Below are 121,587 nucleotides of genomic sequence, written 5' to 3' on the forward strand. Positions count from 1 at the left end.
TCTGGATCCGCCACTGTATACACTTACATAAATACATATGACATCAGATTCCTGTATATAAGCAAGTAATCTCATGTCATAGTGTCATATACAATTACATTTATACATATGACATCAGATTCCTGTATATAAGAAAGGGATCTGATGTCATAGAGTTATATACATCTACATATATACATATGACATCAGATTCTGGTATACAAGCAAGGGATCTGATGTTATACAGTTATATTCATCTACATGTATACATATGACATCAGAGTCCTGTATATAAGCAAGGAAGGGGGTGTACATGACAACAACAAAAATTCTGAATACAGATTGAACTTTACCTCAGACAGGATTTGATTTGTTTAAAAAAGATTTTTGGGGAAAAAGGGGGGGGGGGGGCAAATATTTAAAAAAAAAAAAAAAAAAAAAAAGGCAGGACAGGAGTTTTTGACATGACAAAAAAAAAATATTCTGAATACAGATTGAACCTTATCTCAAACAGGATTTGATTTGATTTAAAAAAAAAGTTTTTGGGGGAAAAAAGGGGGGGGGGCAATTATGTAAAAAATAAAATAAACAAAATAAATAAATAAAGGCAGGACAGGAGTTTTTGACACCAAAGCAGTATGAGACATTTTAGGCAAAATATAAATCAGAAAATACTTTAAAAAAAAAAGGCAAGACCGAAAAGAGAGAAAAAATAAAAGCCCCCCTCTATACTCATAAGGTCATATGTCAAAATTAAAACTTGAAAAGATTTTCAGACCAGAAATACTTTTCTGTGAGAGTGGCTCTTTCACAATAGGTTATATATCGACGAGCTTAATTGTGATAATAAATTTGTATTATAAAAAGATAACACACCCTCCCCTTCCCTACACACACACAAGAAAAGCCTATTATAAACGGTAATGAATTGGTTCATGGTTTCAATATACAATATTTACTACTGTGGTTATTTATGCACAACAATATTTTCTCTAAATTAACAAGAAATAATTTATTTAAAAATAAAATAATACTCCCCAAAATATCGCAGACTGATACACGTCCAGCCAGCCGTTTTAATATAGTTTAATATCGTATTCCGGAAATTATACGTTCTGCCTCCGATCTGTTTTTCGGTTTATTAAAAAGTACGTTGTTGGTTTATTCTGTATTTGTGGTAATAAGTCATATGACATGAGATACCAAGTATTTAACGGAGGCCAAAATTTGCGCTTTGCCGGAAGTTAGAATCACGCTTGCGCAATTGTTATGGAAAATGCTAAAATATATCCCTTTACTCTGACCTTAGAATTAGACTTAGAAATGAACATTTGTTTTTAAATTTTGTGTATTTTTTACTCACAACTTTAATATACTCGGTTCAATAAATAACTTTACAATTTCAAAACAGACATCAGTCTAATTTATGTATATGTTACAGTAAATAGGTGAAATTAGGAATTACAACAGTAAATTATTACCTGCATGCATAAGAATTGCGGACAGCTCAGCTGGATGGCCTTATCAACTATCCCACAGAGAGCAGTTATCATTGATTTTTTTTCATAATGTTATTGTCTACGGGGAATTATGACCACTAGTTAGATAAACGAATACTTTCAGTTGCCTAAACTATAGATATCATATAAAATTAACAAATTATAAAGATTGCACCATTTTTATAGCTAAAAAACGGTGTAATAAAATTCACTTTATCTTGTAATTTACTTGCCAATTTAGTAATTACATGTATTTACTAGTTGATTCAGTGATTACTGATTTTTTTTGTCATTTTTACAACTATTTACTGACTTGACTTTTTTGTTTTAAAATTAAAGACATATTTCAAGATACCAAAAATGAAAGTAAAGGAGTAGGGATTTTTAGGGTTAACTTAAGAATTAAGGAATATAAGGTACATCAAAAGTGCTTACTCTATAGTGTTTGTCAATCGAAACTGGAAAATGGTGGTTTTATAAGTTTTATAAGTTTTGAAACTCCTTAAAAATCAGCATGCAATCCAAAATTGAGACATGCATTTATGGGAAGTTCATAGCCAACAGCTCTATTTGATGATAGACATTCGATTTTGGTTAAATGATTCTCTTAATTTTATTACATTAAAATCTCTATCAGGTTTACGTTCTTATGTTGTATTGTTATACCACTGTCCCAGGTTAAGGGGAGGGTTGGGGTCCTGCTAAAATGTTTAACCCCACAACATTCTTTATGTATGTGCCTGTACCAAGTATAAGGAGCCTGTATGTGTTACATACTTGTTTTCTGTTCAATTTTATACGACCGTAAAATTTTAACGCAAAAGCGCGAGACTTAGCGAACCAAACTACATTCAGTCATCAGCGGCGTCAACAAATATTCACTCTGTGGTTAAATTTTGTTGAATTTTGAGAATAGTTTTCGGACGTTTGTTTTTTTTGGGCATATTTTCAGTTTGCCAAGATTACAATTCCAGAGAATTATTTTATGTGACATTGTTAGTAAAAACTCAGCATATGTACACTGTGTCTAAACTACCCCGGTATAAAGGTTTGGATTCAATGGTATCTGATATTCAGAACTGTGACGGAACATTAACAGGCCGAGAAAAGGAAGGTGTGTGTGTGATCTATTTGTAATTTTTATGATACCCAAGACGGCATAAATACCTATATTACAATTTTCGGTTTTGAGGTGCTATATTTTCTATAATCGTTATAGATTAACGGAGAAAATGCAAATAAAGATGACGAATAGAGTCAGGGGCGGGTCCAGGTAAGGGCATAAAGGGCGTACGCCCCCCGCCCCCTTAAAAAAAACAACACTATCGTTATAATCTGCTAGTATTGTATTGAATAATGGCAATTTATCATATTCATTAATTAAACACATACTCTGATTTCTTTTTATACTGATTCCCCAACATTAGAGATATGGACTAGAACATGGATTGTTAACATTGATCATATTTAACCATTAACAATGATTAACTACATGTGAAATTCATTAAATAAAACAGCTTTTCACATTCTTAGCAAATAACTGGACTACGAAAATAAGGTTATGGGCAATGGCCATATACCAAATATATGTGTGCAAGTAAAGTGCAGTCATGTTGTCTAACTTCTGAAATATGAAGCTTCGCCGATGTGCCTTTTTTAAATTATTTTTATTGTTTACAGAATAATAAGATGGAAAACGATTTAATTATATCACAATAGTGCCTGATCAAAGCGGCGTATAGGTTGGACCCCTCCCCCTTTCCAACATTTGATGACCCGAAAGATATTTTATCATGTTTTTTCGCGCCTTTTTAGCATCAAATTGTCAAACAAATGTTCACCACGCTACACTCGACGATATATATAATCTGTTGGAATTACGGCCACTTTGAAAATTCCTGAATCCGCCCTTACATGCCTCATATATTGTCAATAATAAATTTCCCAACATCGATGTGCGAAAATAATAACATAATGGCGAGATAATGAAAAGAACCGTTTATTTATAAAACTGTTAACAAAAATGATTAATAATTGCATTTATTGGATGGCTTGAGACTATCATACTAATTTACACTATGAATAATACTTACAATCGATAAAAAGATTTTAAACACATGGATAATGGAATCCTTTGCTCCGCTTGAAAATTTCCTTTTCTATGGCGGACCTGCATGCATTTACATTTGCCTTATTATCATGCCCTTTATAGCTTGTGGTTCGAAGGCTCTGTGTTGAAGGCCGTACGGTCTTCAACGCGGACCTTTGGCACACAGCAAACAGCAAGCTATAAAGGTCCCCCAAAGTGACCCATGTAAAACCATTCAAACGTGAATTGCAACGTTAGGGTCTATATCTAATAATCTATATTAAAAATCAAGAAACGAGAAATACTTATGAACCACATCAGCAAACGGCAACTACTGAACTCAGATTATAATTTATATACATACATAAAATAACTGAAATAGTATGGTTGCAACGCAAAATATTCTGTTTTATCTGTTTCATAGCATAATGTTGAAGGGAATAGAAAACTTTACAGATTGCCCCCAGTTATTGGTGGGATTCATGTTGCTTAGTTTTTAGTTTTTCTATTTTGGCTATGGCGTTGTCAGTTATTTTCGATCTATAAGATAGACTGTCCATCTGGTATCTCTCGTCCCTCTCTTAAACAGGTTGATAACAAAATGTAATTTTGCTTCAAATACTACAAAAATTCAATGAAAATCGGGCACTTCAAATGAAAAAAAGGAATGGTCTTTTTATTTAACGCATCATTGTAAATATAACGGATTTTGATGAGACTGTCATCAAAGTGAGAGGATTAACACTATAAAACCAGGTTTAATCCACCAATTTCTACATTTGAAAATGTCAGTAAAAGTCAGGAATATGACAGTTCTTGTCCATTCGTTTTTGATACGTTTTGTTATTTGATTTTGTCATGTGGTTATGGACTTTCCGAATTGATTTTCCTCCAAGCAGTATTTTTGTGATTTTATTTTTTGCTAGGCATCCAAAAATTCATTTGAACAAATAAAGTATGTTCTAAGTAACTCACCAAGGGCTATTGATTGTATGAATATGAACTAGTTTTGAGATAGGGAAAACAATTACCCTCATGTCAAATGTTTGAGTAAATGGCGGGGATCCACGTCTTGGTTTATGACTATTCAATTATTAATTTGATTGCAAACGTACAACGTGTGGTGTCCAGCGTATTTCGTTTCCACGACCAACATATTTTGTTTTCTTTAAAAGAAAGTCTTTGTATATGTATTTAATGGTAAAACTTGCCCTTTCAAATACCTAAACCATAGTCATCTTTTTTTATACTTATATATTAGTTTTAACTATAAAGACTTTCAAAGTATAGTTAGATTTTCATATTTGTATATACGTGTATTATGTGCAATGTGTCTCATTCGCCAAATTACCTTAGCCGTATTTGGCAAAACTTTTAAGAATTTTTAGTCCTCCTTCCTCTTCAACTTCGTACTTTATTTGGCCTTTTAATAAAATTGAGAAAGGAAATGGGGAATGTGTCAAAGCGACAACAACCCGACCATAGAGCAGCCAACAGTCGAAAGGAATCAATAGGTCCTTAATATTGCGAGAAATTCCCGCATCCGTAGGAGTCCTTTAGCTGGCCCCTTAAAAATATGTAAACTAGTACAGTGATAATTACGTCATACTAAATTCCGAATTATACACAAGAAATTTAAATTAAAAATCATACAAGACTAACAAAGGCCAGAGGCTCCTGACTTGGGACAGGCGCAAAATTGCAGTGGGGTTAAACATGTTTATGAGATCCCAACATGTTTATGAGATCTACTACTATACCTCTAGCCAATGTAGAAAAGTAAACATGTTTTGATTCAAGCGTCACTGATGAGTCCTTTGTAGACGAAACGCGCGCCTGGACTATGATGAGTTTATTGACATGGTTGTGTATTGATTGCACGTTTGGATATTATTGTATAATATGTGAACCAATCAATATGTGAGACAGCAATACAATATGTTATTAATTTTAATATTATTATTCATATGACTTTTGATCATGTGTAAGACTAGAAAATCATGAGGCATACAATAACTAAGAATACATAAATTTTTAAATACAACTGTTTAATGTTATGCATTAGATATAGAAATTCATTTTGCTTATAAGGTGTAACACCATTAGTTCAGGCCCGGCCAGAAAGCACATACCAGAAAGTAATACATACATGTATTTAACACAAAATAGTTCCTACACATGAGTGTAACTTTCAAATATGTAGAATATTTAGGTATTTTTGGTGTGCCTACTTAACACGGAGGAATTTAACATAGAAAGCAATGGGACCATGAATTAGTGGTGTACTTCCACAAGCGTATGTAAAAATTCACCTCACGATATTTTAACATTCAGCCTATTATTGATAACCTTTGAAATGCAGTGTTATTTTTTTCATCTGGAAATAATTCTTTAGATTGCACAAAGGCTTTTCTTGCTGATCCGGTGTCTCCTAACAATTGAAAACATATACCTAGGATGTTGTAACATTTACTTTTCATATTAGCACCCGGTATACGCGAGTTTTCTTGTATAGTCAACTGTAGACCCCGAAGTGAATCCCGGAATTGCCAGCTATTTTGTAGATGATAATGACATAGAAAACGAAGGAAATGAGCATATACTACCGGAGGCAATACACAATGCACTTCCATTTCTAATTCAGTAGGTATTAACAGAGAGTCTTCATCAAACATCACATAATCTAAAAGCAAATATCTCCAAAACTGAACAACAGTCATCTTCCTGTACAAATGTAAACTAAGTAGTTCATTATGAATATCTGAAATATTCATTGGAATGTGAATTTGTTCCTGTGAACATTTTGATATAGAATACTGGACGATGTAAAGAGCTTTACTGAATTGCTTTCTTTTGTAGAAAAACGAAGCTAACATCAACCATCCAGATACAGCGTCAGGACGTATGTTCAGTAGCAAAGTATTTGTATAGGTATTGAAGTCTTCATAATTAGATTTATTACCGGATCTATCATCACTTGGTAGTAAATCTTCAAATTTGCAACAGTAATTTGACACGTAGAATGTATACAGGTGTTTGATTTTTGAGCTCTCACAGAATAATAACTTATATATCCCTTTTTTTAAAAGAAATTCATAATTCGAATCTATATTGTCTAACCTAAATGTTGTTGATATTATGAATTTTTCGACGCTGTTGATATGTAAATAACATGACTCCATGTTTATATTATATGTCAATGCAAAGAATCTCGAAATTTGGTCTGAAAATAAGATACATTGCCAATCATAACTATTTAAAATATACAATTTATTTAAAAGGGTTTCCTGTTCGTGTCCATGTATCTTATTTTCAAATAAATTGTTCTCTGGAATGAAATAATGCAGACAAACTCCGTATTCAACACAATATATAAGCCTCCTGAAACATCTCATAAAACCAAATATTAAGTTTTCAGGTTTCCATATTGATAAAGGCAATTCTTCGCATACCCAAAACAAAATTGTTTTCATAAAATATGAACAGAGCAAATCTTTACATTCTCTATCTAAAGCTATAACGTCTTTCAAAAGAATTTTCAGAAGTGCATAACATTGTAACTGTGTATGTGTAAAGGAATACAAAAGAAGTTTTTCTCCAACGGAAAATGATATGCGCCATTCTAAGTCTTCTTGAGAAGATCCTGGGACACCAATAGGTACAAATAGAACCCCGTGTGTTACAATTGCCTGTTTAAGATCGTATTTCGGCCATGATTTATTTGATCGTATTATCCATGGTTTTGCTGGTGTTATCTATAGTTTACTATGTAAACAGTATGCTACGTCTAACTTGTCATCGTCATCGGATATACATGGCCCGTGCACAGTCGAAATCAAGTTGCTTAAGTATCCTTGTTTAAATAAAAGGCTTGAAAAGAAGAAATCCTTGCCCTTCCTATTATAGCATAATTTTAAGATCTTAGTGTGTGTATAGTGCAGTACTCGTAACTTAGTATAACCGGACTTTGTATCTGCCATGTCCATTTTAAAATGTATTTTATCAACATTTAAATAAATGGGCGTGTCTTCACTGACCTCCATGTCATTTCTAACCAACATGATATCGATATCACTTCCTCGCATCTCGAGGCCCTCTCCAAAACTACCACTGGTTATCATTATGCATTTCTCATTGCTTTGGTAATGATCTCTGACAGTGTTCATCATTCTGATTGTTTTTACGTGCTCTTCTGATCCAACAATATTCTGACATAGATACTGGTACAGCGCTGTTGATACATAAAATGTTGCTGATTCTGTAAAAGAAGTTTACACAATGTTTAAGAATTGCCTTCTCGTTTGAACTGTTTGACATTACCATTTCGGGGCATTTTATAGCTGACTGTGCGGTATTGGAATTGCTCATTGTTGAAGATGTTGCAGTATGGTGACCTATAGTTGTTAATTTCTGTGTCATTTTGGTCTCTTGGGAAGAGTGTCTCATTGGCAATAATACCACATCTTCTTTTTTATATTTATATTTTAATTTTATACTTTATTTATTAATTTTTATTTTATCTATCCAAGCTACTTTGCATAACAGTATCTTAAGATAAGATTGTTAAGACTTTTGGTTACAGAACATTTCGTTTGTATGTTTATGATGTTGGTAAGATAACATATCGTTTCGTATGTTACTGGTGTTGGTTACAGGACATGTCGATTCTTATACTTTTAGTGTTTTGATGACAGCACGTTTTTTGATCGTGTGTTAATATATATTGATACTTTTTGTTATATAACATTTGGGATATTTCGGATTGAGTTTTGATATGATCTAAAAGTATTGTGAACAGATTACTCAAAAATTAGAAATGGTCGAAACAATTTTTATACAGACGTTTTAATGCCACTCGAAGAGACGAAAACTACAAGGTTTATTTTAACGTTCTTGGAATCTGCAATATGATAAAAGCCTTTGTGTTTGTATAAATAAAGGCAGGAATAGTATACCGTTGTTCCAAAGTCATAAATCGATTGCGGTAAAACAAATCTATATTTCATAATCTTTAGATATAAATCTTTATAATGAATATATGAGTGAATTGGTATCTACTAATAAATTGACATAAAAGCATAAAAAAGATAGCTTCAGGAGAATGCCAATATTCATCATTCATTAATTCCAACATTTGCATTTTTAAGACAGGTGCACGTTTTGTCTTTAAAAGACTCATCAGTGACGCTCAGATTAATAGGTTAAAGTACTAAGTGAAAGAGCATTCATGACCCAAAATTCTTGATTTATATTTGAACATATATTTTTTTTAATGAGTTTTATCAGCAATTTTGAAATGCATGTATTTATATATTTAACATTATTATTTTAACAATCAATTAAACTTTGTGGAAGGTTGTTTTTCAATAGTAACTGAAATGAATATTTTTTTAGAACACTGTCTACTAATAAAAAAAATTCATAACTTTACAATGTTTTATTTAACGCATCAATGTAAGTATAACGGAATATGATGAGACTGCCATTACAGTGAGAGGGTTAGCTCTATAGAACCAGGTTTAATCCACCATTTTCTACATTTAAAAATGCCTGTACCAAGTCAGGATTATGACAATTCCTGTCCATTCGTTTTTGATGCGTTTTGTTATTTGATTTTGCCATGTGATTATGGACTTACCGAATTGATTTTCCTCTAAGTTCAGGTTTTTTTTTGTGATTTTACTTTTTATTATCTTTGATGAATTAATCACTCATGATAAAGGCTTTCACCTGAGGGCCTCGGATATTGAAGTACTGGTGGCCATCTTGAAAGGTGGCCATTTTGAAAATAAGATTTCGAAAACATCACAGTACATTTTGTTATTACTATTTATACTATTGTTTTGATACATTTGCAACTTGTTTTGCAAGTCAGTGTTGCTATCTGTTTTAGATATTCACCAAGTGTTGAAATCAGACATGCACATGTTCATAAAATAAATGAATATAATACATAATTTCTTTTACTTACAGGTTTGCCTAAGTAACCTTCTTACGATATAACTGTAGTATATATATATAATATAACTTATGACCATACTATATTGAAAAGAAGAAAAATTGTAGATACTAGTATTGAAATCATTGGAGCTGAAAAATCTAATGAAAAAATAGACTAATGAAATGTAAAACGCCAAGAGAGGACACGTGAGGATTAACAATTTCCAGCAAATACCAAAAGAACATACATAGACATTGAAGCTGGTTATCATTCCTTTGATGCTAGCATACAAAGATGTTGTATCATATTGTATTAGTTTCTCGCATCACTCAACTTTGAACAGTTAAATTAAGGTGATGGATTTGCAAAAAACAACACTCCTGCATCACAAAGCAGAATGGTCATAATCCACGAAAATATTCCCTTTTGAACTAGAGCCACATTCTATCGTTATCTATTTTTCAAAACACGTTTCATGTTAAGAGTAGATCCATCCAGTTTAAAATAAATGACTAGCCATAGTTCAGGTCACGGTCATGAAATAAACCGGTCTTGTGAAGAAGGGTTATAAAAAGTAAAATAACAAAAGTACCTGATTCCATGGACATTTGGAAAAACAAAAAGCTCAAACACATCAAATGTATAGTTAACAACTGTAATATTCCTTAATTAGTATAGGCATTTTCTAATGTAGAAAATGGCGGATTAAACCCGATTTTGTAGGTAGCTAATTGTCTCACTTGTACAACAGTCGCATACAATTTCTTTAAATTACAATGTTAACAGTATGCGTATCATGTGTAGATTATTAGGTAGAGTACAAGGACGCTTATTTCACAAAATGCTGAATATAAAATTAGAAAGGGCACCTGCCATTGACATAGTACTTTAAAAAGGATCACATACGCAAGCAAACTATTGATCGAGTTGTGCTATTAGTTGTTAATTCTTCAATGGGTATTTGGATTACTAACGTTCATAAAAAGTACAGTAAATTGTCCTCATATATCAAAATGCAGTTAAGTTTTCTAATTTATAAAAAAAAACAGTTTGACAATAACACTATTTTGAATAACATAATCTTTAACACTTATAACATATAATGCAATGTATATATTATATTCCAAAATAATTTAAAAAACTAACTCCAAAAAGGTGAAAACCATAAAACCGGAAAAAATCAAACACTGAACTACAGGTTAGGACTGTACCCATCTGTACACCAATCATAATTGATTGATTGGTTGATTTTTGGTTGCTTTACGCCGCATTTCAACAATATACTAATCATAGAAACGAATGTGAACAGCAGTCATATTCCTAATTGCATCGCATTAATGTAACAAATTTTAGGAAAACCCTTTCATTAAGGGTGAACGTTTGATTTATCAACTTTATATTCAATGGAACTAACAAGAGGAAATTTAAATTGCACCTATTTCGACAGTTTTTCAACATACGTTTATTTAAGAAACAGAAAAAGTTTCGATTATTTAATTTATTGTGTAGATAATGTAGAGTTCCTATATTTTATCAATACTTAATCTCACATCTGCGAACAACTGATATTTTGTTTCATTTCCTAACATTGTCAGAACAACTTGTCAAGAGTCTACGCTTTCTTTGTATTTTGTAGGAGAACTAAATGCCCGTTTCATAAGTTAACTGCTCCTTTATTAAGGTTGACATTTTGTGAACGTCACACGAGACGTTTTCCTGAATTTCTTTTCAATGGATACTTCATCTGGTGCAATATAACGTGATCAATTTTTAGCCATTTGGGTATATTTAGCTATGTCGAAGGACGTGCATAATGGCAAATTATACAAACACAAATTTCTCATGAAAATTGTACGATTTCCGCAGCTTGTTTTGGTAAATATATGCAGTTTGGGTACTGTGAAGTTATATTCTAGAATTAATTAAAACGCGCTTGTGAGTTTCAGATAGTTAACTAGATTTTTGTCAGAAAATTTTTGAATATATTTCAAATAAAGGCAACACACAGTAGTGTACCGCTGTTTAAAGTCATAAATAGATTTAGAGAAAATAAATCCAGGTTACAAACTTTAATCGATGGAAACACATCAACTATAAGAGGAAAACAACGAAAGAACAGAACACTGAAGTGCAACATATGATTGAAAATTGATATAAATAAAGAGAAAATGATCAAGATGAAAAAAGTAGCACTACAAATCTAGTAGAACTCGCAGTTACAGAAGGCAATAGAAACTTTAACCTTTGTATAATTGAATCAGGGTCTGTCAGATTAAAAAGTAAAATCACAAAAATACTCCGAGGAAAATTCAATCGGAGAGTCCCTAATCACAAGGCAAAAACAAATGACAAAACACATCAAAAACGAAAGGACAACAACTGTCATGCGTCATATTCCTGACTTTGTACAGGCATTTTCAAATTAAAACAATCCAATTCAATCAACTGATAACAGACCAAAAACAGTTCTGATTATTTTTGAGTTAAATACAAAAAATTGAAAATGAAAAAAAATATAATATATTATGAATTCGATTAATTACAATACGATGTGTATTATGTACATCTTATAAAATGTTAGAATAAGGGCGAGAGACAAAAGAGTATAAGCTTAACTTTAAAGTCGACATAAATTGACAAGGTCAGAGGGAAAAAACACAAAAAAAACAATGATAAAACAAACAGGTCCTGAAGACACTTCATAGACAACGACAGACTTAACAACACGAATCTCACAACAAAACCAAGGTTTATATCATGTTCTCGGAAAAGGATATCAGATCCTGCTCCACATGTGATTATAGCATGATAGAATGAAAAGTATTTCCTTATATGAAATTTTCCGAAAATATATTTTTTTTCACCTTTTTTTTGTAAATATACAAACAAAAATGTTCCATTCCGATCTGAATGTTCTCATACGTCACGCTGCAAGTTTTTCAAACAAATCAGTGTGCACATGATAGGTTTAAGACAACGAACAAGTTTCCTTAAAATGTCATTCTATAGTTTCCCTACTGGTTTATAAAATAAATTTAATTGAATGGCATATAGAAGAATACAAAAACTATAAAACAAATTTTGAAGAAGCAGTTGAAGAATTTTTTTTTTTGGTTAATAAACATCACTGTGAAACTGTACAATTATGTTTTAAACGTTCATATAAAAAAAACCATCTCATACACAGAAGGATTAAAATCGGCCATCAGACGCGCGTTTCGTATACAAGAGACTCTCAAATAAGAACAGTTACAGGTCACAATAAAGCAATAAATTGAGCAATGAGGACCCAGAACTGATAATTTATATTTAATGTTGATTTTTCGAATATTTTTACAAAGCATTTTTAAAGACATTCAGGTTTTTTGTTGTTGCTTATATAAAAGCTATTATAAATAGTATTTGAGGTAACTGTCAGTAGAAATAAAATAATCTAGAAACATTGGATCTCCTTTTCAAATTTCGGAAACGACATTTAAATTTTAACTTATTTATAAAAATAATATTCATGCCTTTAGGTCGTCCTACGATGTTACTTTAAAATATTATAATCTAGGTTTAATATGCTTTGCGAGCACTATTTAATGATTACGTTTTTTTAAATAACAACCAATTATTTAGGATATCCTATAAACTGATGTGAAAGTATATGATGATTTAGGCTTTATATAAATGTATAATTTGTGAACATTGTGATACGGAAAAGCGATCCAAAATTTGTACGCAAGAAATTTAAGTGTCGGAAGACGAAAGAAAATAATAATAATCCAAAATAAATCAATAGGTCTTTCCACAGAAAAGTGGAAAGACCATAATAATAACTTTTTTAAATTATACCTGTCATCTTGTTTGGTCCGTCGAGGTTAGCATGAAAACTTGTTAGTCTTCATTAGTTTACTACTCGATATAAGTATATCAATACTACCTACGCAATACTTATTGCTGTGTTTTTCACTAATAAATGTATAGTTATTTTTCTTTGGATAAGTTTATAACTTTTACATCTTGTTTTACGTAGAAATCACAAGTTCAACAATATTTTGAAAATAAACGGAAATGATATGAACGGACATAAAGCGGGTTGAGGTACAAGGTAGGGAATTTTTGTTGTTACTTTTTTTTCTTCCAAAAATGAAAAAAATGGGTCAAATTATCCGTAAAGTACATGCAAGGATTAACTCAAATACAATTTACGAAGGAAATAATGTCTAACTAGTGTTAAAACTCATGTAATGTATATATTACAAAGAAATTACAGCAATAACCTTTGCTCAAAGTTTCACCATCAACGTAACAAGTTTGAAGTGGTTATTCGTTTTAAATATTATTATTACAAGTTAATATAACATGTATAAGGTTGATATGATGTACACACTTCAGTTGTTTAAAGTGGCTGTAGTACATTATGTCCTGTGACTGCCAAAATATAATCTTCTCACATTTATTGATATTTATTTATAATTTAGTAGACAAAAATGAAGAGAAATAAAGGACTGGATTAATTTGATAATTTCGACCTATCTTCAAGACGTTAACTGCATAACCATCACACATTGTATTTAAGCGTTACACATTGCATTATCGATGACTGAAAATTCTAAACATTGTTTTGCCGGTATGTTTTGTTGTTGTGTGTTTTAGATTAACAACAGTCCATACATGCTAGAGAAGAAAATGGAAGATTTTTTGTTTTATTGTCATGTGTAAAGAACACAAGACATTTCTATAAATAAGCAAGAGACACGTTAGTATTTCGTTGAATCCCACAACACTAAATCAAATAAAGGCAACTGTAGTATACCGATGTTAAAAATCGTTAAATCGATTAAGAGAAGACAAATCCAGGGCTACAAACTAAAACAAGATCAAGATGGTTTTATCGGGACTAAGATGTGTTGAAGTAGGTTATATATAAAGGTGAATACAATCCCCCTTTCCAAGCATATCACACTGTAAAACTGACCAATTTACAACAGCGCTTGACTTCCACGGTCAAACAGACAATAACAATCAATTTATGATGAAGATAACCTGACTTGATACCGATACACAACATGTTTAATAGTTGCTTACCCTCTTTTTCAACATATCAAGACCATTTGTCGTAAATCTAAACACTATATAAAAAGCAGGCAAAAGAGCAGCTATCACAAGGATGTCAATGACTTGAACAAAAAATGAATAAAAAGATGGCATTCTTAATATTAGACACATAATTACATTTCAAGACTGCTGAGATTTTTTCTTAGTATCCCTGTAAACATCTAAACAGGTACCTTAAACTTCTCATCTTGTCCAAATATAGAAAAGGAAGAACAGATGAAGACCACAAAACAACGTTTTTTTATTTTATCAATTACGAAATGACGAAATCGCAGTTCTGCATTAAGTTTGTTATTGCAGTTGAGGTGACTTGATATAAAAAAAATATCTATAAATCTGTGGAATTTTTTATTTATTCAAAATGAATTTAAAAGAGAGCAAAGTCAAGTACTAAGTACTTGTCTATTAATGCCCCATTTCATATGATATGAAAATGATCACACAAAAAGATCAAAAGAAAAATGCACAAAATAGCGATAATGTGTTTTCTTTGATGATACAGAAGTCTGTTTTTATAGTCATAAAGATTATAACACAATATCGACTGATGTACATCTTTATCTTTTATACAAGAAATACAAAAGATATGGTGTATCCATCTATGACACAAATTCAGTACATTTACCATAATAAAAAACGCACAAAAAGCAAAGATTTAGCGCTTTCGTTGCTTTTCTTCATCTCAAAGTTACAGTGATATCTCGACACGGAGCACAACAACTTTTACCCAAAGATATTGCGATGTCGAACAGGATCTGCTTACTCTTCCAGAGCACCTGCGATTAACCCCAGTGTAATGGGGGGTTCGTGTTGCTTAGTCTTTAGTCTTTCTACCATCTTTCTTGAAGTTATAAAATCCAATTTTTACCAACTGAAAGTTATACCGTGATTTTAAATCTTTATATCTGTAGTGTATTTAAACACATTTATGAAGCTTAAGGATGATGTGACAGTCATACTGTTCATCATGCAATCGAGTATTTAATTATACAAATACAGAAGAACATATATACACAGAAGCGATATAAGTATGTATATATTACAGATTTTTCTTCCAGCAGATGGTAGCATGTTTCTTATTGATATGTTTACTGTTTACGTCATAATTTGTCTAATGGTGTGTGTGTAGAACCGCGACTTCAAATGTCGACTAAATAAAAGAAAACCCATAAATTCTAAGCTGCAAATTAGAGACATAATGGTTTTGTACTATATATTTTACAATCGAAATATTTCGTTTGTATTATATACGAAATAGTAGCAACGATAAAAAGTTCCAGTCTTGTTTTTCAACTCCAGTATCCGGTGCATTTCAAAACATGGAAGGAAACAAAATAGGTCATTTTTTTCTGAATTTTTTTCTGGACTAATTTTTTTCTGTTTGATTACAGGTTTATACTGAATAGAAACATATATATAGATTTAAAAAAAAACTCTTGCATCTTTTGGGGATATCAATCCAGGAAATGGAAGGATATCATGTTTACAGGAAGTGGTGCGGCCTATTAAGAACAGCAAACAGAAAGTAGAAAAAAAATGTTTCGACTTCAGGGTTTCGTTACTTTTTATTCTTCGTGGCAATCATAATTTCACATTAGTACATACATGATATGAACATGATTTTTTTTCTATGTAGTTTTTTTTTATTTGTTTATTTTCAAAGATCAGCTGTTTTGAATGTAAGCCTACGAAGCAGTCAATTACAAGACTGCAACCAAACATACTTTTTCTTTATTTCATATTATTCATTACAAAAGTTTTAATATTTTCCGACTAAGTACGTCGGTTGCATATTTTGACAGTAAAGCACTAAAAATCCGGACAAATTGTAAGAAAAACACGTTAATTGCAGCGCATATATATATGATGCACATCATGTACATTATAAAGAGTTATCAAAGATATCAAGCTATAATTATGTACACCAGGAAAGCGTTAAAAACCGTAGCAGCTAGTCATTCTATATGTCCTAAATAGCTACCTATTTTGGACGATGTGCAAAATAGCTAATCTATCCAAATAATAACCATTCATTTTAAACTATTGGACAATGTTTCTCATTCTCTACATCAAGAATATTGTTGGCTATTCAGATCCTTTTAGCGTCCAAGCTATCTATACGTTAAGAAGTCGAAATCTGCTAAGCCCTGCGTAGCACTTATAATATTGAATCCTTATGTTTGTATTTCACATTGTCGTATTTAACTGTTTTATGGTAATTATCATCACAATCACAGTTGGTGGCATTGAACTTTTAGTATAGTGGGTTATTTTAATGTGGTTTTTTTTTTTATTAATCAATACTAATATCTAAAATGACACAGTGAGTTCAATTTAAAAGTGCTCTGACCTGTCATAATTTAAAAAAAAAATACCTTTTCAAATCTGTCATTTGTACATTATGCTAAAAAACAAAGGAGTTTTATGCCCAAAAGTAACATCAAAAGAGAAACAACATCAATCAATGGTCCTAAGTAAACGTTTGCATCATAGTTACTATGTCATTTCAAATTTATTAGAAAATTTAACATCATAATTTGTCCACTACTATATAGGTCATACAATGATGTTCAAAGAGTGGTTAGTTAATACCTTAACAAAAACTGACAAATATATCATGAATGTTATGCATGAGATGAGAATTTGATCTACCAGAAAAAAAATGTAATTTTGAAGTAATATTTCAATGGAATGAAACTATGAAAAATAAACGATGCATTTAGTCTTGAACTTATGTCTATGAAATTTAATGACCTATATCGTAGATAAATTAATGTATTTTTTTTCGTGAAAATAAATCATCCAGATTCGATCTTGAGCTTGCCATTACGAAAAATCTATCCTCCTTCTTGCAAAATTAACGTCGTTCTAAACTCAAAAATATAGAACTTAATGGTTTTAAAAACTTGACCTGACTCAACTTTATTGAAGGCTATATAGAGGATTAGGTTTGATTTGATTTATCAACGCTAATAATGTGTACAATATTAATTAGAAAAGCAACGCAGGTTTGGAATTATTTTTTATATTGAAAGTTTTATTTTTTTTAAAATCAACATCTGGGAAAAGTTGCAAATATTCTAGTAGGTGAACCACTACCTTGATATAATTTTAGAGCCGGTATATAAATATAAGCAATTTACGGGAAAATACACGCTTGTGAAACGGAAAATCATCACAACAAGGAAACGTTAACAAATGATGCTAAAATGAGTTATATTAGCCGTTTTTGTATACATATGAGACATATAAGTACAATAATAATTAGATTAATCTAAAATTATCTAAATATGTTATTATAAATAGTTTAAGCATCATCATTTATTCAGTTTGCTCCGTTATTTTACGTCAATTTAATAGTGCGTTTATATATTGGAACGGCAAATAATGCCATCACCTAGAGCGCTTCGATCCAAAATAATTGCCATATCTGTCCTATTAGAATCGAAATAATTCATGGGGGCTTGAATATATCTAGATTTTACCACGGGTTGTCCCTTTATGCCGATATTTTACCCCTCGCTATCGCTCAGGGTAAAATATTTGTCATAAAGGGCCAACCCGTGGTAAAATCACGATATATTCAAGCCCCCATGAATTATTTCTTAATTCATATCACGTGTTTGAGCTTTTAATTTTGCCTTTTGATTAAGGACTTTCCGCTTTTAATTTTCACTGGAGATATTTAGCTACCTATAAAACAAATAATATTTCAAAAAATTCCAAATTTCGTAAACAATTGATTTATAAATATAACCATATCAATAATAATTCATGTCTGCACAAAAAGTGCTGACTACTGGGCTTGTGATAACACGCAAAAAATTGACGTTTGCCAGTTAAGATGTGACATTATGCTGATCTTATTATTTGAACATTTTTTCTTCTTTTGTTTATTGACAGCGATTTTAAAATGATAGTTCAAATTTGCATTTGACCACTGTGGTTTTTTTAAGCATGTCGACCTGAGGGGTCATCTGACAAATCTCAAAACTTGATCCCCATTCATGATTATGGTCAAGTTTGGTTTTTGATGGAATAGTTTCAGAGAAGATAATCTTTGAAAATATCAAGAGACGACAGAAGACAACAGACACCTTTAACATATATGAAATGATATGTAATTTTGTTATTCAACATATCTGAAAGAACATATCTTTTTATATGTTTATTCGTTCAATGTGTATTAATTTACGTTTTTTGATTGAGTCAAGGCTGCTAATTGATATTTTATCGTGTGTTTTTCTATGTTGTGATGTTATGCTATTGATTCAGAAAAAGGGAGAAGGTTTGGATCCATTAAAATTTACGTTTAATCCCGCTGCAAATGTTTACAACTGTCCTTAGTCAGGAATCTGATGTACAGTAGTTGTCGTTTGTTTATATAATTTATGCGTGTTTCTCGTTTCTCGTTTTTTATATAGATTAGACCGTTGGTTTCCGCGTTTGAATGGTTTTACACTAGTAATTTTTGGGCCCTTTATAGCTTGTTGTTCATTGTGAGCCAAGGCTCCGTGTTGAAGGCCGTACATTGACCTATAATGGTTTACTTTTTTTTTTAATTGTTATTTGGATGGAGAGTTGTCTCATTGGCACTCACATCGCATCTTCCTGTATATATATATATGAAAGGATATGTATTTTTTTATTACAAATATTTCAAATGGATTGGTCCTAACCGAACTACAAATAATCGAATTGACAAACCCTAGACTCCATCTTAAATTGTCAATACAAGAAGAGCATTCGATTTGTTTACCCTTAACGAGCTTCAATTATCAACATTGATGATTATATCCAGCTGTCAATGTTTGCAACCCGTTTTTTCTTCTCGAAACAACTGCATCCATTATTTAGATTTTTTAGAGTTGACATAACAAAATAAGCAGACACTTTGTTCATGTCCACTATTTATTTAATACTATAATCACTTTGTCAGATAAGACCTACAATAACCTTTGTTAAACGATTAGAATATTAAGTTCTATTTTTATCAACCATGTGTTAAGTGATGCATCTTGATACTAGTTAAATACATTCGTGACGCTCGTAAAGCGTTAAAAGAAAACAAATGTAAAGAGACATATTTTGCATATAGTCACTATAAAATTTGTCATAATGACAATAACCATTTTGATGTTATACTATTGATTGAGCTGAAGAAAAAAAGTTAAGTAAAACAATTCACTATTTGAACTAAATGGTTTTATCTTTTAATTGTTTCAAAAATCGGTTTTCTAGTTTAAAACAATGTTTATAAAATAAAGTCAGCTCAACATCAAAATTTCCCCCTTTTCATAGTTTGATTGAAATGTACATGCATATTTAGCCTTCATGTATCCACATTTTAATAAGTTAATTATTAGCCAACCTTTCCAAAAGAAATGTGGGTTTTTTCATCACTTGACATGCTTCATCGTTTAGAGTCGTCGTCCGACAGTGTAAGCTATTTCAAACATCCTCTCCTTTGAACCTATTGAAGCAATTCCATCATAACTGAAGCTGAATGATCCTAAGGGTATTTGAAATAAACTGTTGTATTATCTTTTTTGTTAACACAAAATATTGCCGTCATGACTTGAAATAGAACATGGTGATAAAATGCAGGTGTTTTTGCTTATACATGTACTGTGCGACTAAATGTGACAATCCTTATCACGTTTTGGTAAAACATTTTTATTTGTGTAACAATCAGAATGAAAAGTAAAACGAATGAATTGTGAACTCTTGTTGTTTGATCTTGTGGAATATTTTGTTTGTAGAACTTTTACTTTAGGTAGTTACATTTGTACGTTACCAACTTATAATCACAAACGGAGCCGAGAGGATCCATCCAAAATGGAAGAATTATTAAATTTTATAATTAGTTAAACATTGTTACGTTAAAAGACTACAGACAAGCCGACATATTTTGATTTTTATTTCATTTGTAGCAGACGGAAATGGTAATGTGCCTTTACATGCATAGTTTTACTTTAGTGAACGGCTGAAATAAAATAGAATAAGAAGTAAATTGTCGAGGTAAAATAACGCAATGTGTTCAGTGCGTCGACAAATGGATAATAAAGTTAGTGAGTCTCTTCTTGAGTGGTATTTATGAAAAACATATCATTAAAATGTTATATTGGACATTTATTTCTTTTTCAAAGAAAGCTGACATGTGTCAGTCTTCTTCTTAAATTCAACCTGTTTTACAGATTTTTTCTGTCAAATTTGCAATTCCATGTCTCTCTTATCTTATGTTTGATAGTTTTGAATGTAAAAATTGTTTTTCTTTAAACTGATCTTATCCAAGCTATATCAGTGCATTTTCCGTTATCATTTGCTTTTATCATTGTTTTCCTTGTTTCATGTCCATACTGCTTTCTGATTGTATTGAACACACATTTTTTCCCTTTGCATCTCCTCTATATTTCTATCATATAGAGAAGAAGAAATCCAATATTTAAAGACAAATCCTGTCGTTTGACATACACTTTATCGGGTCACACTGAAACAGACGAACGGACGACGGACTTTACATTTGTAACAATATTCTGTCGAAAAGTGACCAATTGTTTGTCATGATATTGTTAGTTTTCTTTTCGACTAATGATTTTTCTATGTCCCTTGGTTTTTCTGTATCTTTTGTAAAAGATTAAACAAAAATTTGCATTACTCTTATTATACATTGTATTTTCCACAAAAGCTGGAGCAAAAACGTCAGTGCTTTTCCCTGATTGTGTAGTAATGGAATTGGTATCTGTTTTTCCCCAATAAAAATTGCCACGCTTCGATAGTTGTTACACGGAACACTTTGATTGATATCTGTGAAAAAATACACTTTCTTAGCATAGCTTGGACAACGAGTTTCACTACTAGATACCTTAAAAGAAAGGATATGTACTTTTTGCTGGAACATCAATATAAACTCTGGGTACTCGGTTGTTGATACGGTCTAATGTCATAACTTTATAAAGAGTATGCTAAATAAATTGAATGTCCATATATGTAGAATACGTAAAATGATAAAGGTTTGCTTGAATGTCCATATATGTAGTATACCTGAAATAAACTCAGACGTACAGTTGCTATAAACGCTTTGGGTGATGAACAGTTTACTTCACTCTTACTACATTTACTTCGCCAAAGTCCATGTCGGCCTTCGGAAACATAAATTAAGTATATACATTCATATAATTGTAGATGCCATTAAATATGTCAAGTTGACTATGTCTTCTGTTGAATGTTTAATAAAGTTAGTATAATGTTTTGTCATGTATATGTTTCAACATACATTTTTTATATTTTGTTATTATTTTTCTCGGTTTTATTCCTTCTATTGGGAATAAGGGTTTTACCATACACATCATTGATATAAATAAACGAAACCATGTTGTTTACATCATGATACCAATTCCCGACAAGGCGCAAATTCATAATAATTCATGCAAGCTATAGATATATTTGATTTCTTAAGCTTTATCTAACTGGTGTAAAATAGAATACCCCCGGCATACTCATCCTCGCTTATAAATGTTTCTTTCATATTTTTCTAATTTATATTCTGTCTGATTTATTCCGATTTTCTTGACGGTGAATTCACTGCGAAGTTAAAATTGGGATTTTTCGTCATCTTTGGTGTGTCTGTTTATGTATGATTATAGTATCACGGAGCTCTTTTTGGTCAATCAAGATTTTGTTAAATTACTTCAATAACGTTGGGGAATCTAGCTCTGTGCTGCTTGATAAAGTGAGTCTCTACCAAGCGGTTTTGGGTGGGAATGGTTCACTGTAAATGTAGACACAAGACTAGAATGATATATATTTTTATTGCACACTAGAAGTCAAAAACCTCGTTTGAATATACAAACAAACACAAATATATAACTTAACAAACACAAATACATAAGTTCCGTTTACCTACTGACCTAATATTTTCTGTTATTATTTGACATGGTTAATCTGATTATAAAGTCTGATGACTGACCATAAACTATAGGTATTAGCAGACGGAAATGTTGAAGTGCCTTGACATTACAGAATGACAATGGTGGGAGATGAATCGCACATCACTTACGAATCTTTTGTCGATGAAACGCGCGTTCGCGTTAAAACATACATAAATGTTATACATAAATATTCAAATGGAAATTCAAAATAAGCAAAATAAGAATTACTAATATATTACCAGAAAACAAATGCTAGTTAAAATTACCAAGTTATTTGGTAATTCTTTTTTTTTTTTCAAAAATATGGAAGATTTAAAAAATAAAATACTGAAAACATCAAAAACTCCAATAGAAGGAAATAGAGACAAAACAAGGAAATCGTAAACTTGTTATAACATTTTAAGCTCACTGAATTCAAAACAAGGCCAATAGATACATTTTTTTCTAATTAAACAGATATACGTTGAATAACGAAATATTTATGAATGTTCTACTTTTAAAAAAATAATATGATTAAAATTCTACGGATTATGAAACTGGAAATTACGTGCTATTATGTAGCGCTTTCGGATCCTTTAGGTGGTTTTTATTTCAATTTATCAATATGTGTTTTCAAATTACACTCTCAAACTGGTATCACAAATGATCACTTACAAGTTTGTAAATAGGTAACTTTTACAATATAAGTCTTAATACAGTAGGCATAATTAAAAATAATCAACCGTTTCCCCTCTTTACTTTTCTTTTGTAAGAGTCATAACAGTAATGTGTACAAGATATATGCCCTTTCTTGTTTTACTACAATTTTTATTTATATCTTAAATGTGTTTTTCATCAAATTTACAATTATGATAAATTGAAATAGATAGAAATAATCAGGTTACAACATAGAAACAACCATGTTTAAATGAAACATCACCATTTGAGTAAGGTTATCATTAGAAAGTAACAAGCAAGGTATGCATGTTGCAGTCTGCATGTTGCAGAGAAGCTATTTTTCTGAAAATATAATCGTTTTCCCGTATAAAAAACTAACACAATAGAATAAACTTGGATTATAAAGGTTTTTTGCTTAACAAATAGTGTTCAAATTCAGCAGTTTAGAATAATAAAAAGAAATATTAATGTAACATAACATACCCTATACACTTAAATATGTCTGTAGTTTCTAAAATTTGAAAAGAAGATTCAAAGTTTCTGAATTCCTTTTATTGTATGTATAAAATATCATTCATTGTAGTTTTCATAAGAACAAAGTAAAAAATGAATGAATCATAATGTTTTCACAGAATTGTTATTGATTATAATAACAAAAAAGTTATTATAGATTAGATATATGAACAACATAAAAAGAAACTTAAAAAAAATACTAAAACAATTAAGATTGAATATCAATTTAGGGGAATCATTTAAAACATGATATAGCTTCAAATTAATATTTATTTTACAAATTTAATAAATTTTTCCAACTGTTTCTTCAATTTATATATTTTTTTCTATATTCCAATCAATTAAATCATTATTATTTATGTTTTAAGAAAAATCTTTTCGTAGCCAAAATTACAATTTCCACGCTCATTTGGGGAGAAAAAAACCGCATTGTGACATATGAGGACATTCTAATAAGAATTGGCCGTTTCTGTTTGCCGATTACAGATGAAACAGAAAAAATAGAAAAACAGAAAATTGCATATAGGGAAATACGTGTCTTTTAATGTATGTATTATGATGATATATTCTAAGATATGGAGAAAATACTGATGCCCTTTTCAGATCACATGGAATGTCCTCTGGTTTTATTATGGAGCTCGTGTTACTTGGTCTTTTGTTTTGTATATAGTGTATTACTGATCTGTTTGTCTTTATATGGTTTTCATTTTCCCTTTTTACCATAGCGTCATCTGATAATTTGAACATATGTTTTGCCTAAACTATAGAAGCAAGATTTTTGTAACTCATTCGTCAGTTTATGAGTTTTCAATATCATTGAGAGTCTTTTGCATTGTGTTTCAAATTGATGAGTAACACATCACACATACCATACTAAAATCACATTCATGATCCATGATTGCCTTGATCATTTCTTTATTTTTATTGATCTAAAAAATGATGTGGACGGTTTCTTCTTCCTGTAGACATGGAATTCATCTGAGTACTTAAATCTGATTAACATTATAAATTTAAGGTTTTTTATCGATTTTGTTTTAGCCTTTCAGTTACTGTGTGTACTGACCCCATGTTTAACGAGTTCGTGCTTTGTATTGAATACACTACATTGAAAAAAATATTTTAATAGATATTCCAAATCATCAAAGCAAGAATTACTATTAAACCATCAAACAACAAATACAAGTCAGAATTTCTAGATATCTCGTATTCCTTTATTTTTAGCAATGATCTTGAAAATTTCAAAACTGAAATACTAAAATATAAAATAAATCCCAATACTGGGAAATAGATACGAAACAAAGGATCTATAAAACGGTTTACCCTTTTAAGATGGTATATATAAAACAAATACGAAGGGGTAATTTTTTATTATTTTCCAGTTGAACTTGAAAGGACAACGCGTTTCGTGTGAATGCTATTAAGATAAACCAGTTTCAAGATCGAGACTATATTTTGGGCATCAAGGCAGTCCTGTATAAAACCAAATCCTAAACAAAACAGTAATTAAAGGTGAAACAGAATGGAAGGTAAGATTAAAAAAATCTATGGTTTTTAAATGTAATTGCGGTAACTGATTTTGTAAAATTAATTTTAATTCATTCGAATAATTATATTTTGTCTTTTTAATTTAAAACAAAATAAATATGTATTTTGCTTATGGTCTTATAACGCAATACGACTGCTTTTAGCATATTAAAGCAAATATCTTATTTTATTTTATTTTTTTATTTTTCTAAACACATTTTGAACAAAAGATCAATATGTGGAAAGCCAAAATAGTTATGAAAGCCCTACTTTAAATAGTGCATGATGAAACTTCAACGGATTATGTACTGGAATTAAAGCGCTTTCAAAACCTTTAATTCGTTGGCGTTTTTTTTTTATAATGTTATCTATAGATATGACATTTCAAATTATACTGTCAAACCAGTTTGTAAAAATGTATCTTTTAAAGGAGTAATACATGGAAGCCGTAAATTTGTTGGATATTTATACATGGCTTGGGCCGTGATATTCGAATTTCATTCTGAGCGTTAGCGAGGGATGAAATTAACGAATATCACGGTCCAGGCCATGTGTGAATATAAAACAAATATATGGCTTCCATGAATTTTTTCGAATCTAAAAGGATAAATATTAAGAAATTGAAGCGAGAGTGGATATGCCATGTGTGTGGCTGTTCTAGTTTATTCCGTGTTGATAAAGCTTTAAAAAAAAAACTAATACATCCGTAGCTTGTATGAATCATTTCTGAAATGACGGCTATAAAATATATATACCAGTGTCTTGGCATTGCACAAGGTCGTGTTTTTCTCTGACTGTATTTGACGTCATTACACAAAATATATTGGAAGTTAGATGTATACTGATAGATAATTCACTTTAAGATGCATGATTTTTTTAATTAGTTATTAGCGACTTTGAACTTGCTTCAAGTAACTGCTAGTACTCTTAGATCTGTACTTAGTGTCTGTTTGTTGTTGGGATGTACAAGTACCCGGCCACGTCCACTTTTTTGTAGTATCTGATGAGCTTAACTTTTTTCAACTGATTTCAATAGTTCGTTCTTATGTTGTACTGTAACACCCCTCTCCTATGTAAGGGGAGGGTTTGGATCCTGTTAATATGTTTAACCCCGCCACATTCTCTTTGTATGTGCCTGTCCCAAGTCAGGAGCCTGAAATTCAGTGGTTGTCGTTTGTTTATGTGTTACATATTTGTTTGTTCATTCATTTTTTGTACGTAAATTAGGCCGTTAGTTTTTTTGTTTGAATTGTTTTTCATTAAATTTCGGGGCCTCTTATAGCTGATTATGCGGTATAGGCTTTGCCCATTGTTGACGTCCGTACGGTGACCTTTAGTGGTTAATTTCTTTGTTATTTTGATCTCTTGTGAAGAGCTGTCTCATTTGCAATTATACCAAATCTTCTTTTTTATATTTGCCATTTTTCACTCCCATTTGTCTTTCTCGTTAGCTACCGTCAAATTCACTGCTGACATTTCGTAACAAAGAAACCGCCATATTGACATGCTAAATTCTTTAAATGTGCGAACATTGCATAGAAAACACCTGCCTCGAAAATAAATTGAAATGCAATATTGTCTGAATTTTGATGGTACACGAAAATCTTCAGCGTTAGCTTTTTCATTTGAATGCCTTCATGTTTTCAAATGACTTAAATGCGCCAAAACATTAACGGAATTTCGCCGAATTTTATTTTGATTCAGTAGATGTCTTCGATTTCTTAGGCACTAATTCTTTTTATTATGCGTCAAAATAAGAATTATGTTTTTGTCGTCTTTTGTTCAATTGCTATTTAAAATAAGAAAATAGTTACGTTTGTGGATTTATTTAGGAGGTAAATTGTAACATCCATTACTTTATATATTTCTGAGTCTGCGCTAAGTATAGATGTCCAGAACTTTATCACGTGTTTTTTACAAAGTGAAAGCAAAACGCCAAATTATAATTTTAAATCTTACCTTTTAAATCTTATCTTAAATATAATTAATCTACCGTTTTCCCTCTCTAATTTTCTTTTACATTTAGAACATACTCACCCCTTCTCGTCCAATGAAAAGTAAGTGTTACCCTTTTTTTTATTTTCATAGTACATGGTTTTCCATGCACTACGAAATGCCATACATGAACGACTTTTCATTGTCAGTTAATTATGAAAGTGAACTCTTCATAACTGCACTAACAAAGTGTGCAAGCCCCTGGTGCATTTTCCATTGGAAAAGTGCATACACTGATTAAAGATGAAAGAGCAAAGATTAAAATAAAACATTTTGAATTTTGCAAATTTTCATGCATTTTCTAACAATACACATATATAGAACAATTTGGGTAAGGATGTAGCTAAAATACTACTTATTCAATTTATATACTTGACATTTGAGGGATGTTATTTTTCTCTCAAGAACAAAATGCCAGACTGCTGATATATAAAGCAAAGAAAATTTTTCGGAGAAACACAAATGCATGTAAATTTATTAATAAAAATTAAAAATATTTATACAGAGAGTTTTATATCTATAAAAATAAATCATATAGGGGATTAGTATACCATTGTGTTGTTTTTTTCCAAATATAAAAATCTCAAGATAAATAAGTATTAAATTTTACCTTTAGCAGAAGAAAAACTATTTATCCACCCCCGGTCCTCGCGAACTGTTTACCTTTAGCAGAAGAAAAACAATTTATCCACCTCCAGTCCTCGCGAACTATGTCCGAGCTTTTTCATTCCATCCATTGAAATGATGATAACCTATGTTTTACATTTAGTTTATTAAAAAAAGTGAACTCTTATTCAGGTTTGAATATAACAATGGGAAAGGATAATTTGGTTAGGTCACTCGAAAGTATGAATATGTTCTAAATGGGTCAGACAATACTTGGGCTTAAATCTTCATAAAACATGACCAAGTATTGTCTAACCTATAAGTAAACATTATTAGCTCCTTTCTTGATTTGAACTTATAATTCAGTGCATTTATAAAATCATTTCCTTAGATTAATAGAATGATAAGGTATGATCACTTTTCACTTACCACTATAAAATTCCCACTTCTGTATCGTCTTTTTCCAGATATGAACTTTATTTCAAACATTTTTCGTGACAACATCCTCAGTTGGTCGAATGCATGAATTTAATCGTAACCTATTTTGACACTTTTTTGTCGCTCTGATAGATAAGCCTATTTTTTACTAGGACATTATCCTGCCAAAAATAGTAGATGTGCCTTGCAAGTGGATACGAGTTATGCATATACAGACGTTATATCCTATCATCAAGCTTGTCAATGAAATTTAAATATAACATGAATAACATGAAAATCTATTAATTCTTGTTTTCATTTAAATCTATTAAAATATCTAAAATATTCAATTAATCTCCATGAGTCATTTTATGAACTTTAATACATAAAAATGTCACAATTAAAAGCAAAGGAATAGAAGACAATGTCAGTTAGGTATCTTCAGAAGTACTAATTTGTCATTTTGTGGGTTTATTTGTTCGGTGACTAGATTACATATAATAATGTTGAATTATCTTATCATAATTGCATTATATGTAGCCAGTTTTTTGTAATAAAGGTTTTTCTAACATTATGTCAAAAAGAAAACATCATGAATAATCCATATGATACAAGTCTCACATCTTAAAAGGATTCCATTCGTCACATATATATGACCTATTCCTAATATTTGGAATTTTTGGTCCTCAATGCTCCTCAACTTTGTATTTGTTTGGCTTTTTTAACTATTTTGATCTGAGCGTCACTGATGAGTCTTATGTAGACGAAACGCGCGTCTGGCGTATAAAATTATAATCCTGGTATTTTTGTTAACTATTTACACCACTGGGTCGATGCCACTGCTGGTGGACGTTTCGTCCCCGAGGGTATCACCAGCCCAGTAGTCAGCACTTCGGTGTTGACATGAATATCAATTTTGTGGTCATTTTTATAAATTTTCTGTATACAAAACTTTGAATTTTTCGAAAAACTAAGGATTTTCTTACCCCAGGAGTAGATTACCTTAGCCGCACAACTTTTTGGAATTTTTGGTCCTCAATGCTCCTCAACTTTGTATTTGTTTGGCTTTTTTAACTATTTTGATCTGAGCGTCACTGATGAGTCTTATGTAGACGAAACGCGCGTCTGGCGTATAAAATTATAATCCTGGTATTTTTGATAACTATATATGTACCTATTATATAGATATAGGAAAGTGTGGTGTAAGTGCCAATGAGACAACTCTCCATCCAAATAACAATTTAAAAAAAGGTAAACCATTATAGGTCAATCTTCGGCCTTCAACACGGAGCCTAAGCTCACACCGAACAACAAGCTATAAAGAGCCCCAAAATTACTAGTGTAAAACTATTCGAACGGGAAAACCAACGGTATAATCTAAATAAAAAAAACGAGAAGCGAGAAACAAGTATATATTACATAAACAAACGACAATTACTGTACATCAGATTCCTGACTTAGGACAGGTGCAAACATTTGCAGCGGGATTAAACGTTTTAACGGATCCAAACCTTCTCCCTTTTTCTGAAACAATAGCATAACATCACAAAATAGAAAAACATACGATAAAATATCAATTGGCAGACTTAACTCAATCAAAAAACGTAATGTTTGTTTAGTTCACACCTTGTTGACAATATAATAGAATTATATGTGACTATTATAACCGTGAAAGGTTTATCTAGCTATCAAACTAGGATTAATCCACCATTAAAATAAGGAAATGTCTGTACCAAGCCAGGAACATAACAGTTTTGTTTCCTTCGTTTGAAGTATTAGGTCTTTTGCTTTTGCCATTTGATAGCTTTATGTTTTTAATTGTTCCTGGAGTTCTTTTTTGTTTGTTTGGGGGGGGGGGGTCTTATTTTATTCAAACATGTACAGTTTACGAAGATATACAGGTACCTAAAAATCTGATAGTATATTTTTACAATAAAAATTAGTCGTAAGTCAAAACTTTGATGAATCTTGTGATGTGTGAACCAAAATTGAATTGAATAAATTGTTGTTTTTTTTTTAGATTGTTTTGGAAATTCTACGTGTTGTCATTAAATGTAATTGATGTTCTAAATGATAGAGGAAATTATATTAATATTTTTATGAAATTTTTGTTCTTTGTGGAAAAATTATGAAAAAATAGTTATTGTGACGTATGAGGACTTATAAGGTACATAGTATTTTTCCCTTTGTGTATGTTCAAATACAACTTGAAACAGATAAATATATAATCGCATAGAGGGTAGTATGCGTAATGCTGTGTAGGTTTATGAGACAATATCATCAGATGTAAAACAGGCTCTTTTATGTTATCCTTTTCGGGGCACCTATGTGAATCTCCTGTTTTGTCGGGAGTTCTTCTTGCTCGGTCTTAATCTTTTTTATGTTCTTTCATGACTTGTTTGTCTTATCGTGTTTTTGGATTTTTTCCCATTGCGTTGTCACATTTTTTTGCCGCTGATCGATGAGTTTTGAATGTAGCCTTGGCGTCCCATTTCTATTTTTAAATAATGATCATATATACATGATAAATGTCATATTGTAATAAAACGGAATTCTTTATCAATTATTTCATTTATAATTGTTCTATGGTGTTAATTGATCTTAGTTAATAATCTGTATTGTTTCTTTTGATATTGCTTTTAATTGGAAGCCTTAAGTTTAATAAAAACCTGTTCTAATTATAAGCAGTAAGTGGTTTCGAACCTTTAATTGTAAATTATAGTTGAGATACAACTATAGGAATAAATTCGATTCTGCCAAGACAGAAAGATTTCTTTTAAAAATGCTTTTTTTTTTTTTTTAGTTTTGACAAACAATCTCAGTAATGATACTAGATTTGATAAGCTATGATACATTTATTAAGGAGAAACGGTAGCAGACATCACTGTTAAAGTACAATACAGTACATGAAGTTTTTTCTCCCAGCATGCACGTTTTGCTTTGATGTTTATCGTGATAATTTTGGGGCCCTTTATAGCTTGTTGTTCAGTGTGAGCCAAGGCTCCGTGTTGAAGGCCGTACATTGACCTATAATGGTTTACTTTTTTAAAATTGTTATTTGGATGGAGAGTTGTCTCATTGGCACTCACACCACATCTTCCTATATCTATTAAATAACAAAAAAGCATTACAAATACAGTCACACCTGAGTAAACTGGACCCTCAATAAGCCTGCTTTCTGTCCATTCCGGCCATTAAAGTCCCATTATCCTTTTCATTGTTTTTTTTTTTAAATACCCGATGTAAACCGAACCCTGAGTATAAAGAATTCAGGTCTAATGATGCTATCCCAGTACCCTCAATTCAGAACATATTTGTTTATACAGGATAGCTTTTCAATTAGCCAGGTGTTAAACGTTGGACTTATACAACGTACAGTAGTAAGCGGTATTATTTAAACACTAAAAGGTTAAATAAACTAAAAGACACGTTGAATATATATCTAATAGAAATTTCAATGCAGCTTGAAAAATTCTTTTCAAATCGCGGAGTAAGAAATTTACATCGTGTTGTCAAAATCCTGGTTTCCCTGTTGTGAACCTCAAAACCAATTAACCAGATAATGTAAAACGCCCGGATTACGACAATCCATGTGTTTGTACAATGTCCCGATCATGATGAAATTTTGTTTGATAAACATCTTGTTTTTAATAGGCTTTACCTGCTTCAGAAATAAACGATGGAAGTCAATCAAAACTTTTGTGTCACAATTCAAATAACGCGAGGATTATGCTTCAAATTAAAACAATGAACAAGGGAATGTGAAACTGAAACGTCAGAGACTGATGCTACCGAGTTCTATTTGATATAAGGGGATATGTAATATAACATTTTTTTGAAATTCTCGGAACAACCAGTTTTTTTAAATTTCTATAGACAATGAATAAAAAGATTCAAAATAACGATTTGGAAAGTTATTTCGTTTTTACGTTTTGTATTTATTAGTTTATAATTTAGAATCAGACAGAACTTTTACATGCAATAAATTGATCTATATTTATTATTATGACATAAGATAAATTGCTACATTGGTTTTTTTTTGTATATGTTGTATATACGTAATAGAATTCCATAAAGATGATAATTTTAAGTTGATTTCTTCATGATGTTACAATAAATGCACAATGTATATGTAGCCCCTAGCCCATATGAAGTGTCGGACTTAAATTTCAATTTATATAAATCTTAAGTACATATCAATACTATTTAATACTATTTAATATATAAAATTGAGAAAGGAAATGGGGAATGTGTCAAAGCGACAACAACCCGACCATAGAGCAGACAAGAGCCGAAGGCCACCAATGGGTCTTCAATATAGCGAAAAACTCCTTCAACTGGCCCCTTAAAAATATGTATACTAGTACAGTGATAATGGACGTCATACTAAACTCCGAATACTAATACACAAGAAACTAAAATTAAAAATCATACAAGACTAACAAAGACCAGAGGCTCCTGACTTGGGACAGGCGCAAAATTGCGGCCGGGTTAAAAATGTTTATGAGCTCTCAACCCTCTCACTATGCCTCTAGGCAATGTAGAAAAGTAAACGCATAACAATACGCACATTGAAATTCAGTTCTAGAGAAGTCCGAGTCTGATGTCAGAAGATGTAACAAAAGAAAATAAATAAAATGACAATAATACATAAATAACAACAGACTACTAACAGTTAACTGACATGTCAGCTGCAGATCTCATATATAAACTGATTGAAAGAGTATGTCTTCATAATATGAATATCAAGTACAATCCCTATACTACATACTCATTGTCATATACAAGTATTGCAAAATAACTGAACCACTTCAGATACTTTATTGAAGTGGAATTGACAATTTTTGGATTCTCATAAATTCTATGTATAACTTTTGAACTAGTTTGAATCTCGGTCTATTTCTGTAATTTATTCTTACATACTTTTTATTTTTTAACTCTGTATGCGTACATTGCCTATGGGAAAAAAAAATAAAAAAAAAAAAAAATAAAAAAAAAAAAAAAATTTAAAATTGTTTGTATGCACATTGAACAACAAATTTATGTGACGTATATAATTTTTCTAACGTCAGACACTCAAATCAATCCATGTGTTCTTAGACAGTAGATGTTATTGTGTCCTGTTAAATTGTTACCTTTAAAAAGTTTTGGATTCTCATATATTCTATGTATAATTTTTGGACTAGTTTGAATCTCGGTCAATTTCTGTAATTTATTCTTACATACTTTTGATTTTTTAACCCTGTATGCGTACATTGCCTATGTAAATTTTAAAATTGTTTGTATGCACATTGAACGACAAATTTATGTGACGTTTATAATTTTTCTGACGTCGGACACTCAAGTAGAGATCCATGTGTTCGTGGATAGGTTTTTGTGTCCTGTTAAATTGTTCCTTTTAAAAGTTTTGGATTCTCATAATTTCTATGTATAACTTTTGGACTAGTTTGATTTCTGTAATTTATTCTTACATACTTTTGATTTTTTAACCCTGTCTGCGCTCATTGCCTATGTAAAATTTAAAATTGTTTATAATCCAGGTACTTTTGATAACTATTGTATGCACATTGAACGACAAATTTATGTGACGTATATAATTTTTCTGACGTCAGACACTCAAATCAATCCATGTGTTCATAGATAGTAGATGTTGTTGTGTCCTGTTAAATTGTTCCTTTTAAAAGTTTTGGATTCTCATAATTTCTATGTATAACTTTTGGACTAGTTTGATTTCTGTAATTTATTCTTACATACTTTTGATTTTTTAACCCTGTCTGCGCTCATTGCCTATGTAAAATTTAAAATTGTTTATAATCCAGGTACTTTTGATAACTATTGTATGCACATTGAACGACAAATTTATGTGACGTATATAATTTTTCTGACGTCAGACACTCAAATCAATCCATGTGTTCATAGATAGTAGATGTTGTTGTGTCCTGTTAAATTGTTATACGATGATGACTGATGTTCCCATATTTTGACTATTTTATTGATTGTGACTGTTTATTTAACGCATCATGTAAATGTAACGGAATTTGATGAGACTGTTATTAAAGTGAGAGGGTTAGCGCTATAGAACCAGGTTTAATCCACCATTTTCTACATTTGAAAATGCCTGTACCAAGTCAGGAATATGACAGTTCTTGTCCATTCGTTTTTGATGCGTTTTGATTTTTGATTTTGCCATGTGATTATGGACTTTCCAAATTGATTTTCCTCTGAGTTCAGTATTTTTGTGATTTTACTTTTTTGTAGATGGTATATTTCAGAAACAAATGGATAAGATATAGTCACTTAAAGTGTCTTGTAAAAGATTACAGAAGAGGCTGATCACATTTGACATCTACATGTATTTTTGAATACTAGTAAATTAACCTTTGGTTGACAAGTGATCTTTTATTGCATTATACATGTACAAAAGTTACAAAGAAAAATGAGGGGGTCAATGGGCAAATGTTTTTAAGGCATTCAAATGGATAAAACCATTGGATTCCGAAAATCTTACAATAATCCTAAAACATGACAAAAAAAGTAAAATCACAAAAATACTGAACTCAGAGGAAAATCAATACGGAAAGTCCACAATCACATGGCAAAATCAAATAACAAAACGCATCAAAAACGAATAGACAAGAACTGTCATATTCCTGACTTTGTACAGGCATTTGCAAATGTAGACAACGAACTTCCTGAAATAAATCATGAAGTACATAATATAATAATGAATTTATATTGAGTACATCGTGTATAAAAAATATTGAAAGCTTCAGAAGGCTAACGAAAATCTATATCTGACTGCGTTAATATCATTTTTTTTCATACTGTCTCCGAAATTTTTGGTAGTTTTGGATAATTCAAACTTTGTTTTGCTCTGCATTTTGTTAAGATTTGTCAAATGTATAGAATAACTTATTATTCTTGAAAATAGTGAAATTCAAACTTCTTCAAAATAAAATTAATAAGAAAAGATATTTTTGTTGTATATTTTATAATATAAAATTACTTTAAATGTTTTTGAAACTATTTATTCTTTAGATCTGGACTAACCAGATTAATATTGGAATATTACCTTGATATTTAGATTATATTATTTATTAAGTCAGAATGATTATTTAGAACGACTACTGTCTTTTAGTCTCTTGTATTTCCTTGACAGATTCAGCAAATTCTTATTTGCTTTCTGTTTTTTTGTTCATGCAGGGAACTGTCTTGTTTGTGCCAACACTTTGAATAGGCTATATGTTACATCTTCGAAGAGCGAAAAGCGTAATTAGTAGAATGCACTATCATCCAAGTATAACATGGAATATAAATATGAATGGTATATGTTACATATTTTTGAGCCTATCAACTTCCTTATCTTTTTCTTTTTTTGCAGAATCAGCCACACAAAATGTATCAATAGCTTTGTGTCGCTATGTATGTCATAATATTGTTGGAACCGAGGAGCATGTAAAGACAGTAAGAATGATGAACACTATTAGAGACAAATTAAAGAGCGACAAGGACGTGACAATTATCACCAGTGGAAGTTTCGGAGAGGGACTAGAGATGCGAGGAAGTGATCTCGACATTATGTACGTTCTTATCTTTATAGAGGTTTGTGAAGACACAAACATTGATGTCAATGCTAGGAAAACACATTTTACAATGGAAATGGAAGATACACAGCTCGGTTACACTAAGTTACATTTAGTACATAGTCTTGACCCGGGTGTCTTTGATGAGTGTGAGAAGATAGGTAGTGATTTCTATTATTCAAGCTCTTTATTCAAGCAAAATTGGGCAACTGACTTTATGCCGGTTTTGCATGGGCCATGCATATCCGATGAATATGGACTGTGTGACTATGCATATAGTTTACATAGTAAATTATGGATTACACCAGCAAAACAATGGATAACAAGATCAAATAATCAATGGCCGAGCTACGAAGTTAAACAAACTATTATAAAACACGGGGTTCTCCTTGTACCTATAGGTGTGAAAGGATCTACGGAGGAAGCATTAGAATGGCGTTTGTCGTTTTCAGTTGGGGAAAAGCTTCTAATTCATTCATTTACACATACACAATTACTTTGCTATGCACTTATGAAAATCCTTCTGAAGGACGTTATAGCTTTAGACAAAAATTGTACAGATTTGCTTTGTTCATATTTTATGAAAACAATTTTGTTTTGGATATGTGAAGAATTGCCTTCTTCAATATGGAAACCCAAAAACTTGATATCTTGTTACATGAGATGTTTCAGGAGACTTATATATTATGTTGAATACTCTGTTTGTCCGCATTATTTCATACCTGAGCAAAATTTATTTGAGAATAAGATTCAAGGATACGCACGTGAAAAACTTTTAACTAAGTTGTATATTCTAAACAGTTATAATTGGCAATGTATCTTATTGTCAGACCAAATCTCGAATTTCAATGTATTTGCATACGATATTAGCAAGGAGTCAAAATATTTTGATATCAACTATTTTAAAAGGTTATTAAGCTCAGTTATGTTTCCAATGGGCATTCTAAATACGAACTTTTGCTGTAATTCAGAAAGCGTGATAAAGAAGATATTGTTCAGTAACAGTTCAAAAATTAAACACATGTACATACACTTTTTGTCAAAATACCAGTACAAAAATGAAACACTACACCCGATTAAGGATATGTACGGAAATAAATCTACCTATAAACAATATAATACTGTAATAAGAACTCTGCTAATGAACACTCGCCATGATGCTGTATCTGGGTGGCTGACTTTAGCTTCGTTTTTCTACAGCAGGAAACAGTACTATATAGCTCTTTACATACTCCAGTATTCTTTATCAAAATGTTCACCGGAAAAAATTTATTGCTATATGCCTTTTTCAGATATTCATTATAAGCTATTTAAATTACATGTATTCAGGAAGATGGATATTTTTCGGTTACGGAGATTTTTTACTTTAGATTTTGTAAGGTTTCCCAAGATGTCATTACTGGAGGAATTACAACACACAGGATGGCTAATACCTCCAGTGGTGTATTGCCATTTGCTTAACTTTCTATGTCATTATCATCTAAAAAATAGCAGACAATACCAGGATTCCCTCCAGGATCTCCAGTTGACTATAGAGGAAAACTATTATATCGGACTTCCAGTATTGAAAGTAATATCGTGCAATATCCTAGATATATGTTTTCAATTGCTAAGAGACATAGAGTCTGCGAGATAGGCTGTAATGCAGTCTATAGACTTGTTTCCAAATAAAACGTATAACAGCACCGCATTTCAGATGTGGGCATGGATAAAATGAACATGGTTTTGGGAATATTTATTAAATTGTGCAATTAGTTTATATGGGATATTTTATATGCCTTGAACAGTGCGTAATATAGAATTATATCCAAATCAGAATAATAACACTGCATTCCAAAATTATCTTGTCATTGGTAAGCTGAATGTTTATTAAATTGTATATACGCCTATTAGTCTTCTGTTTTTCTACATAGCATATTTTACTTTATCAATTTAAACAATATTTGTCTTAATATTTAAGAATTTAACACAATAATGATAAGATCGCATCAAATGATGATGACGATGACGATGACGATGACGATGACGACGACGACGACGTGGACGAGGACGACGACGATGAGATGACGATGACGATGAGGAGGAGGAGGAGGAAGAAATGGTTGGATGTTTTTTAATGTATAGTTCAAATCCCTTCAGTGGAAGTGGTTGGCTGTTGTGTAATATTTCAATTTATTGAATGAAATGAGTGTTTTTATAGGTATGTTTTGTCATATAGCTCTTCAACTTTTTCGGTAATTCATCCCCAGATTTCAAATGTTTTGCTTTGAGCGTTCCTGATGAAGGTAAATTCAGAAAAGCTATTCGGATGCATGAAATTATTAAACGTGTTGTTTTCAATGTTTTTAGTGGAGTTAGCAGAAATGCCTACAAAAAGCATCCGAACATCGACAGTAAAACTGACTATCCTAGTCAATAAAGATTGTTGAACGAACCTGCAATGTATAACAATAGATGATAATCATTTGTTAAAAAAATTAGATAGATTTTTTTTATTGTTTTTATTGAAAATGTATGAATAAGTGGAGTGTCGGCGGATGTCTAAGATACTCAGCGCTACCACAAAAGGGTCGAAAGCCCCATCCTCATCATGAATAATCTATAAAAGATGCACGCTTGATCGATCAAACTTTGAACATATAAGATGATTAAAATTGATTAATAAATCTACCAGACAATATTAAATGCATTTCCAGGTGTACGATATCCTTTATATTATTTATCATTCAAATAAAAGGAACACCGACTGATGGGTTATTAGATATAGAAAGATGTGGTATGAGTGCCAATGTGACTACTCTCCATCTAAGTCACAATTTATAAAAAATAAACCAGTATAGGTCAAAGTACGGTCTTCAACACAGAGGTTCACAACGAATCACAAAGAACAAAAAGCTATAAAGGGCCCCAAAAAATACTTGTGTAAAAACATTCAAACGGGAAAACCAACGGTCGATATAAAAAAGAAGATGTGGTATGATATCTATATAAAAAACGAGAAACGAGAAACACTTATGAACCACAAAAACAGACGACAACCACTGAACATCAGATTCCTGACTTAGGACAGGTACAAACAGTTGCAGCGGCATTAAACGTTTAAATGGTTCCAAAACTTCTTCCGTTTCTGAAACAATAGCATAACATCAAAACATAAAAAGACACACTATAAAATATCAATTGGAATGGATTAACTCTATCAAAAAACGTAATAACAGAGCTAACACACAATGAGCGAATACATTTGATCTGTATATAAAGGGATAACCCAGCGTCATTCTAATCAGTCGTAATATTTCAAACGATTAGAGATCTTTTTCATGGAGAAATTGCGGGACAAACTTTTTGATAATCATGACACAAAACCATTAAACGTGTGTACTAAATTTGAAGTATCGTATTTTTTTTTGTCATGATTTTATATTTTGATCAAATCAATATTAATCGATGTTTGCATTCATCGACAATGTATCATTAATGTCCATTTCGTATGTGTTCCAATACCCGTTTTCAACAAAGATGATTGTTTAAGAGCTAATTTATTAGGATTCATATTTTTTATTTCAATTTCAGTAATACTGATATGAAAAACGATAACACCGGTCCCTTTCATCCTTGGCTCCCTTCTGGCAAAGAGTTAAAGAATATCTAACGGGGAAAGTCCCAATACTCTGAAATGACAAAGGGGTTTATTTATAATATGGTACAACATGTGAACATTTAACTTAGATATGACAATTAAAGTCCCGACACAATAAACTTATTTATGCAATTAATCGAAAGGGAGCTTCATTCTATCAATTCTAACAATAATGTAAAGCTTTGCAGAAATCAATCTAAGCATACTGAAGTTATTGCACGATATGTAAAAAGATGACTAAATTCAAAATCTACAGGCTCTAAAGAGCCTGTGTCGCCCACCTTGGTCTATGTGCATATTAAACAAAGGACGCAGATGAATTCATGACAAAATTGTGTTTTGGCTTTGGTGATGTGTTTGTAGATTGACTTTATTGAACAATATTGGCGCCTAAAATTATCTCTATCTATAATGAAATTGGCTAGAAGTGACAGTTGAAAATATTTGGTAAAAATTTAAACTAGAGGCTCTACAGCCTGTGTCGCTCATCTTGGTATATGTGCATATTAAATAAATATCACAGATGGATTCATGACAAAATTGTGTTTTGGTGATGGTGATGTGTTTGAAAATTTTACTTTACTGATTATTCTTGCTACTTACAATTTTCTGTATCTATATCGACTTGGCCCTTTAGTTTAAATTTTTTTTTTTAAATTACCAAATTAATGAAAATTGTTAATAATTGACTATAAAGGGCACTTACTCCTTAAGGAGTCAACTGACCATTGTGGGTTTTTGACTTATTATAAGATCTTACTTTTCTGAACAGTATTGCTGTTTACAGTTTATCTCTATCTATAATAGTATTCAAGATAATAACCAAAAACCGAACATTTCAGGGCAGATAGAGATTGACTTGATAAACAATTTCACAACGTATCAGATTTGCTCTAAATGTTTTAGTGTCAGCGTTATGAGCCAAAATCTACATTTCACCCCTATGTGCTATTTTTCGCCACGGTGGCCATTTTGATTGGTTGGCTGGGTCACCGCACACATTATCTAAACGAGATACCCTAATAATGGTTGTGGCTAATTTTTGTTAAATTTGACCCTGTAGTTTCAGAGGAGAAGATTTTTGCAAAAGAATACAAAAATGTATGAAAAATTGGTAAAAACTGACTAGAAAGGGCAATAACTCCTTAAGGAGTCAACTGACAATTTTGGTTATATGGACTTATTTGTAGATCTTACTTTCTGAACATCAATGCTGTTTACAGATTATCTCTATTTATAATAATATTCAAGATAATAACCAAAAACGACAAAATTTCCTTAAAATAACCAATTCAGGGGCAGCAACCCAACAGCCGGTTGTCCGATTCATCTGAAGATTTCAGGGCAGATAGATTATGACCTGATAAATACTTTTACCCCCTGTCAGATTTGCTCTTAATGTTTTGGTTTCAGAGTTATAAGCCAAAATCTATATTTTACCCCTATGTTCTATTTTTAGCCATGGCGGCCATCTTGGTTTGTTGGCCGGGTCACCGGACATATATTTTCAAACAAGATACCTCAATGATGAGTGTGGCCAAGTTTGCTCAAATTTGGCCCAGTTGTTTCAGAGGAGAAGACTTTTGTAAAATTTAACGACGACGGACGACGACGACGACGGATGACAGACGACGGACGACAGACGTTATGTGATGAGAAAAGCTCACTTGGTCCTTAGGGGGGCGTTCATTAAACGATCAATGAAAAGGTGTAAAGAGGAATACAATTTAGTTATACGATATGAGAAAATTGCCTTAATGTAAATGGTTAAAGTCCAGTAACTCTGGAACGATTTATATATAAAGTGTCATGCAATTTAATATATGTGCACAGTGGGTATGATCAAGAGGCAATTGCGCGATGATGAAAAGGAAAGACGACAATGACTAATTTGTTTTAAAACAATTAATGCCACTGATGTATTTTTTCTGTAAAAATGACCTAGCGATAAAATATCCCCTTAATTGAAATTAGAGTGTTCACTCCAAATAAAACATTCAATACACAGTACACAGGTTTTCGTAAACATAAAGGTCCGGGAAATATTTCCCTTTTGGAAAGTAGTCCATACTTAGAAAAAACATTATTTCCGTAGCGAATTCGTTTAGATACTTCATTTTCTCACAAAACATGGATCATGGACTTGTGTGGCTAGGAAGAAAAATTTGGGTACCTGTTTACTTAAGAATTGAATGCTTCTCTTTGTAACTTTATTGGGGTGTAAAAGCGTTTATCAAAGTTCATTTTGCATGAAGCGCGAAGCGCCAAAAATGTGCGCGCGGTCAACGCTTTTACAACCCTATGAAGTTACAAAAAGAAGCATTCAATACTTATAATTACATTTTTTAAGCTAGGATCATGAAAACACGATTTTTATCAAGTTTTTATTTAATTTACCTGTGTACTTTATTGTGGGACCTCGTGTCATCATGAATGATAATGTCGGCTCTAAAAGGCCACAATATGAATTATTTGTCAACTATTTTCTAAATACAACACGTTCTAACATTTTACATTAGATGAATTTTATCATCATATGAGGCTTTTTGTTTCCTATACAAGGAATTAATCTTATCTCTTCAGTTTCAGACACGTGATTGTCTAAAAAGCCGGCAAAATCGCTAGTAGCCATTCTTTTTCTTAACTTGAGAAAACATCTTTGAAATATTTAGTTTTTTTCAACAACTTGTATGCGAAACAAATATGAACGCATCCCTATCCCTTCTTTCTTTTGTTTAAAAAAAATTGAAACTGCAGCAACTCTTTTAGACTTCAATGATTGGTTGGCATAGATTTTTATATTGAAACTAGAAAATTTTACATGGAAATGGGATATACTGCATGATGGTTTTTTTATAGGATTAATAAGACTAGATAATTCGATAATGGACTAAAAAATAAAGAATAGGAAATAAAAGGATAACAAATAAAAATAAGGGGAAAATGGGTTTCTGCAGAGACATATATAATTCACCAGATATGTCTCTGGTTTCTGTAATAGAGGTGAGTAAATGACTTATAAGACGATCCGAGTTGGTTTTATAGACGGTCCAAGTTGGTTTTATAGACGGTCCTAGTTGGTTTTATAGACGGTCCCAGTTGGTTTTATAGACGGTCCCAGTTGGTTTTATAGACGGTCCCAGTTGGTTTTATAGACGGTCCCAGTTGGTTTTATAGACGGTCCCAGTAGGTTTATATACGGTCCGAGTTGATTTTATAGACGGTCCCAGTTGGTTTTATAGACGGTCCAGTAGGTCTATAGACGGTCCGAGTTGATTTTATAGACGGTCCCCGTTGGTTTTATAGACGGTCCAAGTTAATAAAAAAATTGTTTTGTTCTTATAAAGTTTTGAAAGTTGAAGAATTTCTTCTGTCTTATTGTTTTTAACCGTCTGAACATAAAACAAAACTGTGGCATAACTCGACAAGGGACCTTGGGGGTTGTTCGGCCAGGTGGAGCTGGTAGAGCTGGGACTAGGCGGAAGAACCTGCAAGCTGACAATTCATTTAAAAGCCGGACCCCAAAGGTACCAGTAAAAAGATATAAAAAAGAAGATGTAGTATGATTGCAAATATGACAACAAAGCGTGTTCAATAATTTTCCGACAGTATACAGATCATGATTTATATACTATGCATTCTCGATACATGTGGTCAGAGAACTCAGCTACAGTGTTTCAGGAGGCTCCAACTTCTCCATCTGTACTTGAAAAATATCAGATTTCATGCTTAAGGGGCATTTTACTTTCAAAATAGACATAAATTAAGCCTCAGTTAAACTAACTAACATTTTCATTGAGGCTGCTGAACAATCTTTGAAAAAAAAACTAAATATAGGAAAATGAAAAAGAAACACAAAAATTTCTTTGACTCTGATTTGCACTTAATGAGAAAGAATCTTATAAATTATGGAAAAATTTACTTTTCTAACCCGAAAGATCCAATGGTTAAAAATCATTATTACAAATTATATAGGAAATATAACAAATGCAGAAAAACCAAAAAGAAAGTTTTTTTGGCAGATATTTTAGAACAACTAGAAACTCTTCATGAGGACAATCCCAAACTATACTGGGGGTTGATTAATAAGTTACAGGACAAAAATCATGATTCCTCAGTTAACAATATATCACCATATGACTGGCTTCATCACTTTCAAGATTTAAATAAGGTTAATGATATTTTTTTAGATAGGGTTAAACATCTTAAAGAGAGTTTAGAATCTGCGGAGATATCCCCGAAATGTTTAAATGAATTAGATTTTATAATAACTGGTAATGAAATTATCACTGTCATCTCAAAATTAAAGTGGAATTAATCCTCTGGGTTGGACAATATTACAAATAATATGATAAAATGCAGCAAAAGTATTTTAGTTGGTTGCTTCAACAAAATATTCAACTCTGAATTGTTTGAGTGATAACTGATATTGTTAATGAATAATGAAGATCAGAATTTATTATCAGAATTATGCATGTTCATTTAGAAATATGAAAAGTTTTAATAAGATTTCTCTAATTCTATGGAAATTTATCCCTTTCCGAACCCATTGTATAAAAAAATTTAATCAACGTGTGATTGCTGGTGATCTCAAAAGATCATTGGATGATTTTAAGGGTCATGACCTTTTTAGCTAACTGGATGAATCAAAATTTGATAACAGGTGTTAATGAAATTGACAACTTCGTGCAATGTGAAAGGCAATCGAAGGGGATTTTCGGTTAACAAAAACAGAAAATGTCTGTTTAATCATTAGAGAAACAGATTATTACATATTTACTCGTGGATTATCGGATTTATCCAATCTCGATAGTTAAATTATAAATTTTAAAGTCCTCGCCGAGGCGGCTCGGACTTTAAAATTGATAATTTAACTATCTCGATTGGATAAATTCGATAATCCACTGGTATCAATGTAAGAATCTATATTTATCCCCCTCTACTACTTGTAATTTGAACTTTATATTTTCTCTATAGTGAGTTCTAGAGCACCGTGACGTCCCTTGGTGAATATTGCCCAGTAGCAATGGCAACCCTTGCTGCTGTGCATTAATTATGAGGAGAATCACTATTGGAGTAATCTCATGTATTTTTAGTTAGTTGTGAAGGATCTCCCCTTGATGAACTTTGCATTGTTGTGATGAAAAAGTCCCTCACCGCTGTGCACTGGTCATTAGGAGAACTACTGCAGAATGAGATACTATATTCCTGGTTCTATTTTTACTTTTTTTGTGTTTCCGTATTAATAAACTTTATATCATATTCTTATTCATATTAAATCGGCCTCATTACACCCAATGCCTCTTACCATACTTATATCCTACATTGCTCATATTATCAATGTATTATTTGTGTATTACTTGTGTATTTCACTAATGTTTATATAATCATTGTATTACGATGTTTTTGTATCTTACCCGACAAGGGCCCATGATTCGTATAATAAAATAATGTCTAATGTCATAGTGTATATGTTCCAGATCGTATGAGTATTTGGACCGTACGCGTATTGTCTGACTAATATTAAAAGGTTGGTCAAGTTTATTAAATACAAATGCATAAAGCGGATCAACATACCTTTACTATCAAATTAATACCAAAAAAATCAATTGTAATTGACACAAAAACTTTATTTTTTAACTTTTATTTTAAATTCACGCTTATTATATCTGTTATATAATCTCTTTCTTGTATTAAGCATGTCGATCAGTAATACATTAATTGAATTAGGATCACTGAAATTGAAAATATCGGAAGTTAACATAATGTGGGAGGTCAGTTGTTTTAGAGTATATACAGTCTATGGAAGAAGCGATTCGATAAAAACGTTTCTTATATCAACGAGCGATATTGTCTTATATCAACGAGTTGCATTGTGGGAAATTTCAGACGAATGTTAGCATTTGTACGAAGAAAGGCAGATTTCTCGGTATAAAGTAATGACTCTTATCTTAAAACAGGGTGACATTTAACACGACATACGTCATGTGTGTAATTTCCATGAATTATTTCATGTAATAACAAGCAAGGTGTATTTAAACGAGAAAATTGAATTGTTGAATAAATGAAACATAAATGCATGATTTTTCATTTGTAGATGTACACATTCTATAAATATCATGTAGCAAATTCAGTGAAATGCAATTGAGATGAATTCAATTGTTTGATAAGCCAAAATCACCTATAAGTCAAAGATACTGCTATATTTTATTATATCAATGCGATATTTGTCTTATATCATAGCGATATTTGTCTTATATCATAGCGATATTTGTCTTATATCATAGCGATATTTGTCTTATATCATAGCGATATTTGTCTTATATCATAGCGATGATTTTTTAATATCAAAAATTTATAAATGCGTTACTTTTCTATTATAACTGCTTTAGTTTCATATATAAATGAATACGATGACACGTCACAATGCATGTCAAGAAAACTGCAAACATAATTCACAAACTGAGATCATGACCAGTTTAATGTTTTAGGATCAATATCACTAAAATTTCATAACTGTAACAAAGTTAACGCTTACATGAACTTATCGTTTCAAAAATGTTTCTTGACCCTATTGATAGTTGAAAGTGCTAATAATCTGTTTTGTCTATTGTTTTCAATCACATGGTTTAACCGACTAACTAACATGTTAACCCCTTCACATTATTTATGTATGTGCCTGTCCGAAGTCAGTTGTTGCCACAGAGATTTGACTTTCGTTTTTGGCTAGTAACCGATCTTATAAATACGCGAACATTTCTTAGTGCAAAATGACAATCCGTATCGCTTGTTATAAATTCATCTTTTCAATGAGTACTAAAAAAAATGTTTAAAACACAAGTAAATAAAATGTAAATGTCTTTTGACGTTAGAAATGTGTATACATCTTTTCTATATTCATAAATTTAGATCGTTCAGTTGGAGGACTGGAAAGCAGTTATTTATAAGGGGACATTTTAAAGATTTATAGATATAAGAAGATGGTGCATGAGTTCGAATGAGACAACTTTCCATCAAAGTAATAATTTGTTTGAAGTATACCATTATAGATCCTAGGTAAGTAGGTCCTTAAAAATGGAGCCTTGGCTCACAGCGAATACCACGCTGTATAGGAACAAGAATATTGCTAGTGTTAAACCATTCAAACAGGAAAACCAACGGTCTAATTTGAAAAAAAAAGGTTTCAAAAGTACAGGTCAGATTTTGTCGAATCAATCTGAACGAGGACAGTATGATTCATCTTTGTCACAAGTTAGTTTCATTGTTATCCAATGAAAGTCTTCCATGCGTGCGTTGCGAGCATATCGGATATATATTATTTTGGTGCGTTCATTATGAAATTTGCTAAATGTTTTATACGAAGAACAACCAAATCTAGTAATCCTGCACATTCTTACAAATGATCTAAAAAAATATGAACCTACAACATGTGTTGACAAATTAATGCACCTAGTGCACCTTATCGGACAAAAATGGACTCTAAGTAAATGTCTGATATCACTAGCTACACCTAGAGCTGACGATATTAACCACCACACTAATGATGTGATCATAAATGCCAAGTTCGGCCTAGCCAAGATCAGATGTGCATTTTGTGTTTCACATGAAGTCAAAAATGAGTATCACCTCAGGGAAAACTCTTTTGATATTTTGGTTCAAAAATGGTTTAAATTATGAAAAATTGCCATCGTTAGGCTAACACTGGAAGCATTTATATATGTTCATGCAGTTTTTGGAAGAAATATTTAATATTTTTATCAAATAAATGGTTTTTAAAAACTGTATAATTTTCTTTAATGGTTGCCTTTAAGACATGGTCACCAGTGTCAGATTTTTGGTCAATGACAAAGACAACAAAATATGTTTAGAATTATTGAATATCAAACATTTTAATTGAAAAAAAATTGACAAGAACATGTTTAACTCACAGTTATTTCAAACAACAGTAGCTTTCTTTGATTATTAATCTTATCTGATAAAACTGTATCTAAACTTATCTATAAATAACAAAACTTCCAAAAAAAACCTTTCTTTTGGTGTATAGAACAGTAAAATAACTTGATTCATATTCTTACAATAAGCAATCAAACTTAGCAATACAATTCATATGTTTTGTGTACGGACAAGACATTGTATTCATAATTAATGAAATGTGTTATTAAAACCTAATTTTGATATAGCTGAAAGTGTTCTCTTGAAAAAAAAACCACACATTTTATCAGGTTTATCTATCAAATGATGCTTAACTTTCAGAAAAATGAAAACAAACACATTTTGATAATGTCTACGGGCAAGACATTTTATTGATATTCAATTAAATGCTTTCAAAGATGATTGTTAAAGTTAAGATTAAAAGTTACCAATTAAATTTTAATCTGTGTTTTTTAATTTTGGAAAATATAAAATTGTACCCATAATTCTTTATATATATCTCAATAATTTATTGATTAAGCCAAAATGAAGACACATTCTTTTTACAGAAATCCATATATCTGAATGTTTAAAACAATCATACTATTACTAAAACTCAATTTTGATATAGTTAAATGTGTTCTCTTGAAAAAATAACATGCATGTTACCTTTCAAATTAGGCTGAACTCAAGGAAATTGGATACAAATATATTGTGGTAATGTCTACGGACAAGACAATTTCAGTTGAAAAAAAAATCTGTTAGAACTAATTGTGACTATATTTATGTTGAAAATACTGAGTTTTAATTTGAATAGATAACTTTCATCACCTATAAATAAGATTTAAGTTCAAATAATTGAATTTAATACTTGTTATGTACAAGTGTCTTGTCCGTAGACAATTCCCCGTCTGCTGTTAATACTGAAACGCAAAAGATAAAGTTAGAGAGAGAGAATTACTTTTTCTTCATTTGATTTAGTTAATCTTTTAAGGTATGCAGCAGTTGGAATCAACAATATTGAAGTAAGATAAGGTATGCTTTTTATGACTAATAATCTGCCACTTTTTAAAATCCACTCCTGTGAAGTAATTTTACAAAAATTGAGTACACTTACATTACCATTTATTTATCAAAAATAAGATATTTCTATGTTTAAACAACACACAGAACTAATTTAGACCCATAAAGCCAAGCAATATTGATAAAAAGACATGTCTACGGACAAGACATGTGTCTACGGACAAGACATTCTGACATATTTTTGAAATTTTTCCTCTATTAATAGATGGTAGAAAAAAATGTTAGTAGTGTTTTCATATCTACAAAAGAACAGGAACTTAGCATTGCAACATTAATGTTATTATACTTCCAGTTTACTAGGGAATGCATGTCTACGGACAAGACATTTTTTCACTTTATTTGTGTATCCAACTTTGATGGCATATATCTCCAGCTTGGGTACTGCAATATTGATATATGAGGTAGTTTTTGATAATGTATATACTAGAAGAGAAAACTTAATACATAATAGCATAAATTTGATTTATTTTTCTCTTTTATCACTACACTGAGTAAGCTAAAAACAAAAGTACAAAATTTCATAACAAGCACATAGTGTCCAACTTTTTATCATAACTTTGTAACCACTGGAGATTTTTTGTTGCAATAACCAGTAAAAGAAAGATGAATAAATTGTCTATAACAGTGAAACAATAATGTAGTTCAAATTAAGTTCACTTAAAAACTATCAATTGATAAAAACAGTGAAATTTTAAATGAAACAATATAACGTGAAATTTTGCCCATTTTCAGCGTGTATTTTAGTGTTTTATTTTAAAACGGTAACACCTATACATGATATTTGATATTCATTGTGTAACCCTACATTCTCTTTATCAGTTCAAAGATTTGTTAATTATTCAAAGGTTATCTTCTTGTCTTTACAAGCCTATAACATAGACCCACTATGAAATGCACATCTGATCTTGGCTAGGCCGCTTGATCAAACAGAAAATATCGAATTGTCACCATGTTACGGTTGTAGAACACACAAACATGCTATCAGGAGGAAACACCATGATGACACTATTGTCTGATGACAAATATCACCTGAACGACAAAGGAACCTCAATACTGGCAAACAATCTGAAACACGCAATACATTCAACCCTGAATATAGCAATACAGCGTAACAGAAGCAGATCCAGAAGTCGCAATACAAACAGTAGACAAGTAGGACGTGGACGTGGTCGTGGCCGTGGCTTAATGGGACCCGCACCTCATAAATATTAAATAACATTAATAATTAAGATTCATAAAAGAAAATTATTGTATACAAAAAATATTGGACAAAAATTGTTAGTTTGTAAATTGCTCTAATTTTTCTTTTTTAAGATTTTCCCAGTTTACAAGTACTTAAATACATACTATTTTTCTAAAACAAAGAAATTCTACCAATTATCTGATTTGAAAAGTTATTTCAAGATAGAAAAAAAGAAGAAGATATTTTGTTATTTTTATAGTAGCAGACAACTACTTAAACGTTTTTTTCTGTATCTTATTTTGTTTTATTTGTTATACATATTTTTTACAGACTAAGACATGACTATGTTATTTTCAACATTGAAAATGTGTACTTGGAATGTTGGAGGGCTCTTTTCTGGTGACATTGATAAAACTCAGGATAAAACCTTTATAGACTCAATTTCAAAATATGACCTAGCATTCCTTGTAGAAACCCATGTTGGTTATAATAGCAATATTAAAAATGTGGGCCCTTTTAACTACTATCCTGTATGTAGACCTATCACTAAGGCTAACAATAGATATTATGGTGGAATAGCCATTTTGAGAAAAGCCTCACATTAAAGATCATGTGAAAATTTTGAAAAATTCTAACACTGATTATCAATGGGTTAAATTAGAAAAAAAATTCTTTGGCTTTCACAGAGACCTATATATTTGTGTTATTTATTACCCACCTGTAACATCAACTTACACAAAGAAAGGGGGCATAGAACTTTTTGAATGTCTAGAAAAAGATATCACATTACTTTGTAAAGATGCAGATATACTTCTTTGTGGTGATTTTAATGCCAGAGCTGGATCACACCCTGATTTAATTATACAAGATGAAATAGATTTTCTTCCTTTATACAATACATATCCTTTGGATAAAAATATTATGTTGCGTAAAAACAGAGACAAAAAGCTTGATTGTAGAGGGAAAGATTTATGTGAATTTTGTATTTCTCATCAGCTTAGAATTTTAAATGGGCGTACACTTGGTGATTTAAATGGTAATTTTACCTGTTATACTCCTAATGGAGCAAGTGTTGTAGACTATTCTATTGTGTCGGAGAGTGCCCTTGATTATATTTTGTACTTTAGAGTTGCTGAATTTGTACCTACATTATCTGATTGTCATTGTAAAATTGAATGGGAAATGTCAGCCCAATTTAGTGCTAATTTAAGAGATGATTGTATTGATCATGATTTGCATACTATGCCTTCTCGATACATGTGGTCAGAGAACTCAGTTACAGTGTTTCAGGAGGCTCTAACTTCTCCATCTGTACTTGAAAAAATATCAGATTTCATACTTAAAGGGCATTTTACTTCCAAACTAGAGATAAATGAAGCCTCAGTTAAACTAACTAACATTTTCATTGAGGCTGCTGAACAATCTTTGAAAAAAACACCTAAATATAGGAAAAAGAAAAAGAAACACAAAAATTTCTTTGACTCTGATTTGCACTCAATGAGAAAGAATCTTATAAATTATGGAAAAATTTACTCTTCTAACCCGAAAGATCCAATGGTTAAAAATCATTATTACAAATTATATAGGGAATATAACAAATGCAGAAAAAACAAAAAGAAAGTTTTTAAGGCAGATATTTTAGAACAGTTAGAAACTCTTCATGAGGACAATCCAAAATTATACTGGGGATTGATTAATAAGTTACAGGACAAAAATCATGATTCTTCAGTTAACAATATATCACCATCTGATTGGCTTCATCACTTTCAAGATTTAAATAAGGTTAATGATAATTTTTAAGATAGGGTTAAACATCTGGAGGAGAGTTTAGAATCTGCAGAGATATCCCCGAAATGTTTTAATGAATTAGATTTTGTAATAACTGATAATGAAATTATCACTGCCATCTCAAAATTAAAGTGGAATTAATCCCCTGGGTTGGACAATATTACAAATAATATGATTAAATGCAGCAAAAGTATTTTAGTTGGTTGCTTCCAAAAAATATTCAACTCTTAATTGTTTGAGTGATAACTGATATTGTTAATGAATAATGAAGATGAGAATTTATTATCAGAATTATGCATGTTCATTCAGAAATATGAAAAGTTTTAATAAGATTTATCCCCCTCTACTACTTGTAATTTGAACTTTGTCTTTTACAAAATACTCATACGGTCGGACCGTACGCGTACGGTCTGACTAATATTAAAAGGTTGGTCAAGTTTATTAAATACAAATGCATAAAGCGGATCAACATAACTTTACTATCAAATTAATATAAAAAAAATCAATTGTAATTGACACAAAAACTTAATTTTTTAACTTTTATTTTAAATTCACGCTTATTATATCTGTTATATAATCTCTTTCTTGTATTAAGCATGTCGATCAGTAATACATTAATTGAATTAGGATCACTGAAATTGAAAATATCGGAAGTTAACATAATGTGGGAGGTCAATTGTTTTAGAATATATACAGTCTATGGAAGAAGCGATTCGATAAAAACGTTTCTTATATCAACGAGCGATATTGTCTTATATCAACGAGTTGCATTGTGGGAAGCTTCAGACGAATGTTAGCAATTGTACGAAAAAAGGCAGATTTCTCGGTATAAAGTAATGACTCTTTTCTTAAAACAGGGTGACATTTAACACGATATACGTCTGGTACAATTATTTTATGTAATAACAAGCAAGGTGTATTTAAACGAGAAAATTGAATTGTTGAATAAATGAAATATAAATGCATGATTTATCATTTGTAGATGTACACATTTTATAAATATCATGTAGCAAATTCAGTGGAATGTAATTGAGATGAATTCAATTGTTTGCTAAGCCAAAATCACCTATAAGTCAAAGATACTGCTATATTTTATTATATCAATGCGATATTTGTCTTATATCATAGCGATGATTTTTTTAATATAAAAAATTTATGAATGCGATACTTTTCTAATATAACTGCTTTAGTTTTCTAATATAAAATGAATACGATGACACGTCACAATGCATGTCAAGAAAACTGCAAACATAATTCACAAACTGAGATCATGACCAGTTTAATGTTTTAGGATCAATATCACTAAAATTTCATAACTGTAACAAAATTAACGCTTACATGAACTTATCGTTTCAAGAATGTTTCTTGACCATATTGATAGTTGAAAGTGCTAATAATCTGTTCAGTCTATTGTTTTCAATCACATGGTTTAACCGACTAACTATCATGTTAACCCCGCCACATTATTGATGTATGTGCCTGTCCGAAGTCAGTTGTTGCCACAGAGATTTGACTTTCGTTTTTGGCTAGTAACCGATCGTATAAATACGCGAACATTTCTTAGTGCAAAATAACAATCCGTATCGCTTGTTATAAATTCATCTTTTCAATGAGTACTAAAAAAAATGTTTAAAACACAAGTAAATAACCTTATAACCTTTGATGCCTTATTTTCTTTTCTTTTTGATATTTGTGCATTAACAGTTTCTTCTATTTCTTATAACTAAGCAATGTTCTATATCTGCCAGAATACGTCTCCTATATTTGCTAGTAAGATTGTAAATATTTCGTTTCTTGTTTCCGTCTCTTTTCTCCAATTACACGTTTACATATGTCTGTTGTAATTTGGTAGTTACGCTCCCTCCATGTACGTTAATGATCAAATGCTTCTTGATTTGTCTCTGACTATGTAAAAGGTGTAGGTAGTATATCGCCAGCTATTTTTCTTTTCATAATCTTATTTTATCAACACTTTAATCCTGGGACTTTTATACTACCGATGATATAATAGTTCAAGAATTTAATTTTATCTTTTTTCCTTAAACAGTGACTTATACATTTTGTACCTACTATATAATTCATATTATTTATGAAGTCCACAATATTAACATCAAGCCCGATTTTATGGAAAATGTTAAAAATAGTATATTTTCAAAAATCTCTAACAATTTTTTTAATAAATTGTGCATCAAGTTTGAAAAAGAAATACGTGCTCTTATGCTGCCGTTACCAGCTTTCAAGGATTTAAAGTTGATTGAAGTCTTTTCAAAAAGAAAATGATTTCATTGATTAAATATTTAAAATCAGGATTGTTTTACCAGCAAATAATTTAGAAAATTCATGTTATGTAGGAATTTACACATTTTATACAGTTGTTTTTCTCGCCGGGCCTTTTATAGCTGACTATAAGGTAAGGGTTTTGCTCATTGTTGATTGCATATAGAAATTATTAATTGGTCTTTTACGGCCGCATATTCTACTTTATTATGAAAATGAGAACAGTGGTATGGTATTGTTTTGTGTTTGCTATCGGAATATAATTGAGAAAGGACATGGGGAATGTGTTAAAGCGACAACAATTCGACCACAGAGTAGACAACAGGAAACATATTTTACGAGCTATCTTTTCATCTGATATTTTTTTCACAAACTCAAGCTTCGAAAAAGGGTCGGCAATCAATACTTTTTTATAATGTTTGAAATTATAGAATTTGGCAAAGTATGGAAAACTCTTTACACGGTCATCGCGATGTAAAAATCATTATTTCAGCTATGTTTTGTGGCGCTCTGCGAAGATGAAAGAGGTCTGCTTTACACACAAAAAATAAAATAATCTGCACCCAGCAGATTGATTAGTTATATTTTTTTCTCGAAAGAGTTGAGAGTATCTGTAAATTAATACCTTGGAGCTTGTTGCCGCATGTTTATGTGCCATTCATCATATGTGTCGGAAAACTTCTCTCCCTCTCCCTCTCGTTTGTTCTTTCTCAAATTATGATAAAAAATGTTTCTATTTCAATTTTAAAACTAGTTTCATTACATGCCTATGTACCAGGCAATTCTGTTGGAGATTCGAGAAAATAAACTTCATTCTGCTACACCACTTCTAAATGTAATTACCTTATTTTTCAATCACACATTGCTAGGTAAGTGACTAGGAATTGTTCTACTCACAGTTGATAAAAAAAATGATTGTTACCTATATACTGACACGCTTATGACATACGAGTATTTCTCTGATATATTATTTTTTTAAATGATTGCACGTTTTTTACTGAAAGGTTCACGACCAAGGAGTACTTTTTCTCATAAGATTTTCTGAGAATTTTCATTCATTTGTATAGCTTCGAATCTTTCAATAGCAACGCTAGGACTTTGCAAATACTATCTGGCTAAGGAGGAAAATTGAGATCTCACTTTTGATCGCATTTTCTTTTTCAATGAATCTTTTATAAAGTGGGAGTGTGGTCATAAGTAAGTTGTCTCTTTGTTATAGCTCCGGGGTCTTGCCTTTATGAAGTACCCGAGTTAAATATTTCGACATCTCGTATCCTTGAAACAATGCAGATCTTTATTTTAATGCGTATTAAACGAGAACTTTATTTTATATATATCAGACCATTTCATGAATTATGTTATGCCAAATATGCAAGAAAAGTCGTATCAGTTTAACGTTATTATAACGCGAACGTCAAATTACGGTTAAACCGTAATACGGGGACATGTCATTGGACATCTTAGATCGTTTCGGATTTTCTACCTGCAATTCAAACAAAAGTATATATCATATCAATTTAAAGAAAATTAAATGTATTTTCCGTTCATATCAGTTAACATGTTTTACAAACTTGCGATACGGTAGAATTTCGTTTGATAAAAAGCCTCTGAATTATTCTTTGTGTTATTTTGTACATCGGGACATTTTATTGGACACGGGAAAAATGACGATGTTTTTAAATTCAGACCGCAGTTAGATAATGGTGACTGTAGAAAGCTTCTTCAGAACATGTATATTTTATCTGATATTATTAAAATCTATTTTCGTCCGTTATATCCTATGAAAATTAAGGCAGAAATTTTTTTGCGGGTTAAACAGCTAATTGGGACATTTTTTCTCTTTTTTATTTAAACACTTCTGACGATCTTCCCGGGCCCTTACAGTTAAAAACGTCTGCTACTTCGTTTAACTTTAAATGTATACAATACAGTTGTAAAATTTTAAACCATTCTTCTTACTTCTGAATCTGCACTGGGATTTCAAAGACGCGCATAAAACAAAATTGTAACAGCGGGACACCCTTGAAATGACGTTATAGGCATCGAAATGAGCAAAGTTTTTCATTAAAAAATAGACAAATCACAAAATAATCTATGTTATTGATTTCTATGGTTTATTTCCTTTCGAATGATATGCATAACATGGATATTTATTGTATAGGATAAGTGCTTGAATTTGAATAACCCGCCTTCAAACCCGTATTTCGAAAGTGACACCAATATCGTGCGCAACGTCTCTAGCATTGAATTGTGCGTTTTACTCTTAACAGACATATAACCGACCCGATTAACCGACCAACCACCCATTATAGCCGTATACTCAATATAGATTATCCGACCAATCTCTCGGTCAGCCGAGTGACGGCCGTGAAAACTAATATGAATATTTTAAAAGTTAAACTTTGGTTTATCAGATAAGCAATTAAAAATCTTTGCTTTTTATATATAAATGTTTTTTTCGAACGAAAAAATAGGATTTCAAAGAAAAAACAAAATAGTCATTCAAGTAGTGTTTCAAACGCAATTGCAGGATCACAACTTCAGGATAGCTTTTTTCAAAGTTAATCGCAGGATGAATATTGACACTAGTAGTCAAAATTACAAAATTCTGCATTCAGAAGGAAATCCTTAGCCATACAGAACTACTGAGACATTCGGTTTGAAAGTGGATGACCCCAATGTGTATGTTATCAAATTTAACTTTTTCCCGTCTTACGGACGATTTTAAGTCTTGGGGAATGCTTACCATACGGTGGCCAAGAAGTTCCTGTGGTTGGGGTTTTTCAGTTCTGTATTCTATAATTTTCCCATAATTCTTAATTCTTTATCTTTTTGTACTTGAAATTTTTCTAACTTTCAGTTTAGTTTGTACTGTTTTTGCCTATTATTGGTCACAGTTTTTCAGAGACAGATATATACGTTTTCTGTTTTTTCCCTTTATTCTGCTAATTTTTTGTTGCATGATAACAGGACCCCGATATCGTCTTGTAGGACCATCAACCTGCTCAATAAATAATTGTGCTGATCTGAGACTACTATAACACAGTATTCTATTCTTTACTTTTATAATAAAATTAACGGTACCAATTTTCTTGCACCAGATGCGCATTTCGACAATACATGTCTCTTCAGTGATGCTCGTGGCCAAAATATTTGAAATCCAAAGCTTATATAAAAGATGAAGAGCTATAATCCAAAAGGTCCAAAAAGTTAAGCCAAATCCGTGAAAGGAATCAGAGCTTTGCATGAGGGAGATACATTCCTTAATTTATAATAATTTCTAATATTTTGTTACAGTAAATTTTAATAACACAATAAATCCGTATTTTCATGCCAGTACTGAAGTACTGAAGTACTGGCTACTGGGCTGGTGATACCCTCGGGTAATACCCTAAGGCAGCAACCATTTGATTTTCGGGGGGGGGGGGGGGGGAGAAAAAAATAATTTGTTTTTGACCCTGAGAAAAAAATGTTTGTTTCACCCTCAGCTGCCACTATATGAAATTCTAAAATTGAAAGATTGAAAGAAAAATTGTTTTCGACTAGTTGCCAAAAAAATAGATTGTTTTCGCCGAAAAAAAAATGTTTGTCCGGAGGAAAATGATAATCCATACCCCCCCCCTAAGAAAATCAAATGGCTGCTGCCGAATAACGTTTACAAATACTTGATTCAATAAATGTATTTATTTAATTAAATATAATAATTGATAATGTAAGAATCCCAATAGCATATCGATATAGATCATGCATTAACGTAACTATGCAGATTATATCCCAAATCAATATAGACAGTTACGTAAATGCATTTCATTAAAAAGGAGCCCCTCCCCCTTTTTGTGCATTACCTCGTTCATTTACGTATAATTAAGGTAAACGCACAAAAAATAAAACAGGCAAAATAACACAAACAGTTTCACATAAATGGAAGTTTTTTTCATCATATCAAGGTCAAAACCTCTGAAGTACACAATGTTATATATCGTGATATGTGTAAATCGGACGTCGTAGAAGACACCTCAGTACTCTATGAAGTTTGCCAGTAGATACATTGTGATTGCGCAGAGGGCTTCGAATTTGGTTACAAATCTGAAACAAATATTGTCGAAATGACCCAGTTGTTCAGAATTGGTTTTGGACTGATGACCTTTATTTGACATGTCATTCATAAAATCCGTTTTGTTTACAGGTGTCGCCACTTGCAAAAATGTGATCACATGCCCATTTACGTCACAGAGAAAAACATTGCTAATGTTATTCAGGGACAAATAATGTTGGAATTTGGATATGTTTTATCGAAAATACGACCATTGGTTGTTTATTATGAAAGTATACATTGTAAATTGTGATTGACAAATAATATAGTTTTGAAATATCATTATTTAATTGTGAAATCATGTCGTCAACTTGGATTAATTCGCGACAAATTTATTCATATCATTTTATTGCCAAACCAAAATGGAGGCCATGTTGTTTGTGTATTGTAACAGTGTTGTTTAGTCTGGCTTTTAGTCCAGCCTCTGCCACGAGTTCATCAGATTCAACAGTAAATGAATATTTTACAGCTAATGTAAACATGACATATTTCAGTCACAAAGAAGAAAAATGTGTTTCTGAGTCGAAGCAGATGGGCCATTACGTCAAGTATGGAAAACTAGGACCAGAAACGGCAAAAGTTATCCACGTTATGACGAAGAAAAATAAATCTGATGGCTGCACAGACCTGGTCAATGCACCTGTCAATGAAAAATGGATAGCTTTAATCGAAAGGGGAGATTGCAAATTTAGTGAAAAGTTAAAAATAGCACAGAAATACAATGCATGTGCAGTTGTTTTCTACAATAATGAAACAACAAAGAATACGAAAACACTTTATCCGAATATTCAGAAGTCTATAGGTAAGAAAATAATATTTGGGAATTTTTAACATTATTTATTAATCACCTTGTATCATAAAAATATCATTTGAAAATATAGGGCTTATATAAGTAGTTGTTTATCTCACAATCCCATTTAAAAAAAACATCTAGGGTGACATGTACAGATCATTTATTTGTGGAAATGTTTACAAATAAGTACAAATGAAAATATATGATTAGACCCTTAGATGTTCATTAAAACAAAGACATCCATTTAAAAGCTAAAGGCAGCTATCCAATAATTCTCAAGTTGTTTACATGGCTGCTTACTGAGCCGTGACATTTATCAATTACCTGTGCATGAGCCCCAGACAGATAACCTGTATGTTGGCAGAAATTTACTTGTTGTGTCACTGAATTGCAAAATGTATCATGGAAAGATGCAATATTTTTTTGGAAATTTATGTTGTTTTAACAAATTTATGTGATTTCCTCCATTGTACATGTTGTTTCTGAAGTTTAACTTTTACAATACAATAATTAATTAATATTGGTATACATTGTACCAGTATAGCAATCACCAACTACAGGAGATCCTTACTCTATAAACAAAAAACTCAGCCTGGAAAAGATGAAAAAGATTTGCCAGGGAAATGGATTAAAGTTCATTGAATTCAATATACTTTGAAACTGAGAATGCAAATAGGGAATGTGTCAAAGTGACAACAATACAATCAAAGAGCATAAAGTGTCCAAATGTAAACATTTGCGCCTGTCCCAAGTCAGGAGCCTCTGGCCTTTGTTAGTCTTGTATTATTTTAATTTTAGTTTCTTGTGTACAATTTGGAAATTAGTATGGCGTTCATTATCACTGAACTAGTATATATTTGTCTAGGGGCCAGCTGAATGACGCCTTCGGGTGCAGGAATTTCTCGCTACATTGAAGACCTGTTGGTGACCTTCTGCTTTTGTTTTTTTCTATGGTCGGGTTGTTGTCTCTTTGACACATTCCCCATTTCCATTCTCAATTTTATGTACAATGCATGTACATGTGCATTTATCTGGCATGTCTAAACCAGGTATACATGTACACTAAATGTATGCTTGCACATACATGTATCATGCATATAATTAATATTCATGATATATAAGATGGACAAAAAACAGAAGAGGGACATTCAAACAAATAGATTAGAAACATACAGACCTTGCCATGGCCAAAAAAGGAAAAAGAAACACAGATAATCATGAGCACAAAATATATTTGATTCAAAGATTCTGGTTTAATATGCACTTCCAAATAGAAAATTTTCAAGTATAAGATTAAGTATATTATATAGTGTGTATAAATTCTGACATTTTTTTTTTTTTTTTAAGGATAATCAGAATAATTCCAAAATAGTTAAATTATTTTTTACTTGAATATATATGTGATTTTTTTACTGTGTATTTCAACACTCCAACCCTCTATAGTCATGAAGCAGTACTTGTGTTTTATGGAAACAAACTGGCACTTTAAATTTCCATGAGGTGAGATTTTCTTGGTTTTAGGTACAGAATACATAAGAATACATTGTACCTCAAATTTGATAGAAATTCACAATTTTACACAACTTAAACATGTGAAAATGAAAAGTTTAAAAAATTTACAAACATACATGATGTACATGTATATTAAAGCCATGTCTTGCATTTGTCTTGAATGATCAAGAGATCATGATCAGCAAAATTGATCTCAATTGAAATTTAAATGATTCAACAGAAAAATAATTTGAATTTTAGATTTGAATCATTATTTACAGTACATGTACATGTATTATGTGTATTTTGTATACATGTACATGTACGTGATGTACATATATGAACAGTGTATTAAAACCCTGCTTCAACTTCAAGAGAAAGATAAAAACATTGATCTTATAATCTGATTGGTCAATCATTAACCCTCATTGACCATGCATGTTGACTGTGAACTGATGCAAGGGAAACAATTTGTATTATACTCAATTGAATTTTCAGAGATCATTCAGCTGTCGACAGAACCTTCAGGTATTACATGTACATATCTAACATAATAATGGCTGGATTACTGTGTAGTGTTGTGCAAGTCTCATGGTTACATCCATCATGTCCATACTTTCAAAATACTCCATGTTTAAAAATACCATTGAATGTTTTATTGTCTGATTTCAGTTAAGGCATGTGGCTGTACTTTTCAATGCTCTGTAATCTCCCAAAACACTGGCACTACTGTTAATTCAGAAATATTGCATGCATAACATGTATTATTGCGATTTTAAATCATATATAATATTTCAAAATGTTAGTTTTAATTATTCTTACTCTGTCACATTTTTCGCAAAAATAACTAGTTCCAACCTCGCAATAATTTCGAAATTTACAGTATCAAAGGCAAAACAAAAAAAAGCTATTTCCTATAGCTAGCATATATGCATGCCCCTTAAAAATAAACGTATGGTCTGGGTTTTTTCCAACAATCTTATGAAAAGAATACAAACGTTAACTCATTTCATCAATTCACAAATTCAGCCCCCCCCCCTTTTTGTGGGAAAAATTTGGTTGATTATGTAGGGAATCACTGAAGCATGACTGGAGCAGGCCCCCCTGAGGTCAGTCAGCGGGCCCCCCTTATGAAAAGATCTTGTTCTGCCACTGAATATGAGTACTGGTGCATGTGGTAGCTAGAGAATTTTACGATGAATTTACACATTGTTCATGTTGTTAGCCTTAAATCAGATAATTAATTTTCAATGATATTTCAAAGCTTGGTAAATAAACAATGGTAAACATTTACAAGCATATTTCATCAATCATGTCAATCAGTTCATAGAAAAAAATGAAATACTAAAATCCAATGATCATTTTTAGAATTTTAGTGAATTTCAGGAATTGATTCTGCCCTATCAAAAGGGAGATTTAATTTGATGGAGAAAGCTAGATAATTGGCAGTGGATTCCAGTATTTTCATGATCATTATTTTTGTTGCTTTCCACATGTTTCACACACTTATGAAATTTTCTTATCAAAGAAATAGGGTTTCTCTTCTCGCAGAAATGTACCTGCTGCATGAATTTTTGGAATTGCTTATAGAACCAGATACATGTACATGTATATGTTTATATGAGTACATGTACATTCACAACATTCGCAGTCGCACAGTTTTTTTTAATCATTGTAAATGTACATGTACATTTGTACTTGTACAATGTACCTTTGGTCGCTTCATATACATTTTTGTACATGTACATGTACCATGTACACAGTAACTTATTAGCTATACAGTGCTTTTATAAGGTGCCTTAAAGATGAGACAGTTTGGCTTTAGTTCTCGAGGTGGTTCATTTACATTTGTAGTCTTTACATTGTAGCTGTAAATTTCTGTGTTATTTAATTTAATAGTCTCTTGTTGAGAGCTGTCTTATTGAAAGAAATAAGATAAAACTACATTCAAAGCAACAGACTGTATATTTTCTATTGCTACACGTAAAAGGATGTTGTTTAATTTTTTTTATATGTCCCTGTCTTAACAGAGAAGGCATTAAGGTTAACACTTGTCCGTCTTTATGTCTGCCAGTATGTCCCAAAGTTGGTTATGTTCTCTAACTTAAGTTTGCCTCAATGAAAAAATTATGAAACTTATACCAGTATACACAAGGCCACACTTAAAGATATTTTGGATTGCCCAAACCCTACCCAAAGGTTGAGACAGTGGGTAGGTAGGTAGGCATTTTCTTTTTTTTTATTCAAAAAAAGAAATTGAAGTATCAGATGTTTATTAGTCTTCATGCCTATTTGATTAAAAAAAAACTTCTTCAAATCAGGACAATAAATGAATTTGAGTAGGCAGCTTTTTTCTGGGTAGGTAGCGTTTGGGCAAACAAACTTATTATTTATTACAGTGTTATGGCCCAATGTATACATGTACATGTATATGATATATAGTATTAACTTGAAACAAAGACCATGTTTGAATTTTGGTTCTTGAGTTTAAACTCCTTATCTAATACATGTATTAGCAGTATCCTATATAGCTATGTCTTTTGGGCTCTTATGGACAGTTGTCTCATTGGCAATCAAACCACATCCTCTTATTATTACATGTACATGTATAGTAAATTGACATGTTTCTAAGCATGGTTCACCATAAGACTTATATAGGTACATGTATGTCAGACTATGTGTAGAGTCCAAGTGTACCTGAAGGTACATATATTTATTATTTGCCACAGTATATTTAAACTTTTATATATATAATCATGATAATAATGTACATGTACATATATACTGTGTTCATTGAATCTGTTGAATTACAGTAATGTCATTAACATGAGGCCTGGCCATGGACTCATGTAAATCAGCAAGACTATTACTCTTAGGAAAATTTTGTGAACTTGGGAGTCCAAAGATGCATCGAAACTGTTATTAGTAGATTTCAGTTGTCAACAATTAATTGAAAAGATTAAAAATAATAATACTTTTGAAAGTGACATTTTGTCATGGAAACTTTTGAAATTATTTATTTGAACACTCTAGCTCAGGCCGGCCTCGGAAAAAATGGGGATCCAATAAACTTGCCTGAAAATCTTGTGTGAGCAAAGATCTGGAATAATTCTGAAAATTATTTGAAAACTAAGTCAATTAAGGAGATAAGCCAATTCATTTCTGACTTTAAGTGTTGGGGGGGGGGGGGGGGGGGGGGGTTCACACAATTGTAGTTTATACAGAAATATGATCAGTGAAAGTAACATTACTCATTAGGATAAATTGCCATGCATCATCTATCCCTCTTCTGCTGAATAAGTTTTCATCTAAGATTTCTTATCAATTTTTCCAGAATTTAAAATATTAATTTACTTAATATTCATGTTATTTAAAGGCAAAAGCACATACATATACATGTGTATTAAAATAAGAACCAAGTTGTAGTTCTTGATTACTTTTGACTGCTTTTTGAGGATTTGCTGTCAGGCTGTGATCCTCAGCTGTCTTACTTCAGAGAAATCTTGGACTAATCATTGCTAATAACATGAATAAAAATAGAGTAATGATAGTGAGTTGGTGTTTGCTGAATTAAAAAAAAAATGATGTAGCTAATATTTTACTGTTTTGTGTGATCATGCTTGCTGTAATGGTGCTTTCTAAGTGTTTGGAGTTTTTTTTGCTGCATGATATATGTGTGGTTTTATGAATTAAACAATTTTTTTTTCTTTTTTTTTGGACTTTTTATGTTAGTAATTGTGTTCAGATTTATACACTTGAACAATTGGACCATTGCTCATTTTATCATGTTTATCGAGTTTAATGTACATTTATATGTAAAAAGTTAACAAATGTATGCTTAAGATACAATATTTCTATAAATAGATTTGTACTTTAGAGTGCTCAGTCAGTCACATATTTGGCATTATGCCAAATGAATTGATATGCTTTGTAAACACAGGCTTATGCAAATATTTTGAATATCAAATTGATAAAAAATGATAAAATGTTTACAATAATTGACTTGTTTACAAATTATACATGTCATGACATGTAGTAATTAGATACTGATCATATATCCTACCCATCTATTTAAATTCTTTAAATCCAAGATATATACCTCTTTTAGACCTTGTTTATTAGTTTGTCAAAATCTACACAAGTAACTGGAGCTGGGGTGTCAAAGTGGTCTAGATACATGTAGTTACTACTTTAATCACTAGCTAGGTCAGTGGTTTTCTCCGGCCACTCTGGCTTCCTCCACCATTAAAGACTGGCAACCACAGTACAGAATAGAATAGCCTAAATGCAGTGATAAATGTGGCATTAAAACACCAAAAATGAAATCAAATCTACATGAACACAAGTAATTTATATTTTAACCATTAGATGGATCAGGATTTCAACTGCCTTGAAACTCTTAGCATTTTCACTCCCAAATCACCAGCAATCATCCTGATTCCCTATATAGTGGGTCTCATTGCATTGGGGTCCTACCAAATCACCAGTAATCACCCTGATTACCTATATAGTGGGTCTCATTGCATTGGGGTCCTACCAAATCACCAGTAATCACCCTGATTACCTGTATAGTGGGTCTCATTGCATTGGGGTCCTACCAAATCACCAGTAATCACCCTGATTACCTATATAGTGGGTCTCATTGCATTGGGGTCCTACCAAATCACCAGTAATCACCCTGATTACCTATATAGTGGGTCTCATTGCATTGGGGTCCTACCAAATCACCAGTAATCACCCTGATTACCTATATAGTGGGTCTCATTGCATTGGGGTCCTCCCAAATCACCAGCAATCACCCTGATTCCCTATATAGTGGGTCTCATTGCATTGGGGTCCTCCCAAATCACCAGCAATCACCCTGATTCCCTATATAGTGGTTCTCGTTGTAAATCTGAGTATTTTCACTCACAAATCACCAGTAATCACCCTGATTTGCTATATAGTGGGTCTCATTGGGGTCTAAGCTTGATGTAGGATTGCTGTTTTTTGTAAATTTGTGACATGTGAAAGTCAAATTATTGTGCCATGAAAATGGGAAATGAAGTCTAGCGGGACACAGGAAATTACCAAAAAACGAGAATTGCTTATGTTCATAGTGTACGCAGGATAAGGGAATCTGACCATAGTGTAAGAGGGATACAGGAATCCTGACGAAACTGTAACAGTAAGCGGTATCCGGGATCAGAACCCTCTACCCCCTAATGAGATCCCCATTATAGCTATGAATCACTCCACACCTGCAAGTAATATTTGACTGCAATATATTATTATGCATATTCATGGTTTGGTTTACTTTACTTGGGTGAGTCCCGTGTCCATATTTAATTTTTTTTAGTATGTTCCCAGATCTAGAGCATGTTGTAGAGTGGACAAATGGTGAGTCTGACCTCATCATGGTGCCTAATTGAAAACCATAACTGCACTTAGACAATATTTATGGATCTTTCATAAATTTGTGCTTGTGTCTAAATTGGCCCTCAATGACTCATCATGATCAGCAAATAGACTTAAACTTGTAGAAAAAAAAACATTTCTTAGTGGAAGCAAACCACAACCCTTCAAAATATTTTATACATGTATATATGTGTAAATATAAATATAAGCATGCAAAATTGATTGTAACCTTTTCCATACATGTTTAACACAAAACACCTGCAGTTTATATATATAATTAGTATTGAATTTAACATATTTTCCTCATATACATGTATTGAATTTATTGATCTATTAAAGTTGCATTAGTGCATGCATGACATATGGTTTATAATTGAAAATATATTATATTTAAATGTACAATTGTTGTATGTTAATTTGACATGTATTTATGTTGTATTTTTCACCTAAAGTCCTATTATTGTAAATATTTATTTTATTATTTGGTCATTCTGTAAGCTTGTCTTTCACAAGTTGATATATTTAAAAAAAAAAAAATATTGATTTTTTTTTAATTTTAAAAACATCTATTATTCTCAGACCTACATTTATTTTGCTTTGTTTGCAATTTGTTGTTGTTTGTTAAATTATGTAGTGGTAAATATAGTGTGATGGTTTTTGAAGAGAACTAATTCATGAATATATATATTATTCATTGTACATACATCATGTACATGTAACACTCATTTAATCCAGTTCATTAAATTTATATTGTACATGTACATGTAAACTTGTGACTACTGCACAGCAGAGGTCCTGATTTATGCCTGACCATAGTTTTAAGGCAAATTTTTGGTTCTGTCAGATAAGCCAATTGTCTGAATAATTGTGTCAGACATATTTTTTTAAAGTGGTACCTAACACTACTGGGAGATAACTCTGTAAAATCAGCTAAACTTTTTAATCACATTGTATTGATAAGGAAATATTAAGCTTCTCAATTATCAAAATTAGTGTCTGTCTAACTGCTATATATATATGTATACAATGAAATTTTTCGTAGAAAGTGATTGGTTCAAATTTTTTGAAATTTTTACTTTTTTCCAAAATGTCAAAGAAGAAATTTTGTCAAAATTTTATAAAAAATTAAACAATCCAAATTAATTTTAGTCAAGGTGTTGGGTACCACTTTAATTCATCTTTGTGATATGAATACAAAATGTATCGATTTATCTCTAAAGTGTATTCCAAATTATATATGTTTATAGGACCTCATAAATTCCCAGTTAAGTAAGCAAAGGTTTATTTAATTAAATAGATATGTAGTCTGAACATTTTAAGTTTAAAATATCTGTTATATCTTTCAGAAAATGATAACGTCGTCACAATATTCATCAGTCAGACAGACGGAAAAAATATCGTCTCTAAAATAGAAGCATTTCCAGGTCGTGATGTGAAACTAGCTATTACTGTAGGACCTAGGACCCACGATTCCACCAACAAGCATTCGATAGAGTCAACCAATAATATCAGTAGGACTTCTGTGTTATTTGTGTCCATCTCGTTCATTGTGTTGATGATTATCTCCCTTGCATGGCTTGTTTTCTACTACATCCAGAGATTTAGATATGCCCATGCCAAGGAAAGGTTAACGGTATGTATATTTTAATATGCTAGTATTGTAAAGGAACTACATGTACAACTTAAATTTAAGGGGAGGTTATGGTTTAATTTTTTCCTAAAATACATTTTGATCTCTAATTTGGTGGAAAAAAAAATTGCATTCATATGACTCAGACAAAAAACCATAACCCCCTGTTTGAAGTTAAATGGTAGCTGTCTAAGCAATGTGAAGTACATGTACATAGTACATGTCATTTTGAAGTGTTCTCATATACTGGATGTGCTACGGGTCCGGACTCAAAAAAACAGAAGGTCCAATAATTTTGAGTGTACAAATGTACATGTACAGTACTAGTGGTCCTGATTTTAATCTTGGTTGATTTTGTTTTATTCTTTTTTCAGCTTTCTCATATTAACATGTACATGAAGATTACATGTATCTCTAAAATTTCAATATACATTGTTGTATACAATCATGTGACAATACATGCAATATATCAATTTATACATTTTTTGTAAATTTTGATTTGTTTTTGTTGTTTATAAATTTAAAAACATTAAATTTGAAGGTCACCGACCAATTGTTACATTGACTCAACCAACAAAATAGAATCTCATATTTCTGTGAAAACTGAAATTCAAGTGACAGAGACCTGATCATGTTAAATTCATTGTTACAATATACACCAGTATTATTTATGTTAACGGTTTGAGGTCAGTGATCATCAGCAAAAAATGAATTAAGATATATCTGTTTGAATGACTTCTGTGGGTTCACAATTAGTATAGTGAAACCTGACTAAACCAAATCCTGCATAAACTAAAAACCTGTACAAACCAAACATGTTTGTAAGCACCGTCATATCAAGTTGTGTGCATTGTGAACCTAATAAAACCAAGCATCTGCCAAAACGGAACAAAATCTTAAGTCCTGAAGAAGTTCTATTTAAACAGGTTTCACTGTACATGTTATTTGATTGGACAGTAACCTCATGTTCAGTGCCCCTAAGTGTACCAGGTCATTGATGTTGTTGTCCTCTGTCAGTTTATCTTGATTACATCTGAGTGTGCGATGATTGACCAAGGAAGTAGTAGCTTAGGATTTTGCCTTCAATCAAGAGCTTTTCCAAAGAAATTGGAAGAGGGGTACTTTAGCTTGTGATTGAAATTAGAAAAGAAGCACTTATTGGTGATAAAAAATCTGAAAAGATAAGAAATATATTGATTCCACATCATGCTTTAATGTTGTCAACTTGTTGCCATATTATAATGATCATAGTCATATAATATATATATGTTCTGTATGCCAAATATTATACTAGCTGATTTATTTTCCTCTTTTGTATAATTATCATGATCATATTACTAAAGTGGAATTGTGTATTTTGACATTTGTATAGATTTTGGACTCCTAACTTTACATACATGTACATGTTTATTTACAAATCTGAAAAGAACAATCTAGAAGGTTACTTTATTATTGAGCAATGTTGGACTTGAATACCCTAAGTAGTGGTTAGGATGTTTCTAATGACCTTTCACAATGTTTATAAGGACTGCATTTACCAGTAAGTCTAAAGAGAGAAAGTCCCATTGTTTAAAGAATGTTGATGCTAATAAATGACTTGGGGTCATATACCACCTGGAACTACTAAAGTTTTGTGGTTTTCATAAGGATACATTTAATTGTTAAGTGTTTCATTGCAATGTCACATGCAGGTACATGTATGATTCAGATTATGTAGTACACTATTTACAGGTTAACCATCGATTGACTCAGTTGTTTATGTAAGGACTAATTGGCTTAAACTTAAAATCCATTCCATAAGAGTCTATCGCACATGTATGAAACATATATGTGTAGTACATGTATATATAAAAAAGAAGATGTAGTATGATTGCCAATGAGATAACTCTCCACAAGGGACCAACATGACACAGAAATTAACAACTGTAGGTCTCTGTACGGCCTTCAACAATGAGCAAAACCCATACCTCAGAGTCAGCTATAAAAGGCCCTGAAATGACAATGTAAAACAGTTCAAACAAGAAATAAGAAAACAACCTTATCTATGAATGTATGTCTAGTTTAAGTAAATTCTAAGACTTTTCAAATTTGTTCTCATTCAATATAACTTATTATTGTATAGCAATATAATATTTCCCACATAACGTAACCAAAAGTTAGCGTGCAATAAATTCTAATATTGCACTAGTGCAATAAATCTTCAAAATGCATGACATCATCAACGACAAAACCTCAGTTTAAACCAATTTTTTCTTTCAAATATTATATTGCTATACAATAAAAGGGTTATTGCATGAATATTGGGGAATAATGTCCCTCGTAGAACATATATTGCACTCGCAAGCTCATGCAATATAAAAATTCTACTCGGGACAATATTCCCCAATATTCATGCAATAACCCTATATTACTGCTTGATAATTCAGTTCAAAATATTTCCTGATTTAGACTTTTCTTAGATACTCAGTCAGCTTGGGGAGGGATAAAAGGGTGATTTGTTTACAACAGAAATCTCCCTCTACTACTGTAAATTCAGAATATATTGCGAGGTTTTTATTATTGCGAATAATGCGACTGAGTTGTAAACGCAATAATTAAAACTCGCATTTTGTAATATTTTAATTGACTTAATCATGACTTTTCTCAAAATCGTAAAAATTAAAATCGCATTCAAGTGTAAAATGACAAAATCGCAATAATAAATGCACGCAATAATTTCTGAATATACAGTATATAAAATGTATATTTTACATGTATGTTATATTTGGTCGTAAATTTTATCTCCATCATTTAATCCCCCTGTATTAAAACCTTGTAGTTACATTTTAACTGAGTGACCTTAAGCATGCATTTAGAATGGTGTTTATATTTGTTTAAATATCCAAATTTATAACTCTTATCTGTGATTACATAACACAAAAACCAAAGTACACTGTGTAAATTGTGGAATTAGGTGACCTAAATCTTGAATTGATGTTTTTAAAGTGGTTCAGAGTTGATTATTGGTGTACAAATTTATGTTAAAAGCAAATCTATTTTGTAAATTAAAAAAAAGGAAAATAAATCAAAAACACATGAATTCAAAAGAGGTGACTAAATAAAATCAATGTATTGTATATATTATTAAGATAATATTAGCTAGACAAGATAAAAACAAACCAATGTTAAAAAAGCAAAGATGTCATCACTAAAATATTATGCTGACGTACAGTGTTTTTGTCAATAATATCATATTTTGTTTGCTATTGTAAAAGAAGTGGGTGGTGTAGGTGGGTTATGTACGTGTGTACAAACAGTAATTGTAAGAAATGACAAGGCATTATACTTATAATAAACTCAAAATTTGCCAACAGTAGAAATCATCATGAACAGTGATTTTAGTAAAGAACATTAAAATAGTGTGTAGTGAGTTGAAAACAATATTTTACATAATTTTGTTAACAAAGTAACATTTCTTTTGTTGGGGGAGGGAACTAACACCCGCTACAGCCAACTGAGTCTGTATGGAAAGATGATCACTTATAGTTTTGCCCCCTCCCCCAGACTGACACAAGCTAGTTGTGTTATAAATGTCTTTAAATATCTACTGTTCTACTGTGCTACTTGCAATAGTTTATATTAGCTAATGATATAAGTATCTTCAATCATCAAAAGATATATATTGATACATTATATAAATACATGTATATGATGGTAATTGGCATCCTAAATCACTTGTAATACATGTATGCTGCATCAGGAGACACCCACGCTCCTAGCACTAGGAACTCTCTTAGCACTAACAAACCTACCAGTGTTATTCAGTAATTGATGGGTCAATGGGGGTCAATCAAATGCAAAGGCTTAATTTTCAACCACATTTATATCTGATAAAAGGAAGTATATTTACTGGACATGCTGGTAGTGGGTCTCATTGGGGTCTAAGCGTGAAGCGGGATTGCCAATTTTGTAAGTGTGACACGTGAAAGTAAAATTATTGTGTCGTGAAAACGGGAAATGAGGTCTTGCGGGACCCGGGAAATGACAAAAAAATGAGAATTGCTTATGTATAAAGTGTAAGCGGGATACGGGAATCTGAAAAAACAGTAAGCCGGATCCGGGATCGGAACCCCCCAATGAGACCTCCCTGTTAGGAGGATTCACACTTGTTTGTGAAATGTCAAATCCAGTATTATGATTAGTTGATTTCTGAGTCGAGTACTGTAAAATTTGTACAATATAATTTGTATGACTGTTAGGCCTGGATGTGGTTTACATGTATCTAATTAATATTTTATCTAAATTACATAAAATTCATTGAAATAAACATATAAATAGTCACAATCTAACACCCTGCAGTCTGATAACATATTAAGGTGCAGGTGCAAGCAATAAAAAATCCTAAAATATATATTAAAACATGCTGTTATGAATATATTAAACATGTTATATAAAAGCATCAATATATTGAAAATTAAAAAAACATATATATAAATTAATTGTCATAATATTGATGCAACAAATTGATTGATAAGGAAGACAATTTTATCTACATTACAGTTATTTTGAAAATTTTTATTTGAAGCTTAGAAGATGACTTTTGTATTAAATTGTGGAGCCCCGAGTGCTTCCACAATTTAATCTTAGATTCTAAATATATATATACATTTGGCCTTTGACCTTGAATGGGGTTACACAGCCTTAATACATCTATTGTACATGCAATTTAGTCTTTGACCTTGAATGGGGTTGTACAATTTTTAAATACACATGATACATCTTTCAACATGTAATTTGGCCCATGACCTTGAATGAATGCTTGAATCAGTTAAAGTTAGTACACTAAATATACTGTACAGCCTTATTACATGTTTTGTTATTATTATGCAGCACTTTGACCTTTGACATTAAATGGAGTTATGTGTATTAGACTTCTTTTTCTGTATACATGGTATATATATACATGTTGAAGGCATCATACAGTAGTAATACATGTATTACAGTAAGTGAAAACCTTGGACATAACCAAAATTATTGTGAAGGACACATGTACCTAAGAAAAACTTGTAGCCTTGAATGTGTCATAACATTTATATGCTGCCGTTATTAAAACCTTAATTGAAAGCAATTTTCGGGAGATTGCAAAGCTACAGATCTAGTGAAACATGATACATGGTACTTCATCTACATTCTAGCATGAAATGTTCTTAAAATAGCTTCAGGCGATGCTAAAAATACTTGACTTAAATATTGTGTCATAATTATGTTAATAGTTCTTTGATATTGCTTCTAATTATAATGTACATTGAGTGATATAATGTATGAAAGAGTGTGACCCTTCTTTATAATAAAGCAGTATTTTCGTGTCATTAACCTTCATGTTCAATCTTCTTAAATATGCAGAAAACCTGTTTAGAAAATAGTCATGAATTACAATAAATTTCACAGTAAGTTAGTAAAATTTGGAAGCCTATTGAAATTAATGCAGATTTTTTGGGCTCCAAAGGATCATTCAGTTTTCTAGCTAGAAATTCAAGTGCAGAGGGCTGGACCGCGTCATTGCAAGGAATATTTCTGCCCTTATAATTTTCCTGATTTGTTCATCTAAAGATACATTGTTTATGTTATAGCAACTCCTGTCTGTTCACTTAAATACCATACTAAACTTTCTTATCATGCTTATAACAGCTAGTTATTAATTATTGGAGGATTCATATAATATGCTTTTAATACAGTAAAAAGGTTTCTATTTGGAGTGTCTGTATATGCACATCAAAGGCTTTTGAAGTGTGTAATTCAATATTCATCTTGATATCGTCTGTATCTCAAGTGCATCAAAAACCATGATATGTATATAAATTGTTTGCTTTGACCCTTTAACAAAAATGTAAAATTAAAAAAAAAATTGAACCAACCATTTTATCAGAAAAATTACACTGGTTATATACATGTAGCAGTTTTACAAACACCAATTTTGATCATTGAGAAGCTTAATATTCCTTTTACAACACAACACTATTAAAATGTTTAAACGACTTTACAGAGTTATCTCCCTGTAGTGTTAGGTACCAACTTAACATGCTTAATGCGGGGTTCACACATTGCCGATTATTGCTCCCGATTGAGATCAGACAGCAATACGACACGAAAAGTGAAAAAGTCGGATTAGTATCCTCAATTATCTGGAATGTCCTATCATTGTCCGAACGCATTCGTTTTAGTTTTTAACAGATTCCTACGGATCGGGAAGGGTCCGAATAGTTCGGCAAAGCATCCCGACAGTTAGGTGCGTCCCATAACATTCGGGGCAACTCAACTCGTGGCTATGTCGTGACAGATTCTGCTGTATCGGATCGAATTCCGAACAATGTCTTGTGTATTCTGGACGGTGTCCTGTGGAACGGGAATGATCCGGAGTAATTTTTCATAGTTGTTTTTCTGCCGATTGAGTCCAGATTGCATCCAGATCTTGTCGATTGCGAACCGTTTTTTGCCGAAACCGTTCCGAAACAGTCCCGTTATAAATACGAAATTCATCAATGATACCCACGTCAGAGTCCCGACAATTACAGAATACAATACGACTGAGACCAGACAAAGCCGTTTGCAATGCGATAGAGCGGACTATGATAGGATTACGTTCCGACAGTACTTGATCATCCCGAATATGCCGACAGTTTTCGAACGGATAACTTCCGTCAGCGTCGGTTCACTGTCCAGTCACTGTCTGATCTCAGTCGGATAACATTCGGTAGAGTCGGGACGCAGTCGTGACAGACTCGGTCGAATTTTACCTGGCGAAAAATACAAATCGGATTAGAAGCGGATTCAGAACGGTATTATCGGGACTAATTCGCTTAGAAACGGTTGAATATCGGTGCTTCCTGAATACTATCTGATTGTTGTCGTGATCAAATTATTTTTTTTACAAATTTTAATTTAAGTTTGAATTTCCATCCACGATTCACAGGATCTTGATCAGACTTTTAATAAATTTTAATCGGGAATGGTCCTATCAAGAACGGTAGTAAAAATCCTGAATGTGTGACCCCAGCTTAAGCATGTTTAGGAACCACAATATTTACTTTAACCCATTCAAATCATGTCTTTAATAACATTATGATTTGATTGATTGGTATGTGTTGTGCACCATTTTCAACACTATTTTGCAATTTAATGACTGTCAGTTTTATTGGTGGATAAATCCAGAGTGCCTTAAAGAACCACAGACCTTGTCAGGAACACTGACAATCCTAGTCAATTAGGATGAATCCAGAGTGTCTGGAGAGAATCACATACCTTGTGAGAAACACTGACAATCTTAGTCAATTAGGATGAATTCAGAGTGTCTGGAGAGAACTACAGACCTTGTCAGAAACACTGACAATCCTAGTCAATTAGGATGAATCCAGAGTGTCTGGAGAGAACTACAGACCTTGTCAGAAACACTGACAATCCTAGTCAATTAGGATGAATCCAGAGTGTCTGGAGAGAACTACAGACCTTGTCAGAAACACTGACAATCCTAGTCAATTAGGATGAATCCAGAGTGTCTGGAGAGAACTACAGACCTTGTCAGAAACACTGACAATCCTAGTCAATTAGGATGAGTCAAGTGCTAAGTACTGTCTAAGTGAAGGATTCACACTTACAACGTCTAATAGTGAAGGATTCACACTTACAACGTCTAATAGTGAAGGATTCACACTTACAACGTCTAATAGTGAAGGATTCACACTTACAACCTGAGTGTTGACTAGCTAGTGAGACAGTCATGACAGAAGATAGACTGACTTATAAAGACCACTGGGCCATTGAGGCCCCTGAACACTGTTGAAAAAATCAAATTTAGAATTTATATACACTAGCTATAGATTAATCACTACAAAATTTGAATAAAAATCATGACTTCCAGTCCATGGCCACTGCACACAAGATTTGGTGGATTTTGGTTGAAAATTTATTTGAGTCATTTGTGAAATATCATGTTAGCAGTGTAGCACCTGTGATATTATGATTTGTGTTTCACAAGATTAAAGAATTGTTGATTAAATAGTCTCTTTGATGAAACTGTAACCTCGATGAGAATTTGAATAAGAATAAAAAGTCATCTAATTGACCTATAACCATGCATAATTTTTGTACCCCAAGCAGATCACATAAATTGCAAGTCCATCTAAAAGTTCTTATTGACTCATACATGTACATGTATGTATTGCAAGCAAATGACATAAACAGAAAGTCCATTTACGAACCCATCCTCCTCAATTTTGCCATCAAAAAAGCAATCTCAACAAAAATATCTAGTGTTCATCCTTGTGAAGCCCTACAATATAGAATTATCATGAATTATTGTGTGAGATATATTGGACTTTCACCCTGAAAGGATGTACATGATCATCGTATTGTCATGGGAAAAAAGGAAGTTTCACTTAATTAATTCACAGAATAAGATAGTTAAGCGAAATCATAATGTGAAAATGAGGTCAGACAAAGTGTAAAGATGTTATCGGTACATATTGATGAATTAGTCGTCTTTTAAGTTTCATCTTTGCTATCACAGTAAATGATAGACAAATAAATTTGTGTGTTTGAGTTAAAATAAAATCATGAATTCTACCCTAGGTCTAAAAATATACATTGTACATTGTACAGTCAAACCTGTAAATAAAGGTGACCTTGGATTAAAGAGTCAAAGTCGTTCATGTACCAGTAGGTATTTCTACAGTGGGACCTGCAAAAACAGATTTTCCACTAAATAGGGATGACTTTATTAGCAGCTTATATTTGACTAGTTCTTCTTCCTGTCATATTTAAGGTCAGGTACCTAACACTACAGGGAGATAACTCTGAAAACCAGCAGAATGTTTTAATGATGTTGTGTTCTTACAGGAATATTAAGCTTCTCAATGATCAAAATAAGTGTTTGTCATACTGCTATATATAACCAGTGTAATTTTTCTGATTGAACGATTGGTTCAAATTTTTTGAAATTTTTATATTTTTGTCAAAGGGTCAAAGTCAATACCTTGTCAAAATTTTAAGAAAGTTTAACGAGACAAATTAATTAAAGTTAAGGTGTTAGGTACCACCTTAAGTCATCAACTAAATTTTCCAGCTGCCTACCCAAACTTTTTTTTTAGCTTTATTGTTTAAAGTCCTGACCTTTTTCATTTTACAGAACCTTTTGAATTTAAAAAAATAATATTGATGTGATAGACACTAAAAATTCAAATTATATTTATAAACCAATCTTCTCACTCTTAATTTCTCTCCAGTAAACAAGTTTAGTTTTTGCCTTAAATGGACATGATAGATTTATTTATATATATATACATGTACATGTGTACATGAGCATCATATACATGTACATGTATCATGATAAAGGAAATAAAAAAAAGAATATGAAAACTGCTGAGAAAGATAGGAAACTGTTACAAAAATGCCCTAAGCTAGCTATAGCCATTATCGACCTGATAGCAATTTCATAGAAATTACATCTAGCCTTTTGTGTGTTGAAAGACCTGTCATTATCTTGCAAGGAATTTTTAAGCTACATGTTTATAAAACAAGAGTTGCACAGGTCCAAATTAGCAAACGCAATCAATATGTTCACCGTGATGATGTCAGTTCACCTCAAATTTTTAATTGATTTGAATTATTTTTTCTTGTTTCACACTTGTGGTAGGTAGCCATTTTGTCATTGAAGGTATTAAGTGGGTAGCACATGTACCTTATGTTTTTCATCTGTAACTCCCAACTTTTTCCTTCAACATTTTTCATAGCAGCATTGTGCATTAGCTTGATACAGACACAACATCTACCTAGTTAAGTTTCTAGAGTTTCTTATTTGTAGAAGGTAACCATTTTTGTCTTTGAATATTCTAAGAGAGGATTACACATGTACCTAGGTTGTTTTACATTTCAACTGTTACTAACATAGTTGAAAACAACACATTGGATACAGGTCCACTTGGACTCAGTATATGACATGTTGAGTCCAACTTTTGAAAGTGAGGCTGATATGAACATTTATGGTTCTGTTCTGTAACATTCTGCACAGGTGTAATGCATATGTTGATAATGTCAGTCAGCCGGCTATGTAACAGCTATGTGATGGAAGGTTAATAAGTATGATGGTTTTAACAGTTTGTCAATAGTAATGTTAGTAGACAAAACAGGTGTTGTCTGGTCTGGCACCCTTGACTAATAAACAATTTTAATTACCTCCCTTGTATTGGCAATTTAAGGTGAATAGACACTGAACTATTTAAATTGTACTTTTTTCTTCAAACTTTTCTATAAGTATTTAATCAGAAAGAAATATTCGCTTTTGTAAGTGTTTGAGGAAATACAATGTACATGTATGATATTCTAAATTAATCATTTTGTATTGTTGAATATGAATTATAATTCAAGGAAATTGTGCTGAATAAAATGATAAATATTTGATAACTGATTGGGAATTTTATGGGGAGAAAGAGGTCGTTTTTCTGTTATCCCCCTTCCCCACCATCCTGTCCATTTGTATACATAATGGCAGGTTTGTCAATAAGAAAGGGGTAACTCAAATACCAAATTAGGAGTTGACCCCATAAAATTGAGAAAGGGAATGGGGAATGTTTCAAAGAGACAACAACCCGACAAATAGAGAAGACAACAGCCGAAGGCCACCAAGGGGTCTTCAATGTAGCGAGAAACTGCCGAACCTGTATGCATCCTTCAGCTAGCCCCATAAAAATATGTATGTATACTAGTACAGTGATAATGGACGTCATACTAAACTTCGAATTATACACAAGAAACTTAAATTAAAATTCATTCAAGACTAACAAAGGCCAGAGGCTCCTGACTCCTATGTTTGTCTTCAGCAACTTGATGTTTACATTCTTTGGGCAGATCCAACCATTTTGCGGAGGGGGGGGCTCCAACTATATTTCTCCATTCAATTGCATTGATCACCCTAAAAAGGGGGTTTTGAACCCCTGATCCCCCCCTTTATTACATTATAATTAAAAGAATTTAAATAAGTTAAAACATTGCCAGTGTAACAAACACTTCCTGGTTGTGGGTAGTTTGACCTATGACCTTATCCTAAGTCGCCCACCTACATGATTATAATGACAGTCATTTGAAAACATTTAAAGCACTCATAATAAAAATTAATTGGCTTGACCCATCGACTTATTGATGTTGTCCATTCATGTAGACATATAGATCTTTATCTAATACAAACTTACATATAATGAGACCAATAAGGAAGTGGGCAAAATGTCAGCTGTGGTTCTTGACCATTGGTCAGTTTTAAATTGTGGGAATTTTGTTTTTATTTTAATGTCTGTGAGAGTAATACAATGCATATATTATATATGCTCCAAGATTTATGATTATTATATATAATACTTTGATGTCGTTGTGAGAGTAATAAAATGGCTATTATGTAAATAATTATGATTATTATCATATTTTAAATACATAGGTTTGTTTCCAATGATGGAAGTTTTTAACGACCTTGACTGGCTACACAACCTTGGCATGGTTGGCAAAGAGCTTATGATAAGAATAAATATTGTACTGTACATATAAATTTGAAATAAAATTGAAAATGGAAATGGGGAATGTGTCAAAGAGACAACAACCCGACCACAGAGCAGACAACAGCAGAAGTTAACATAAACATCTATACAAAATGTCAGAATGCATGTCATGTTGGTTAAGTTGACTCCAGGTCATATTTAAAGAACATAGTTTCTTCTTGTTTTTTTAAGAATATCCTATTTAAAACTGTTGTTTTTGTTTTACAGAGAAGATTAGCCAGTGCAGCTAAGAAGGCCATTGCAAAGATTCCACAGAGAACGGTCAAGATTGGAGACAAGGTATGGTTTAGAGACAGTATCAATTAACATATTTTAATAATTTAATTTTGGAAACAACACATCTTTTGATTGGCTGACGTTATTTTGTTATCAGCCCATAGACATAATTTAGTCATGTGACTGTGACTTCATCAAAGTTTTTCCATGGTTTTCTACGATTTAAAATGGAATTTAGAATTAAATTATAAGAAATGACGGTGATTTTTTTTCTGTCTATTGGAAATAACATAAAAAAATGTGGTGCACATTATATAAATAACACATAGCTGAGAGGGTGATAGAGCAGATTGGTACCCCGAGAAAACATTGTCAACCGCGGCGAAGCCAAGGTTGACAATGCCTTTTCGAGGGGTTCCAATCTGCTCTATCACCCTCTCAGCTATGTGTTATTTAATTTATTATACTGAATGTCCTGTCATTTTTGGCCTTTACAGATTACTTTTATTTTAAAAGCATTTTCTATGACGTCACGTTCATAACAACGTTACGGGGATTAGAAAAAACAACAAAAGTCAAGCAAGATGTTTTATTTTATTTATTTTAAAAGTCGATAATAAAATCTGAGTCAAAACGTAGAACTTAAGCATTGTATTTAATTCTTTGATGTAAATTCAATTCATTGTTCTTTGAATTATCGATTTCTGATTGGTCTAGACGAGAGGGTAACATTCAAAAAAATTGTCACCCGCTCAGCCATGTGATAGAGTAAATTGACACCCACTTCTTAGCCAATCACAATATGGCATTTTAACGTGAAGTATAATAATGTTAAATAACGCGCTATGCGCGTTATTCAATGCGCACCAAATTTTTTATGTTATTTCTTCATAAACAAAAGATTATTACAGTCATTCCTTAAATGTTTTATTATATCTACTCAATGCAAACAGTCTGTCTTGTCATGCTTGTCTTTGAACTGTGTACATGTATGTAACTACATGTATGTAACTACATGTATGTAACTACATGTATGTAACTACATGTATGTAACTACATGTATGTAACTACATGTATGTATTGTTGTGACTGAAAAAGATAGTCCTGGGGATACAATCCAGAAATTTTGTTATTAACTTTGATGTCCCTGCTGTAGCGAAGGGTCAATAATTAAGTTTTACCTTTTGGTCTGTATTTTCTGTTCTCTAACTTAAGTTTGCCTCAACCAAATGTTATGAAACTTAAACATTTATAAATAATGCTTATTACCACAGAACACTGATCAAGTTTGAATTTTGGTAACTTCACTTTTACAGCTCTACAGTTATGCCCCTTTACAAGTGGAAAAGTTTTTATGAATTTGTAAACAATGCTTATATTTCCGCACAACTTATTATGATAATTTTTTTTTAGTTCAAGTGGACTTGCTTGTATAGATACTCCTAATAAATAATCATTAGCAGGTCCATAAATATGATATAATATTAGTCTTAGATACATTAAGCAAGACTTTAAGAGGATGGTAAGTAAATGTCGTTGACATCATGAGCTGTTCTTAAATGTGAGATAATTTTATTATTATTAATAATAATAAAGGTCAATGAATGATTAAAAAAAGGATAGTCCAAATGGACTTAAGCTTGCAAAACTGATATTCATTTGCAAGTCCATATAAAGATATTTATTGAGAGAAAGATAGAAATTATGAGTCCTACTGAAGAGTAAATAAAATGTCTTTTGTGGTGTTGTTCGACTTTTTGACATTATTGTCAATTCTAAAATCTGAGATTATTAAATGTTGATTAGTTCTAAAGGTCATTGAAGGATTAAAAAGGATAGTCCAAGTGGACTTGCAAAAACAATCTTTATATATTTCACTGACTGATATTCATTTGCAAGTCTATATATATAGTTCTACCCGAAAATAAATAAAATGTCTTTTGTAGTTTTGTTCAACTTGTTGACATCATGATCTATTCTGAAATGTGAGATTATTAAATGATGGTTTAAATAATACTCAAGGTCACATGAATGATTAAAAAGGGATAGTCCAAGTGGACTTGAAAAAATAATCTTTAGATATCTCTGACCGATATTCATTTTCAATTAAGTCCTTATAAAGATATATGAAGAGAGAGATATTGTGTGTTCTATTTGAAAGTAAATAAAATGTCTCGTGTGGAGTTGTTGACATCATGGTCCATCCTAAACTGTCAAATTGATAAAAAGGTCAATTAAATGATTAAAATGGTATGGACCTACTTTTGTACGCAAATTTCACTGACCAATATTCATTTGCAAGTCCATATATAGAATTTAGTCAGACAAGAAAATGTCTCTCTTGTGGATTCGTTAGGTCTAAGCTGTGAGATATCATTTAATACTAAGGTCGATGACATTTTGAATGAAAATGCAACTTTTGAGTTTGTTTTTCTTTATTCCCAGTATAGTAATGCCAGTTGTAAATAGATCCTTTACTTTTTCAAGGATAAACTGTTGACCAAAATTACATCTCGACATAGTTAACATGTTTTTATTTACAAATAGTATTTGCCTTTTAACTGTTGATGTTTTACTGTTTTAACAATATTTAAAAAAATGATGAATTAAATTTTTGATAATGATGTATGTCATTTATGTAAATCTTTATATTTCAGGAATTAGAATCTGAATTTGATCAGTGTGCTGTTTTGATACTAATGTGTATATATGTAAATCTTTATATTTCAGGAGTTAGAATCTGAATTTGACCAGTGTGCTGTTTTGATACTAATGTGTATATATGTAAATCTTTATATTTCAGGAGTTAGAATCTGAATTTGACCAGTGTGCTGTTTTGATACTAATGTGTATATATGTAAATCTTTCTATTTCAGGAGTTAGAATCAGAATTTGACCAGTGTGCTGTTTTGATACTAATGTGTATATATGTAAATCTTTATATTTCAGGAGTTAGAATCTGAATTTGACCAGTGTGCTGTTTTGATACTAATGTGTATATATGTAAATCTTTCTATTTCAGGAGTTAGAATCAGAATTTGACCAGTGTGCTGTTTTGATACTAATGTGTATATATGTAAATCTTTATATTTCAGGAGTTAGAATCTGAATTTGATCAGTTTGCTGTTTTGATACTAATGTGTATATATGTAAATCTTTATATTTCAGGAGTTAGAATCAGAATTTGATCAGTTTGCTGTTTTGATACTAATGTGTATATATGTAAATCTTTATATTTCAGGAGTTAGAATCTGAATTTGATCAGTTTGCTGTTTTGATACTAATGTGTATATATGTAAATCTTTCTATTTCAGGAGTTAGAATCTGAATTTGATCAGTGTGCTGTTTTGATACTAATGTGTATATATGTAAATCTTTATATTTCAGGAGTTAGAATCAGAATTTGATCAGTTTGCTGTTTTGATACTAATGTGTATATATGTAAATCTTTATATTTCAGGAGTTAGAATCAGAATTTGATCAGTGTGCTGTTTTGATACTAATGTGTATATATGTAAATCTTTCTATTTCAGGAGTTAGAATCTGAATTTGATCAGTGTGCTGTTTTGATACTAATGTGTATATATGTAAATCTTTATATTTCAGGAATTAGAATCTGAATTTGATCAGTGTGCTGTTTTGATACTAATGTGTATATATGTAAATCTTTCTATTTCAGGAGTTAGAATCTGAATTTGATCAGTGTGCTGTTTTGATACTAATGTGTATATATGTAAATCTTTCTATTTCAGGAGTTAGAATCAGAATTTGATCAGTGTGCTGTTTTGATACTAATGTGTATATATGTAAATCTTTATATTTCAGGAGTTAGAATCAGAATTTGATCAGTGTGCTGTTTTGATACTAATGTGTATATATGTAAATCTTTATATTTCAGGAATTAGAATCTGAATTTGATCAGTGTGCTGTTTTGATACTAATGTGTATATATGTAAATCTTTCTATTTCAGGAGTTAGAATCTGAATTTGATCAGTGTGCTGTTTTGATACTAACGTGTATATATGTAAATCTTTATATTTCAGGAGTTAGAATCAGAATTTGATCTGTGTGCTGTTTTGATACTAATGTGTATATATGTAAATCTTTCTATTTCAGGAGTTAGAATCAGAAGTTGATCAGTGTGCTGTTTTGATACTAATGTGTATATATGTAAATCTTTATATTTCAGGAGTTAGAATCAGAATTTGATCAGTGTGCTGTTTTGATACTAATGTGTATATATGTAAATCTTTATATTTCAGGAGTTAGAATCTGAATTTGATCAGTGTGCTGTTTTGATACTGATGTGTATATATGTAAATCTTTCTATTTCAGGAGTTAGAATCTGAATTTGATCAGTGTGCTGTTTTGATACTGATGTGTATATATGTAAATCTTTATATTTCAGGAGTTAGAATCAGAATTTGATCAGTGTGCTGTTTTGATACTAATATGTATATATGTAAATCTTTCTATTTCAGGAGTTAGAATCTGAATTTGATCAGTGTGCTGTTTTGATACTAATGTGTATATATGTAAATCTTTATATTTCAGGAGTTAGAATCAGAAGTTGATCAGTGTGCTGTTTTGATACTAATGTATATATATGTAAATCTTTATATTTCAGGAGTTAGAATCAGAATTTGATCAGTGTGCTGTTTTGATACTAATGTGTATATATGTAAATCTTTATATTTCAGGAGTTAGAATCAGAATTTGATCAGTGTGCTGTTTTGATACTAATATGTATATATGTAAATCTTTCTATTTCAGGAGTTAGAATCTGAATTTGATCAGTGTGCTGTTTTGATACTAATGTGTATATATGTAAATCTTTCTATTTCAGGAGTTAGAATCTGAATTTGATCAGTGTGCTGTTTTGATACTAATGTGTATATATGTAAATCTTTCTATTTCAGGAGTTAGAATCTGAATTTGATCAGTGTGCTGTTTTGATACTAATGTGTATATATGTAAATCTTTATATTTCAGGAGTTAGAATCTGAATTTGATCAGTGTGCAGTTTTGATACTAATGTGTATATATGTAAATCTTTCTATTTCAGGAGTTAGAATCTGAATTTGATCAGTGTGCTGTTTTGATACTAATGTGTATATATGTAAATCTTTATATTTCAGGAGTTAGAATCAGAATTTGATCATTGTGCTGTTTTGATACTAATGTGTATATATGTAAATCTTTATATTTCAGGAGTTAGAATCTGAATTTGATCAGTGTGCTGTTTTGATACTAATGTGTATATATGTAAATCTTTATATTTCAGGAGTTAGAATCTGAATTTGATCAGTTTGCTGTTTTGATACTAATGTGTATATATGTAAATCTTTCTATTTCAGGAGTTTCTGAATTTGACCAGTGTGCTGTTTTGATACTAATGTGTATATATGTAAATCTTTATATTTCAGGAGTTAGAATCTGAATTTGATCAGTTTGCTGTTTTGATACTAATGTGTATATATGTAAATCTTTATATTTCAGGAGTTAGAATCTGAATTTGATCAGTGTGCTGTTTTGATACTAATGTGTATATATGTAAATCTTTATATTTCAGGAGTTAGAATCAGAATTTGATCATTGTGCTGTTTTGATACTAATGTGTATATATGTAAATCTTTATATTTCAGGAGTTAGAATCTGAATTTGATCAGTGTGCTGTTTTGATACTAATGTGTATATATGTAAATCTTTATATTTCAGGAGTTAGAATCAGAAGTTGATCATTGTGCTGTTTTGATACTAATGTGTATATATGTAAATCTTTATATTTCAGGAGTTAGAATCAGAATTTGATCAGTGTGCTGTTTTGATACTAATGTGTATATATGTAAATCTTTATATTTCAGGAGTTAGAATCTGAATTTGATCAGTGTGCTGTTTTGATACTAATGTGTATATATGTAAATCTTTATATTTCAGGAGTTAGAATCAGAAGTTGATCATTGTGCTGTTTTGATACTAATGTGTATATATGTAAATCTTTCTATTTCAGGAGTTAGAATCAGAATTTGATCAGTTTGCTGTTTGTATACTAATGTGTATATATGTAAATCTTTCTATTTCAGGAGTTAGAATCAGAATTTGATCAGTGTGCTGTTTTGATACTAATGTGTATATATGTAAATCTTTATATTTCAGGAATTAGAATCTGAATTTGATCAGTGTGCTGTTTTGATACTAATGTGTATATATGTAAATCTTTCTATTTCAGGAGTTAGAATCAGAATTTGATCAGTGTGCTGTTTTGATACTGATGTGTATATATGTAAATCTTTATATTTCAGGAGTTAGAATCTGAATTTGATCAGTGTGCTGTTTTGATACTAATGTGTATATATGTAAATCTTTATATTTCAGGAGTTAGAATCAGAAGTTGATCAGTGTGCTGTTTTGATACTGATGTGTATATATGTAAATCTTTATATTTCAGGAGTTAGAATCAGAATTTGATCAGTGTGCTGTTTTGATACTAATGTATATATATGTAAATCTTTATATTTCAGGAGTTAGAATCAGAATTTGATCAGTGTGCTGTTTTGATACTAATGTGTATATATGTAAATCTTTCTATTTCAGGAGTTAGAATCAGAATTTGATCAGTGTGCTGTTTTGATACTAATGTGTATATATGTAAATCTTTCTATTTCAGGAGTTAGAATCAGAATTTGATCAGTGTGCTGTTTTGATACTAATGTGTATATATGTAAATCTTTATATTTCAGGAGTTAGAATCAGAATTTGATCAGTGTGCTGTTTTGATACTAATGTGTATATATGTAAATCTTTATATTTCAGGAGTTAGAATCAGAATTTGATCAGTGTGCTGTTTTGATACTAATGTGTATATATGTAAATCTTTCTATTTCAGGAGTTAGAATCAGAATTTGATCAGTGTGCTGTTTTGATACTAATGTGTATATATGTAAATCTTTCTATTTCAGGAGTTAGAATCAGAATTTGATCAGTGTGCTGTTTTGATACTAATGTGTATATATGTAAATCTTTATATTTCAGGAATTAGAATCTGAATTTGATCAGTGTGCTGTTTTGATACTAATGTGTATATATGTAAATCTTTCTATTTCAGGAGTTAGAATCTGAATTTGATCAGTGTGCTGTTTTGATACTGATGTGTATATATGTAAATCTTTATATTTCAGGAGTTAGAATCTGAATTTGATCAGTGTGCTGTTTTGATACTAATGTGTATATATGTAAATCTTTATATTTCAGGAATTAGAATCTGAATTTGATCAGTGTGCTGTTTTGATACTAATGTGTATATATGTAAATCTTTCTATTTCAGGAATTAGAATCTGAATTTGATCAGTGTGCTGTTTTGATACTAATGTGTATATATGTAAATCTTTCTATTTCAGGAGTTAGAATCTGAATTTGATCAGTGTGCTGTTTTGATACTAATGTGTATATATGTAAATCTTTATATTTCAGGAGTTAGAATCAGAATTTGATCAGTGTGCTGTTTTGATACTAATGTGTATATATGTAAATCTTTATATTTCAGGAATTAGAATCTGAATTTGATCAGTGTGCTGTTTTGATACTAATGTGTATATATGTAAATCTTTATATTTCAGGAGTTAGAATCTGAATTTGATCAGTGTGCTGTTTTGATACTAATGTGTATATATGTAAATCTTTATATTTCAGGAATTAGAATCTGAATTTGATCAGTGTGCTGTTTTGATACTAATGTGTATATATGTAAATCTTTATATTTCAGGAGTTAGAATCTGAATTTGATCAGTGTGCAGTTTTGATACTAATGTGTATATATGTAAATCTTTATATTTCAGGAGTTAGAATCAGAATTTGATCAGTGTGCTGTTTTGATACTAATGTGTATATATGTAAATCTTTATATTTCAGGAGTTAGAATCAGAATTTGATCAGTGTGCTGTTTTGATACTAATGTGTATTTATGTAAATCTTTATATTTCAGGAGTTAGAATCAGAATTTGATCAGTGTGCTGTTTTGATACTAATGTGTATTTATGTAAATCTTTATATTTCAGGAGTTAGAATCTGAATTTGATCAGTGTGCTGTTTTGATACTAATGTGTATATATGTAAATCTTTATATTTCAGGAGTTAGAATCAGAATTTGATCATTGTGCTGTTTTGATACTAATGTGTATATATGTAAATCTTTATATTTCAGGAGTTAGAATCAGAATTTGATCAGTGTGCTGTTTTGATACTAATGTGTATATATGTAAATCTTTCTATTTCAGGAGTTAGAATCAGAAGTTGATCAGTGTGCTGTTTTGATACTAATGTGTATATATGTAAATCTTTCTATTTCAGGAGTTAGAATCTGAATTTGATCAGTGTGCTGTTTTGATACTAATGTGTATATATGTAAATCTTTATATTTCAGGAGTTAGAATCAGAATTTGATCAGTGTGCTGTTTTGATACTAATGTGTATATATGTAAATCTTTCTATTTCAGGAGTTAGAATCAGAATTTGATCAGTGTGCTGTTTTGATACTAATGTGTATATATGTAAATCTTTATATTTCAGGAGTTAGAATCAGAATTTGACCAGTGTGCTGTTTTGATACTAATGTGTATATATGTAAATCTTTCTATTTCAGGAGTTAGAATCAGAATTTGATCAGTGTGCTGTTTTGATACTAATGTGTATATATGTAAATCTTTATATTTCAGGAGTTAGAATCAGAATTTGATCAGTGTGCTGTTTTGATACTAATGTGTATATATGTAAATCTTTCTATTTCAGGAGTTAGAATCTGAATTTGATCAGTGTGCTGTTTTGATACTAATGTGTATATATGTAAATCTTTCTATTTCAGGAGTTAGAATCAGAATTTGATCAGTGTGCTGTTTTGATACTAATGTGTATATATGTAAATCTTTCTATTTCAGGAGTTAGAATCAGAATTTGATCAGTGTGCTGTTTTGATACTAATGTGTATATATGTAAATCTTTATATTTCAGGAGTTAGAATCAGAATTTGATCAGTGTGCTGTTTTGATACTAATGTGTATATATGTAAATCTTTATATTTCAGGAGTTAGAATCAGAATTTGATCTGTGTGCTGTTTTGATACTAATGTGTATATATGTAAATCTTTATATTTCAGGAGTTAGAATCAGAATTTGATCAGTGTGCTGTTTTGATACTAATGTGTATATATGTAAATCTTTATATTTCAGGAGTTAGAATCAGAAGTTGATCAGTGTGCTGTTTTGATACTAATGTGTATATATGTAAATCTTTATATTTCAGGAGTTAGAATCTGAATTTGATCAGTTTGCTGTTTTGATACTAATGTGTATATATGTAAATCTTTATATTTCAGGAGTTAGAATCAGAATTTGATCAGTTTGCTGTTTTGATACTAATGTGTATATATGTAAATCTTTCTATTTCAGGAGTTAGAATCAGAATTTGATCAGTGTGCTGTTTTGATACTAATGTGTATATATGTAAATCTTTATATTTCAGGAGTTAGAATCTGAATTTGATCAGTGTGCTGTTTTGATACTAATGTGTATATATGTAAATCTTTCTATTTCAGGAATTAGAATCAGAATTTGATCAGTGTGCAGTTTGTATAGAGGGTTATAAAGCATCAGATGTCATCAGAATACTACCTTGCAAGTAAGTCAACATTTTGGTTTTTAATAGATTTGTTCATGATTTGTGTCTCCATGTCCTTAGAGTATGGGTCAAAAAGTGTTTATTCCTCTTTCTCTATCATGCCTTTATTCTGTCCTGAAATGCAACTTTTTTGGAAACAATCATGATCAAAATAAAATTTATAGAAAAATACAGTATTTCCAGAATTGACGATAAAAGGTACTTAAAACTGTTGATTCATTTATTTTTCATTGGTACCTATTTAATTTGATGGAGGCAAAACTATGATTTTGAGGTTTGTGATACAGTGATAGTCTGCATTTCAGTCTATTGAATATTTGTGCTTTGAACTTTTGTATATACATGGTTGACATATAGCCACACAACTTTAATAAATGTGTATCCACAGCCTTTTAATGAAACTTCTGTTCTGTCAAATTAGAAATTATTGTCTGGATTTATTATTTCTATTTTGCATGAATTGTCATAAATGGCGATGACCAATAAATCTTCATTAATATCTATGTTATCAGTTATCAGAATGCAAGTTTGTTACTTTTGCAATACTCACCCAATCTCATTATTCGACTTAATAAAAAAACTCACAATCATTTCTGAATTGACAGGACTTTAAATTTAGAAATTATCATGCATTTATTATTGCGATTTTGTCATTTTAGACTTGAATGCGATTTTAATTATTACGATTTTTAGAAAAATCCTGTTTAATTCATATTAAATGTTTCAAAATGTGAGTTTAAATTATTGCGTTTACAACTTTGTCACATTTTTCGCAATGATAATAACCACACAATGATTTCTGAATTGACAGTATATGAAAATGACAATGTTCAGACTTTAGCACCTTTCCTGTAGCCGTCTGTTAGAGAATATAATTACTATGACGGGAGCAACATCTAATCGATAATATGGCTGATAAATTCTCACGTTCAGTGGACAAAATCCTTTCTATCTTTTAACATTGCAGACATATTGATTTTATATCTTCTCCATAAAAGTAATTTATGATCGGAGTACCTAAATTACCTCAAGATACTGAATTCCCTTGGAAATTTGGCAAATGTATAGATAGTTTAACATTAATAAATTAAGGACGTGTTATTCGGTACTTCTACAAAACATCAATTAATTCGAACTTGAAAGTGTCCTTTAAAATTATTCATAAAATTTTCTGTAAATGTTTCCCATTCTGTAACTTTGTATTTATTTTAACAATGCAGCTTGCAGTTTTGCAGATCTCTTTTGTTTTGTGGCGTTTGGTTTCATTATTAATATGGAAACTGAAGGAAGAATTATCGATTTTTTAAGCTCGTAATTATGAGATGACAGCTTTCTCAGTCTTAATCATTTGTGATGCGTGTTGAGATAGATTTCTTAGTTTTGATTCATTGGCCGGTGGAATTCTTAAATCTCTTTGCTATAATGAATTTTATAAAAAAAAAAAAATATTTCATGTCTTCATTTAAGCAGTGTTAAAGTTTGAAATAGAAAAAAAAAACTGGAAACAATTTCATTCTTTTATACATTCATTGTTTTGAAATTCAGCTCTAAGATACTTGTGCATAAGTAATATTTACATCTCTAGATAAGAGGCTGATAAAGGGGACAGGGCATCCTCCCCCCTTTTTCACCTGATGGAGCTACATACTGTAAACCAACTTATTTTCGCGGATACTTTATTTCGCGTTTTCCTCTTTCTAGTCAACTTCAACTTCTATTTAATTTTGTGATTTTTCCATTTACTTGATGTAGTTTAATTTGATAAGGATAGATCCAAGATTTTTATATTCGCGACAATTTATTTTTGCGTTATTTTTTTACTTGCGAAAGTCGCAAAAATAAATCACTCGCGAATATAAGTTGGTTTACAGTATATGGATATAGCATATCCTTTTTACATGTCCCACATGCACTCCATAGTTCCTAGTTTAGGGCCCTCCCCTATTTCAAAATCCTGGATCTGGATCTGTTAGTGTTGTTGTCATTAAATGTGGTTGTATAACCTGCATTTGACATGCTTTTTCAAAACAAAACAAAAATCAATTGCTGAAATGCTACATCTAGCTATCATTTAACATGTTTAACAATAAACTATGGTGAAAATTAGATACTTTTTATCAAGTTAATGTCCTCTTGCTTATATCTTATGCATATATAATGAAAAAAAATAAAACTTTAAAACTTTCTCATATTCTTTTCGTTCAAAACAAGATATCTATAATAATTTTCATCAATTATTCATATTTTGTGCAGACTTGATTTATTACATTAAGATTCTATTAAGATTATAACATTTATTCATATGATAGGATATGGCTTATATATAATTGATCATCACTTTTTGAGTCTCAAGGACAAACACTAAAAAAATATAGTTTGACATGTTGTATGATTGTTATAAACGATTGCTTGTATTGGAAAGTTCATCCTAAAGTGGGTTACACTAGATGTAAAAGTACAAACAAATGTATGTTGTGTTCAGTTGTACATAGTGATATCTAGGTTTAATACTTTTCATTTATTGTAATAGGTTGGATGATTGATGTAATAAATCAAAAAGTTACATGCTATGTCCTAAATAAAATGGAACATCTATGACTGACCTCTCTTGAACTGAATTTTAAATGTGCTTATTGTTATGCGTTTACTTTTCTACATTGGCTAGAGGTATAGGGGGAGGGTTGAGATCTCACAAACATGTTTAACCATGCCGCATTTTTGCGTCTGTCCCAAGTCAGGAGCCTCTGGCCTTTGTTAGTCTTGTATTATATTAATTTTAGTTTCTTGTGTACAATTTGGAAATTAGTATGGTGTTCATTATCACTGAACTAGTATATATTTGTTGAGGGGCAAGCTGAAGGACGCCTCCGGGTGTGGGAATTTCTCGTTGCATTGAAGACCTGTTGGTGACCTTCTGCTGTTGTTTTTTCTATGGTCGGGTTCTTGTCTTTTTGTCACATTGCCTATTTAATTTCCATTCTCAATTTTATTGTAAAAAGTTTTGACATTTGTAGTATGACATGCTTCCATGGTATGGGCTTTGCTTATTGTTGAAGGCCATACTGTCACCTATAGTTCTACATCATTTAGTCTCGGGTTGAGAGTTGTCTCATTGTCAATCATACAACATCTTATTTTCATACACAAATTACCATGTGACATGTTTTCAGTGATGTTAAAATACATTTATACATATCCTAATAGGAAAGTTGTATTTCCTTGTTCCTTTTAAATCTAAGGCCACCTAAACCTCAGAAATTCATGATAAAAGTACTCCACAAATGAATACACAGTACAAATGTATGTAAAACTTATAATACTTAAATTATTTATTGTCTAATTCCCTCACTGTATTATGAATATCAATTCTACCACAATTCCCTTGAATAATATTTATCCATTGGATATAATTACATAAAATTGTGAATGGAAATGGAGAAAATGTCAAAGAGACAACAACCCGACCATAGAAAAAAACAACAGCAGAAGATCACCAACAGGTCTTCAATGTAGGGAGAAATTCACGCACCCAGAAGCGTCCTTCAACTGGCCCCTAAACAAATATACATGTACATTCTTGCTACTTTTATCAGCTGTATACTAAAATTTTGCTGTCTAGAAGAAAAATGGTTTGATTTTATTCAAACTTTCAACCTTATTTTTGACCTTCTTGTTCATAATTCATCCTTATATTCAGACCTTTTCAGGTTCATTATTTACCTAGCTACATTCTGATCTTTTTGGTTAATAACTCACCCTTTGATATACTTGGACCTGCTGGTTAATAATGCATACATTATTTTATTTCAGACACATATTTCACAAGTCATGCGTTGACCCCTGGTTATTGGACCAGAGAAGCTGCCCAATGTGTAAGCTAGACATCCTTAGAGAGTATGGCATGCAAGTTCATGTAAGTATAGCAGACGACACATGTTTAGAATGAAGGATTATGGGTAATCTTATTGTTCATTCATGTCATAATAAAAGCCACCAACGCAGCGAGAAAATCCTTCACCCAGAGGTGGTCCTCAGCTTGCCCACAAATAAAATTGTGTACTAGTTCAGTGAAAATTACATACATGTATGAACATGTAACAGTATGATATATTATGATGAAATCTAGGTTCAATATTTAGGGTGTCCTGGAGTGAGTTTGGGGCATGAAGATCAAGGAAAATAAAATAAAAAAATTCTTGCTGATGTTTCTAGTAAAAGAATTTTAACATTTGAACCCCACAATTAAATGATTTTAGTACCTTCTATTCCCTCACACATTTTTTTTTCAGAACAAGCTGAAAATTTACTTTGAACTTTTAAAAATGCCAAGTATTTAAATATTATTTGTTCCAATTGCAGGGCTCACGCTACCAGACGACTTGGGCGAAGAAGTCGCTTTCCCGACCGTCACTTTGCTTTCCCCGACCCCCAAAAGCGAAGACAAGTCGCCCTGTTGTTTACGATACTCGCTTCCGTCATCGGACATTTTCTATTTTTACCAAGTTGATGAAACATCAACTTTTTATTGATAATTAAAGACATTTAGACATAAACGATTAATTATCTTATGAAACGAGGTTGAAGCATCGTTTTCTGCAGTGTGTAGCAAGTTATTTGATAAAAATACAACTTTTTATCACTTGGTGCACTTCTGGAAGTTCCGGTGCTTGTTACTCGAAAACGTACTTCAACCTAACTTTCTGCTGCAAATTAAGTTTGTTACTTCATTTAAACTTGATAAAAGTTGCCCCCAGTAAATGTTCAATCCATTTATTGCATTAAAAACGTCATGATCCTTTCCAAATAACTTGTCAAACATCGTTTATTTTTGAAAATTTTCTTGCAATCGTCCGCCATTGTCCAATTTCTAAACTACTGATCGGAAACGGACCAACTATGACCGAAATCCGTATTTTTACAAAAATTACTACGGACACACGGATGGAACAGCTGACAGAAGAATATTGATCCCAAAAGGAAAAATTACGCATTCTACACGCATTAAAAGACTTTTGGTTACATCTAAATAAACTCATCATTGATTGGTGTATATAATTCCCTATAATTTATATGGATTATGGTAAACTATTGTAAAGTTGCTTAACTCTTAGACTATTACACTAATATCAATATATTATGGCCCAGCTTACCTTTATATATCTTTTGATGAGAAATACTGATTTCATACACTAGATAGTTTTAATTTAATTGTAATTGATATATTATAAATTCTTTACCTTTTTTAAAAAAAAAAAAAAATTCTAGTGCTAGACATTTAGTTGGTAATTTCTCACAAGGACCATAGTAAAATTTAAACAACTTTTAATTTGAAATGTTACTTTAATTGAATACTCAGATATGAATTGAACAATATAAAAAGAACATTATTTACAAATGACCTTTTATACTACAGTAAAATCCAAACATTGTAGCGCACCGCGCGAATGAGCACTTCTCTTTCAAATCTCACCACTTCTCCCTATCAGTTTCAAAAAGAGAAGTCACTTCTCCCTATAATTCTGAAGTAGTGTGAGCCCTGAAATTGTTTGGACAGGGTAACTGCCAATGACATTGACATTGAAATATACATTGTATGTACAGCGTCTATGAAAAATATTTGTATTTTGATAACATTAAAGTGTTCATATCAACCTCAATTACATGTGTCCTTGAGAGATTGAGAGAAATCAGGAAATTACATGGAGTAGATACTGCAATAAGTTGTTTGATAGTTTTAGTTAAATAAGGCCAAATACAAATAAGTGTGTGGTTCCAGTTACCCTACCTACCATTCTTTCAAGTCTTAATAATAGCCTACCCTAAACAAAACAAAATAATTTTTCATTAAACACTGTAAAAGACGGAATGTTGCTTCCGAAGAGTCAATGTTAAAAATAACATACAGTAGAATTAGAAAACCCTACCTAGTTTGACCCAAACTTATTTTTAGATGGAAATGGAACCACCCATATTATTTTATTTGGCCTAATATATGCATGCATCAGTTTTTGATCAGACATAACCTCAAGTATTTGAATGAATATCCTGGATGTTGACCTAAGAATTTTCAAAACAAAAGGGTATTAGTATGTGATTTAAATGCCACAGAAGAAAGGATAGATTTTTTATTAATTTTTTGGGGAAGAGAATTATCATCGAAGGCTTAGAAAGTTGTCTGTAAATTTGTAAGTTCAAAAATTTGCACCATCAAGAATTTGTCATCACAATTAATCTGGCATTTAAAACTGTTATCATGAATAAAAGATGGATTAATGAGAGAGAGGGGTGCTGGAGCAAGCCCAGAGTGTTTTTTAATTTCCTAATTAACTGAAAATACATTATCAGTCTCTATCCTGACTTTTGACCTCATTCTAACTCAAGAAAAACAATCAAAAATGTAATTGAATAAAAAAAAAGGGGGGGGGATGGAGAAAGTACATTAATAGGGAATTTTAGGTTGTATTTTAAATTTGTCAGTTTAAAAAAAATTCATTCATCTGTCTACTTATGTTTCAAGGCATTTTTGTAATTTTTTATATAGCAAGGAAGTGGAAATTCTTTCCCACAGGTCTTACTGTTAGAAATTCTTTCCCACAGGTCTTACTGTTAGATATCTTTTGTTACTATTACATAATGTAGTATTTTAAATTTAAACTTTTCCCTCTTTAATCATTTCGGTCAATAACAATGATTTCATAATCTACTTTTACATTGAATCCCAGTGTTTTTCTAACAGGTGAGGTTTATAAAAAGAAAAGGTCAAATTTGTGATTTTCTTGTTTTTCATCAGCTAACTGGTCCACGACAAAAACACCCAAGAAAAAAACGTATAGTAAATCTTTTTGATATTAAACCTTTTTTGAAATTTTTCAATGTACATTTTAACTCGATATGAATATATCCATATATATCTTTAAGATATTTGAAATAAATTAAAAACATATATATACAAATTAAATAATGAACGACATCCAAGTTTTTAATTTAGTTAGTTGGTATCAATTGAAACGCAAGTTTAGCTCAGTATGAGTTTATTTTCTTTCTGATCTGAGTTAAAAGCTAGTTGTTTTCACACAAATAAATTTAAAAAGAGACACTCCAACTGGTATTTACTTATATTATGACCTAAACGTACTAGAATATGACTAGGGGAAAAATTGGTACCAAACTATTTAAGTTTATTGTTTACCAATAATATTATGAGTTTGTTTTTTTCTGGTTGACCGATCATATTGAAAAGTAAAGACACAAACAACTTTAAAACTGAAGATGGTCTAATAGTCTTGAGTATAAACAATGTTAACTAGTACAATGTATAAATCTACATAGGTTTATAGTTTAGTATAAGTTTGTTTTTCTTTCTGGATGAATAATTGTTTTTGAAAATTTGACATAAAACAATTTTAAAAACAGACATGGTCTAAATGATCTGGATTATGAACTAAGTGTACTTTGTAAATTTTGTTTAACCGGTTTTTTTTTAACAACAGAATTAAACCTTTATTTCAATTTCAGGCTTGTTACAATTTTGCTTGACCTTAATATATCTTTCCTGTTTACACTGTGTTTACATTGTTTGTCAAGTGCGGAAAGTGACACAACAAATGATATTTATTTTAAGTTGGTCAGATTACTCTGAAAAAGTTATACAATTATACTAAATCTGCTTTGTGATGATTAACCTGACACAGTAATTAACAACTTTATGTCACTGTAACCATAAAGGTAGCTAAGATGGTTGCTTGAATACTGTGGATTCATTTATTTTTGTGGATTTGCCAAATTTGCTTTCAAACCTATTGAAAATGTATGCCTCGTTAAATATTTGAATTACCATTTGTTTACCTTTACAACAAAATCTATGAAATTGGTACCCCATAAATAATAATGAATTCACATTTTGAAATGATATAGAATTCACATTTGTAAAGCAAATTGTTCAATGTTTATATAAAAACCATATGAATTCTTTTTTTTTTGCAGTTAAATAGTAGTCAAGAGACTGTACATGCTGAAGCAGAGAGTGGCGCTACAGCCTCTGCCATCGGGGACGACACCGAACATTTATCGTCTCCAGAGGAACACAGTCGGGCAGAAGCTATTGTTCTAATTAGACATCAGCCTAGTTTCCAATACCATGGCTCGGACACATTCTGTGCAGAGACTTCACCGCATACCACGAATATTATGGCTCATATAGAGCTGGAGGATGAAGACAATAACTTAAGTGACAACGAATGCAATGAATTACACTCATTAATGACAGGTTTGCCCCGAAAAGACAGTGGTGCCTCCACAGACAAAGGAGATGTCTAGTGTCGGCTCAAAGAAGCTGTTTTTATTTGTGCATTTTCAAATGGAGATTAAACTTTTTCTTTAAGGACTTTAAAGGTCTTTTTTTTAAAAGAAATTTTTCACAAATTTATTGTGGAAATTTAGATTATTTTCATTAAGTTGTAGAAACGAAATCTGCAGACACTTGATGAAACTGTGTTGTTATTACTTTGAACAAAAGTCCGATCATTTTACTTTGTTACCTCCTAAATGAGTCCTTTTCCATGTTCAATATGACCTGCATTTACATGACAGGAATTCATGCAGATGTCATCTTATTTACATCTATACATGAGAAAGTTATTCAACACGTAAGCTCCATTTGTTGTATCTTGTCACCATTCACAGACACTGATTTGAAAAAAGTGTGAAATTCCAGTTCAAAGCATAATTTGAAAGGGGAGATAACTCATATCCCAAAGAGGAGACAACCCAGTAGCTGTCATAGAAAGATAGTTGCATATTTCACAAATTCTCATTACTCCTAGTCTTATTTGTTATTGAAGTTGTTAAATTGTTGTTTATATGTATGAAAGATATTGTAAATGTAAGTAAAGTGCTTCATAGTATTATATTGTGTAAAAATGTATCCCATTATTTATATTGTTTCTTGCATTTGTAAAATAGTGTTTGTCAATTTTCAAATCTGCATTCAGCAGTCTTTTTTTTGTGATTTTCATTCCATTGATGAGTGGCAGGACCTTTGATTCCATCTTGATCTTTTGTCACATGATCTGAACAATCAGAGTCATTTAAGTCACATGACCTCACTTCAAGTCTTTTATTAGAATTTTGTCACATGTCTCCTTAACGAATTATAGTTATCCCGTACCATTGTAAACTCGTACCAACGTCAACTCGTACCACTTTATAAAAACTCGTACCATTGCAAACTCGTACCACTGCTAACTCGTACCAACTTATTTAAATGCATTTAAATGTTGTTTTATGATGTATGTAATTTACTTTCACTCAATACCTCTCAAGTCTGTAAAATGTATATAATTTGAAAGTACAATGACCAATTTGTAGCTAATGTTCCCTGTCTATAAAAATTTGGATAGAAAATACCGTGGCAGATTTGCTTTGTTGTCTCTTATGAAAAGAATTTTTTAAACTTTTACTGATAATTAATGAGTTTAATTTTTAATCATTCCAAAGTAATTGTTCATGAATGAAATTCTTACTTTTTATAAATAGCAAGTTACAATGAAATGTAACCGTTTCCTGTTCCCGAATTTTCCCGCCAAAAAGCACATGGCTTTCAACAATTGTAAACAAAGCATTCAATGTGTGATCATGGATTACAGCATTAATTAATTTAATTTGGATATAGATATTCAACTTAAGGTACAGTTAAAGCAATTTTTTTTCTTTCTTCTGGATTATAACTACTTTGAAAGATCAGCTTAAAAAATAAAGCTTTTTAGAAAGAAAAAAAATCGTATTTTTGTCTATAAAATCCAGTATAAAATTCAAGTAATTCAACATTAGTTTTATTAAGTTTACAAAAAATATTCTTAATATTTTATATATTTTTGATGGTACGAGTTTGCAGTGGTACGACTTTCCTGTGTTACGAGTTTTGGTACGAGTTAACATGGTACGAGTTTCCGTTGGTACGAGTTAACTTGCTTCCCTCCTTAACATCCAATCATATGCTATGCTACATTTGTAGCACCTTATGTACAATTCACTGTGTTGATTAGTGTAAATATTTATTTTGTGTCTTTACACATTTATAGGACACTTTGTATCAAAGTTGGAAAAATATAAAGTTATTCAATCATAAAAAGAATTGAAAATGAAAATTTATAAAGGAAATAATTTTATTATTTGTTTTCTGTGCCATTTTTTTGTGTGGATATTACGAATATAATCAGTCACTGGGTGAATGAGGATGAAAGTTGATTCCATTTGAGACTCCTTTTCAAAGCCATGTACCATAACAATATTAAGTTATATTAGTGGCCTAATCAGAAAAATTCTTAATGCAGGGGCCCATTAACTGCCAAAGAGGGGGACTGCTCCATTCATGCTTCAATGATTCCTTTAATCATCCAAAATTTTCCCTCAAAAGAGCAGGGGGACTGGGAAATCATGGAACTAGTTTCAAAAGGATGACATTAAACTAAACCTGCTTCATCAATTTATTTTGGATATATAACATTAACTATCCAGCAAACTTAAATTTTATAGACAAGGAAAACACCAAAGTAGTTTAGCTGTAGGCAAGCATGAATTTTATAAACTAAGCACACGCAAAAGTAGTTATGGTAATATATTTCATAAACTAAGAACATAATTAAATATTCTAGCAGTAAATGAAAAAAGCAGTCATCAGATTTTTTATTGCAATGTTAATTATAACAAATTGTTCTAATAAAAGCCAAATAAGCAATATACATTTCTAAGCAAATTATTAACTTCTTTTTCTCATTTTATTCACGCATAATCAGTTTTTGTCTCTGTACATAATACCTTTGGCCATTTTATTGAGAAGAACGAACAAATAACGTGAATAACAACACGTAATGTCTACCTGATGTTAATGACAATGTTATTGAATTTCTGTCAAATTGTTTCTCAGTTTGCAGCTCATAATTATACCACACAGAACTGACAGCCTTGAATCCATAAAAGGAGCCAAGCCTTTGTAATTAAATTCTTGTTAGCACATATAAGTATTTATAAAAGATATATGTTTTTTTTTTATACTTGACTTTCGAAAATAAAGGAAAGGTGTAGCTTTTAAAAGGCATTTTTTAAATATCTATTTGGGATATAAGGATCTAACATTTAGTGATTCAGCTCTTTTTGAATCTTCTATCTATAATCACATATTCTCTTTCAAAAAGATGCTGATGAAATTTTCTCTTAATTTTATTTACTGTTTTGTGGTTCAACGTTTGACAATAGTTCTTTTAACCACATGCATATTTTTTAGTGAAGCAAGATATAAGCCTGCTCTGAGGATCGTCTTTCTTTTTAAAGAGTATTTCAAAGCATGCTTGCAGCTTGCTCTTGGAAAGATCTAGTACCCAATACAATATTTCATTTGTCATAAAAGAACAGGTGTATTGAAATACATGTACGTAAAAGCTGACTAAAATAAAGCAATTTAGGACCCCAGAATTCTGTTCAGTTTGGACAGGTGGTTGCTTTACACAGGTTGCGTATAAGACTGATTTATCTGCATAGTAATGGCCAAATACATGACAGGAGTTAGAATAAAAAAAAAATCGTGTATTTGTTGTACATTTTCTAAATTTGTTGAGATTTGAAGAAGAAAAAATGTATGGATAATTTGATGTGAAGTTAGAAAGTTTAATGAGTAATTGAATTGTGTGAGAAATTTAAATGTGTGAATTACGTGATATGGTTGAATGCGTGTGTTGATGGTGTTCAATGTTACCCAGTGTTATATGGTTATATGTCGAGACACTGTCAAAGATTGTTGTTAATTGATTATTATTTATTTCATTGTTGACATTGTCACCGAGTACGTCATTGTTTATATTTGTTGCATAAGTATTGTGTAAAAATTCAGAATATACATCGTTATTTAATATTTTTTGTGACGACACTGTAAAAACATTTTCACATAGCAGTTGATTGTAGAAGCTTTATAGAATTTGCAAAGAGTGGCTTTTTTTCCATTTCTTCCGCAGATTTTCACATTTGCCCCCTCGTAACTCTGTGCAAGCCATTTCATAGTAAGTCAGACTATTTAAGTACAATAATAATGGCACTCTAAAATAATAAAAAATTTAAGAAATAGCAGCTCTTTAGCATGCTTTATGTATCCTTGCTATAAAATCTCTTGGTATTTACATTTAGGGCTTTCAAATTGAGGATGCTTTGCTTATGATTCTTTTATTAAAGATTTGCTTTCCAAAACAATATATTGATATACTTATCATAAGATTTAAGCTTTTCCATAAAAGAAATTTATTATTTTAGCCATTATTAAATTTTGTTACACATGCTTTTTTGCTTTAGGACTTTTATATAAATTCAGCTCAAAATAAACCAAAGAAATGAAGAATTGTTCTCACAAGTTTATAAAATATATGACTTTATCGTGATTTATAAAATGATATCAAGCTAAATAAGCTTGAAAGTAGTTAGCTTAAACATGTTAAGCATTCAATTGAACATTTAATTTATTATTCAGTTTCTTCGAAGAAGGGTTATTTTTTAAAACTTTTCCAAAGGGGAGTTTACTTGAGAAAGCAGGGTAACGTAAAACAGATCAAACATCAGTTTTTGGTCTGGTTTAATGAAGTTTTGTCCCATGTTTAATGTATTTGTGCAATTCCACATTGTTTTGAAAGAGAATTGCTTTTACCATGTTTACTGGATATTCATCAAGCACCCTTTATCTCTACTGTTTTTGTAATTTTGACTCTTTGAATTATTTATGTTATTTGAAGAACCCTTATTTAGAGCTTACGTTATCAAATTGAAAGAATCATGTTGTTATTATAATGAGACCTAGAAAAAAGCACACTACTGTGAGTCACTTGAACGTTTACTTTTACCCTTTTCTAAAATATATTCCAAGTTTCTAAATAACATAGTTAAATTTTCTTCTGTGTCACATGGATGCTTTACAAGCATTGCTGAAACTGACATTTATTCAAACACATTACTGATTTTTAAAGAGAAGAGTCAATTCCCTTTTCCTAGTTTTTACCTCCTTAACTTGCAAGTGTGAAAAATGGTCTGTAAAACATTGAGAAGTAGGGGGCGCTGTGCTCTGAAACTCACCATATCATTTATAAACTTGTGTATTTAGTCATTGATGAGGCAGCTTGATATTATATTGTGTTCTTGAATAATTTGTGTGGTGTATCACAAGGGTCAAGGTCAAAGGGGTTGCACATTAAGTATCTGACATTGCTAGACATATTCATTTCTTTATTTTGGGAAAGAAATTTTGGAGTGATCTTAGAAAATTGCTGTTAAGGGAAAAAATAAAATTTAGAAATAAAGTACTAAAAAATGTAATGTTAGCTTAATATGGGAATTAGAGAGAAATTTTTGTATAGGTATCGTTAATTAATCATCTTGGCTACAGTGAAATAATTAGTTTCATTGCATGTTTAAGTTTCCCAATTTTGATTAAATGAAGTAATTAAGAACAGAAATACACATTTAGAAAAAGCATCTCAATTCACTGCCAAGAATCCATGTGGGCTCCAATTCTTTGTATCTGCATATTGCTTTAAAAGTTGTTGTTTTACCTACAATTTTAAGGTTTCTACAATTTCATGTAAACAATATAATTTGTACATGAATTTTAACAAGGACATGATAACTTTTGTACTCATTTGAAATCATAGAGAATATATAACATTTAATGATATTTGGGAACAAACCACATGAAATTAAAGTATGGTTTGGACATCATTTATGTGTATAATTTTTACTTAGAATGTAAAAACAACTTTAAAAAAACCAACGTGAAAGTGAAAATGATATTTTTCCTTCCTTGTTAACAGTTTGTTGTTAAATGAAGTAGATCAAAATAGTTTGAGTTCATAGTAGATTCTATTCAATGCATTTAATTAATAGTTCTGCATTTCACATCTACCACTGACCTTTGACCCTTTGAATGGAAACATTTTAACACATAGAATATAGTGCTATTATATCATTACGAATGTGCTTGTAAATATAAGCTTATTTCTCGGCTTGCAAGAGTGTTTGCCCAATCATGTCATTTATGAAAAAAGAAATCATTTTATTTATAAAAGAAAGGTATGTTGCCTTTTATTTTAGTGTGATTGCAACATGCTAGCTCATCAAATTATTTATGGGTTGTTTGTTTATTCTTGAAAACAATGTTCAGGCTTGCTCTTAGCCTATCAATATAATCCTTACATTGAGTACCCATTAATGACATGGGGATGCTCAGAGCATGCTTGGAATTTGCTTTCAAGAATAAATGCCAGACCCTTAATTTCATCAGTAAAGTTTGTAACTCATTATTGTAAATGTTCTTGATTTTCTGAAGTAAAAAATGTGCTATATTTATGATTTCACATTTGATATAGAGATATTGTATGTCAGTAAGGCAGAAAAATACATAATAATAATATGTAATTGTTTTTAACTAAACATCCTTTTCTGAGGGATATTGAAAGTATTTTAATAGTATTACTGTAGAACTTTCACTCGTCTGGGCTTAGCCTAAACAGGTACTGTGGAATCATAATTATTCGTTGGGTACCATCTTTCATTGATTTATATGAAAAGTTAGAGACTGATTTAAGATGTTCAAGGAAATACAAATTTTATATAGGGTTGTAAAAGGACTTATGAAAAACCTCAAAAATCAAGTATCCATTAAAATGCTTAATTTTTACTATTTTATCAGAAATTGATACCCAAAAAATAAATGAATATGCAGTATGTAATTTTAAAGAACTTGTGAAAGGTTTAAAACTCATTTCAGATCAGTGATTTTTATAATTTGTATACTGTAACATACACAGATTGATAAGAAAAAGGGTATTTTGATGTTCTAGATCATGTTTTATAAATTTATTTTTTCTTTTAACAGCATCAGTTTAAGTAGCTTTATTATTCATGCTGAGTTATTAAGTTAAATTTATTAAGTACTGTAAATTCTGAAATTATTGTATGCATTTATTGCTATTGCGAATTTTGAAGAACAGACAAAAATGTGAGATCAATTGCTGCAATTATTGAAAATCTGCATACCAATACATGTATACCAGATCTTATTTTTGCAGTACTCACCCAGTCACATTATTCATGTTAATAAAAACATTGCAATAACTTCTGAATTTACAGTAATACATGTGTACTTATAGTAGAATGACTTATTAGGATTATGACTTTTAAAGAAGTACCAGTTGTTAAAGTCTTTTATAAGTAGTGATGATTATGACATTCTGTAGATTGTTGTTTTTGAAAAATACCGGTATTAAAAAGAATATTGTATTGATGTTATTTTGATATATTATCAAATGGTAGATAGTCATGACCAAAAATTTAATCAGAATTTTGAAATCCTGGAAATCTATCTTAATTATGCATAATTATGATAAGAACAACTTTTGGCTGTACCTGTTATGCCCTTGTGTCCCAAAAAAATCAGTGATAGAAAAAAAATTATTTGTATCAGAAAAAGCTGAATCTAACATTTTGCAGGTATTCGTGAAAAAGTTTAAATCTTTATTCTGACTGTACTAATTTCAGTGCCACTCATGAATCATTTATAGACGAAATGCCAGCTGACTTACAAATTTTTTTAGAGAGTTATTTTCTATGAATTAGTCCTTGATTCTCAAAGTTAAAATAAACGACCTTTGAAATTATTGCTGCGAGTGGCATTTATATTTTTCTTTATGGCTATCTTCATTGTATTATGTAGTGAACAATGTTCTCCACAGCCCAGTGTATATGTGTGTGGATACCTCACCTTCATACCTAGATTTTCACTCTGGTTTTATGTTTTTCTGTACATGTACATGGATTTATTTTTATTTTGGAATCCAATGAGTTCTGTATGGGTTTCAAGAAGGGTGTTAAATATTACACAGATAACTTAAGGAGAAAGTGAAAAATGTTTATTTTTTTCATACAAATATGTTTTGTTCCATAACAAACTTTTAGCGACATAATAAACTTCATGAATTTGAATTTTCATTAAATTGAGATACACTTAAATTTGTGGACATGAAGCATCCATCAATCTGTAGTAGTATCTGTTCAAAAAATGCTAGTAATATTATTTTTTTAAATCAATAAAAGTATCAATCATGAAAATTGCAATCACAGACCCCTGTTGCATACTTCTAGCCAAACTGAATATATATAAATAAATCCATGTATAATTGTGTACCTATTGTAGAGCCAGAGTATTGCTACTGTACATAAAACTCCCTTGCCAAATGAGAAATTGTATATATATCATTGTTAATGCTGGTTTAGATGTATGTTTGTTATTGCTTATTAAATCTATACCAACTATATGTTGTGTCCTTTTCTTCATGATTTAGTGTCATTTTAGAGTCCACTTGAGCATGGTTTGTGAATACTGATACATTGATAAAAATAGGTATGAAATATAATGGAGAGTCATACTCGTAAGTATAAAGGAGACAACATTTTAAAATTGAAAGAAAAAACACCAAAAATATCAAGAATACCAAAAAAATATATAATTTTATACAATGTCATTCTTGTTTCCTAATTATAAAATCACTTACACCGCTAATGTCTTAAAAGGTACCGAAATAGCTGACAACTGTGGGTGTCAAAAGACCTGTTAGTTCTTTAAATTGGCAGTGCTTGATCTCTTTTACGTGACCTGTTCAATGAGACTCCTATAATTTACCTGAAGAGCAATTGTTTGTCACTCTACCAGAATAATCAGAAAGTTTTGGTTGGTAAGCCCTGCAACTTTATATTTGATTTGGATTGGACTGCTTTTATTTGGGCCCCTTTAACTAGTTTTTATGCAGAAAAAACGTTTATGGAAACCAGATTATATACCCGGTACTTTAACGCATATATATTTTTAGTTCAAATCAAATCTATATAACACTACTATGATGTATGCACGTATAAACTACCATTTCTGAGGAGCACTATTTAAGAATTAACCTGATGAAAAATAATATTACATTCCTCCATATTGGCATATATGACTATGTGTAACTTGGAGAATGTTATAAACTCAAAAACGTCATGCATGTTGTGAAAAATGAATTAATTAAATGATACAGGTATTCGCTGTCAATGAAGGTTGAAAGCTTGTTTTCTCTGCAATCCGGTAGTGAATGGGACATAGAAATACCAGAACATTATCAGGCTTAAGATAGATTGTAGACACTTTACTCATCTATTTTTGGACAGCAATGGGATGAATATAATTAAATCACTGATTAGAGAATTATCTAATGAACTTCTTAACAAGCTCGTTAAATGCCTTAATCAATGCGTTGTTGACGGTATGATGCAAACAACCAACGAATTTGACATGGTAATTTCCACACAACTACCGTTTTTTGCGTTGATGTAGTGAAAATGGAAGCTGATTCTTTAATGCGATATTGTTTTTCTTTCAGATATACTATAACGGTTAATTGTAAAATGGTCTTTACAATAAGATAAACTCCGTCAACCGGATAATGTGCATCTCTGAATGTTGTGAGCATGAGTGTTAACTAGGGGATTGAAATGTGGAATAAGTTTAAGAGACAACAACCTGACAAAAGAGTAAAACAAACAACGCAGCGAGAATTTCCCGCACCCAAAGGCGGGCTTAAGCTGGCCTCTAAACAAAAAGCATGCAGAACGTACATACTTTATGTTACATTAACACTTTGTATATACAACTGAACATAATATGTAAAACTAAACAATAAAAACTATACTTGCATCTGTTATAAAGGACTAAAAATTCCGTATTTTCTAACTTTTTATCGTACGAATTTTTCTAACTTTTTATCGCACGAATTGTGGACTGACCCTATTGAATCAGTTATTAAAAAAACGATAGTGCAATGATATTGAGAAGATTTTTATCATCGACAATACTTAATTTAAATGAAACTTATTGTACCTAGAAAACATTCTATTTATATGAACTTGCCCACAAATACAAACGAACATTGAATAAAGATACTAATGAAGATAAGAAATTAGTATATTTATTACAGGTTAATCAAAATTTTAACTTTTAAATTGATAATGGGTATTGATTTTGGAAAGTTTAAACTGGATCGACTTCACATTTATGTATTGGTTACGTGGTTATTTGCAGTAGGAAGTATGTAGATAAGAAATACCAATCCAAGATGGCCGAATCAAAGTCACAACATTTAAGATGTCACGTTTGCTTAGAGGTATTGAAATCGCCTAAAATTTTGCCTTGTCTTCATTCATTCTGCCAACAATGCATACATGAAATCATTTTGTCGACGGTAAAGAACAAGGAACCGAAACCAAAACAATTCGCATGCCCGGTATGTCACATTGTAGTTAAACCAAAAGATCCAACGATTGAAATTGAAAAATGAGATTTGCTACTGCAAGACAACACCGCCATGGTTACTGTTGGAGGGAAGGAGTGTCATACTTGTAAATATCACAACGAAACATCCGCTGTCAGCTTCTGGTGCAAAGTTTGCCCTGAAGCTTTTTGTAAAAGATGCAACACTATGCACGGTTGGATGAAACTAACTTCAACGCACGATGTCATCATAATTGAAGATTCAAAGTATATTGATTCTGGTATCGATCTTGACGTTATATCAGAAAAATGCAGTCTTCACTGTTCCCTTCCAATCGAAGCTTTTTGTAACGATCATAACGAACTGTGTTGCATATTGTGTTTGACCTTACGCCACCGAGAATGCTAAAATGTCAAAACAATTAACGAAATACCGGAGACAAAACGAAGTAATGAAACACTAGAAGCGGCCTTACAGAAAATTAAATTTGAAATGGAAAAGCTTCTAGCAGAAAAAGAAAAGAAGACGGAAAAACTAAAATCAACGGCTGAAACATTCGAAGAGGATGCGTTGAAATTCGTGCAGAAAATTAAGTGCAGGCTCGATGACATGTTTGGAAACTTCATCAAGCAGTTGCGTATTATACAAGATGAGCAGGATTCTATCCTTCAAGGAGACGTACAATTCCTTACAAATTCCGTGAGAACATTACAGCACTGGATTGAAGTAACCGAAATCGTTAGAATGTTTGGCACAGAAACACAATTTTTTATTCATTCGAAAACTATGACTAGCCAGATTAAAGAAAGTATTACACAACTTACAATCAGATTTTGTCCAGACTTTGATATCACTCTTGCTTTCATCAAAAATAAGGTTCTTACAGAGATCGACACTGGATTGCATAACCTTGGAACAACAACTGTTATAACGAGACCATTAATACTTCAAACAAAGACACTATATAACCTGTGCAAAGATATTGGAATAAAACCATCAGCTAACTTTCAAAACTTATCTGTCAAAAATGTTCGAAACATATTCATTCAAAATGCTAATATTACATGTGGGGTTTTCATTGATAAAAACCATGTTCTTGTTTGAGGTCACTACCTGTCCAAAGAACTCTATTTGATAAATATTAAAACTGGTGGTATTGTTAACATAACCGTCATGGCTGAGAATTATCAAGATTTTAAACGTCTGTGTTTTGACAAAAGACTAAAGCGTCTTTTCATTTCCTTTTCTGGTGGAGTACTTATGGTGGCCAATATTCGTGAACATATTCTTGAAGAACCACAAAAACTGTCGCTTGACATTTTAGTAGGTGCAGTGAATGTCTTGGAAGACTTTGTGTATGTCGTAATGAACGACAAAATACAGAAATTCAGAACAACAATACAGCCATTAGTAAAAGAGAAATTCATTTTGTGTTTTGAGACAAACACTTCTTCAGGGCTGAACGGATTAGCAGTACAAGATGGCAAACTATTCTATTCTTATATAGAGAGAGAAGTGAAATGTAGCACAATTCAGGGCAAAGAAAAGTTTTGTCACAAATCTGCTTCACTTAAAACTCCAGAGTGTGAAGTCTTACAGTCACGCCATCAGGCATAAGTCTGGTAGTAGATCGTGCTGGAAGTGGATCGTTGCATGCATTGTCGTCTGATGGGAAAGAAAGAAAATTACTGCTAGCTAGGGAAATTCGTAGAAATCAAAAAGTCGCCAATGGATGTTTGGACCTACGACCGAGGAGAAACGATTTGTATTTGTGGAGGACAGTACATCGAGGTTTATATGATTGATTCTGAAAAGTAGTGTTACGTATACTAGCATTTAGTAGGGTCTAGATAATGAGACATTCATTTCTGTATTTTTTTTAAGGTCATGTATATCTATTTCTTTTTTTCATTCAGAAAATGTGCGCACCAATTAAAAAGGATCGTGCACAACTTCATCTCAAGTATGTCATATTTGGACAGTCTGGATTTGCTTGACAAGTGACATATTTCCAATAAAAGACATAACGGATTAAGGTTTACAATACCACCCTTCAACTGATAACAAATTCAATGCTATATAGTGAATTTTGAAACTTACTAGCTGTTTTCAATAAAAAAAAAAAGTTAAAAAAAACATTGCCTTTTCAATTTTTTTAGAATTAATTTCAATTCGCTTATTACAAGTTATTACAATGTATAAGCCAAACAAATACAAAGTTGAAGAGCATTGAGGATCCAAAATTCCAAAAAGTTGTGCCAAATACGGCTAAGGTAATCTATGCCTTGTATAAGAAAATCCTTAGTTTTTCAAAAAGTTCAAAGTTTTGTATACAGGAAATTTAAAAAAATGACCACATTATTGATATTCATGTCAACGTGTTGACTACTGGGCTGGTGATACCCTCGGGGACGAAACGTCCACCAGCAGTGACATCGATCCAGTGGTGTAAATAGTTATCAAAAGGTACCAGGATTATAATTTAGTACGCCAGACGCGCGTTTCGTATACATAAGACTCATCAGTGACGCTCATATCAAAATAGTTATAAAGCAATTTTCCTTTGACACTTTAACAAAATTATCAAAGTTATAAAAAACTTAAATCACACACTTTATCTGAAAATTAACAATAGAACATGACTAAAACGTTCAGCTGATTTTTAAAAGTGTTATCTACCTGAAGTTGTGTGTTCCATCTTAAGTTTTTCGAGCTTGATTTTAGTATTTTGTTATATAGTATAAATCATTTTTAATTTTGTTGAAGAGTTTTGTTACTTTTTCCGTTCTGTTTAAATATACAATTCCTCCGAAGTGTGGTAATAGTTATTGCCACAACTTTGCGTTCATCGAACATACACTTTTCCATAAAGGTTATCTGCTCTGAAATTATCAAATGGAACGAAACCAAAATGTGTTATCTTTATCAATAGGATGAGTTTAAAGTAGTGATTATGTCTAGTTTGGGAACCAACCAAAGACAAGAACATTGTCAATTGCTGTTTAATTTTTTTTTAATGTTATTCGTGTTGTTAGCTAAACAGCGTGCATGCATTGTCGTCTGTCTATTTCTTTTTTATCTTGTATACGTTACACTACTTTTTTTAACAAGTATACGTAACACTACTTTCTGGGTGTGGGAATTTCTCGCTACATTAAAGATCTGTTGATGACCTTCTGTTGTTGTGTTTTTTTCTATGGTCGGGTTGTTGTCTCTTTGACACATTCTCCATTTCCATTCTCAATTTTAGCTATATTTATAAGGAATTTTATATTCTTTTAAGTTAATCATAACACGCTGAACATCTTCAGTGATGCTCAGTTATATTAAATTTATTAAGTAACAAGAGTGCACACACTGAAATGTCTCGCCTTCTTTACTAATCATTGATATTATGTTGATAGTCCTAAGTATAAAGCTTTATTACAACTGTCACATAAACTTAACAGTAACCAAGATATCTAAACAAAGACCAATGAACCATGAAAATGAGGTGAAAGTCAGATGAACCATACCAGGCAGACATGTACAGCCAACAATGCTTCCATACAACACATATAGTTGACCTATTACTTATAGTATAAGAAAAATAGACCAAAACACAAAAACTTTACAATGTGTAATGAACCGTGAAATTGAGGTCATGGTCAAATAAAACCCGCGGGGCTGACATAAAGATCATAATATATTTCCATGCACCAAATATAGTTGACCTTTGGCATATTATATGAGATAAAAAGACCAAAACTTAAAAACTGAACTTTGACCATTGAACCATGAAAACGAGGTCAAGGTCAGATGACACCTGCCAGTTGGACATGTTCACCTTACAGTCCTTCCATACACCGTATTTACTAGACCTATTGCTTGTAGTATCTGAGATATGGACTTGACCACCAAAACTTAACCTTGTTCACTGATCAATGAAATGAAGTCGAGGTCAAGTGAAAACTGTCTGACGGGCATGAGGACCTTGCAAGGTACGCACATACCAAATATAGTTATCCAATAACTTATAATAAGAGAGAATTTAACATTACAAAAAATCTTAAAAGGTTTTTTTCAAGTAGTCACTGATCCATGAAAATGAGGTCAAGGACATTGGAAATGTGACTGACGGAAGGTTCTTAACATGAGGCATCTATATACAAAGTATGAAGCATTCATGTCTTCTACCTTCCAAAATATAAATCTTTTAAGAAGTGAGCTAACACCGCCGCCGCCGCCGTAGCCGCCGCCGGATCACTATCCCTATGTCGAGCTTTCTGCAACAAAAGTTGCAGGCTCGACAATACCTGTGTACTTATGGTAGAATAATTTGTGTGTTTTCTTTGATGATATATTTGTTTGTTTTTATAGAAGTAAAGATTAAAAAACTATATTCACTGCTTTACCCCTATTTTTGACATTTTAACTTTTATGTCTGTTTGTTTTGTTCACACACTGTTGTCAATATTATGAAATTGTATGGGACTGTCATACAAGTGAGAGGTTAAGCTAGCTATAAAACCAGATGTAATCTGCAATTTTCTACATACCAAGTCATGCATAGATAGCTGTCTTCCATTCGTTTGATATGATTGCGCTCTTGACTTTTTGGTAATTAACGATTTGATTTTTCCCAGGAGTTCAATATTTTTGTTATTTTACTTATTATGATAAGACTGATATAAGAGGTGATGATTATGCAATTATGTTGACTGATGTGAGAGATATGGTCATTTTCAACAAATGACGAATTTTCAGTACACCCATGCTATTTTTTTTTTTTTATTTCTAATGGAAATTTTAGTTGTAATGGTTTAAATGAAAGCTTGTAGGATTTATGATTCAGAACATTAATAATAAACACGACTTACATCTGTTTTGATAAAATTAAATTGTATTGCAGTCCGATTATGGGGTATTTGTGTGCGTACAGTGTCAGAAAAACAACGTTAATAATTACTCTAACGAAAAATAGTAGCTTCTTTATCATTTTATGTAACATATATCTACAAACTAAATTCAATCAGCGTACATGAAGTTCATGCCCATCCTGTTACCGCTACTTAAACCAGCCGTTGAATTGTTCTCTCTATGGATATTGAATCAGTCAGTGATGATTTCAAAAGTGCAAAGTAACCTTTTCATTTAAAACGCCACGTTTCTACAGTGTAGAGAAAAGAAATTTCATGACAGTTAGTAAAAAAAAAAGTAGAGAATATTTTTTTCATGTCTTTGCTGTTACCAACAATTTTGATAAATTGCACCAACAGTATACTTGTAAGTGCAATAACGTGTTGCAAACCAAAAACCATAAACACTTCACTAAAGGGAGTAGTTATTTCACAACAGCATTAAAAAAAATGATGAAATTTGTCTATCCTGTTACGTCTATCCTGTTACTATGCTTGCAGTAACAGGATTATAAAATTTTAGACAGAAACATGGTTAAAAAGTCTTACCATATAGTTGCAAAACAAATGAAATATTTCGTTGTTTCAACTCATCTTAGGTTATAACGTCTTAATCTTCATAATTAAGCATTTCAGGTGCAATACTGATATCGTTAACAGGATAGACAAAAAGATAACAGGATATATTTTTATATAGTGATATATCAGAAAAGTACGGCCCTGTTACCAATGAAATAAGGAAAAAAATAAACTAACTAATGAGTGATTTACTTGATGTTGAGTTTATTTTAAAGAGAGAAAATATGCCAAAATATATGAATTGCTCTCTTAGACTTGCATTACTGGTGGTAATTTTTTTACAACCTTTGAAAACCAATTTTTAGAGGTATTTTTCTGTTAAACCTGGAAAATAATCTATTATTTCAGAGAATGAATATAAATATATAAGTTTATTCTCTTGAAATCCATCTAAATGTCTACGTAAAACAAGCTTAAAGGTGTGTCTAAACCTTTTCTCAATAACCCAAAATGTCTTGAAAATGGTAACAGGATAGACAAAATGTTGTACCACCTATCAAAAAATGTTCCAAGATATTCTTGTATGATATTATTAAGATTGCATCTTTTAATATGTTGTTCTTTAAGTACTGTATGTTTTGATTTGCTAATGTAGATAGTTGCTTTGATAAGGAACTTTTAATAAATTTTTCAATTTCAAAAATCGTCATTGTTTTAAAGTCTTTTTCATCGTAAATTGGTCTTGTTTCTTAGTCTAGTTAACGTGTTTTTTTAAAAATACTAGTATAATTAACAAAACAAGGAGGATAGCGAATAAACACACGAGCAAATATACAAGATGCAAACATCGAAAAGAAGAAGGGAAAAGAAATAACAAATTATTCAATGAATGTTCACAAATATTTCTAATTTTCCGTTGTAAATTCTTTACTTATCTTGAGATACTCTTTACAAAAACGAGATTTTCTTTGCATTTTTTTTCAGGAAACACAAATACAGGTGCTGAAGCATTATGATGCGTTTTTACACCCACTGCTCTTTTTCAAGTACACACAATGATAATGTTTGAAATTTAATACACCACTTTCGAGTAAGTCCGTCATCAGAAAAAAAAATCGCCAATTAAGCGCCTTTATGATGTCATTTACCAGAAAGTGGGGATCGCCTGTATCCCTACATTATACACATTCATCAAGCGTCTAAGTGATCGTTATTGTGAAGGGTAACCTAGAAATAATATTTGTTCTGCAGGTACTTTTTAAAATAACAATTCCCTAAACATGCTAAAGACAGCAGTGCTGAAAGACAATTATGAAAATTCAATTTGCCAAATGATTCGTGCAATATAGCTATGCAGTTTTCCTACCACTCGATCAACACTGGAACGGAATTGACGACGCCCTTAAACGCAAGTCAGAATGATATGTAATATATTTGCTTTATAATAATACAATCCAGTTTCTATAACTAATTTATTAACAAGTATATCGTTTGATGGAATGCAGTGGCGGATCCAAAAGGGGGGGGGGGGGTTCCGGGGGGTTGGCCTTTTTATGGCCGATCAATGCATTAGAATAGGGACATATAGCTGGACCCCCCTTTTATCCTGGGTTGGGAACCCCTCTGTTTTAAAATGGCTGGATCCGCCCCTGGAATGACAACATGTGTAATATAATAACTTCAATTGATCTATTTAATTACATGTTTATTTATGAATGTGCAGACATGTGAGAGTTGTTGATCTGTCAATTATAATCACTGTAACAGATGATACGGTAATAAAGTGAGGTGAACTTTATAACATGATGTTCACTTAAACCGAAGTTTTTCACGGAAATGCATCGAACTCGAAAGTTGTTTATTTCATTTACCTATAAAAAAAATCAAAAATCAAAGCATACTTAAATATGGTAGCAACGTTCGTGTGAACATTTTGAGTTCTGTGTTTCACCAACCTCCCGTGTTCAGAATTCTAAGAACCCAAAAAACGTCAAAACAATTATACAATACACGAGAATACAAAACTCTTTAACAGAGTTTATGTACATTAAATCAATGTTATAACATTTGTGCGCACACAAAAAAACATGTATTTATAATAAATTCTTAAAGTAACATGAATAAGACAGTATGAATATTTGCACATGCACAGTTGTGGTCCCAGATAAAGCGGACTTCGGTCGATATAATATACCAGACTTTTTTTTAACAATAAAAAATATTTATCATTTTCCCTAAATATAAATTGACAGTTATTTATTTTAAAAAATGTGTAATGTCTAATGATCCCTAATATGTGTGTTTTCTTTAAATTTGGAAAAATGATATAAGAAAAAAACATACCCCCTCCCCTAAGAGTTAAATGAAGGTTTCAGTAAAAAATAGAATAAAGGGCAAAACAAAGAAAGGAACAGGGAAATAAAGAGGTAATATAATAGTAGTAACCATATAAATGAATAATAAAGAGACATTGTTTAAAAAAAAAGGAATAAAGAAATGTTTAAACGAAACCCTTCCTGACCCTTTGTTATAAAAGCTTTTAAGTTAACTTTTGTAAAATATTAAATGGGTAATGATCAATTTTTATTTTTATTTATGCCAATAGCATGGTGTGTAAACATTGGCTAAATTACATCCGAATGATAACAAAAAAATCAACACAAAATTTGGACCAGATTGAATTGTATATCATAATGCAGTTCCAATCTTTAAATAGACTTTTGAATTTAAGTTCATTTTGTATCAGGAAGTAAAACATCAATTAAAGATGGCCGATTCAAAGCTCAAGTTCAAATGTCCTGTTTGCTTAGAGGTACTGAAATCGCCCAAAATTTTGCCTTGTCTTCATTCATTTTGTCAACAATGCATACATGAAATAATCTTAGCTACAGTCCAAAACAAAGAACCGAAACCAACACAATTTACATGCCCAATATGTCACACCGTTGTCAAACCAAGAGACCCAACAGTTGACATTGAAAACTGGGCTTCGATACTGCAAGACAACCACGTTGTGGAAACTGCTGAAAGGCAAGAGTGTCATACTTGTAAACATCACAACGAAACATCCGTTGCCAACTTCTGGTGCAAGGATTGCAATGAAGTTTTTTGTGAAAAATGCAATGCTATGCACGGTTGGGTGAAAATGACTTCTTCGCATAATGTCATTCCGATAGAAGATGCAAAATTCTTTGATTCTGGTTTCGATCTGGAAGTTATATCAGAAAAATGTAGCCTCCACCCTTCAAACATTATCGAAGCATTATGTACTGATCACGAAGAACTGTGTTGTGTATTATGTTTAACCTCAAGTCATCGTAAATGCGAAAATGTCAAAACGCTTTCTGAAATTACTCTAACGAATAGAGGTAATGGAACCTTGGAAGAAGTCTTACAGAAAATGAAACAGGAAACGGATATCCTTCTTGCCGTTAAAGAAACGAAACTTAAATTACTGAAAGATACGACTGAAATAATAGAAAAGGATGCTGTTAAGTTCGTGCAGACAATTAAGTGTAAGATTGATGATCTGTTGGGAAACTTTATTAAACAATTGCAAATTATACAAGACGAGCAGGATTTAAATATTCAAGCGGATGTACAATTTCTCAACGACTTCATGAGAACATTAGCGCACTGGATAAGCGCAACTGAAATCATTAGAAAATATGGTACAGAAACTCAATTTTTCATTCATTCGAAAACTATGATTGGCCAGATCAACGAAAATATTACACAACTTGGGAAGAGATTTATTCCTGATATTGACACACATATTTCTTTCAATAAGCATTATGTTCTAACGCAGATTGTTACTGATATCAAAGGCATTGGAACAGCGATTGTTAAAACGACAACTTCGGAAGATCGAACGAAGGACCTATTTAATAAAAATAAAATTAACGGTTCTAATTTTCTTGCACCAGATGCGCATTTCGACAATACATGTCTCTTCAGTGATGCTCGTGGCCAAAATATTTGAAATCCAAAGCTTATATAAAAGATGAAGAGCTATTATAATCATAAAGGTCCAAAAAGTATAGCCAAATCCGTGAAAGAAATCAGAGCTTTGCACGAGGGAGATACATTCCTTAACACAAAAAATCCGTATTTTCATGCCAGTACCGAAGTACTGGCTACTGGGCTGGTGATACCCTCGGGGACTAATAGTCCACCAGCATTTAACCTGTCACGCAAGATTGGCATAAAAGCTGTTGACTTTGAAGGCATTGCAGTAAAACATCTTCGAAATATATTCATTCAAGATGCTGGTATTAAATGCGGGGTTTCCATTGGCGACAATCACGCCATAGTAGGAGCTGACAGCAAGAATGAACTAATACTGTACATTTTAAACATAAAAACCGGTCATGTGGTAAACACTACTGTCATTACCCAGGATCTCAAGCATAGCAGCTTGAAATGTTTATGTTTTGATAAAAAAAATAAACATCTTTTTGTAGTCATTCATTCCGGTTTTTTAAAGAATAGGATTTTGATGGCGGAAGTTAACAATTATGTAATAGAACAACCTCTAACACTGTCATTTGACATACATTTGGGCCAGGTGATTAAAGTGGGTATATGGGACGACGATTTATATGTTCTATCGAATGATAAAATACAAAAGTTCAAACCATCATTGCACTCAAAAGTGAAACGACTTTCACTTTGTGTCTTGAATCAAATATAAATACAATGTACGGTATGAATGGAGTAGCACTACGTAATGGTACCTGGTTGTATACATCAGGCTACAAACAAGTCAAATGTTTGACCATTCAAGGCAGTGAACTGTTTAGTTTTCAATCGTTTTCACTGGAAAGTCCAGGTTGCCTGACCGTTACGCCATCTGGTGTTGTTGTCGTAGTAGACCGAGTTGGGAATGGTTCGTTAAATGCGGTTTCATCCAATGGAAAAAAAGATAAAATATTGCTACAATTCGTTAAGACGACTAGAACGCCGACGGATATTTGGATAGACGATCGAGGAGAAACAATTTGCGTTTGTGGAGGACATTACATTATGGTTTACAGAATTGAAACAGAATGATTATGGCAATGATACTTTCGTCAGTTTGAATTTCAGTGAAAAGCACAACCTTAATTGTAACCTTAGCCAGCCTATTTATGAGTTTTTGGATGTCATATTTTCAATTATAAAACGTTACCAGTGTATTCAAACTGATTATTGTTTTATTTACCAAATAAAGGTCTTACAAAAGAGTACACAAGAAGTACAATATATCGGAAAAACGACTGTTTGAACGATACCACAAAAAGCTTAAACGAAGCAAAACTGGTTGGCAGTACCGTACATCTACAAAAAGCTAATTGATTGAAATCATTGAATTATTAAAATTATATTCACTTTGGGGAATCTTGGAGTGCAAATGCAGATGGTGTCTCAGCGTGTTAATGAAACCATGAAATGTCTCTTATAGGGGTCTATGGGTAGCTTGGTGCAACTAACTTTAATGATGGTATGTTGTATATGAACGGACTTTCCTTCTTGCAAATTGAAATATTTGCTACTAGAGGTTAAGCATTCAAACATCAATAAATGAATCGATTTTGAATATCCGTGTAGTATCCTACGATTTTTATTTTTGCCTAATCATGGCGTCAAATATGGAAGGAATGGAATTACACAATACTTTGACAAACTTATTCAGCTGTTTACAGTAATCTTATTGAAAAATATTATGTATCTCCGTAAAAGGATAAGTATTTCCTTTTTATAATTAACTCTGGTTAAAAAAGCGCTAGACAATACATTAAAAACTAATTGTTCACATAACATGGACGTGTTGATAATCAGATTTCTCCGAGTAGCAAGAAAACTAATGTTCTTGTGTCGTGATTAATTATCTGTATGGACACTTAGTCTCGACGATCCATTAAACACCTTCTGAAATACGGTATAATATCTTTCAACTTTGATTTTTCCTAACAATGAGCCGTCACCAGCACTGATCACCAGTTTGACCGCAAGCTTATAACTCGTTTATATAGAGTGTTGCATAAGTACATTTATGTCTAAGGTTCAGTACTGTGATGTTTATGTCGGTTATTATCTTATTCATAAGTGAGGAATTTGCGAGAAAGTCTGGTAGGTGTTGAGGCTTTCGGTCAGTAAAAGATCAGCATTTTTAATTGCGTATACGTATATCCAAGTAGTGTTAGTTTATGTGCATAATAGTAGTTGTTTCATTTACAATTATAACACATCTTAGTAAAAAAATAAAATAAAAAATGGAATGATATATATGATTATATTCTGTAAGTAATGTTTCACCCATTATGACATTACAATTGTTCATATATACTATCATGATAAATTTGAGAACGGAAATTGGACGTGTGCAAAAGAGACAACAAGCCGAACAAAGGACAGAAAACATCAGAAGGCTACCAATGTGTCTATGTCTTTTGTGAGATGTTACACATTTTGAAAGGGACAATATCAAGATCGCTATACAGAGAAACATTATATTTGTGATATATTAGTATTAATAAAATGAGCATTCCATAACATGAAAATCAATATTAATTTCAGAAGATTAAAGTCTTGTAACTATAGCAACTAATTCAAGGTAAATACAATGAGAACCAATTAATCAAACCGTAATTATTGTCTATATATTTAGTATTTCCTTATAAAAAATGAATATTAGGCTATTAGCAGTCTTTACCGTGGCTGAGAAATAATATTTTGTTTCATTATAATGTTGATGCTCGACAGTCGCTTGCATTTCTATCATTAAATGATTAAAAGGGTTAAAATAACTTGCATTGCATCGCACAACTGGGAAATTCCACAGAGAATATAAAGATTTTCTAATAATACATTAAATTCTACGTCATTTTGTCACTTGTTGTGGATTGTCTCCTCGCAATTATACCATATCATATTTTTTTTATATATAAATCGCAAATACCAATTTGACTAATTCACTTATTCTATGACGAACACTCAGAAAATTATTCTAAAAACAGAACGTATGACGTTTCTTTTAATTAGTCGCGCCTTTAAAAGACATCCGAATAGGTGTTAATTATCCGTGTGCGTCAATTACGACATAGAATGTAATTTAAACAAAATACTAAACCATTGACAAATGTACTATCGTGTTACATACTTTTCTGAGATGATTATAAGGATTCCGTTAAAACAACACCTACCAAAAAAAGTGAATCCTACCTTCAAAGTTCTAACAATGCAATTGCATATTTATAGCAAAACAACTGAAAATGTGATTTAACTCGTAATTTGTTAGTTTTAGCATTACAATGTTAAGTTGTTATAACAAATTGTATACATTTTTAAAAGTTCTTTCCACTAATTTTAATATAAAATCCAACAGTACTACAAAAATAACCTATGTAGAGCTTTTTGCCGACATTAATAATAATAACAACACATACAATATAAAAGACATATAGGACATATACAGCATACACAATAGACAATATAAAGACAGCTATATTGCATAAGTAAAGTTCATATATACATTGTATATATATATATATAACACTTAACTAGATTAAAAGCACATGCAAAGCAGACGAACCAATAAGCTTATCTTGTTATAAAAATTGCATAGAAAACACAAAAAAATCAAAAGCTTTAAGATCTACAGAAGCCACATCTGCATGAGTTTCCTTTCCAGTTGTTTCATACTTTTAAGGTGGTAGCTAACACTACAGGGAGATAACTCTATAAAGTCAGCTAAACGTTTTAATTACGTTCTAGTGTTACAGGAGTATTAAGCTTCTCTATGATCAAAATTGGTGTTTGTCAAACTGCTATATAACCAGTGTAATTTTTCTAATAAAACGGTTGGTTCAAAATTTTTGAAATTTTCATATTTTTGTTAAAGGGTCAAAGTAAATACTTTGTCCAATTTTTATGAAAATTAAACGAGCCAAATTAATTTTAGTGCAAGTGTTGGGTACCACCTTAAACTGGTTCAGGTTACTGTTTAACGTCCACTGGCAAATACTATTCCGAATGAGAATAAGTCACATGAGTCATGGTTAGTGAATGAATATATAATTATATGAATAGAAAACAAAGGGTATACTAAATCTATGGAGTATCTATCCATGACATAAAATCAGTACCCTGCACGGGTCGAGGTACCGGTACATGCTTAGCTATTTAAAACAAATGAATGGCACATTTATCACTGTGTTTCATCACACAAAGTGACAATGAGGTTTTCAACCCTTGTTTCTGCCAGACTGAATGCTGAGCCAGATTGATCTCATACAAAATAAAAACAATACTTATTTATCGCATGCATCAGATGCACTTTTCTCGATTAGCAGTTGGCTAGACTCAAAGCCGAATATTTGAAAGCAATGGATGCCTAAAGTGATAGCTTGGCATGTAACCTGGACACATAATTCTGACCACGGTGTCAACAAGTCATTTTACACTTAAATACCGCTAGCTTAACTTAACCAATGAGATATTGCCACATATTAACGGAAAATTCACAATTGGGAAGTTGAAATCATCCAGTGTCATAAAAAATTATTCACAATCCGCCCTCATTGATCATTTTCAGATGTAAGTCAAGATATTAGGCAGTCTGTGAAAAAGGTAACAACTGTCAAGTGTTATGTATTACAAGTCTGTGATAAGGTGACATGTGATGTGTATAATCAGTCTGTGAGGATGGTAATAGGTGTTGTGTTGCATAGTTCTGTGAAGAGGGTACTGAATGTTGTGTATCATCACTCTATGATGAAAGTGAAATCTGTTGTGTACTATGTGTCTATAAAGAGTGTACATAATATGTAATGTGTATAATCAGTCTGTGAGAACTGTAACAGGTGTTGTGTTGCATAGTTCTGTGAAGAGGGTACTGAATGTTGTGTATCATCACTCTATGATGAAAGTGAAATCTGTTGTGTACTATGTGTCTATAAAGAGTGTACATAATATGTGATGTGTATAATCAGTCTGTGAGGACGATAACAGGTGTTTTCACGTGGTATATCATCAGTCTATGAGAGGGTAGTACATGTTCTGTATATATATATATATATATATAGTCTTGATGAGGGTAACAAGTGTTGTGTATTATCAGTCTGTATAGAGTCACAAGTGTTGCTTCAAGGTAGATTTTTGTTGTTCTTTACCTGTATGTAAGAACGGTAACAAGTGTTGTCCATTCCATCTCTATATATGAGGAAAGTGACATGCGTTGTGTTTTGTAAGGTGAACAACAAAAAATGATTATAA

General features: G+C 31.5%; 4 protein-coding genes across 5 annotated transcripts; 3 read left to right on the forward strand and 1 right to left on the reverse strand.

The window, feature by feature from the left end:
* Nucleotides 1-5,865: 5,865 nt before the first annotated feature.
* On the reverse strand, nt 5,866-10,116 carry LOC134698095 (uncharacterized). Its single transcript, XM_063560386.1, has 3 exons — nt 10,101-10,116; nt 7,605-7,825; nt 5,866-7,322 (listed from the first exon to the last, which is right to left on the reverse strand). Exons 1-3 carry the CDS (start codon nt 10,114-10,116, stop codon nt 5,898-5,900), a joined length of 1,662 nt encoding a protein of 553 aa, XP_063416456.1. The 3' UTR covers nt 5,866-5,897.
* A 15,115-nt stretch (nt 10,117-25,231) lies between these two features.
* On the forward strand, nt 25,232-37,954 carry LOC134698096 (uncharacterized). Its single transcript, XM_063560388.1, has 3 exons — nt 25,232-25,238; nt 35,636-36,369; nt 37,820-37,954. Exons 1-3 carry the CDS (start codon nt 25,232-25,234, stop codon nt 37,952-37,954), a joined length of 876 nt encoding a protein of 291 aa, XP_063416458.1.
* A 19,859-nt stretch (nt 37,955-57,813) lies between these two features.
* Nucleotides 57,814-97,726, forward strand: LOC134698134 (RING finger protein 150-like). Of its 2 annotated transcripts, XM_063560424.1 has the most exons (7): nt 57,814-58,614; nt 60,595-60,624; nt 66,840-67,126; nt 78,907-78,978; nt 88,504-88,586; nt 92,397-92,499; nt 96,570-97,726. In XM_063560424.1, exons 1-7 carry the CDS (start codon nt 58,113-58,115, stop codon nt 96,900-96,902), a joined length of 1,410 nt encoding a protein of 469 aa, XP_063416494.1. In that variant the 5' UTR covers nt 57,814-58,112; the 3' UTR covers nt 96,903-97,726. The 2 variants fall into 2 exon arrangements, with proteins under 2 accessions (XP_063416494.1, XP_063416495.1); XM_063560425.1 differs by lacking the exon at nt 60,595-60,624 and having other exon boundaries at nt 57,836-58,614.
* A 17,373-nt stretch (nt 97,727-115,099) lies between these two features.
* On the forward strand, nt 115,100-121,291 carry LOC134698097 (probable E3 ubiquitin-protein ligase MID2). Its single transcript, XM_063560389.1, has 2 exons — nt 115,100-116,176; nt 121,157-121,291. Exons 1-2 carry the CDS (start codon nt 115,100-115,102, stop codon nt 121,289-121,291), a joined length of 1,212 nt encoding a protein of 403 aa, XP_063416459.1.
* The last annotated feature ends 296 nt before the right edge of the window (nt 121,292-121,587 follow it).

This window comes from Mytilus trossulus, chromosome 14, assembly GCF_036588685.1.
Source record: "Mytilus trossulus isolate FHL-02 chromosome 14, PNRI_Mtr1.1.1.hap1, whole genome shotgun sequence".
Lineage (NCBI taxonomy): Eukaryota > Metazoa > Mollusca > Bivalvia > Mytilida > Mytilidae > Mytilus > Mytilus trossulus.

Excerpts from the sequence above, each read along its gene's own strand:
- LOC134698095 (XM_063560386.1), bottom strand. Across the intron at positions 7,323-7,604 it reads TGGTTAGAAATGACATGGAG|ATAACACCAGCAAAACCATG; the intron begins GTCAGTGAAGAC and ends AGTAAACTATAG.
- LOC134698096 (XM_063560388.1), top strand. Across the intron at positions 36,370-37,819 it reads TGAAAATCCTTCTGAAGGAC|ATCGCATCAAATGATGATGA; the intron begins GTTATAGCTTTA and ends AATAATGATAAG.
- LOC134698097 (XM_063560389.1), top strand. The coding sequence starts at position 115,100 with ATGGCCGATTCAAAGCTCAAGTTCAAATGTCCTGTTTGCTTAGAGGTA. Across the intron at positions 116,177-121,156 it reads AAGGCATTGGAACAGCGATT|TCTGTGAGAACTGTAACAGG; the intron begins GTTAAAACGACA and ends GTGTATAATCAG.
- LOC134698134 (XM_063560424.1), top strand. The coding sequence starts at position 58,113 with ATGTCGTCAACTTGGATTAATTCGCGACAAATTTATTCATATCATTTT. Across the intron at positions 58,615-60,594 it reads GAATATTCAGAAGTCTATAG|AGATCATTCAGCTGTCGACA; the intron begins GTAAGAAAATAA and ends TTGAATTTTCAG. Across the intron at positions 67,127-78,906 it reads ATGCCAAGGAAAGGTTAACG|AGAAGATTAGCCAGTGCAGC; the intron begins GTATGTATATTT and ends TTTGTTTTACAG.